The 144,179-nt window shown below is 38.9% G+C and overlaps 5 protein-coding genes across 5 annotated transcripts; 2 read left to right on the top strand and 3 right to left on the bottom strand.

The window, feature by feature from the left end:
• Positions 1-49,336: 49,336 nt before the first annotated feature.
• Positions 49,337-57,501, bottom strand: mrpl22 (mitochondrial ribosomal protein L22). Its single transcript, XM_041801376.1, has 7 exons — positions 57,328-57,501; positions 57,199-57,241; positions 55,516-55,651; positions 53,068-53,133; positions 51,638-51,715; positions 51,359-51,428; positions 49,337-49,631 (listed from the first exon to the last, which is right to left on the bottom strand). Exons 1-7 carry the CDS (start codon positions 57,350-57,352, stop codon positions 49,423-49,425), a joined length of 627 nt encoding a protein of 208 aa, XP_041657310.1. The 5' UTR covers positions 57,353-57,501; the 3' UTR covers positions 49,337-49,422.
• A 107-nt stretch (positions 57,502-57,608) lies between these two features.
• On the top strand, positions 57,609-98,898 carry gemin5 (gem (nuclear organelle) associated protein 5). Its single transcript, XM_041801375.1, has 27 exons — positions 57,609-57,870; positions 61,555-61,709; positions 62,642-62,823; positions 63,724-63,974; positions 64,244-64,376; positions 66,442-66,607; positions 69,537-69,749; positions 70,498-70,583; positions 71,316-71,398; positions 71,937-72,073; positions 74,096-74,169; positions 74,717-74,898; positions 76,800-76,939; positions 77,120-77,291; positions 77,894-78,118; positions 78,201-78,257; positions 78,329-78,463; positions 80,223-80,318; positions 80,478-80,615; positions 83,748-83,895; positions 86,204-86,323; positions 86,565-86,775; positions 86,893-87,162; positions 87,322-87,484; positions 96,734-97,217; positions 98,198-98,285; positions 98,660-98,898. The coding sequence occupies exons 1-27, from the start codon at positions 57,729-57,731 to the stop codon at positions 98,813-98,815; spliced, it is 4,407 nt and encodes a 1,468-aa protein (XP_041657309.1). The 5' UTR covers positions 57,609-57,728; the 3' UTR covers positions 98,816-98,898.
• Positions 98,899-100,591: 1,693 nt separating this feature from the next.
• cnot8 (CCR4-NOT transcription complex, subunit 8) lies at positions 100,592-108,195 on the bottom strand. The gene is made up of 7 exons (XM_041800552.1): positions 108,089-108,195; positions 105,428-105,637; positions 105,128-105,321; positions 104,879-105,040; positions 103,353-103,497; positions 103,155-103,265; positions 100,592-101,402 (listed from the first exon to the last, which is right to left on the bottom strand). Exons 2-7 carry the CDS (start codon positions 105,542-105,544, stop codon positions 101,274-101,276), a joined length of 858 nt encoding a protein of 285 aa, XP_041656486.1. The 5' UTR covers positions 105,545-105,637; positions 108,089-108,195; the 3' UTR covers positions 100,592-101,273.
• A 3,354-nt stretch (positions 108,196-111,549) lies between these two features.
• On the bottom strand, positions 111,550-125,656 carry fam114a2 (family with sequence similarity 114 member A2). Its single transcript, XM_041802183.1, has 14 exons — positions 125,439-125,656; positions 123,526-123,771; positions 122,958-123,057; positions 122,516-122,617; positions 120,845-120,963; positions 120,041-120,175; positions 119,537-119,701; positions 119,294-119,417; positions 119,110-119,195; positions 118,733-118,831; positions 117,649-117,773; positions 117,490-117,562; positions 114,538-114,591; positions 111,550-113,844 (listed from the first exon to the last, which is right to left on the bottom strand). Exons 2-14 carry the CDS (start codon positions 123,736-123,738, stop codon positions 113,743-113,745), a joined length of 1,497 nt encoding a protein of 498 aa, XP_041658117.1. The 5' UTR covers positions 123,739-123,771; positions 125,439-125,656; the 3' UTR covers positions 111,550-113,742.
• A 1,650-nt stretch (positions 125,657-127,306) lies between these two features.
• LOC121518917 (microfibril-associated glycoprotein 3-like) lies at positions 127,307-132,460 on the top strand. Its single transcript, XM_041801614.1, has 3 exons — positions 127,307-127,493; positions 128,384-128,658; positions 131,359-132,460. Exons 2-3 carry the CDS (start codon positions 128,427-128,429, stop codon positions 132,018-132,020), a joined length of 894 nt encoding a protein of 297 aa, XP_041657548.1. The 5' UTR covers positions 127,307-127,493; positions 128,384-128,426; the 3' UTR covers positions 132,021-132,460.
• The last annotated feature ends 11,719 nt before the right edge of the window (positions 132,461-144,179 follow it).

Here is a 144,179-nt window from a genome sequence, read left to right as displayed (position 1 = left end):
GAAAAAACATGGAGAAAAATGAGTGAAAAGTGACTAAAATGGGCAAAAATCAGAAGACAAGGTGGGAAAATGGAAAATTAGTAATACAAAATCAGTGGCTTTAATTGCAAAAGGCAGTCTAAATGGGCAAAAAGGCAAAAAAAAAAAAAAAGGGGGGCAATATAATGGCAAAAAAAAGCTGGATAAAAATGTCAAAAATGGGATAAAGGCAGTAAAAATACAATACAATACTATAACTTTATTTATCCCCGAAGGGAAATTCAATTGTCTGGAGTCTCATCTGTTTAATTACATGTCTTATTGCTGATGGTATAAAAATGGAAATGTAAAAATGGAATTAAATAAAACATTGCAAACCACAACTAATTAATGCTACTTGCAATGGATTATTTCTGAGGTGAATTTTCCTTTTTAAAGTTTTCTGGGGGAATAATTTTTCAAAAGAAGACATAAAAGAGCCACAAATCATCAAAAATGAGCCACACGTTGAGTATCACTGGTCTATAATGTAATGCAAAGACTGGTTCTTGTAGCTCAGGTGTTGCAACTGCTGGGGATGGCATTAAACACCATTTCCTTTCAGTGACATTGGCTCCAATCCAGTTTGGATTAGACCTCGACCTTGGTAAGCTTTAAAAATGTATTTTTTAAACAGCTGACTACTCATTGGTTGGCTCTAAAGTTCAAACTGGATCAGGGACTACATGCTGTGGATTGAGACAGTTCTGCAGTCTTGGAACATTACAATAATATATTTGGCACATCCACACTGATGACAGTGGCTGCTTTGAGTTAGCGGTTTAGCCACAAATACATGGACATGTGGCTGCAGGAGCTTATCTGATCTAGAAATAGCTGTCTCTATGACTGATGCACAGTATTAAGTTCCTAAAAATGCAGATTTGTAACCATGAAAAAGAACAAATTGGAACATGCATGTGTTTTTATACTCAAACCGAATAATAACAAATGTTATGTTTTAATGACTATTTATCCTGCTTTTTTCCCGATTTCAAAGCTGGATCTACTGCTATAAAGGCACCAGTCAGAAATGTTGGTGTGGCTGGAGTGCTGTGGCTGCTAAATCTGAACTGTATTTACAGTCAGCGAGGCAGACAGTTCACGATTAAGCCCTGGAACCACAACCTCAACGGATAACGAGAGACTCACAATGTCACACAGAAACACACAATAGTGTAAGTTAGTCCTGGATCCTCTCTCTCCTCATGTGTGACTCACAGGCAGGAGAGCAGAGGTCAGAGCCCGACACTGAATCAAATTCACGACTTTGCCTTCCCGCAGGAAAATGAAAAATGTCCGGTGGCTGCACGGCGAGCAGATGATGCCTATATAGCGGCTTAGCCCTGTCATCCGGATTAGCGTGTCATCAAACGGCATTTAGGTCGTTGATCATCGTGTGACAGTCGGGAAGGGCAAGCCAATTATGAGAGGGCGAAGACTGGAGCCGAGGGCTTCTTTCTGAGGATCCAGAGTCTGTGCTGGAGGATATACTGCACCTAGAACACTGAACCTCCACTGGCTCTGACTTTTCTTTAGCCCCACGGTTTCACCTTCATGACCTTTGTGTGTTAAAACATTCAGTCCATTTACAATTTTACAGTTCCATTCTTGTAATGCCAGTAATAAAAATTCACTTCATTTCTTAGAACACAAAATTCTGCACCTCAGCGAAAATGATAAACACGAGGTCTTAGAATAAAAAGAGTCTAATGATCAGTTGCACCTCTAATCCCAAGGTTAGAGGTCAAGATTTGGTCACATGATGAAAACATTGCAGTGTCAGTCATTTATAATCATATGATAATGAACTTTATTTTTATTGCAGCTTTCAAAACAGAGTTGATGAGATAATGAGTCTGCACAGAGTGCTGCAGCCCAAGAGTGTGTTTAAGCTCACCACACCTGGCTCCAATCAGGGTCAATCAGCCACACACACACCTGGCACAGGAGGTTGCATGACTTTATAATTTCTGTTGACTCTGACTAGTCATTGTTACTAGATTAATGAATCCACAGGAGAAGGGAAGAGTTTGCAGCAACATTTTATCTGCAAATTCTAACATATAAAGTGCAACCAAGAGGCAATTTTTAAACTGTTTTTGTTTGGGAGAAAGCGCAAACAAGAATTTCCAAACAGCTAATGCACCCCCACTAATTTTCTGCGGTAACACATGTGCCTCACCTGCCGTCTTCTCGGTCTCAATGTTGTAAATGCTTGATCCCGTGGAGACTGGTTGGTGGGTTTCAAACAAGCATAGCAGTAAAGTCGACTAGTTGACTAGTCTCTACCTGATTGATTTAGACTCACTGGCCCTCTTTAATCAGCGAAGATTTGGGTCCATCAGGTAAACCTCCCATAGACCGTGTTTGGGAAAGAGCAGAGCCTTTGAAAAAAACCCGGCGAGTGATTGGATGAATGTTCTGTCCATCACATCTTTACGGGCCAATCAGAGCAACAAAATATGTGCTTGGTAGCCGTTACCAAGGAGTAAACTCCATAGAGAACAGCATAACACGAACCATGGCGACCGAAGACATGTCAGTACGCGACTTTTGTTGTTTTTGAAAAGAAAACAACTCACTAATGTTCTTTGTTCTTCTTTCAATGAAGAAATGTTGTCAAGTTCTGATAAAACTGACATGCTAATCTCTTCCGCCATAATTGCACCAGCCCCTGCTCCCTGCTTGCTTACGCCACAATTCCGCCGTGCCTGAAAGTACTGCCTCTCAACACTCATTGATCCTGTCACTTTCTAACCAGGCCCAAACTGTTCAGATGGGAGCTTTTGCCAGTAAAAAACACGGAAACGGGCGAATCCATCTGCTTTGCAAGTTTAGTGAACTGCCATGCCGGGGAAAGAAGTTTAGTTTTTACAAAGACGTCTCTTCACTGATATGAAACTGTCCCATATCTGGGCCAGTTGCATTCACATCTCATCCAAAATGTGCCAGAGTCCATTTGAATTGCACCCAAGAACACCTCCCTAATTGGGCCCGGGCCCAGCATCCGGGTCCGCGTTTCATTTGCAGTCACACTGACCAAAACAAATGGACTGTGGTCTCAGGTGCCCTCAGATCCACAACTGGGCCACTTGTGTGAAATCCACCCAAGACTTTGGTAAATCTATTTCAAGCACCAAAACAATTTGGATTTCAGACTTTCAGAGCTAAATTTACTCTTTCAGTTTGGTATAAAACACTTGGATGTTGTGTTATTTGCAAGTACCTTAAAAAGATTTATTAAAAAATAATATAAAATCGAAGGAATACCCTTACATCTCAGAGGGTTAATAAATATGATGGCTGAAATTTCGAGAATAAAGTCAAAATTTCAAGAACAATGTTCAAACACAATTTCAAGATTAAAGTTGAAATCATGAGAAAAGAAGTCTAAACTTGCTATTACTAACAGCGGATCTTAGACGCTGTGTATGTATGTGCTAATGAGAGAGAATCTCTGTTGTTTTGTTGTTGTTCCTATAATGAGGTCTAGTTTCACATATTCATTGAAATGAGGCATAAGGCACGATTCACTGTAATTGTCTTAAATACTCATAAATCAACGGGGGGGGGGGGGGACATAACAGCCCTCGTGTCTCTTCCTCTCTGTCTGATCACCTGCAGGGATGCACAGGTGATAGACTGAACCACGTTACATAATGGGAGAGCGAAGGGAGATTGATCGCTTGTTTATTGATCAAAAAAAAATGCAAATAAAGGAACACTTTACACGTATTGTCAATTGGAAACTATAGTTAAAAGTATTGTGTATGATATATAAATAAAATGTCACCTGCAAAACGCCATTTCCACAATGTACATTACATTTGTTTGTTTTTATTGCTGCTTTCAGGCAGCGCCTCCATGCTTCTCCTCAGTTATGTCAGTAGATTTGTTTTTATTGATGTTGTCTATCCCACCACAGTAAACAGTGATCAATAAACAAGAGATCAATCTCCCTTCGCTCTCCCATTACGTATCGTGGTTCAGTCTATCAACTGTGCGTCTCTACAGGTGATCAGACAGAGAGGAAGAGACACGGGCGCTTTTATGTCCCCCCATGTGGATTTATGAGTATTAAAGACTAAAAGTGAATCGTGCCTTCATATCGATGAATATGTGAATCTAGACCTCATTATTGGATTAAACAACAAAGAGATTCTCTCTCATTAGCACATCAACACAGTGTCCAGGACCCGCTGTTAGTAATAGCAAGTTTCAACTTTATTCTCGAAATTTTGACTTTATTCTCATAATTTCAACTTTATTCTCGTCATTCTTGACCAAAATTATTTTCTCCTTCGAAAATGGCCCTAATCCTCTTCTGTAGTAAGTGGATTTTTAATCTAGTAAGAAAGCTGCTTGAGGTTTGGTTTAAATGTTTAAGCATGATAGCTGTCATTTGGACTTCCTGATCAGTCATCCAAAAGTGAAAAGGAGGCCTTACCTACCTCATATGTCCTCTTTCAAATAAAAACAAGGATTCGTTTTAAAGAGGAAATTCAGGTTGTAAACACAAGGCTCTTCAGAAAGTCTGAGTGAGAAAAACTCCTCGAGTTTAAAGAGACGAGGTGGAAAAGTCGGACGGGGTGAAAGAATACCAAGAGGACAAAACTCTGGAAGAGAAAGACAACCAAAATATTTCATGATTGCAAACTGACAAAAACAAACACAAAATAATATTTCATGGTTGAGATTTCATTTCCCATTCTGGGCTTACTGTAGCCCCGGGCGTCTGACTAGTGTGGAAGTGAGCGGCTGCCATGGGCCATAATAACATATTTACCTGACTGTAAATGAAGACAGTGGACAAAGTCAGGCTGACAGCATCCACCATGCCATCTCATGATGCCTTTAAAGAAGAGAGTCTGAAATGAAAACACAAGGATATTACTGTTCATTGAATCGCCAGACTTTCTAAGAGAGACACAACCATCATTTATCATTCATATCCCTTCGGTATCTCCCATAAATCCCTCTCTCACCTCCTACTAGTAAAAAATGCGACAGCTTGGCTTCTCACTTTAACAGACGACATCACATCACCCCCCTTTTACCTGTTTTTTCACTGACTTCCCGTTAGTTTTAGAATTGATTTTAAGATTTTATTAATCACTTTTAAAGCACTGAAGAGTCTGGCTCCAATGTATATATGAGAACTTTTAACCCCCTATGAGTCACCCTGCAGCCTCTGATCCTCGGGCAGGGGCTTCCTGGTCGTTCCAAAGTCGAGACTCAAATCTAAAGGTGACAAGGCTTTTCTCCATCAGGGCCCAGGGGTGTAGCACAGGGGCTAATAGGGTACTGATTACCTGGGCTCACAGTAGGGAGGGGTCCTTGGGAAGCCTGCAATGAAAAGTGTGTTTTTATTTATTTTTTTCTTCGTAATAAGTGTCCTTATTAAGATATTACTTTATTAGTCCCACAGGGGGAAATTCCAAAATGTAATTATTGAATTAAAAACAACCAAATGAATGGGTCAGCATACTGAAATTTGTATCAAACTGAGTGAAATTAAATACTGGGGGGGGCCCTGACCCTCCCTCAAAAATATCCAAATAGTATAGTCCAGCACTGCGAGATAATGCAAATAAATGTAATCTTACCGTTGTAAAAAAATATTGCTCATAAATCTGAAAATTATGGTTCAAAAATACATTTGAATAAACAGATATTTGTAAAAATGATGCAACATTTGTTGCTTGACTAGCCAGTTAAGGGGGGGCCCGTGTAATATTCATGGGGGCCCAAAATCTCTAGCTATGTCCCTGTCAGGGCCCATAAACTTTGGATCGACCTACCCGAGGAGATAAGGCTTGCAAAATCAGTGACATCTTTAAAATCACTTCTTAAAACTCATTCTTACTTCTTTGTATGTGATGTCATCTTCCCCTTGTCTTTGGTGTTGGTTTCGTTGCTTCGCTCTTCTGTTTGCTTCTTCACATGTCAAAGCACTTTGTAAACCCATGTTTTTAGAAGTGCTATACAAATGAAGTTTATGTTAACCTGTTCTGACATTTACTTGTGTCCTTCATATCTCCTTCTATTTTTCAAATTGATGTCACCCCATTAATATGATGCATCAACAGGGATTTAAATATTGTGAGTTTTTTTTTTTTAAACCAGTTATGCAGAAATAACTAATAAAAGTACTTTTTATCCATGCAATATTTTTGTGACAATTTCCAATCAATATCAAACATTTCAGTGATAATATTGGTTTATTATTTACCAATCAAAGCTTACCATGCTATCTAACATGTTAGAATCATAGGAGCTTGTTACTTTGAGATTACTGTAGCGGGACCAGATGTGCGTCTTTTGTTATCAGAATAAAACAACATGCTGGTGCCAAAAGTAAAAGTTTATGCTTGGTTCATCACACAACACAAAAGAGCATCTGCAGCTGCTACATTAGCACCACAGTGCCAACGCCTCAATATTCTGGACCTCAAATGCTTCAAACACTGAAGTCACTTTGCAGCTCTTTGCATTGGCTTTGTGTGCAATCATGCAGATTTTTTATTTTTTGTGGGGTCTTGTGCATTCCCTCCCATTGTTTGATCTTGGATTGAGTCATTTCTTCACTTCACTTAATGTTAATACCTGGATAGAGTCCATGGCCCTCATTTATCAATCTGGTGAAAAAAACAGCGCAGATTTGGGTGAAAAAATTACCTTACAACAAAGTCCACATTAACCTGACATGCCAAATAGATTTGTTTCACGCATCCATCTGGAAAACCTTCAATACTAAGTGTTTGATAAAGGGCAGTGGCTTGTGCAACTACTGAGTAATAACGTGAACCATGGCGTCTGTAGACAACTTTTGTCGTTTTTGAAAAGCAAACAACTCACTGCTGTTCTTTGTTCTTCTTTTCACTAAGAAATGTCTTCAAGTTCTGATAAAACTGGCGCTTTAGCAGCGTCCACGAGAATGTCTTCCGCAGTAACTGTACCGCCCTCTTGGACTCTGCCGCGCCTGAAAGTACTGCCCCTCATCGCTGATTGGTCCTGTCACTTTCTAACCAGGCCCAAACTGTTCAGATGGGAGCTCTGCAAGATGGATTCACCAGTGAAAAACAAGGAAATGGGCGTATCCATCTGCTTTGTAAGGTTAAGTCCACATATGATTTTATCAAACAGTAGTTACAACATCCAGTCTTCTGTCCAATATGAAGAAGTGCCAAATGATGAATTTTATTCAGATTTTCATTGATTTTCATAATTATTTCCACATTTTGTTAGCCTCATAGACAATTGCCTAAGTCATACTTTAACACATCTTGGCAAACACAGGATTTCTTTTATTTTTGTTACAACAGTAATTTTTACCAGATGTGTGAACAAGTCTCCTAAAAAAGAAAACCACAACAAGGACTACACAACAAATAAAAGTGACTTAATAGATAATAATTAATACATGACTTAGACATATAGTGGTTATGTAATGAGCACTCTGATTGGCTGAGGATAAAGGCAATAAGGCACAATGACTCCTCAGCATTTGGAGAGTAGAGTTAAGCAGATTAACAATTTGGCCAAAAAATGACTTCTGCAATTATGCTATGAGGCTAACAATATGCTAGCTCCTTAATAAATGATAAGGCTCTGCACACCTGGCATGTCCTGCATACAGCAGGAGCAGGCCTGCATTCTCCTCAGAGGATGCATTTGAATATTTCTGTAACCAACTCTTGGACTGCACTGCCATCACACTGCAAGTTTATCAAAAGTTCAACCAAAATCTGAAAGAAAGATGGAGTACGTCAGCATGTAAGGATGACTGTAACAGTACTAAAAGAAGCAAAATTATACAACAGAGGTTCAGCCAAAACCTCTTTGGTTTACATTACGCCTCCGCCTTTAAAGGTCAGCGACAGAGATCAGTCTGGTTTTTTCAGTGTTCAGTATGGAGCCGATGGGTATGAGTCAGTGTTCTCCAGAGTGTTGGGGGCTGTAATGCGTCACAGCTGTATATCTATGAGTCTATCTGAAATTCAGGTTTCGGTTCAGCAGATGGCCAGAGAAAAGGTCAGTGTCATCAAACCTTGGCAGGAGACATTTTATTCTTCAACCTTTAGGCCGGCCACACACTAGACGATTTTTTAATCTGAAACGATTTTAAAACTGTGGGAGACCACAGACTTCAGGACAATTACCAAATATTTTTCATCTTTAATCCTCTGAACGCACACACTAGACGACTCAGCCAGATTGTCAGATCACTGGAGACCACACACTGCCGACCTGCCTACGACCCCATGTGATCATGTGACTTCATTAAAAAAAAAAAATTGTCTTGCTGTCTCTCCACAACAGGTGGTCATGGCATGCGTTACAGATGAAGCAAAAATCATAAATCAAGGGAAAGACTCGGATGAAATCCTGGCTGGAATTAAGGTACAGTTGTGTCTATGGTTGTGAGCGGTGAAAGTACGTATGATTCGTCTGGTGACGCTACCTGGTGTGCTTGCTCTCATTGGTTGTGTTAGGTACTCCGTCAGCGGTACTACGACCTAGAATCGTAAATATCAAACATATTTGATATTAGTTTGATATTTACGATTCAGGGTCTGGAAGGCTACGACGTGATTTGAAGCAGTCAGTTAATTGTGTTGACACCACACATGTGCATACTACTAAGACAAATAATCGTTTGCGACGAGGCTTCAGTCGGTATACGCCCACATGATCATCGGGGGAGATAAATCTTGCCCCAAATCGGGCTTAAAATCCAGTAGTGTGTGGCCGGCCTTATTGTCTGTTTACTCCTGACATTAAAATCCATCCTGGATCATCTGATAACATGTAGATCAGTGTTTTACAACCTTTTTTTGCTCAAAGCACACCTAAGATGAAGCCCAAATTTTATAAAATTGCCTATTTGAAATATGTTACAGTAAAATGAGCATGTAGCGTTAGTTCAGGCAGGCCCTGGAGTCCAGAACTGCTATAAAATTGAGATCAGCTAATCTCACCCAATCCTTTATCAGCTGACAGCCAGCCGATTTGCTTTAAAGCATGCTATTGACTACTCATACTCATGCTGCCACATTTAAACTGCTCTAACCCGGTCATGCTTTGCTGCACCCTATGCAAACAATTTTTACAACTCTCCTCCACCCCAGCTCCTCCTTCCTAGAATGGCTGCATATGAAAAACAGCAATAAGAGCAAATTACAACTGCTAATTGAGAAAAATTATGACTGCAAATCATGTGTGTTTCATGGCTCAAGGCCTTGCCACACCATTCGAGAACCACTGATGTAGATGAATGGACATTTATTAATAGTGCATCTCCATTGACTACTTGAAGCCAGAATTCCCTTCTCTAACCTAGAGGTTGTTTAGAAAATGTGGTTTAAAGACCTGGTTGGATTTCCTTTTATCCATTTTTCTTTCGGATATAAAACAGCAAATTCATAATACGTCCTAGTGATGCATTGGGATGCATTCGCACCTGTCATTCAGGCTAACAACTTGACATTCAACCACCCAAAAAGGATGTTAATGCAACGTATAAATGTGGTTTTGTCAGCAAAATCAAGAGGTTAGAATTTGAGCTCCAGCCATACCATGCCTCTAAGCTCTGCTCTCTCCCTGAACTCAGGCATTTGCAATGCATGTAAAATTTAAAAGAAGAATAAAGAACAGCAGTGAGTTGTTTTCTTTTCAAAAACAACAAAAGTTGAGTACTTACATGTCTATAGTCGCCATGTTTCGCGTTATTCCTCAGTAGCTGCGCACGCTTAGCTCGATAGTGGCTACATCATGTGTTTTGTTGCTCTGACTGGCCCGTAGAGATGTGACAGTCAGAACGTTCATCCAATCATGTGTGAAACAAATCCATCTGGCATGTCAGGTTACCATCTGGTAGAATACAGTACAACTCAAACCCCCCCTAATGATTGCATGCTTGAGCAGGGCAGCAGACGAGTGAAAACATATTTTCCGTCATGAAAAGCTTTAAGTGTGAAATGAAATGTGGCCCAGTTACTTTTGTGGTACTGTAGCTACATCTGAGCTAACACTATGCTGGCAGCAGCCATTGCTGCTGACTCAGTACAATAAAAAAAACCTTGCTCATAGCAACTGCCTTATTCTCTCTGAATAATGCTGATTAGTCAGATCCGTTTTCGGTTCAGTGCAAATTATGTGGACTGCAGCTTTTCCATTCGGATTTGCCTGATGACAGAGATAGAGGCTGGCCAGGCCATGTGCTTTGCAACGTTATGCATTTGAAGCTGTGTGGCAGCGTTACCAATTCTGTGCTGCCTGAAAGAACCAAAAATGATGATACCAACCTCCAGTGAAAAAAAAAGGGGGGGGGGGGGTGTTAAAAATTGTTGTTTCTACTTGATGACCGGCATGTCAAAGCTTTAATTCTCACAAATTCACTGTACGTCATGATGTTACATAGGAAAGTTTCTTTCTAAGTTCCCCTGTTCTTGTTTATTTTGAGACCCAAGGTAACCTGATAGCCAGATGGATTTGTTTCACACATCCACCTAGGAAAAGCTTCCATAGACAGTGTTTGGGAAAGGGCAGAGCCTTTGAAAAATCATGGTGATTGGATGAACGTTCTATCTGTCACATCTCTATGGGCCAATCAGAGCAACAAAACACGTGACGTAGCTGCTATCAAGCTGAGCATGCACAGCTACTGACGAATAACGTGAAACATAGCGACTACAGACATGTAAGTACTCAACTTTTGTTGTTTTTGAAAAGAAAACAACTAACTGCTGTTCTTTGTTCTTCTTTTAACGAAGAAATGTCGTCAAGTTCAAATAAAACTGACTCTGTAGGAGCATCCACGCTAATGTCTTCCGCCATAATTGCACGGGCCTCTTGTCGCTGCTTGCACGATTCTGCTGCGCCCAAAAGTACTGCCCCTCATCACTGATTGGTCCTGTCACTTTCTAACTGGGCCCAAACTGTTCAGATGGGAGCTTTGCAAGATAAATTCACCAGTGAGGAACACAAAAACACGGGAATACATCTGCTTTGCAAGGTTAGACCCAAGAGGCACTATTGGAAAACCCCTGTGCTTGGATGTTTTGGACAAAGAAATCCCACCATTTATGATGCAATCAAAAATGCCAATGGAAAAGAAAGTATGTAACACTAGGAAGGGGTTCAGCAATTGAAATGCAACAAAACAGTTAATTCTTATCTATTGTCTGCACATTTCCTGAGTATCCACTATTTTAGAAATATGAGTATGGATAATCAGCCAGTATATTGCAGTGTTTTGTACAAGGCAATACTGAATAAATGTAAATAAACTAAGCTACAGCCTTGCTGCAGGTTGAAAATCCATTATTTACATGCACACATTACACATCTTGTACAGACAAGTAGAAGCAGCCTCTCTGTGATTCATATCAGCATGAGACGCCATATAAATTTGTTGTCATATTAATATTATGATGTGCCTGAAAAGGCTTTTTCATTGTTAAGACATGTTGGCTCCCACCATAAAGAAAAGAAAGCATAAAGCAGAGGGTAAATTTAATTTCCTCTCTCTGGAGATTCTGCCTAAATAGATGACTATAAAGATAATTATGAGTGAGAGCTGGAAGCAAACCGAGAGCATGAGAGCGCAAATGTCACTCAGACAATAGTGAATCCCACAGGGGAGCTCTGCCCTTTCATGGAGGATCATGGAAAGCTTTATTATGATTGCCCGTGTCCGTACTGAGAGGATACACTCTGCCTCTAAGGTCGAGTTCCTGCAGGTGAAAGAAAAAAAGCAGCAACGCCGGAGGGGGAAAACTTTAAACCGTGAAAGTTTGCTAAGGAAAATTACTACTGACTCGAGCGGTATTGTATGAAATTGAAGTCAACTTGTTAACGGGTGGCATTGAATTAAAATTGTTATTCAGAAAGAGCGATATAAAAGCCCTTGACAGTGTTTAATTGCAATCAGTTAAATTGCTTAATTCAAACAGAGAACCATGGGGAAGAATAATTAGCAGAGAAAGAGAGAGAAGGGAGAGCAAATAAGAGAAAGAATGAAGGAGAGAAGACAGAGATGAGGGAGATTTTATTTATTTTATCCTAACTAACTCTAACTATGTTTACATCAGGCTGTGCAATTAAATAAATCTGGGTATTATGCTGCTTTAATTGTTTGCTAATGTGGCCGTGAATGAGCCTGATGTGTCAGGGTGACTTCTAATAGGGAGGTTGAAATAACAACCTTATACCGTTAACATTCATCCGCTGTTTCAGCCTTGAAGAGTCTGAACATTCAGTTTCTGCTCTGACTTGTATTTGAGTTGTTATTTTAAACTGTGCTCAAAGTAAACTCTATTATTTCTTCATTTGCACTAATAACATGATGGATCGTTTGGATCTCGAGTCAGCCAATGCAAAGGAATTACTTTTAGCAAACAGGATCGATAATGACCTGAGACTCATAAGGACACTGAAAACCAGTCTGTTTGTATGAGGTACACTATAAAAACAAAAGCATTTGGCCACACCTGTTAATTAATGACTTCAGGTGTTTCAATCAGACCCATTGCCACAAGTGGATAAAATCTGTCACCTAGCCGTGCAGTCTCAAACATGTGTGATCCTAAATGGACCGTTCTGAAGAGTTCAGTGATTTCATGTGTGGTACTATGATGGATGCCACCTTTGCAATAAGACAGTTGGTTAAATTGTATTCCTGCTTGATATTCTACAGCACTGATCATCAACTGGCAGCCCGGGGGCCACATCAGGCCCCCCAAAGCTTCCTGTCCGGCCCCCGAAAGATCATTAAATTCAGAAAAGGAGGAAAAGATGATTTTAAGAGTATGCCTTTGCCTTAAATGTCTGCAGCTGTTAAATCCATCCCACAAACAATTAACATTGAAATAGATTAAGAATGACTAACCATTTGATCTGTTTTTACAAAAATTTACTGTCAAAAATAGTCGTTATTTAAAAAATGGTTAAGGTTGGCAGAAGCCTTGCAAAACTTGGCTGAAAAAAGTTGTGAAACGAGGTTAAAATGTGTCAAAATAATGGTAAAGGGGCAAAAGATATCAAAAATTGATTACAAATGACAAAAAATAGTTCAAGAAAGTAAAGAAAAGAGTTAAAATGAGGCAAAAATTGAAGAAAAGTGGCAAAAATTGATAGTAGAGTGGCATTAAGAGGATAAAACATGCGGAAAAAGTGGTTTGAAGGGGGTTAAAATCATGCAAAAATTGGGCTAATGGGGCAAAAGGGGGCAAAAAGTATCAACAATGGGTTAAAAGTGGGAAAAAATGGTTTTAAAGTTGCAAAAATTGTTGAAAATATAATAAAAGGAGTTAAAAAGTGGCAAAATGGATAAAGAGTGGCACACAGGGGATAAAACATGCAGGAAAAGTGGTTTAAAAGGGGTTAAAATCATGCAAAAATTGGGTTAAAGGGGCAAAAAGGGGTTAAAAGTGTCAAAATATTGGTGCTAAATGACAATTAGGGAGGGTCTGTTCTCTTGGATTTTCAGGGGTCCGGCCAATCCTGTTCTCATGCCTGTCTCCCTGTGGCCTGCTGCATTATTGATAATAGGGATAGATCTCACTGGTAATGACTGAATATGTCCTGTAGTTTAAAGGAAAATACAAATACTACTGCAATAGCAAAATGTTAATTTAATTTTTGTGTATTTGAAAGTCTGGCCCCCAGAGTTTCTGTTGAGACTAAATCTGGCTCTTGTGCAAATGTACTTGATGACCGCTGTTCTACAGTCAACCATTCGTGTCATTAGAAAGTGTACGTGTTTATGAACATCAGCAACTCATCCAGGAAGCAGAAGACCACATAAAATCCCCGACTGCTAAGATTCATGATGTTTAAAAGTCACCAGTGCTCTGCTGATTCCATAGCTGAAGCGTTCTGAGCTTCCTCTGGCATTAATGTAAGCACAAAAACTGAAGCAGGAGCTTCATGGATGGGTTTCCATGGCCGAGCAGCTGCATGCAAGCCTCACATCACCAAGTGGTGAACAGCGCACTGACAACTGATCTGGAGCCCTGTGTGGGACTCTTTCCTCACGCTCCTGCTGGATTTCTGACCATTACCGCCTGCTTCCACAATGCATGCCATCCACTCCCACCTGCTATGGCAACAAGCATGTCCTATCCCTCCCACATCCCACACCAAATCTGACAATCCAATGTTAATGGAAAGGACAATAGTAATGAGTTAACTTAATCACCAGCTTGACAAAATTTCCTCCCTGAATGAAGTAGAAAACAACACGCATGGTGAAAGAGCAGCCGAGAGCCTGGAAAAGGAGATTGAAGCCAGGCCTTCTCACCCAACATCAATGCCTGAACTCATAAATGCTTTGCAGAATGGGCACTGATTCTTTTAGGTATATGGCAAAATATTGTGGAAAGCATTCCTGCCTGCTCTGGCACTTACGAGAGGACAACAGATAGCCAGGGCAGAGACTGGTTGTGGATGCCACAGAGTTATAGTTTTTTAATAACCTGAAAGATTCAAGAATTTTGAGAATACATCTGTGGTTTAAGCCATGTAGGCCACCCCCTGGCTCCACCAGTTATCATCTCCATGCCCGGCAAATCAGTCAACCCATGGGAAAAATCACTTTTCTGTAAAGTGTAGGGATCAAACACAATATATCCACAAGTTGATGGACTTCTATGAAAAAACAGAAAAATTTCAAACACTTTCTTTTGCATGCAAGTTAAAACAAATGATCTCATGTACTTGAATACATTATATTTTTGTTCCACAAATGGAACAACGTCTTCAGGGAAAAGGCTTTAAGTGAGGGAAATCCTTTTCATCTGCCCAAGTGTGCAAATGCCTGGGGAAGAAATGCAGCTCTACATAAAAGTGGAATGATAATGGCAGTTTGAAGTGGTTCAGTTCTCTTAGTCTCACTATGTGCACCATAGTGGATACCCAGGCATTAAAATAGAGAGTGTTATAGCAGTTTGCAGGCCACAGAGACGCATTTAAACCATTTGTTGAGTAAGTGCAAGATAAGGGGAAGAAATCAGAAAGAGAAAAAACTCCTAGAAATGAAAGAGAGAGGTTTACTGCAGACCAAGAAAAGGAGTAGAGATAAAAGAAAAGTATGGGTGGAGAGGGAAGAAACAAGCAACTCTTTGTCGCAGCTTTACATTATTTCATGCAGCATTTAACAAGAGGAAAGTCCTCTGAAATAATACATTTGGAGTGTTGGTAATGCCACTTTAAGTACTGCTGGAGGAGTCAGGAGAATTAATCGCCTCTCTGACTCGATCTCGGCCAATCACATTATCCCCTGATTTATGAAACATTAGAGGAGAGCGCAGACGCAACCTTGAGGCTGAGAGGTGCTGACTAACACTGGATCTTTGTTGAGTTTTGGAAGGAAAGAAGTGTTAATGATGAAATTACTGTTGACTACAAGTGATCAAGCTGTCAGTGATGACATTTTATGTCTAAATGCTCTTAGTGCATCATATTTTCCTTGTATCCCCGTGTGGTGAATGTATCATAAAGTTTTATCTTTGGACAGAGGAGGAAATAATGCTGTAGTGCATGGGATTTAAATGTTGTCTCCATACAAATAGATGTGGCAGGAGGTCCTCCCCCTCCCTGCCGCTGCATGGCACTGTGCCGGTCTTATGGCACTTTAACCGTTGGGCGTGGTTACATACAGGTGTGCCACCCCTTCCTCCTGAGGTGGCTGCAGCCTGGTCTAGCAGAGCCTTTTGTTTGGCGTGACTTGTACTGTCACTGTTGCAGCCCCAGGAGCACACATCTCTGTATGTACAGCGCAGCTGACTGCTGCAGTGTGGCTGATTGTTGGCACCATGAGGGACGGATTGTCCTGCTAGAGGCTCGTTGGAGGGTGTGGTGTATGTGTGTCGTAACTCTGCCTTTCCTGCTTGTTTGGTTGGCTCTTGGCTGACTGTAGTGCGTCATTGTGCAGTGGCGTAGCAGAGCTGCAGTCCTGATACTCTATGCTCTGTGTGGCTGTGCTGGCATCTCTGGCACTGGCATGTGAATGAGTCTGAATTTACCTTATGTAGCTTTAATAAAACAATTTAATGCTAGTTTTATTCCATAGTATACTTTATATGCTTTTTTTCTTAAAGGTGCCTGGGTGATCTTGTCGGCCCACCATCTCCTGCAAACAGCCACTGCTGTTTTGGCCTCCTTGCTACTTTTGGCTTCTTCTTAGCTCTTCTTTCTTCTGTTTAGGCTTTTTGTTCTTCTTCTGGCTGCACACTTGACTTGCTGCAGCCTACAGGCGCCAATCTTCTGTAAGAGAAGAGCTGTTAGCTAATGAGCCATTAAGGCTGCCTCATTTTAGGGCGCACTCACACTAGGCCATCTGTACCGAGCCTGGGCCCGTTTCGGCCTAAAGTCCGGTGCATTTGGCCAGTGTGACTGCAACCATTCCGTGCTTCAGCATGGCACGCTTTGTGGCCTTAGCACGAAAGGATGAGGTGGGAAAAAGCACGGCATGGATGCAAATGAAGGAGCACAAGTGGGGGAATGTGATGTAACATGAAGAAACAACAAAAGAACCCGCTTCAGAGCACAGAGAGCACACTAGGCAGCAGCTGCACGCTAGAGACAGCAGGATTTTTTCTAGAAAGATAGAGAGAACTATATATTTTGTCTCATTCTGTTTCAACAAGTTAGAAAGATTTTATCATAGCTGAAGAATTTAACTTCGCACAGCTCCACTACGACCTTGTTCTGGATCTCAGTCCAGTCCACATTTCTGACCAGTTTCTAGCAAAGCCAGGCTTTAACCACTGTGAGAGGATCTTTGGTTTGTGAAAAAAGCTTCCTCCCTTGATTTAGCCACAAACAACAGCTCACAGGATAACAAACACCTTTCATCCTCTGTGCGTAAAAGAGTGTCTGCCAAATACGTTGACAAGTGTGTGGCTGGGTTAATCTCAGAGCTGATTTAAAATCTCTTATCATAAAGTTATAATGCCATACTATCATCCACTGAATTAATTTACCTTTAATTCTTTGTCATGTAACCAAAAAAAATAAAGAAAATGTGATCTTGATCACTGACATTTGAATGAAACATTGTTTATTAATCCTGCGGTGTTTTCACTTCAGGCTCTCATCAGATGGTTAAATTGCTCTTGTCACAGTAAAAAAAAAAATCTTTTAACTGAACATTTCATCCTGCTCTGGACACAGGCTGTCCTGTGACATGAGAGCTTGTTTGATGCAGCACTGAAAAGCATCCAAATTAGCACAGAGAGATGGCACAGTCCTAACCTTGCAAAGCAGATGGATATGCCCGTTTCCTTGTTTTTTCACTGGGGGATCCATCTTGCAAAGCTCCCATCTGAACCTTTTGGGCCCGGTTAGAAAGTGACAGGACCAATCAGTGACGAGAGGCAGTACTTTCAGGCGTGGCGGAGTCATGACGTAAACAAGCAGCAGCAAGAGCTGGTGCAGTTATGGAGGAAGAGATTAGCGTGGATGTTGCTAAAGCGCCAGTTTTATCAGAACTTGACAACATTTTTTCGTTAAAAGAAGAACAAAGAACAGCAGTGAGTTGTTTTCTTTTCAAAAACAATAAAAGTCGAGTACTTACATGTCTGTAGTCACCATGTTTCGCATTATTCGTCAGTAGCTGTGCATGCTCAGCTTGATAGCGGCTACGTCACGTGTTTTGTTGCTCTGATTGGCCCATAGAGATGTGACAGACACAACGTTCACCCAATCATACTCCGAGTTTTTTTTTCAAAGCCTCTGCCTTTTCTCAAACATTTCCTATTAAAGCTCATGGTGCATAAAGGAATGCCAGGGGGATTCAGATAGTACACGAACACGCAGGAGAACAACTGTAGGGGCTCATACGAGTTAAAAAGTCGGGGTTTCATTCAGCAGAAGTGCTTAGAACTCTGATCAGTCTCAAGATTTTATGCTGTGAGCGATAATTCTCCATTATTAACCGTTTTCTCTCTCTCTCCTCACTGGGCTCTGTATAGTGAACATAGCCTACAGATCCCATGTCAGGTAAAATTGTCAGGTGTCAGATCAGATTTAGTATAAATCTGTTGCTTTTTTACAGCCTTAAAACAATACTGATGTATACTGAGCCATTAACATGTGTGATGAGTCGATCCGTGACGTATCCATGCCCAGGCCTGGATGTGTTGAGCGGTGTGATTGCAGGCCAAAAGGGGCAACATAGGATGGGGTCAAATGGGCTTCAGCATGGTTAGAATACGGCAAGGTACGGATGGTCTAGTGTGAAATATTCACATTTGCTTTAATAAGACTTCACACTTTATGTTGATGTCTGTTTTTGGTATTTTGGAGGTATTATAAATTGTGTTTATTTGAATTTTGTTCCTTGGGTTTATTTCTGTTCTACTGTGTGCATAATTTTAATGTGTATCACTTTTTGGCTCTTTATTTACACTTGCCCATTGTGGCAGCCCAGTAACCTGACATGCCAGATGGATTTGTTTTCACACCATCTGAAAAACCTTCCATAGACAGTGTTTGGGAAAAGACAGAGGCTTTAAAAAAACATTCGGAGGGGGATTGGATGAACGTTCTGTCTGTCACATCTTTACGGGCCAACCAGAGCAACAACATGTGACGTCGTAGCCGCTACTAAGGAGTAAACTCCATAGAGAACTGCATAACATGAACCATGGGGACATTAGACATGTCAGTACATGACTTTTGTCGTTTTTGAAAAGAAAACAACTCACTGTTCTTCTTTTAACGAACAAATGTCATCAAGTTTTGATTAAACTGACTCTGGCAGCATCCATGTTAATGTCTTTCACCATAATTGCACTGTAACCCCTTTCCAGACTGATAGATGTCTTTGACTTTGTTTCTCATCTGTTCTTGAATTTCTTTCGATGGTGCCACGATGTGTGGGAGATCTTTTAGCCTACTTCACTTTGTCAGACTGGTTCTATTTAGGGGATTTCTTGAACAGGTCTGGCAGTAGCCAGGCCTGGTTGTGGCTACTGAGATTGAACTTAGCTTTCAAAAAATGCGGTTAATTACAGTTAATTCATGATTATCAGGGGGAGACAATTACTTTGTCAGAGTCAGGTAGGTTTGGATGTCCCTTAATAAATGACTTCAGAAGGAAAACAAGCATTTGAGTGAGAAAAGTAAGAGCTCATGTAGTTACACTTCATAATTCTCCTCATACCTAACTAAAATGAGAGTCTTACCCTTATTTTACAGTCATGCCAACTGTGCCGCTGCGTTTCCTGCAGCATGTGTAAAGATAACCACCAGTAGAGTAAGCAGTGCCACCAGATCCTTGTTTTGACAGGCATAGTGGGTGATTGGATTGTCTGTATCAGCATGTTGCAGGATGGAGACCCTGAAGCTGATTAAAGTCTGGCGGCGTCCTCCGCCTCCTAAACAGCTTGTGACAGGCTGGAGTCCGGCAGGCTCCTTGGAGGCTCCTGCTGCAGCGAGGCGGAGACCGTAGGTGCCATCGCTGCTTAGCGTGCGTGTGACAGGAGAGGCTTCTTAGAAGGACGGACAAAACCTGAAGAAATCAATGGACGCTCAGCAGCATCTCAGTTCTGGTTGGCTGCTGCCGCTGTGCTGGTTAGTTGTTGTCTGAAACCTAATTTTATTGTTTTTAGTTGGTGAGTTTGAGAAAGTAGAAAGGTAGGAATGAACAAAAACAGCTCAAAGGATGTCCTTCAGGCTTAAACGCCTCTGTAGTTTTGAATGGCAGACACAAACAGCCACATTAGAGGCTACATGCACCAGTAAACACAGCAGGAGCGAACATAATGACCACGGTTTGTTCAACCTTCAACTGAAAACAGGTAATGGCTGCTAAAGATATCTAAAAGGCAAAAATAGGACGCTTTTTTACTCAGAATCAGGGAGAGAACATAATTCAGCACAGTTAACAACCGGGCCTTTACTTTTGGACTTTTATTTCTGATGCTTTAGCTTCGAGGACTCTAATTGCTTCCATTGATGTTCAAGAGAAAGTGTGCAGCGTTTTCAGACATCAAAAGACAGAAAATTACTTTGCTCTGCTGCAAGATAAATGGAGCCTGGTCATATATTTTTCTCTTTGTTATATCGTCACTTATTATGCACCGGGCCACTGGGACTAGCCATGAATCTAACCCTCATTTATGCAGACAGAAGGTGGATGCAGCATGAAGCTTAACATGCATCTTTACACATTTATCAGATGAAAACACACACTCACTAGATAAACAGCTTGATAAACACTCTTAAATCAAGCTGCTCAGAGTTCGTAGATACAGTGTTTTCTGGTAGGTTTGATGTATTTAATGTAATTCATTCCTGAACCATAGCTTAGATTTGTATAAATGTGGCTGGAAATCGATGAATTCTGCCTCCCACCCTGCTTCTCTGACACCACATTCAGTTGCTGAGATATATTAGCATGCTACTCCAGTCATCTTTCTCTCTTTCTACTCTTTCAAGTATTTTCTAGAGCAGTGATCATCAACTGAACCCCCCCAATTAAATTCAGAAAAAAAATGAGAGGGATAAACATGGCATGCTTTTGTTTAACTTCTTTTTCTTGAAGTTTAGATAAAACCTTCAACCTAGTGCCTTATCAGACAAGAAGCAAACTAGTATTTCTGTAATTTGGCATGCTGTTATTGTTATCTTCTTTAAAGTTGTAGTTTTTTGGCATAGATTTTCCACATAAGCCTCTTTAAAGACCCTGTAAAGTGAAAATAAATCTCTATTTAGGTTTGTTGTATGACAGGTTACTGTGTTATGAACCCCTAAATCAAATTTAAATCAGATAAAACATCTCCAAAATTATAATATTAAGCTTCAAAATCATTAAAAAAGAGGCAATGAAATCTGCTCCATGGTGGCGCAGGCATGTCTGTTGAATGAGCTGAAGCCACACCCACTCAGGAGAAATACTATCCTCTCAGACTTAAAAAATGCTGAAATCTAAATAGAGGAAAGCACTCACACCATTAGCCTGCCCCTTGGGGGCCACCCAAGTATATTTGCTGACTAGTCTTTCTTTTACCATCACAGGAAGAACACCCTCTTTTTCATCCCTCCCATAAATGCACTGATGCTGTCATTTCACTTGTGAACTTATCATCCATCAGCTCTAGGCTGCACTGAGCTTCCCTACGCTGACAGATTTCTGCACAAGCAGATCCTGTGGGTTTGAGTTTAAGGCCTAGTGAAGCCAACCTGTTGTGGAAACTCATTTTGCAGCACCTTGTACCCATGTTTTTTTTTTTTGTTTTCTTTATTGCCTAAAGCCCACACTCACTATGTTTTCAAGTTAAAGGTACAAATCTACAGCCTACAGAATGGAACAGAAGTACAGAGAGCAAAAACCAACCCCGGTCATCCTTCTGGTGTCCTGGATGGAAACAAACTTGCAGAGGTGCTGCGGCAGTGAAGTTAAATCAGGTAAATATGGGCCGTAAACAATGACTGCATCTGTACAGTGTCTGTGTGTGAGAGAGAGCAAATTGCTTGCTCTGTCGTCTCCTGAGAGCGGCCCAGGTGACAGAGCAGGCCAGGCCAGACAAATGGCCATTTTCACACTCACAGACTTACACTCAGGGTCAAGTGCTGGAGAGCCACAGATCCATTACCAAGATCAGCCTGCAGAGGATCCAGGTGTCTAGACACAGAGCACATTACATGATTAAGGGGAGTTAAGATGCTGCAGGTGGAGTGTGTATGTGCATGCCTCTGTGTGTGGTGCAGATGAGGAGTACAGGTAGCCCAGAGCTCTCGGTGAGCTCTCAGATGAATCAATCCCCGGCCATCCAATTTACACTGTGGGGAAAGGGAGAATCGATCCAGACTCTGCGTTTTCACACATCCAAGTAGCTTTCCAAAAAATAAAAAAAATAGCATTGCTCTGAGCTGCAACATCCCCCTGCAGCATGTTTTACATCTTGTCATACATCCTTTAAATTATTCAAATTCTCCCGTATTGTTGTAGAACCTGATGAGTAAAGAGCCTGCAGCAGAAACATACCTACCGTCTCCTCGCTTTCTTGGGTTTTACTTATTTAACTTCATTCAGGCTCATGAATAGATGGATGTGGATAGAGCATCACAGCTGGATAGACAGCATCATTATTAAGACTCTAACAAGCTCATCTGCTCCCACAGGTCTAATTTGTTATTTGAACTACAAGTGTGCAAGAGCTTTCTGCTTCTTTACAGACTTTTTCATCCTCCATTCACCTTGGAAGTTGTTCCAGAAATAACTCTTCAGTTCTACAGTGTCCTAAGAATGGACACCTGGCTCTCCTAATGTTCTTTGTTGTGGAGAAATTGCCAAAATCTTTAGAAATGCTTAATAACAGAATCAGAAAAATCAGAAAATGTGTGCTGAAACAAGCTGATCTCAGATTTTCCTCTCACGATGTCATGTGGGGGAGTTAGCCCCGCCCCCAGGCTCGGTTGACCCTCTCCTCTTGGAAGAAAGTTACGCCCTCCTCTCCTGATCCTCCTCTCAGCTGCCAGCTGTAAGGAGGATCAGGAAAGCCACATCCATTAAGCCACATCCATTTCCTAGGAGGGGCGGAGTCAGACAGCTCATTAACGTTTAAAGCCACAGGCACAGAAACAGCTCATTCCTAGCAGGGCTGAAACAGAGGGACAAGGCTGAAGGTCAACAATGGATGCTCATGATCTTAGGGCTCTTTAAAACAGGCGTGGGCTCAGGAACACCTCCAGAAATCATTGTCTGTCAGCATATTGTTAAGAAGAAGCCATATGTGAACACAATCTAGAAACATCAACATCTTCCCTGGGCCAAAGCTTTTTCAAAATGAACTGAAGCAAAATGGAAAACTGTTCTGTGGTCAGATGAATCAAAATTCATACATTCATCTTCTTCCGCTTATCCGAGATCAGGCCGCGGGGGCAGCAGCCTAAGCAGGGAAGCCCAGACCACATACCACATCCATCACAACAGCATGGCTTCACAGGAAAAGAGCCTGGGTGCTAAACTGGCCTACTTGCAGTCCAGACCTTTTACCAATGGAAAACACTGGGAACATCATAGACGACCCAGGACTGTTGAGCAGGTAGAATGCTACATCAGACAAGAATGGGGCAACATTCCTTTCCAAAACTCCAGCAACTGGTCTACAAACTTCCCAGCTGCTATCAAATTCAAAACGAGCTCATATTTTTTTATAAAATGGTAATGTGTCTCAGTTTGAACAACGGATATTTTGTTTATGCTCTATTGTGAATAAAATAAGACTTATTTACATTTCACACAGTGCCCCAACTTTTTTGGAATTGAGATTATATATCTCATTCAAGACTTAATACCTTGATTAATGCCATTTGCTCCATCATGACTCATGAGTTAATTATGATTATGATCAGACAAACATCTTTTCTGTCATTATTGGTAATAATTAGAAATGTCACCTGCATTTCCAAACTTCTTCTGCATGATCTGCAGATTTGGTTCATGTTTTAATCCTCAGATATTCAGAAATAGAATAAAAAATAGTCACTTGTTTGCCTCTTGTTGAGATTGCAAGATGAGAGGAAACTGTAGCGTCTGATTGGACTGAGAGCAATACATGTGTGGGTACGGCAGGGGTCATCAAGTACATTTGCACAAGGGCCAGATTTAGTCTTGACAGAGTCTCTGGGGGCCGGATTCCAAATAACGAAAAATTAAATTAATATATTGTTCTGATTAACATATTATTTTATGAGTATTTGTATTTTCTTTCAAAATGCAGGAAATTTTTAGGCATTACCAGTGAGATCTATCCTTATCTGTAATGCCGTTTAAGGAGACAGGCATGCCCACAGAATTGGCTGGAAAAAATGGTCCCTTAACAATTATGATTTAGTACCAATTTGAACTTATGTTTCACACTTTTCACTACTTTACTGCTTCAATCTGCCATTTCTGCATTATTTTTTTGCCACTTTTAACCCATTTTTGATACTTTTTGCTATATTTATCACTCTTTAACCCACTTCCTTGCCTTTTCACTGCTTTGCCATTGGCTATTTTTGCACCATTTATCCACTTTTAACCCATTTTTGATACTTTTTGCCTCTTTGACCTCATATTTACCAATCTTTAACTCCTTTCAACCATTTTACTTGTGTGTCTTATCCTTCCTTCATCCATTTTTGATACTTTTTTGTCCATTTTTCTTTTATACTAATGGTTTGTCACATTTTAACCTCTTCTCACCACTTTTCCTGCAAGTTTTTGTCCCTTTGTACCACTCCACAACCCATTTGGATGCTTATCACCCATTTTTGCCACTCTCTAGCCCCTTTTCACCACTTTATCCAGTCATTTTTGCCTTTTTTTTTTTTTTTTTTTTTTTTTGCAGAAAGGGGCCACAGGCCGGATTCGAACCCCGGCCGTCCGCGTACATGGGTAGCACGTTAAACCACTCAACCCTCTGCGCTCCATTTTTGCCATTTTTAAGACATTTTTGATACTTCTTGCCCTTTTTTGTTGCTTCTTTAACACAATCATTGCCACTTTTTAACTCCTTTAAACCACTTGTCTTGTTGTATCCCATTTTTGCCACTTTTCATCTATTTTTGCCACTTTTTATTACTTTTCCCCGCCATTTTGGCCACTTTTAATCCATTTTTGATACTTTTTTGCCCATTTTTCTTTTATACTAATGGTTTGCCACATTTGGACCTCTTTTCACCACTTTTCCTGCAAGTTTTTGTCCCTTTGTGCCACTCCACAACCCATTTGGACACTTATCGCCTATTTTTGCTACTCTCTAGTCCATTTTCACCACTTTATCTGGTCATTTTTGCCGTTTTTAACAGACTTTGTCAACATTTACTGATAATGGCTGACAAGTGAATTTGTGTAAAAACAGATCAAATGTTAGTCATTCTAAAACTATTTCAATATTAATTACTGGGGTGGATTTAACAGCTGCAAACATTTAAAGCCAAAAGATACTCTTAAAACCACAACATCTTCTTTCCTGCTTTTCTGAATTTAATGACCTTCTGCGGGCCGGAAAGGAAGCTTTGGGGGGGCATGGTTTGGCCCCCGGGCCGCCAGTTGATGATCAGTAGTGTAGGGAATCACAGGGGCATGCTGAGGTACCTGCAGAGAGGTTTTCTTGAGCTAAACTCCCTCGTTGAGATGCTCCACATGCCTGCTGGAATAAGAGGAATATTGCCTGGCAGTCAAACCACACATAAACCTTTATCACCCTCAAGCTTTAGCATTAAAAAGCACCTCAGAGTAAACAGCCCCCATACAGCCTATATAAGCAGGGCTTTGTGTTTACAGCCCTGTCGATGCTGTATGTCTTACATGTTGATCACCATCACAATGTCAGAAAAATCAATCTTAATCCCTGCCTCCTGAAGTCAGCCGTCTTTACCCAGGCGTTGGTGCATTTTATGATCAAGTGGAACAACTCCAGATCTTTTTGGTGCAACATGGCTGGGTGACCAACATGTGATGATTTCTGCTTCATTAGACCAACAACACAAGATGATGAGGAGCTGCTGCAACATGTCAGATGTTATGCACTGAAAAAAGCCTGGCCTTGCTCTTCCAACAGGTTTTTTACTTATCATGTAAAGATCCCATTCTGAAAATAAAGTTCTATCTCTCACACCTCTTATGACAATATATTTTTGATTATGAAGTGAAATCCTTGTTATAAAATTCAGAAAAAAAGGAGTAAAGGCATAAAATAAAGGTAAGAACTTGGAAAATAAATTAATTTGGGTTTTCCTATTATTTTTTCATTTTTAAATCTCTCAATGATGGCTTGAACTCATGATTTGAAATTTTTATCTCATGTTTTGCCCTTTTAAGTTGATGATTTAGGTTTTTATGTCAAATTTTGACCTTAAACGGTAACAATTTTAGATTTGAAGTCATAGTGTGACCATTTTCTGTCATTATTTAAAATTTATCTCGTGTTTTACCCATTTTGGTTAATGATTTTGGCTTTTTATGTCAAATTTTGACCTTTAAGGTTCACAATTTTAGATTTAAAGTCATATTTTGACCACTTTCACTCATTATTTTAAATTTTATCTCATGTTTCACCCATTTTGGTTGATGATTTTGGCTTTTATGTCAAATTTTGACCTTTAAGGTTCACAATTTTAGATCTGAAGTCATATTTTGACCATTTTCACTCATTATTTTAAATTTTATCTCATTTTTTTGGCCTTTTTCTGTTGATTATCTTGACTTTTAATGTCAGATTTTGACCTTTAAGGTTCACAATTTTAGATCTGAAGTCATATTTTGACCATTTTCACTCATTATTTATCTGCCTGTTGAGCCTGTTGGTGGCAGAAACTAGCATCCTAATTTCATGTCACCTTATTTCATTCCTAAGATAATAAATCAGAGATCACAGAGGAAGGATGGTGATGAGTATGTTCCAAACTCTCCATCTTACCACCAACAGTCCCAGCTGCCTGTTGTCCTTGAGTTTCGATGCCTCCTGCATCTCCGCCACAATCTGCTAGAAAGATGAGGTTCATTTATCTTTTTAAGTGGGAGAAACACGCTGAGATGTTTTGCCTCTCGAAACAAACTGCCACCTTCCCCCAAAACAAACTTGCGTTGAACATTTCCAAACCAATTAAGGATATAATTAATGAAACCCAGCACCTGTAGTGCCGGAGCAATCACCAGAGAGGGGACAGTGAAAAATGTAGCAATCAAATTAATCAAGCAAAAGGCACAGGCCAATTACTCGCAAACCATCTAGAGTGTGGTGCGGCGCTCGGAGAACAGGTGATAGTTATCATTAAATTAGCGGGAGATCAGCAGCTCGGGCTGTTCCATCATGTGGGACCTTGATGAACTGCGGGGCGAGTGAGGCATTTGCGGTGGGCGCAGCAGCAGACACGAAGGCCCATATGCTCGGTTGTTTAAGAGGAAAGGCGGAGAAGAGGTGTTTGGATCATGATTAATGAAAATGCAGCGGCGACACAACAACAACATCTGGTCATGCATCAGACCTCCATGTACCTTCAGAGGATCCATGGTGGTCCTGAAGGTTAGCAGACAGGTATATGAGCCTGCGGAGCCAGAGGGACATGACAGAAATGGAGGCTTTGAAGGAACATCTGCACTGCTTTCTCTTATTTCCAAAGCAGAATGCAAGAAAAATAGAAACAGTACCCAACTAAAGAAAACAAACCTATTACTAAGACTATAGGGGTCATGGCAAAGGGCGACTTTGCCAAAATGTTGTAGTGTCCCTTTAAGGTGGCAACTCTACTACTATACTAATACTATCGCCAAGTACCTCATACAACCCAACTTCAAAAATACAGAAATATCCCTTTAAACAGTAAGTACAGTATATCTCTAGCCTAAACCTTGATCAGCAGCTTGAGGCAGGTTGAACTTCCTGTACTGATGCAGGAAGTACTTCCTCTGCTGGGCCTTTTTTCCAAATGCAGTCATTTTGTGAGGTCAACTTCAGGTCTTCGGCTTCTTTATATTTCTGTTTTAAAACGACTTCCAGCACTGCTACTGTCAGTCACACCAACATCTTTCAGTCCCTGTGTGTTTTCTGACTTCTGTTTACTTCTCATCTTCCTGTATGTTGAGTCTCACTGCACAGAAATGAACAGCTCTGTGTGGGCAAAATAAGGTAATCGCTTGTGTAGCACTGGTAAATAAATGGCGGAGAACTGCTGGGGCATGGTGTGAAAACAAAGGCCAGACAGAGAGCACTGGAGTGTGAACGGTGTTGTGCATTTCAATGGCGTGAAACGGTGATGGAGCACAGTGAAGTGTGAGAGGTGCTGTCCGTGGTGCTGATTAGTCTGGACGCATGTTACAGGTTGGCTGAATGGAAACGGCTCTGATGGAGTGTAATAAACTGTGATGACTTCCGTTAATATACACTGCTGCCATGATTCACTAAAGTCTGGGGTTTCTCATGCTACAGAGGAACCTACATTAGTCATTTATTCAATCATTCAAAGAGGTTCATTATGCTTTTATTGCAACGAAATCAGAAATAAAACAATTTTGCCTGTTGTTACACAGTTATTCTTACTTTATCAGGAAATGTGATTGTATTTTATGCAGTGCGAGCCTAGAAACCTGTATTGTTGACATTGTAATGTTTTTTTTTCCTTTTCTGCCAGTTTTGCTACTCTGCCATGTCCCCAGATGTTAATCAGTATATTAGTATGGTTAGAATATGTCATTTTCTCTCTCTGTGTGGGCAGGAAGACGATTCCCATGTAAATGTGCCTTTAAAGATCACATATTTTACCCCTTTAAAAAAAGTTTATATTGGTCTCAGAGATCCTTAAAACATGCCTGTGAAGTTCATTGCTGAAAAAAGTCCACTATTGGATTTATGCATGTCTGTTTCAGCCCTGATCAGAACAAGCTGTTTCTGTGTGTGGCTTTAATGTTACCGAGATGTTTGACTCCACCCCTCTGCGGAAATGGGTGTGTCTTAATGGATGTGGCTCTCCTGATCCTCAATCAGGGGATGAAGACGGAACTTTCTCCCAAATGGAGAGGGCCAACTGAAACTGGGGGCGGTGCCAACTCCCCACATAACATCATGAGGGGAAATCTGGGAACGGCTTGTTTTAGCACACATTTTCTGAAAGGTGGAGAACGAGAGGGGAGGAGGTAATGGATTTTTCTGATTCTTGGGAGGATTGAGGACAGGCCAGGGGCACATATTTTTGTTAGAATAGCCTGAAAAAGTGTATTTTTGCATATGTCACCTGTAAACAGTTCCTTAGAAAGCAAACAGAGTCCTGATTTTAACAGTGACCCACTTATGATCAAGGTAGTGCTTATGAATCATGCACAATGTGGTATTAAAGCTGCAGGCAACTTTTTAGATATAAATTAGGGTGGAACTCATAAGCCAGGCAGCCAAGCAAAAACTAGATGGGCAGACTTGTCACCCAGGTAACTTAGAAATTAGACAATAAAAATCACAACAGAGACACCAAAACCCATGTGCTGTATAGAAACAGATCTGTTGCTGCTGAGTGAACTTAAGAGGCAGATGGATTGGCTAAATTCCATGATTGTCATCAGCCAGTAATATTCACTTCCGGTGCATGTTACCTGCTTTTTGCACGCCAGAGAATCGCCAGATAACCTGATTTTTACTCTATTTGGGACTTTATTCCACAGTTTGCTTTTTGGTGATTTGTTGTCCTGCTCTGTGCCTTTTGACTGGTAGAAGGCTTTGAGAAATCAGTCGCCTGATTCCTCAGTAATAGAGTGAGTGGGCTGAGAAGGCGGCAGCGGTTGCCCCAGCCTGCTGAACGTTATTCTAAACTCGCTCACTGGAAACATTGCATCCTCTTGTGTTTCGTCATCCTGATCTCCGAAACTTCTTTCTTTTTACTAAATTCTGTCGTGGCGTGCAAATCGGCATTGTTTTTCACACGCTTACATAAAACTTGTTTTATCTATGGACTCAAAGGACAACAGCTGCTAGCTCCGGCTAGTTGTTTTTAGCATCAGACTTATGGTCCAAACATACTCAGGAGGAACGTACGCAGAACATACTCCGCGGAGGTCCGCGCAGACTCAAAGCGGACGTCCCCAAGGCCCGTGTGTGCAAAGTTAAAATTTTACAACTGTGCGGACTCCGCTTCACGTAATGGTGTCACGCAAAAGACTGCTTGGCATGTATTTTTCACATCGTCCCGCATTAAATGTGACACGACCTGCATTTTGTTCCTCTGTGCAGTGTTGACAGGTGAGCAGTGACTCCCAGAGTGAAGAAGGAGTGGGGCTAGGTGCCCAACTAGATCATCATAGTTTTCACGTGTCATTTGGAAATACTGAAAATTTTTTGCCACGTAAATACTTTGCATGTCCTTCACCAACATGGCTTACTCCCCTTCCTCGTCTCTTGTGGCATTTAATGGCCGTACATTCCACTGTCTCTTAATTATATTGCTTTGCAAAGCCAGCAGGCTTTGTGGGTGTAGGACGCCATGACAGGAAAATGTAAACATCACGCAAGGATTGTGGGAAATGTAGGATTTCACGGAAATTTCCCAGGAAACTACAACGCAGTGCGCTCGACTATGGAAGCTCTGATGACTGCGGACATTCCACTCGGAGTCCGCTCTGCTCATAGTATGCCCGAGTATGTTCAGGCCTTTAACCTGCTGAACAAACCGTAAACCAACAAGATGAAGTCTGTTTACTGCGAAGGCTGCCTTGTACTCTCACGGACTAAAAGAGAGGTTACCAACCTTAAAGAGGACATTCAGCAGCTTTCATGTTGAAGTTGTTCCTCTGTATCCCCTTGTATTCACAGTGAGCGGCACATGGGTAAGAAATAAAATGCTTCACTTTGTTTTTTGTTCGGTTTTTACCTAAAACTTGCTAAATTACACAGAGATGATGCATAGCCTAGCTTCCTTTATGGTACAACATCAAGTAATCTTAAAGGGCAGCCCTCACTAAAATTACTGGAGGCTGTTGCCACTGCTATTGCCAAGTAATACCAAAATATCCTTTTAAATCCTGACTTGAAAACAGTGCATGTAGGTGTCTAATGTTGACATTACCCTGTATATATCTGTATATCCACCCTTTCTGGCTCTGCCTCTGCCTGTGATAGCTGGATATCAGCCTGTGGAGGCCAGTCATTTTGTATATGTCTGAAAAAATGTTGAATTTAACACTTTCCACTCAGATGTGAAGATTTGGACCCTAAATGATCAAAAATACTACTAAATAGCTATGTAGATTTTAAGCTAAAAAAGTGGTCCAAGGGTTTAGTTACTCTTTAAGTCCTGCTTGCACTCTTAGCAACACTTGAGGCAGGTACATTTTACTGTTGTGGCTATAGACATTGTTGATTCTGTTAAAATGGGTGATTTCTTGTAGGAAGAAAGACTGCAGCAGTCTAATACAACAAAGGTGAATAGGAAAGAGTTTAATTCAGTATGGAGATGAGGTTTTAAGCTTTTTATTCCCTGCAGTGATGGTGACTTTTATCTCACCGTTTTAATCCTGAGGTTTACCAAAGTCTGCTGTCCAACACAGATACCAAAATAACCAAATTCAGGCACCCAGTGGTTTCCATTTTTGGATTAGTTTCTTATCAGTACTGTACAGATGTTTACTACAGCAGACACAGACAAAATTTGTCTTTTCTGATTCATGATGTTCTCAAAATTGGCCCGGCTCGGACGCCAGAGACACACAATCCCGTTAAAGCGAGTCACTGATTGTGAAGTACATTTGGAAATGTGACTAATTCTCATTGCTGTTTTCTAATTTCTCTTTTTCCCAGCTCAACTGGAAAGGGAGCAAATACATCATTAAATCAGCACTGCCCCACTGTCGCTGTCATTATAACAGTCAGTCTGATGCCAACATCTTTCATTAAAGAAACATGGAGCCTTTCGGGCCCCGGGAGCTCCCTCGGTACGGAAATACGCCGCTAATCACGAACGTGGGGCATGCCAAGCTCTGCTTTAGGAGCCCTCTCAAAGAATACAGAGGAAAAATAATAATTGATGAAGTTGGCTCTGAGCAAAGGCACTAAGCGCTTTAAAAGCTTTCCATCGTCTTACAATACAATTTCCAAATCAATATTTCATTAACTGGATAGAGGTGCAATGTTCCTTGTTAATAAAGAAGGTCTGGCTCGTTGCAGAGTTAGCGTTAGTGAATTTCAGGCAGAGAGCTGGACAATTATAGCCCACCTGGCCTTTTCCCACACATCCAGCCTATCCTCACACCCCCACACACGCCTGCTCCTCTCTTGATTGTTTCTGTGTTTATGGCCCGTTTTATGACCAGAGACTCTCTGATCTCCCTTGTCGCTGGGCATCAGGTGACTTTCCCCGCGGCTACAGTGGGTAACAAACGTGGGCTCGTCTGACTTTGGCCCTAATTCATGTGACAGAGAAGGCGCAGCCAGCACGCTAACAATGCTATAAATACAGAGAGGAATTCAGGGCAGAATTAGCCCAGCAGAGAAACCCCTAGATCACATTTAAAGAGCTGATTTACTGCTGACACCTGACTGATTGATGACCACGTAGAGTCTTGAGCTGTGATTGGCTGGAGGTAATATCTTATATTAGCATAACTGCAAGGGTGGGAAGTGTAAATCTGAAGATTTGACTCTTTTCTTTTACTGCTAAGGATGTGCACTTCATATAAAATGACTTAGAAAGTCACTTTGTATGCATTTAAGTCCAGCTAGGGTCTGCATGAGCAAACTTTGTAACATATATTTAATATTCATTTCTGGTGCTAAAAACATAATTTAAATACAAAAGCTTACCTGTCAGCATTACCTCCACTTCAAAACTATTATAGTATTTCAAAGTGTTGTGATTGTTTTTACAGTTTGTTTTAATTTGGTCTTCTTACTACAGTGTGCCTTCTGTGTTTGCAAACTGCCCTACAGTGTCATGCCCTTATATGGCCATAAAATGGGAGTTTTTCTATGCTAAGAAATGTGCACATGCTTCCAGCTTGCAAGCATCAACCTACACTATATTGCCAAAAGTATTCGCTCACCTGCCTTGACTCGCATTTGAACTTAAGTGACATCCCATTGTTAATCCATAGGGTTTAATATGATGTCAGTCCACCTGGCTCTCAGTCTCTGCTCTAAGTCACCATAAAGGTGTTCTGTCGGGTTGACGTCAAGACTCTGTGCAGGCCAGTCAAGTTCATCCACACCAAACTCTCTCATCCATGTCTTTATGGACCTTGCTTTGTGCACTGGTGCACAGTCATGTTGGAACAGGAAGGGGCCATCCCCAAACTGTTCCCACAAAGTTGGAAGCATGGACTTGTCCAAAATCTCTTGGTATGCTGAAGCATTCAGAGTTCCTTTCACTGGAACTAAGGGGCCAAGCCCATTTTTCCATAATACTTAAAAATATTGATATACGGCAGTTATTTACATTTAACTGCATGTTAAGAGTGTTTTAACAGTTGAAAATGAAGAAATACAGAAACAGAGGGACTTTATGCTAGATTTTTAGTGAGAAAAGGTGAAATTACGGTAATAACCACATGTTGGCTGTGAAGCACATTTCTCAGCCTTTAGAAACTGTTTGAATTTTTCCGATAACACAAACAGTCATGTAATTATGGTAATGCAAAGTGTGCTTCAATAGCACGTCGGCCATGCATTAGGTTTTAAAGGGTTAAAGGTCACACATTATGCAAAAATACACTTTTTTCAGGCTATTCTAGCAAATATATGTGCCCCTGGCCTGTCCACAATCCACCAAATAATCAGACCCCCCGTCACAGCCCCCAGCCCTTTCTCCAGCTTTCAGAAAATGTATGCTGAAACCAGTTATTCTCAGAATTTTTCCCTCATTATGTCATGTGGGGAGTTAGCCCCGCCCCCAGGTTTAGTTGGCCCTCTCCACTTGGCCTCTTCCCCTGATTGAAGATCGGGAGAGCCACATCCATTAAGCCACATTCATTTCCTCAGAGGGGCGGAGTCAGACAGCTTATTAACATTTAAAGCTACAGACACAGAAACAGCTCGTTCTGAGCAGGGCTGAAACAGAGGGGTTTTTAGACATGCAAAAATCCAATACTGAAGTGTTTTTTCAGCAACAAACTTGACAGGCATGTTTTTGGGACCTCTGAGACCGATATAACTTGTCTTAAAGGGGTAAAATATGTGACTTTTAAAAGATGGAGCAGATTAGATCACAGCAGACAGAGCACCAAGTTTTAGAAATGTTTACTGCATTGGTTTGGTATTAAAATCAGCTCTTGCAGTACAGGTTTCTAAATAGCTGAAGGCCCTAAAATGTGACTTTTTAGATTTGAAAGGAAATGCAGGAGGGAGGGAGGGAGGTTGAACAATGTCTCTTGTTTGTTTCACTGCAAAGTGCACATTATTTTGATTTAACTTGAGTTGGATTTGGGTTGTGAGGAATGGTTGTGGCACTCTGACATCAATATAAATGCAGTGGGGCTTGTCATTCAGGGCTGTATGCCTGGATGTTTGATTAACTTTTGCACTGCTGTAATGAAATATTGGAATGCAAAAGCACAATATCAGAATTACAGACAGTCAATTTTTTTCTGCAACAGTCGTTAATAGTACTTTATTTTCCTCAGCCTGCTGCACAAGGTCCCTGCCCTGCACTGCTCCGCTTTGACAGCAGCAGCACGCGTGACAAATTGAAATATTGAAAGTCATCTTGATGAATTGGAAGACATGCGCTGCACACACGCAGCCAGCAAAGACTGTGTCAGATTGGATTCTGTGTCTCTGGCTGCATGTGGGATGTGATCCGTTAGGGGAGTCTGCAGACATGTTCAGGAGAGTCGTGCTCTGCGTCCTGTGGGCTGTGACGCCCAGGCTTTGAGCTGGTGCTGCTGAGGTGCAGTGGGGCTGGAGACTTAGATGTGGGGCAACAGTGACATCTAGTGGAGCTCAAAGCAGCAACACAATGCAGTTTGATCATGGATACCTTTACTATAACCATTGATAGTATAAGCACTTAAAGAAATCACACAGAAGTTATGCATTAATCATTTAAATCTTTTTCAATCTTTGTATCAGACTTGGATCCAGATTGTGTTAATAAAAAAGAATGATTCAGTCACTCATCAGTCATCTAGTTTCTTCTCTCCCGTCTCTATTTAAGTTTGTGTACCTGGTGGTCATACTTTGGCATACTTTCTGCTTGCTTCATCCCTCATGGGACATCAGTTTGTGCTGCTCAGCACCCAAGGGAGCTGCAGAATTACACCTCTGTGTTCCTGGGCAGTATTTTACAACAAAGTAGAGCAGAAAACCTTAAGGATTAAAACCCTGAAAACAGGGTTTTTTCAGTTTAAACACAAGGAGGAAAAATGTTCAAAGTGGAAAAATTCAGTTTAGTATGGACATGGAAAATAGGGAAAAGGAGGTTGGGGACTTAGCTGATGATGCTGTCATCAGGAGACTCTAGATGTCCTTGTGAGGACCCTAACCTTGCTGATCCTGATACTGCCATTGTGTCTGTGAATGGTGAGAGCGTGGAAATTGTGGAGCAGGTCACTTACCTTGGCAGCATAATCCACTGATTTGGTAACTGTGACGCTGAGATTAACTGCAATTTTGGACTTACTCATGGGGCAATGGGTTCACTGGGCATGGCGGAGTGGTGCTCCTGGTATCTGAGCATGTGAACGAAAGTCAGTCTCTCTCAGTCCTCCCGGTCTGACAGTTCTCTTGTAAATCCAGGAGGCTGACTAACAGCCAGAGGCGTAAGCTGGACTCCTATTTGACGACTTCTCTTCAGCGCATCTTTCAGTATTGCTGGTAAGAACATGTGTCTGGATATGGAGGGAGCACCTGCACTTATTTCGTGAAACTGATCCCACACAGTATGGCCAGGATATATTAACTGGACCAGACCTTGGATAAGTATGAGTAAAAACATCAGCCTTGTTTTTGCACAGAAATAACTTCGACATTTTCATTTCCAAAATGAAAAATTCCCCAAAATTTAAAATAAAATACCTAAAGTTTTTGCAAAAGTCCTTAAGCATATTTCTAAAGTTTTCTATAGAAAGTACCTTAAAATGCATTTAAAAAGTCCTAAAATCCTTCAGGAAATCCTCATCATAAAGGCTAAATAGTCCAATAGAAATTTCCCCTGAAAATTCAAATATCAAAGCAAATTTCCCTTCAAATGTCTTTGTCAATTTCAAAACATTTCCAGATGAATTATCAAAAAGCCATGAAAATGAACGAAACATCCAAACAAATTCCTTTAAATTTCCATAAAAATTTCTGAAAATGTCAAAGGACAACCCCAACCCCAAAATTTCCCAATCCAATTACCCCAAAATTTACAAATACATTTCTTTCAAATAAATGTAAGCAATTTCCCTCAAAATCGGTCCCTAAATTTCCATGAAAATACTTGATATAGTCTAAGCAAATTCCCCAAAGTATCCAAACAGTAAACTCTCCCAATATTTCAAGCAAATCCATTAAAAACTTCAATGGAAATTATCTTTAAAACTTAGCAGAAATGCTTTGTTGAAGGAAAACCAAAATGTAACGCCTTCATATGTGCATGCAGGGTCTCAGGAGGTTAAATAACCACAAAACTTAGAGGAAACATGCTTTTGAACTCTGTGGCTGGCATGAAAGGGCAGTTTATCAGAACTGGCTGTTTTGTAAATGGCATGTAACTCCATTGTTTACCCCCCAAGTTGCATTTGGTTAAGAGTGTATCAGTGCCACATTAAAAGCATGTTTATGACAAAACGAGGGGGAAAAGCTGTTAAAGAGGCGCAGCTATCCTCTTGGCTCAGTGCAAGACTAATGGCTTCCTTTATTTAGCTAGAGGTCTGCAGGGGGAAGTTATTTGTCACACTGATTGCTTCCACACCAGGCAAATCAGCTTCAGCCGCTATACTTCTCAGAACCAGCGCCACTTTTTAACCGCTTTTCTTCCTCATTTGGTCATGACTGTGCATTTACAGTGTTTCCATTATCGCTGAGTGCTAGTTTCACTGGAAACACTCCTCAGTAAGGACAACAGGTGACAGGTGGAGAAAGATTTGTGGGCACCGCTCACAAACAGAAGGCAAGAGCGCAACTGTACTGTAGCTAGGAGATGTTTGTACTCCATACGGGGAAAACTGATGGTACTTAAAAGAGTGACACAGCTGCACAGAAACTGCATGTTGGGAACTTCACTGAACGAACAGAGATCATCACACAGGAGGATGGTTTGAACCTCTTTTGTCTTGGGAGGTTCAATACAGACTGCAGCTTATGAATCACAAGGCCTAATGCAGATGGTCAGTTTAAAGTTGCACAGTAAAGATGCACTTTCTACCTCTGCATCCTACAAAGTTTGCAGAAAATTGATTGGGCATCAAGATCAGAAGAGGAGAAGTGGTTTTTTTGCAGTCTTAATTGGAGGAGTTGACATGAAAATGTGAAGTATTCGCATGGTTAGTACAGTCATTTAGTAATTTGAATAGACATTTAACCTTTCATAGCCACTTTTCAGGTCTTTTGAGAAAGATTCCCTCTTCAAAAGAGCTGAAAAGGTCGATAAAGTTTATTTGAGGTATAACGTCTGAGCAAGGAAAGTTGAAAAAGCCAAACACATATCAACAGAAATATTGTACCACTCCAAAAACAGCTCTCGGATGGCTATTTTCTGCCACACTTTGTCTTTTTTCTTACAAAAATCCTCCCTGTCAGAGAGTGGAAGAGTGTGAGCTTTTTTCAGAGTAAAAAAAAACGAGGTGAATGTGGCTTTATTGGCGGCTCTCCAGAGAGCTAACAAAGTGTTTCGTGTCTGGATTTGTTTCTCAAGGGCACAGCATCCCTCGCCTGCCAGCGGGCAGTCTGCTCTGTGGTGTTTGTGCCGGAGATTACATTTGGGAGCTAACAACATTTTGCGGCTGTCGCTCTCCGCACTCCGCCGCCGCAGAGAGACAGGGAGGGGGAAAAATGGAAAAGTTAAAAGGAAATGAATAAGACCCTGAGGCACTCCTCACACAACTGGCTTCTGATTTCTTTTTGTTTCTCAATCTGCGGCTCCACTGGGCCGACCGGCACGATGACCGACAGCCAGCATTAAAAACAAATGAAAGGAAGCATCACGGCCTCCTGCTCTTTTATGCAGGTGTGTCTGTGTGCCATGGTTGTGTTGTGTTTGTGTACAGAGTGATTTCAATGCACAGTTTCACCCGTCATGAATAATGAGTCCAACTATTTGAATCTTTCCCCCTGTTAATTCCCAGCGCTGGTGGCATGTTGTCATGTTCTTGTTGCCCAATGAGCTCACGCTTGGAGTGAGACGATACATAATTCACTTCATGTAGCCAAAGCTCTGAAGCCCACCGTGACGTCCCCGAGGAGGGATCGGGGGGGCAGCAGAGCTGGGTGGAAGCTAAGTTTCTCAGTTTTGATCATTTATTCATGTGACTTCTCCTGAAAACCACAAAGGAGGAAAATAAATGTTTCACTACACCAGTGACTCAGCATCCAATGAGGAGACAGATGAGAAAGTGCACACTCACAATGGGTTTCTCTAAATAATCTCACAAAGAGTACCATGTAGACCTGCCTCTTCATACAACCTCGTTCCAAATTAAAATGCAAATTGGATTTTAGTGTCACAAACTTTCATTTTTTTGTTTTTCAATGAAACTCATGGATGGTATTGTGTAGAAATCAATCTCAGACACCTGTGATCATTAGTTTGCCAGGTGAGCTCAATTAAAGGAAAACTACTTAAGAAGGACGTTCTACATTGTTAAGCAGGTCACAGGTTTCAGCAATATGGGAAAGAAAAAAGGATCTCTGCTGCCGAAAATAGTGTAATGCCTTGAATAAGGTATGAAAACATTAGATATTTTAGGAAAACTTAAGCTTGATCTTCGTACTGTGAAGAAATTTGTGGCTGATTCAGAGCACAGATGCAGATAAAGGCATAATGAGGTTTCTGACAGACGAATTCATCAGATTAAGAGAGCAGCTGCTAAATGCCATTACAAAGCAGCAAACAGGTATTTGAAGCTGCTGGTGACTCTGGAGTCCCACCAACCTCAAGGTGTAGGATCCTCCAGAGGCTTGCAGTCGTGCATAAACCTACTATTCAGCCACCCCTAGCAATGCTCACAAGCAGAAACGGTTGCAGTGGGCCTCAGAAATACATGAAGACTCATTTTCAAACAGTCTTTTTTACTGATGAGTGCTGTGCAACCCTGGATGGTTGGTGGATGGCCACCATGTCCCAACAAGGCTGTGACATCAGCAAGGAGGGGGCGGAGTCATGTTTTAAATAATAATAATAATAATACATCACACTTATATAGCGCTTTTTTTGGACATTCAAAGACGCTCCACAAACAAAGCAAAACAAACGAACAAATGTTTTGGGCCGGAATCATGGGTAGAGAGCTGGTAGACCCTTTAGGGTCCCTGAAGGTGTGAAAATGACCTCAGCAAAGTATATAGAGGTTCTACCTGACCACTTTCTTCCATGGTACAAAAAGAAGAACCATGCCTTCCATAGCAAAATGATCTTCATGCATGACAATGCACCATCTCATGCTGCAAAGAATCCCTCAGTGTCATTGGCTGCTATGGGCATAAAAGGAGAGAAACTCATGGTGTTGCCCCCATCCTCCCCTGACCTCAACCCTACTAAGAACCTTTGGAGCATCCTCAAGCTAAAGATCTATGAGGGTGGGAGGCAGTTCACATCAAAACAGCAGCTCTGGGAGGGTATTCTGACATCTTGCAAAGAAATTCAAACAGAAACTCTCCAAAAACTCACAAGTTCAATGGATGCAAGAATTGTGAAGGAGATATCAAAGAAGGGCTCCTATGTTAACATGGAACTTTGCCTGTTAAGATGTTTTTGATAATAGCTTTGATTTCAGTAAATATGACCTCCTAATGCTGCAAATTCAACAAATGACCATTTTCAGTTCTTTACATGTAAAATATTTTGAAACTCTGTTGTGCATAATAATGTGGAACAGTGCATTTTGGGATTATGCTTTAACGGTTGATGACTTGAAAATTATACTGTCATTTGCATCGACTATTTAGGAAAGTCAGAGAAAAACATCATTTGCATAATAATTTGGAACGCGGTGTATACTAAAAAAATACAGAAGTATTGCGCTGACTCACCATTACGCCATCAGGGCCTGTTGCTTCAGCTTCCACTCTTCTTGGAAGGTTTTTCCACAAGATTTTGAGGGAATTTATTCAGTAGAGCGTTTAGGAGGTCAGACACTGATGTTGGACAAGAAGGCTTGGCACGCTATCCAGGGTTGCCAGGTCTGGGGGGACAAGTAACCCAATGGCTGGTGAACACTAGCCCAAAACCAAGCCCAACATTGAAATTTAACATAAAATCCTCTGCCATACCACATATGTTGCTTGTGTGAGTGCAGGTGTGCAGCTTCTGTGTATGTCTATGTGCCAGTGTGGCACAGTGGATCTTTGCTTGTGTGCCATGTTCAATGCTTTCCTGCTGGTTGATTTAGTTGTATCTGAGGTTAAATCAAGTAGTTTATTCTCCTTTGGATATAAAATACACATACACAAGACATAAAAGACAAAGACAGACAGACACGTCGCCAGTTATAATAGTAAGACATGGCAACAGGTCTGATTGAAAAACCTGAGTTCAATAATTAACAGATGTGACCTCACACTTATGTCAATATAGTCTATATTACACAGCTTTGAGTATATAAATCTCTATCCAGGACCCACAGCAGTCCATAAAATCTGCCTGCTCCAGCCAGAACTCATAGAAACCAAAAAGCACTCCCAATGCAGCCATCTAGCCCATGACACAGGTTTGGCTCGATAGTGAAAATAGGACAAATTTGCCTCTCTCCCATGGCTACTGGTGGTTTTTATCACCTGTCATAATCTGGTCACAAACAGAAGTGCAAGAACGACCCTTTAAGAGTTTCAACTATTGTAGTTTCATAAAAACTTATCACAGTGTACAGTGAAGAGCTGGAGTGGCACAGTCCTCTCACACATCTGCACTCAGCACTATTTTGACCTCAACTCCAGGACTCACAGAAACATGCTGTTATTTGACAGAGAGCCCAGAGAGAGTACAAACCTCTGAGAGTGTGTCTCTGTCTGTTAAGTAGCTGCAGGGCGGGGGCACTCGTCCGAACAACGGTGACTAATTAGTGCTGACATTACACAAGTTCTATAATTGCATGTGCATGTTACAGTCAGAGAAGGAAGGTGGGATGGAGATGAGTTATTTGTTTCTGTTCACTCTTCACATTAATGCATCGTCACTCAGCTCTCTGACTTCATGAGTACTCTTCATTATTCATATTAGTCCCAGGGTAATAAAAGAGGCAGCTGCTATCAAGGCTGTATTCGTCATGTGCACAACAGAAGTGTGGAACAATCTGACATGTGGCACTCAGATCAAATCAATATTATTTATGTAGCACCTTTGATCTTTATTTTTAAAGCAAGCCAAAGAGTCCACAAAGCCATTGAAATGAATTTTACAAGAGAAGACTAAGTATGAGGAATATAGTGATGGTACTTTTAGAAGAAACTGTTGGACTTTTTTCTGTCAGAGCAGCCAGGTGGTGTCTAGATCAGTGATACTAAACGTGTGGCTCTGGAGCCACATGTGGCTGTTTTATGTCTTAATTTAAATATTATTTCCCCAGAAAACCTTAGAAAATGGAAACATGTTTGCGTTTTTCACCAACTGTTTTTTTTCCAATTTTTCCCACTTTTATCCAATTTCACCCATTTAAGCTATGTTTTACTATTAAATATCACTTTTTCCCTACTTTTTTGCCCATTTTGACTTTTATTTGCAACTTTTACCCATTTTTGAAACTTTTATTTCATTTCAGCCCTTTTCCGACATTTTTCTCCCCATATTCACCCATTTAAGCTACCTTTTGCCATTAAATACTGCTTGTTTCCTCTTTTTTTGCCCGTTTTTGCCACTTCTTTTTGCCACTTTTATCCCATTTTTGCCCTTTTTCACCACTTTTCTCCCATTTAAGCTACCTGTTGCCACTGAATACCACTTGTGTCCTATTTTTTGCACATTTTTGCCACTCTTGACTGCTTTTTGCTCATTTAAGTCACTTTTTACTCATTTTGTTGCCATGTTTTTGCTACTTGGACCGTTTTTTGCCACCTGTAAATCATTTATTTGTCACTTCTCCCCCATTGTTGCTGCTTTCTGATCCTTTTCCACTTTTTCTCCCCATTTTCGCCCCTTTCACCCATTTTTGTTGCTTTTTGACCATTTTTGCCTCCTTTAACTTATTGTTTTTGCTAGTTCAAGCTGTTTTTGCCACTTTTCACCACTTAGATTATGGCTCTTGCAAAAGTATTTTTCAACAGTTTGGCTCTTTGGTTGAGCAGGGTTGAGTAACACTGGTCTAGATGTTGCACTGAATGTTTCTTGCATGTTGACTTGTGCTTAGAGAGAGATTGCACATAAAAAAACAGTCCAAGTGAAAGTCTAGGGGAGAGAAAAACATGATGAAGCCTTTTGCTCTTTCTGAAGTTGCGGCTGCTTTGTGCTGAGGGACCCAGCAGTCCTCCAACCTGAGATTGGGGCCACCTGTCTGCTGAAATTGGGGCCAGAGTATGGCATTTTATTCGGAAATACACTCAGAGCTGCTCGGGGCTGACGGGGGCTTTGGAGCGACGTGGTGACAGGCGGATGCATAAGCCAGATCACACATCCGCGACAGGAAAGTAAAGGCCAATTAGGAGCAGAGGAGACCAAACGCTCTTGAGACCCGGCAACACGCAGAAACTGTGACCTTTAGACAATACAAAATCCCAAAGAGGATGTGTTTTCATCTCTCCTCTGTTTGTTCCTCCACGCATGCTTTATTTCCATTTAAATCCAATTTATTAGCAGAATAACAGATAATAATGAGGAGTCTGAGGCTGAGAAGTTCAAACGAGAATCCAAATAATAAATACATGAGGACATGAAAGGCTGCATTTTGAGGGAACATAATTACTTTCTGTTGGTTTTTAGGTTTAAAAACACCTTGTGAAGAAACAAACGCAATAAAGAAGCAATTTACTTAGCCGTGTTATTAGATAAAGAATATATTATACGAGAGAAAATCTGATTTGTGCTTGAAAGTGCCAAAAAAAATCCCACATTTGCAGTGGAATTGTTGTGAATTTTTGATCTGATATTATCTGGTGCTGTTCTTTTCACTTTGTGTAAAGGCTTTATAATTGGTGTTTTTGAGTTGAAGCATTATAAAACATTGCTGTTTTCAAATAAATGCTTTATTTACTTGCTAAAAAGCATTTCTATAATACATTATTCATAATCCTCTTACTCATAAAGCCCTTTATGGTCCAGTTCCATCATATCTGAAGAGCTCGTTGTGACATTTTACCCCTCTTGAACATTACGCTCCAAGACTGCAGGCCTCATGGTACCTACAGTCTCTCAAAGAAACACCTACCTGTCAGAGTCCAGGTGGCAGACCCAGGACACTTAAAACTTCCCTGTTTGATAAAGCTTATAGTTAGTTGACCTTAGCTGTGCAGCTTTAGGCTCAAACTGTGTTTACTGTGCCCCCTAATAATGTTAAAAGTAAAGAATAAAAAGTATTCACCCTCTTGCATGTCAATACAATTTAGCTTTATCAGACACAAAGCTATTACAAAAAAAAACCTCTTCCATGTCAAAATGAAAGCAAAGTGTATCACAAATTAATGTAAATCATCTAAAAATATGTCATATAAAATAACTGACTGCATAAATATTCACCCCCTTCGAGCCAGTGTTTAGTAGAGTCACCTTTGGCTGCAGTCACAGCTCTGAGTCTGTGTGGATCAGTCTCAGTCAGACTTGTACATCTTGTCACTGAAATTTTACTCCATTCTTCTCTGTAAAACTGCTCAAGCTCTGTCTGCCCTTGTCAAGTCCAGCCACAAATTCTCTGTTGGATTGAGGTCTGGGCTTTGACTCGGCCACTCCAGAACATTCCCCTTGTTTTCGTTAAACCACAGGTGTCAAACTCAAGGCCCGGGGTCCAAATCCGACCTGTGGAACAGTTAAATCCGGCCCACAAGATGATCTCATATTTCTGTTCTAACTGGCCCGTCAGTCTGAGGTCTGCAGATTTCCTCAAGTATAAAAATGTGAACTTATCCTTGATGATTTAGGGTATCCTCGTTAAGTCACAAAATCTGAAAAAGTAAGGAGTAAAAATACTTAGATAAGAAGTCAGGAATATGGGAAAAGAAATTAATTTGTGTTTTAATTTCAGATTTTCAATTTAGCATCTCACAGTTAGGACTCAGACTTAGGATTTAGACTTTTAATTTCGTACTTTGAGCATTTCAACTCATAATTTTGACTTCTTATATAATATTTTCAGCTTTAAGATTCATAGTTCTAATTTTTAAGTGATATTTAAGATATATTTAAGAAATAAACAATTATTTTGTATTTTACCTCATATTTTCAACTCCAAACTTTGACTTCATAATCCCATAGTTTGACCTTTTAGACTCAATATTTAAATTTTGAACCATATTTTGACTTTTCATTTCATAACAAATTTTATTTCATATTTTGACCTTTTAAACTCATGATTTTGACTTTTTTTCTTATATATTTTCCATTAAAACAAACATTATTTTTCCATTTCAATTTAATGTTTTGAACTTTTTGAACTAATAAATTTACTTTTCTTAAACTGTGAGTCTTTAAACTTATCCTTTTTTACTTTTAAAATGTCAAAATCGTTTATCATCAGTGCTAAGTTTTTTTTTTTTTTTTCATATTTTATTACCAGTGAAACAAGGTCGACAGTTTATGGTTAAAAAAGTGACCTGTTAGGCCCTCAGGTTAGTCCTGAATCCAGAGTCGGGCCCCTGCTGTGATTGAGTTTGACACCCCTGCTTTAAACCATTTCTATGCAGCTTTTTTCTGTATGCTTCTGCTCATTGTCTTCCTGGAAAATAAATCTTCCCCAAAGCCGTAGTTCTCATGCAGACTGAATAAGATTTTCCTTCTGTGTTTTGCAGAATTAATTTTCCCCCCTTACAAGCCTACTAGGGTTGGCAGCTGAGAAGCATCCCCACTGCATGATGCTGCCACCACCGTGCTTCACAGTGGGGATGATGTGTTTTGAGTCTGCTGTCCAAAAGCTCCCTTTTGGTCTCATCAGACCAAAGAACTTTCTTCCACTTGACCATGGAGTCTCCCACATGCCTTCTTGTGAACTGTAGTCCAGACTGAATCTGAGTTTTCTTCAACAGTGTCTTTCTCTTTGCCACTCTCCCATAAAGCTTTGACTGGTGAAGAACTGGGCCAACACTTGTCTGCAGAATCTCTCCCATCCCAGCTTCTTCAGAGTAGTCACAGGTGTCTTAATGGCACTAATTTTTCATATTCTTTTCATATTCACTCACTCTCTTTACGTGATTAATAAACAGACAATAATTTCTGTTATCATCAAAAGAAGAGAATTTTCCTGCTTATAAGTTAAAGAACAGTCTTCTGATGATTAATTATGGATCTGTAGAGAGCAGAAAATGAACACAATCATTTTGTTTTTTGATTTGGCAGTGAGAACTGCATGTTTTACTAGCGCCAGTTAATAAATTAAAGGCTGACTGTCATGAGTTAAATGTTTCCAACACCTCCAGCATTCTATCTTTTTAAAAAGTGTAGAATTTATTTATCAATAAGAAGGGGAAAGGATCAAACTTTTGTTATTAGAAGGTGCAGAAAAAGTTGTAGTCCTGTGCTTGGTCCTTCCTGATCTCGTCCGTCAGTGTGAGAACTCCAACCATGTGCAACTATCAGATCGTAGGATGTGAACATCAATCTGGTGTTTTGGTCCTGTGTTATAAACGTTTCAGTCGTACAGTGATTGCTGATATTAGACCACCACTGTAACAGAGTTATAGTCATCTGGAGCAGAGGCAGGGATAAAACATATTTCTCCATAGTAGCAGAAAGGTTAAGTCCCCCTGGCAAATTGGACCCTGGAGACCGCTTTGACGTCGGCGTGGCCTGCTATGGCTCTGCTCATGAGCAGGGCCATTTGAGCTTGGCACGGCTTGGCTTGGCCAAACTGGTGATGGAAAAGCAAATCAGCATGGCTTGGTTTTGCTCAACGCTGCCAAGAGTTGTAGTGGAAAAGCCCCATTTATGAGGGCAGTCTGATCAAGGGAGATTTACACATGTGCCTTAGGGTGCATTCACACCAGAGCTGTTTGGTCCGCTTTAAACGAACTCTGGTCTGTTTTCCCGGGTAGTTCAGTTCATTTGGAGTGGTGTGAAAGCTTACACAAACTCTGATACGGACCAAACAAGCGGACTCTGATCTGCTTGAAACAGGGGGGTCTCGGTCCGCTCGCTGGTGCGATACGTTTGAGGTGTGAAGTGGTATAAAGCATAATGATATATGGATTTAAATGTGATTTAATACACTCAAATACATGTCGTACCTCACTTGGCGTCTGGGTAACCATAGCAACATGTAGTCGGTGCTGATTTATTTGTCTCATGTAAAGAACCATAGCTGGACAGCTCACCGTCTTGCGGGCTGCTTGTAATGCCCCAATGCAAAAGCAAAAACCCAAAGACAATGTAAATTTGCTGTTTTTTCATTGTTTATGTGGAATCAAAAACCGCTGGAAGGAAGTGGATTTCCTGGTTTTGTCTTCTTCTACGCCTTCTTTACTTCTTGGTCGCTGTTTATTTGTGACGACAGCGCACATGATGGGCAGAGGTTGTAGGTGTTCAGACGGTTTGGTCCGTCAGTGTGAATGTGAACCTGACCAAAGGAAAGTGCAACAAAGTTGCAATCTCCGTTCCAAAACGGACAGAGTCCCCCGACTATCAGGTGTGAAAATGACGTCCTTCAATTTCTTGATGATGGATTCAACTTAACTCCAGAGGATGTTCAGTACGTTGAAAATGTTCTTCCACCCATCCCCGGACTTAAACCTTTCAGTAACCTTTTCTTTGATTTGCTTTTAGTGTTCTTTTGTCTTCATGATGTAATGGTAGCCAGGTATACTGTTTGACCAGTGACTGGACCTTACAGACACAGATGTAAAGTCACCAACTCTGCTGATTCCATAGCTGAAGAGTTCTGAACTTCCACTGGCATTAATGTAAGCAAATAAACTGTTCAGTAGGAGCTCCATGGATGGGTTTTTGCAGCCGAGCAGCCACATGCAAGCCTCTCATCACCAAGTCAAATACCAAGCGTCTGATGAAGTGGTATAAAGCACACCAGCATTGGACTGTGGAGTAGTGGAGACATGTCTCCAAACTATGTATAAAAGCATATGCATGTGAATACAATGTCATTACAGTCCTGTTGGTGTAATGTCCAGGGGACAGGATTCTTTTGTCCATGTCTGCTTCTATTGTGTTTTATTACAACACATATGAGTCCATCAGTCCTGTTTGTAAAGCCTATATGCTTCTTTTTCAATAAAGCTAATACAAGATTATCTTAATTTCACATCCACAAAATGTTCAGAAAAAGTCTGCAGATCCCTGTGAAATCTCATTTCAAGCACACAAAGTTGTTTCTCTTTTCCGAAAGCCTGCCAGCAACGGCAGTCACTTCCAGCTTAGCGTTTCCTGTGTTTTTTCCAAAGTCGCTGAAGCAGCTCTGAGGATGACTGCGGGCCACTCTCGCTCAGAGCTGTGGTCGAAGTGAAGGGATGAAGAACAGTGAAGCTGACAGCTTTGTACTTAGGGGAGGAGTTGTGGTGACTGCTGTCACACCAACACAACTACCAGAGACATCACAGCAAGGCGCTGACAGAGTGACAGACACACACTTACGGCTCTATTTTCCTGTGGCTGTGTGGGACAAAAACACTGAGGTGTACTGGGATGTTTTTTTATCGCTCTGTCCAGGAGGTCATAAGGCGACTTGCTGGGTGTCAAAGTCACGATTGAAGTTTAGTAATATACAAGTTTACAGTAGTTTGAGCCTGGTGCTGTTAATCAAGCTGCTACAGAGAAACTTCTAAGAGGAATATAAAATCCCAGCTCTGTTGTTTAGGACCTCAGAAGATGTCTGAATTTGAGTATTCATTGTCTGTCTATGGGAGAGAATTGTCATGTTCTGGAAATATTGCGCATTATTTTACTGGAATAGATCAAAAACTTATCTGAGGCAAAAACAGATGGTACTACAGGAGCAACACAGCTGCACAGAAACTGCACATTGTGGACTTTTTTTAACGCATTAGAATTCACAACACATAGTAAGACAGTTTGAACTGTCTATTATTGATTATTGTTTTATTAGTATTTTTAATTCCTTTAAAATTTATGTAATTTAGATTAATTAACAGTGGGATCAGTCCCTACCACCTATACTGCAGCCGGCCTCAAGGGGGCGACTGAGGTATTTGGACTTAAAGTGGAGAGAGGGCACAGAAAACTGCAGATTTAATCAGGATTGGATCATCACAGTGACTAATTATGGCTGACAGGTGGACTTCTGTAAAAACAGTTCAAATATTAGGTAATTTCTGATAAAAAAAAAATAGAATTTTGATAGTTTCGGGGTTGATTTAATAGTTGCAAAGAAAACAGATACCCTTCAAACCACAACATCTTTTTTCCCCATCACTGATTCTGCATTTAAACATGTTCTTGGGCAGGGATGTCAAACTCAATCATATCATGGGCCGAATTCTGAATTTGGGTCCAACCTGAGGGCCGAACAAGGCCAACATTTAACCATTAACTGTCAACCTCATTTTCACCAGCAATGAATTATGGGGGAAAATAACCTTAGCACTGATGATAAATGGTTTTGAGATTTAAAACAGTAAAAATGGTAAGTTTAAAGGCTCAAAATCTGTGATAAAAATTCAAAGTTATTAGCTCAAAAGGCATTAAAAGTCAAAATCATGTTTTTAAAAGGCAAATACATAAGACAGACAGTTTAAATCATGAGTTTTAAGGGTCAAAACACTGTTCTACGGGGCCAGATGTGAGGTTTTGAGGGGCCTGATGTGGCCCCCGAGCCACCAGTTGATGATCACTGCCCTAAAGAAATATTGCAACTCCTGGGATATACTATTGTTCACTTAACCCAGCAACATTTCACTGATAGGATCTACAGAACTGAACCCATTTAGACCCAAGTCTGCCTTAAAAAAAAACACTCTCTGTAAGCTGAGGATTACTTGAAAACAACCCTCAAATCTGAGGGTAAGAGTGAATACTAACCTGATTCAGATGGCACTTAAATGTTAGTGGGCTTTCTAATCTCTGTATGCATTAATAGCCTTTAAAGGACACATATTTCACCCCTTAAAAACAAGTTTACATTGGTCTCAGAGGTCCCCAAAACATGCCTGTGAAGTTTGTTGCAGAAAAACACTCCAGTATTGAATTTTTTGATGTCTTAAAAAAACAGTTTCAACAAGCTGTTTCTGTGTCTGTAGCTTTAAATTTTAATGAGCTGTTTGGCTCCGCCCCTCTCAGGAAATGAATGTGGCTCTCCTGATCTGAGAGGAGGATGAGTAGAGGATGACAGAGCTTTCTTCTAAGTGGGGGGACCTGAACCTGGAGGCGGGGCTAAATCCCCTCATGACATCATGAGGGGGAAATCTGAGAGCAGATTTTTTCAGCACACATTTTCTGAAAGGTGGAGAAAGAGAGGTGGAAGGATTTTTCTGATTCTTGGGGGGATTGTGGACAGGCCAGGGGCACATATTTTTGTTGTGAAAGCCTGAACAAGTCTATTTTGCATAATATGTGACCTGTAACACTATTTTAAAATGAGAAAAAAAGCAGCAACACTAAAGAATATTTACCCATTCACTCATATGTTTATTTACAAATGTCAATGATACAAACACTCAGAGAAAGACCGTAAAAGATGTAAAATATTCTCTATAGACTGTGTCGTATGGTTCTTTTCTTGAGGTCCTCCACGTACTCTTTGGCCCGGTCGAAGCCTGTCCTCTCCTCTTTTTTTGGCGGCGATCCCTCCACCAGTTTAACAAAGTAGTGACAGTAAACTTTGTCCATGATGCCGAACATGCCACGGCCATGGTAACGGATCCGCTTCAGGTACTTCCCTTTGCCGGAGTGCGATTCAGCTGGAGGAGTGGAGGAAGAGAGGACGGAGTGATTAAAATGGGGGAGATAAACAGAATAAGAGAGATAAGAAAGCTTAACTCATTTAATTTGTTGAAGTGTCTTTTAATGGGAAACGGTGTTAAAAGCAGAGATGGTGAAGAGTTTAGGCTTATCTTTAATAATGTCTGCAACTGCAAATTAATTACTCACTCGGTGCACTCCTTCAACTTAAAACTAATCTAAAGCTTTAAGAAGGACAGTCATTACATTCTCTCTCACAAACTTTAGGCATCTTCCCAAGTGTGTTTATATGAAGTTAGAAAACTTTAATCTGTTTTATTGGTCTACCTAAAATCTGGCTTTGAAATGCACATGTACAGGTCAAACTTTTGAAAGTCAGTCAAATAATGTGGTTGATTTATTCTTGCGTGTACACCTCAATCAGACCCAAACTGGGCCAGGTATTCTGAGCATGCTCCACAGCTCCCAGGCTGTGCAATGACTTGGAAGTTGAACTGCAAACGTGCTAATTTATAGAAATATTGCTTTATATATTGCTCTGCTGGCTGAATCAGAGGAAAACTTGCAGAATGTGTTAAACATGTTAAAGAACCGGTGTTATAAATGGTGGCTATAAATAAAGTTTAGTAAAACTCAAACCATTCATTTTAGAAAAAAAGGGTATTCCAAGGAGCAGGAGCGTGAGATTTGGAAATATGAAGTTAGAATACACATCAGACTATAAATATTTAGGATTTCCTCTTGATGAGTTTATGACTTATGAAACAGGAATCAAACTTTTAGTTGGTTCAGCTAGCAGAGCCTTGGGGTCTGTTGTTAACACATTGAAGGTCTGTGAAGATTTGGGATGGTCCACTTCTACTCAACTTTATGATGCCTGTGTTAATCCTATTTGTAATTATGCTGCTGGTTTTTGGGGATTTAAACCAAGCACAGCTTCAGATTCTATACAAAACAGAGCTATTCGCTGTTTTCTGGGTATTCATTTGCTCCTATCCTGGCTGCTGAGGGTGACATTGGTTGGATTCCTGTTTCAATAAGGAGGAAATGTGGCATGATAGGACTATGGAATCGTTTTATTAATATACCTGATAATAGGATCAATAAGAACATTTTTCTTTGGAGTTAAGAATTCTTCATGGGCTGCAGAGCTTCATGCTGTTTTTGGTGAAGCTGAGTTACAGTATGTATATAGAAATAATTTACCATGCAGCGTTAAAACAATTAGAGAGAAGCTACTATCTAGATTTGAATATAAATGGTTAAATGATGTCTTGGAGGAACCTAAATTGAGGACATATATTCAAATCAAGCATGATTATAGTACTGAATTTTATGTTAAAGCTAATTTAACAAGAAGACAGAGATCTTTTGTTGCCCTGAAATGTGTGTAAAAAAAATCCTGAAATATTCTGGAGCAATGATGATGACAGGATGGAATGGTTGTTTACTTTGAATATTTATAAGTTGGCCTCTTTTGTTGCAAAAGCATGGAAGAAGCATCAGGGTGGTTTGTTTAACTAGTCTATTATATTTCTAATCATCTACTTTTGGTTTCTAGTCTTTCAGTAAAGATAATAGTGTCTTGTGAGCCTATTTGGGCTGGCATATTGTTTATGCACAACACAATAATAAAATTTAAACAATCGTATAGAACAAACTCTCCTTATCTGTTGATGTTACCATTGTCTTAACACTGAGATGCACTCGAGCTGCAGCCACTTACCGACATACAGGTTTGATTTGTACTCAACATGGTGATTTTTGACCGCCATCTCCTGAGCTTCAAGAAGAACCTGCAAACAGAAAAACAACCTGTGACATCAATGCTCAAGATTTTAAAGCAAAATATGATGGATGACAAAGACAGCATAGAAAGAATGGATACACAACAACTCAGTGATGAAAATAAATCATTTGATTTGTATTAATTTGGCACTGTAATATCTTATTTTCTTAAACAAGAAACCAACAGTTAGTAAAGAGAAAAAGTGCATCTTCAAACCTCTCTCATGATTTTGGCTCCTTTCTTGTCGTTGAACTCCAGCTGTGCGATGGCCTGGTCGATACTCATGCCTTTAATCTGTGAAGGAGAATAAAAAGACAGAACAACAACATTAAAATTATTCCTAGGCATTGTCTTTTCCTTTTAATTTATCAAAAAAAAAAACCCAAAAACACTCAATGGCCCAAATATAGATGGCCAGAAAAAAGCATAGTATCTAATATAAATAGATAAACATGCTCAGCATCCAAGTATGGTGTAAGTTACTGTAAGTGAGTTCATGAAGGATATTTGTACTTTGTGTATTTCTTTGTTCAGTTTAATCAAAATTCATCCAATTTTTTAAAAGCTCAATCCTATCTATTATTTTTTTGTTTTTTTTAATGTTATTATTAATTTTTCTTATCATTATTAATATTATTATCATGATTATTTTTCTCTGCATATAACCCCCCCATACTGATGACCATAACACTCTTATGTCAATTTTTTCTATTATTCTTTTTTATCTTATTTATATATATTTGTTTTACTATTATATTCTAACATTATGAATATATATTAATAGATATACATTTTTAATTTTTTTTCTTCAACCCCCCCTTATCTCTCACTGTCCCTCATGTGCCACTTAAATATCACTTGTCTGTCTTATTTCTCACCATTAAAAAAATTAATAAATATTAATTTAAAAATTTACTGCAAGTGAATAACACTGATTACAGCAGAGCAGGGAAATCAGTGAAAAAGTCTTGAAAAGCCTTCTTTTAAATCATTAGAATCCACTTCTCCTAAAACACAAAATAATTCCAAAAATCCTGCTGATAAAAACATCATTTTTTATTTTACAAAGAAAAGAACAGAAGCCTGAGGCAAAATACATCAGTGCGTATTATTTACTCTGTTTTCTGTGATTCTGACTAAACTCTGGTTGTTTTCTCAGGATCTCAATTTATCTGTCTTGTCATCTCAGGAAAATAAACTGGCTTTCTCCATTTAAGTAATTTTCTTCAGATCAGTATCATTGGAGAACCAGCATTGCTATCACAAGAGAAAGAGATTAATAAGTCTAAATCTAAAAAAAAAAACCAACTGGAATGTATTTATTACGAAGCTAAGTAGAATAAATGTATTGATGCATGTCCTTTAGGCCGAACTTTGCAATTGCTTAACTTTTTGCAGTGTGGTTTTTATTTGACATTTTTCAGACAAGGAATTGTGTATCATTGGACTACTTTTAATGCTCAGATATGATGCATTTAATGATGCAGAGCACAAAAACGATCAGTGGTATTCATCACACACCTCTGTCAACAAGTAAAAGCTTTGTGTATTTCATAACATCAGGAGCAAATAACTTATTCAGTGTATAAACTGGATTCACAGTTGGATGTTTTTGGAATAATAGATACAGTACTGATAAACCTCACCAGTTTAGCCAGGTACCACATCTTGTCCTTGCTGTATTTAATCTGCCTCCTGCTGTGGTAGACTTCCTGAAAAGGAGGAGAAATATTAAATTAGACATTTTCAGAGAAAAAAGTGAACTTCAGCTTACCCTAAAATAAATGAAATTCCAAAAACTCTCAGTTAATGTTGCAAAGAAACCAATGAATACGACTCTGGCTGACACCAGAGAAGGTTGTCCTGCAATGCTACACTTCTTATTACAGTAAAATGTGGATTAAAGATCACATGTCTATAAGGCACAGTTTGATATTGGGGGGGGGGGGGGTCATGGATCAGATCTCAAACCAATGGTTTGGGCTAGGGCTGGGCGATTAATTGCGATTAGATTAAATTGCGATATGGCTTGCTGCAATTTCCAATCTCAAAAGTTGCAATATTTCTTTAACTTGAAATGTGTCAAATTATCAGTTTGATAAATCAATTTTTTGCAGCGGTACAGATTTTATGCACATTATGCAAACATTCAAGTGTCATTTTTCAGAAAATCCTCCTTTTTGTTTTTCATGTATGTTTTTCTTAACCAATGACTTGAAATTGACTTAAAATGATAATGCCCTTAAACAAAGCAGATGACATCACATTTGCAATACAAGCAAAAATAGTGAGCTCAGTCAACCCCAGCTGTGATCAGCTGGTAGCCTGCCTCACCTCCTCCACCCCAGCCGCCTCCTTTATAGAGTGGTGCAGTCGTGACGTAATTTTGTAGGCAAACCCAGAAGTTAGCATCGCATGGGTTCCCTCAGCGTCGAGCCTATGGGATTTTTCAATGGGTTTTTGGATTATTGCTGAAAATAAGATCTGTGTCCAATAAAAGTTTATGAAACTTGCACATTTTGTTCATAAATATAATCTTCATAAATTGATAATATAAGCATTATATCTGGTTCATTAATCTAACTGACGAAAGTAAAAAGGTCAGGTCATGCTATATTGAACTACAACAAGGTCAAATGAATTTTACGTCACCACCCACAGATACAAATGACTGGCAGGCTCAGTTGCCATGCTCCGATTGATGACTTACAGTCTACCCGACAAACATTGTAGTCCTTGTTAGCTGTCTTTAAGCATCCGCCTTTATTAAGACGTGAAAAGATAAACAATTCAAATTTGGGGCACATTTCCGATGTATTTTATGTTGTATGATAAAATTTTAAACTCTCTTGAGCTGTGTTCACCACAGACCTTATTTCAAGCATTTAACCAAAAACTCATTCAAAAATCCCACAGACTTTCAGACCAGAGAACTGGAACTGCTAAAATGCTAACTTCCGCATTTTTTTGAAACTTGTTGCACCCCCATATTCAGATTCATGCTACTATGGATTAATTGTTTCTGAAATAATTAAATTGTTTTCAACACACATGGTCTTATTTATGGAATTATTTATTGCTTGAATTGCAATCACAATATTTGGGCGAAAAAAAACACAATTAGATTATTTTTGCAAATCGTTCAGTCCTAGTTCAGGTCCCCTTAGGGGATGTGTTCAAACCTCAGGGGCTCTGTCTGCACCGAGGTTAGATTTTAACAATAACTAAAACATCAATAGCACTGGTTCTCAATTGGTGGGTTGGGACCCAAGAGTGGGTCACGAGGCTGTTTTCAGTGGCTTGAACTGGTTTCAGGAAAAAAAAAAAAAACATCTCTGATATTGAAGCCATAGCTAGACATCTATCCACATACTTTCTTTTGCAGTAAAACTAGTAAATTCTGATTGTTTTCTAGAGATTTTCACTTATTTTATATGTTTTTCATATGATAATTTGTAAACGTCGTCACCTTTCAAAACAAACAACCAAAAGGTGGTAAAACATAGTGAAAAGAAATGTTGCATGCATGTCCTCCCAAAGTGTTAGCCAGTCTCTTTCTTTAGCCTTTGGTTGTGTTCCTTTCAAGGTCCAAATTTCCACATTTTTTTGTTGAATTAATTTCATAATAATCAGACATTTAAGCCCCTACTTCCCATTACAGTAGGTGATGGGCCCTATGGCTGGATCAGCTGAGAACCACTGCTCTATAGGATAGTTATTACAAAGGTGTCTTGGTAAGAAAAAGGCTTGTTTAGGCCAGCATTGATGGGTTATACCTTGGTGGGGGGGTCAAAGCTCGCTGATGTATAATTGGTTCCCACATCTCTGAAACAAATGAACTACAAAAAGAAAACTACAGAAGTCCAAAAGCAGGAAAACCAAGCTCCTGGTCTTACAGTTTTATGTACATTCTGTTAAGATACAGTGAATATATATATATAAATGTGAGAAGAATTGTTGAAAAATGCTGACACTCTGTTGATGCACATTTCGATTTCATCACAGCTTTTAGTCTTTTGGGAAGTAGTCCATTAGCATGGCATGATTCAACTGATACGGCTTTGCCTTCTTTTTTATTGTATTTCCAGACTCACCGCAGGTCTGCGAGGTTCTTCTGCCAACTGAGGAGGATAAACCTTCAGGTTGTTCCTCTCCCAGTGTTTTGCATCCAGTGAAGCGCTTGTGTGTAGACATGAAAGCAGCTGAGAACTACCACCAAGAACCTGCAACCTGTAGAGAAAAGCAAATTATTTAAATACACAGTAATAAACACAATCTGTTATCATGGGGAAGCACATGCTGTAGAATCAGCTTTAGGACTGCCTTTCACTCTTACATACTGCTGTGGTCAAATTTGACCCTTTTTGACATTTGACAGCAATCAAATCTCATAACCCTATATTCTATATAGAACAACATATCAGATGTTGAAACTAACATATACTATTTCATGAGAAATATTAGCTCATTTTGAATTTGATGGCAGCAACACTCAAAAAAGTAGGGAAAAGGCAGGAAGGCCAGTTCAGCACTTGGACTCGTCTACTGATAGGCTCTGCAGTTCATGGATGGATGTGGTATGCGGTTTAGCATCATCTTGCTGAAATAGTCAAGGCCTTCCCTGAAAGAGACGTTGTCCGGATGGGAGCATATATTGCTGTAAAACCTCTCTCTAGCACTGATATTTCCTTTCCAGATGTGTAAGCTGCCCATGCCATAGGCACTAATGCAACCCCATACCATCAGAGATGCAGGCTTTAGAAATGAGCCAGGATAAAAACTGGATGGTCCTTCTCCTATTGGTCTACAGGACACAGAGTCTGTAGTTTCCATAAAGAATTTTGATCCACCTGAACACAGACCACTTCCATTTTTCCTCAGTCCATTTTAAAGCAAGGTTTGGCCCAAAGGAAGACGGCAGCATTTCTGGATCCTGTTTACATATGGCTTCTTCTATGCAGCTTTTACTTGCATTTGTGGTTGGCACAGTTAACTATGCTGACAGACAATAATTTCTGGAAGTGTTTCTTAGCCCATGCTGTGATTTCCAGTGCAGAATCATGTCTGTTTTTCATAGAGGATCTGAGTGGCCAAAGATCAAGAACATCCAATACTGACCCTCAGCCTTGTCCCTTGCTAAACAGATTAGCTCAACCTTTTGATGATATTATGGACTGTAGACGGTGGGGTATTCAACGTTTTTGCAATTTTATGTTTAGGAACACTTTTCTAGAATTGTACCACAACTTTTAGATGCAGTTTTTCACAGATTGGTGAACCTCTGCCCATCTTTACTTCTTAGAGACTCTGTCTCTCTAAAGTGTTTCTTTTCTACCCAGTCATGTTACTGGCCTGTTGCAAATTAGTTGCAAAATCCTCCTCCAGCTGTTTTCCATTAGTACCACTTACTTTTCGAGCCTTTTGTTGCCAAATTCCATGCATGTATTAAACGTGAAACAGTCAAAATACTTACATACATTAAATACTTAAATACATTAAATACTATGTAACACGTGTTTTAAAGGATAAAGACCCTTCTATGAAAGTAGAGCTGAGCATGCAAGCATTATGAAAGGGTTAACTGATGTACATTGTCAACAAATCACAAAATGAACATGTATTATCAAACTAGCTGTACACAGAAACTTACATATAAAAGCTCAAAGCTACTTTGTCGTTTAACTGTTTTACACGGTGACATGAATGTTTGGCTAAACAGTCGTTTGTCCTTCTGTCGAGACAGTAGCGTTGCCCTGGAAACTAAAGGCGGTACTTACCGTTGGTGTAATACTCCAGATATACTCCTGATAAAAGCGACACCTGAAAGGCGAATAGAACAGCCAAATTATCCCCAACAAACACATTTGATTTCATATAATTACGAATTTGTTTCTTCATTTCCTTACCACGTCCTGTCATTGGAGTCGCCATGTTGCAGTATTGCGACGCCAACGTTCGATTTACGGCGGTTTTGTTTGCAGCTTTAAGGCGAGACGAATTTTATAACGTGTCAAACCTCAATTTACAAGCATATTTTTGGTTTCTGAAGAATTACTTTTTAAAAAGTTGTCTAGGTGGGTCTCTAATCTGTTGGTTAACCCCGTACATGTATTTTAGATAGCGAACTCGAAGTAGTGTGACCTAAACCGGATTCCGTAGTGCGCACCGGTATGATTTACGACACCATGCTGGTCGTACGGCCGTTCAGTGTAGTTGCTACGACAGAGCAGGTACCATGTGAGAAGTTTGTCTCAGATTTATCTGAATTTATTGAAGAATTAGAGAATTTTTAACTTTCAGAGGAATCATGCACGAGAGGTCGCTCCCAGCCTCTCCTAACTGGTACTGCTCGCGCTGCAGTGACGTCAGCAGCAGTGGTTTATTCGGCGTTGGAGCCAAAAACAACATCTATCTGATAGATGTTTCTGCATCCTCATGCAGGGTCACAGGTGAGTCTGCTGTCCCTTCTGGGCTTTATAGGGACAGTGGTCACTCTGGTATTTATTCTGTAGACTTCATGCGGCTGAAAGATGTTTTAAACTCTGGAAAAAGGGGATGATATGTCTACATCAAGATGACCAAATTTATCAGGTGTGGTGATTACACCTTTTGACATCACGCACTTACAGATGAGCATCTAGATCTTAACATCAATAGACTGTGAGAAATCACAGTAAATCTCTGCTTAAAGACTTACTTAAGTTGAAGTTTATTTCTGGCAGTAATATGATTTAAATACTATATGTTAAGCATTTCTAAGTTAATTATAGGTGTGTATATACAGGTTATATCAGTGCACTTTGCAGTGGTCGTATTTGTTTGAATTATGCTGGTTAATCAAGTCAAATGAATGCATTAAGTGGTTCTGAATTATTATTTAATGTTATGATGGTAGGTGAATGTATGAGAAAGAGTGTGTGCTTTCTCAAACATATTTGACGGAGTTTATTGCAAGTGATTTCCAATATTTATTTGCAAATTGTGAATGGCTGGCCACAAATCTCTGATATCTGAACCAGCTAAAGGTTTTATTCCAGCTTCACAACTGCAGCACTTGTGAAAGGCATTTATTTTCTTGTTGTTGAAAATTCCCAGTAGTGAGCTCCCTGTCTGATAGTATGCAACCTCACTGTGACTTTGACACTAGAGATGTAATGATATTGAAATTTCATGCATAAATCAGTATTATTATGTTGCTGTTCTAATTTGCTGAAATTGTTCAAAAAATTCTGATACTCCATTTGAAATAATTGCATCAAGTTTTATATAAACAGTACAAACCAGTTTAGCAACAGAGAGCAGTGTGCACTTTCTTTTTGTAAAAACACAAAATTTTAACCAGCTAAAATTAAATAATAATAATAATAATAATGATAATAACTTTATTTGTATAGCACTTTTAAAAACACGGGTTTACAAAGTCCTTTGACAAGTGCAGAAGCAAGCAGAAAAACAAAGCAACATAAAACATTAAAGATGAAAACTTTATCAAATGTGCATTGACAATGGTACCTTGTCATAAAGTTGTATTGAAAAATTTTTTAAAAAGTATTTGTTTTTAAAAGTATTACATGACATTACAGTGCATCAACAATATCTTATTGAACTTGGATTTAATGTTTGGCTTGTGACAATGATAATAATAATAATAATAATAATAATAACAATAATTATAACTTTTTTTTATATAGCACTTTTATGATGATGATTTAGGACAGTTGCTGTAATTCTTCCTTTTTGTTGGCATTTTTCTCACTGTAAATAAATTATGCAGAATTAACTGACATAACAATTCTTCTAGGCAGTGTGTGGTCTGTGATGTAATTGTGTTAATGACGTTAGTGAGGTATAACAACATCCAACACAGGATTACAGTGAAAAGTTATCAAACCTCAAAATTTCATTTTTTCCTATTGAAACACATAAGCTGGGCTTAAATGGTTCTACAGTGACTACTAGGGAAATAAAGATAATATGTTCTCACCAAAATGAAACAAATGTATAAAGAAATGCCTGTAGCCTAAATATGCTGTAAAACTCTCCAACACAGTTATCCTTCTTTTGCCAAACTTTCTGAATTATCAAGGAATTCTTGTTTAAAGTTAGCTTACACTAGCTGTTTTTTGGGTCACTGTACCATTTAAGCCCACCTTGGAAAAAGACATTTTTTGAAAATATTTCACCCACCCAAACCCTTTTTGTGTCTTAATTTGAAGATTTATGTAAAATGAATCAAAAAACCCTTAGTTTGTGTACTTATCATTTTTAATCCTTAAGCAGTGTATCTATCAGTAGGGCTACATGTATTGATTAATTATTCGCTCGCAACGCTAGCTAGCATAACATCTTTTCACATAAAACTAAGTAGTAAGAAACGACAAAAAACCACTTGTTTATACACAAAAAACTAATCAATAATCTCTCAAATTACATGATATGAATGTACTTAACAAGTCAGTGGCTGAAAATAGTTGAAAAAAGGTTCTTTCTGAGGGGTCCCAAAACACCAAAGTTTTGAGGCAACTTTATCTGAGCCTCCTTGAGACTGCACGAATGTAGGCGTATTCAGTATTGACTAATGTCACTGGTGCCAAACAAAAAACAAAAAGATTACAGGGGCAAAAAAAAAAAAAAAAAAACTGACATATAATTAAGAAATTGTGTGATTGGACAAAATAATGCATAGCATTATACAAGCCCCTCTTTTTTTTTTTTTTTTTTAAATTGACTTCAGAGTTGCAAGTGGGCTTAAATGGTGCCTGGGCTTAATGGGTATGCTTACCCATTAAGGGGTACGCTTACCCATTCCAGACTTGTCAGTGGCTTTTAAATACATACAAGGATTTATTTTTTACAAGAAGTTAGTTGAACAAATTTATTATTAAGATTTGAGATTTTTGAAAACTAAACTAAAACTAAAAAGCAAATTTTCTTCACCTGTTAAAACTTGTCATGTCTTTTTCAGTTGATGTTTATGGTCTCAGCTAGTCCTGGTCTTGACTTGGTCTTGACCCCCATAGTCTTGGTCTTGTCTTGTTCTCAGATAGTCTGGTCTTGAGTACAACACCAGGACCAACAGACCTCAATCCTTAAAAGTGTTTCTAAGGACTAAATTTTGTTTCTTTCATCATTTATAAAGCTTAAGGTGTGTTTAAAGTACTGAAGTTTTAGGTCTAAACTGTATTGAAATAGATATCTGCTAAAATGAATTTGTCAAAATCAGCATATTGGACAACAATCTGATATTGTGCATCACTAGATGTGCCGGTATCTGGTACTGGTGCCAATACCAAGCCTAAGTACTCATCCTGGTACTCATAAAGAACATTTTGGCAATGTTTAATAAGTATGGTGTTATACAGCATGATGCTAGCCTCTCATTATTGGAGCAGGTAGGCAAAGTTCAAGCCATGTCTGCAGCTTGATTTAAGATCTGTAAAGGCATTATTATGTCTTCATATTTGTACTCTCCAACTCTACTTGATACAAATAAAAGTGGTTTAACAATATTTGCAAGCATCCAGCTATGACAGCGGCTTTGCTTCATTTATTTTACTTCTGTCTGCTTTCTTTCTCTCTTTGAACTTGTGGTTAAACCACAACTCAACTTGAAAGATGAGAAAGTATGGCTTCCTCCATGCCATGCACAGGCATCCTGCAGAACAAAGGACAGAGATAAAGTGTGCACATGTGCTGGCTGTAAACCTTGGAGAGCTGTATAGGTCAGCCCTTAGAATTGGCACTTTGTCAGGATACCCAGTTAAGCTACTTGAAGCTGGATCAGGCCAGTATCCAGTATTAGGAGGGTCAAATCTGCACACCCCTAGCCCATAGTGATGTGTTCAGGTGGCTCTTTCATTGGCCATTGGCCAAACCTTAAATGTGATCAGTAAACTATCATGGATGATGAAGACAGCTTTGAATCTTCATAAAGGGTTACAACCAGAGAGTGTTTGATATTTGCTTTTAAATCCCTGGATCTGCTTCGCGAGTACAACTCAAGTGACAGCTGTTGAAATTATAACCATACATTTCTTGGGATTTGGTAACACAAAGGCATTTATAAGTATTTTCTGTGCTTTTCAGTCTTAGCTTTATGATCAGAAGCTGAAATCCAACCCTGTATTTTCCAGGTGAGCTCGTCGGCCATAAAGACTTAGTGACAGGCTTTTCTTTCTGCCAGCATGCCGGGCAGAGTCACATCTGTGTCAGCTCCTCCAGCGATGGGAGCATTCGCTTCTGGGACTCAGACAACAAGGTGCTCATTCGAGAGGATGGAGTTCACCAGGTGAGTGTTTTTGTTGTCTCATTCCTTAAAAAATAGTGGGGTTTTACGACATGCTAGAGACCCCTTCAGGCTGCAAACAGCCTCACCCTCAGCAGCAGAAATAATGAGGCAGAGCTTTAATTTCTGGAGCTGATGCTTATTTTTAAAATTGAGGATACAGGTAAATTATCTCATGAGCTGCACTGTCATAACTTTATTTTCCAATTAAGTCTAAAGTGTGCTTCTAACCTGTGGTGTAGACAGAGAATTTACCATATGAGCTGGACAGGATTTAGAGACAATCGTTTTCCTCTGCAGGAGGATGAGAGCACAGATTCCTACAGAGGAACAATTCATTGTTTCCCTTGAGGGCATTTTTTAAAACAGTTGTCAAGGTTAGAGAGGGCAGTGCTTATTTATTTTCTATTATTTGCTTCGAATAGTGCCTTCAGGGGATAATTTTTCTCGAGTTTGATCCAAAACTTAAAAGCTGCACACTGTCAGGATGGTAAGATGTCAGTCTTTGAGGACAGAGAGGCCTTGGAAAGATTTAAATCTTTGTTAAAAATAAGCCAGAAAAGAAAAGGAATAAACGATGCTTGGATAAACTTTGATGTCATTTTTTTTTTAGTGTTTTTCTACTTTGTCTTTGACTGTTTTTCTCCTTTATGATGGGATGTTCAATCAGTTTTGACTTAAGTTTGAGCTGGCATGTGGAGGAGAGATATCTGTGAGCAGAATTTGACCTTCATAACAGTCTTTTTCTCAATTGTTATTTTAGAAATATTCTTTATTAATATCACAGGAAACTAAACATTACATTCTAATGAATTTCCACACACAGGCGTAAGCTGAAATCACAAAGAGGACCTGCAGACATGCATTCATGAAGAGGTTTCAGATTTGGGTTCGACTGAATTTGTGCTTGATGTTTTTTTCTTGCCTATAAAAAGACTCCTGTTACCGCACTTCACTGGTCCCCTGTGGATAAAAACCTGGTGGTTTCAGGTGATGAGAAGGGCATCGTGGTTTGTCACTGGTACAACACAGGAGACACTGCCAGCTTCTTCCCAGAGCCCCGGACCATCTTCTGCCTCAGCTGCTCCCCGCACACCTGGAGCTCTGTGGCTGTGGGGTAAGATGGAGACACTGAGAGGGAAAAAGTCACTTTGCTGGAATTAAACTAGTCTGCTAACAATGTGGAGTACAGTTCACAGTGACATATCTGAAACAAAAATTTAAACATCTTTAATTTTAAAACAGCAAAGATTAGATATTGTTGAGATTTATATATACATTAAATTATTGAAAAAATAATTTAATTTCAGCAATCCATCTAACAAGCTGAAGTTCTGCTTGCCTCATTGCTGAACATGCCTACTTTTATATAGTGATGCTCTGACCCAGCTTTTTAAGTTCTGATACTGATCTGATTTGTCTGATTTTGGTTTCTACTGAAAATGATATTGAGAGAACTGCACATGTGCAAAGCAGCCTTTGTTGGCTGTGCCTTTTTTATGATCCTCATTTGCTTCATATCATTTAAGCTGTAAGTTTGTGCATATTTTACCTAACTGGCATAAGGAAATGCCCTTTTTTGCACCTATAAGGGCTATGTGTAAACACATAAACTGCTTGTAGTTTTTGCCATAAACAAGTGTGAAATGCATCCAAACTGGTTTGCCTTTGTCGTTAGCTTCCTTCATGCAATGATCAGGCTGGGCAGCACAGAACTGAGCTGTATAGTCAACATGTTCTAGTTATTTGAGTTTGGATGAGACTATTTTCCATATCCCAGATTGTGATTGAACCAATGCATCCTTGCTTTTACAGTAAGATATTAATCTTCATCCTTAGCTACACCTATTCCTCATAACACTGCATGCATACTTACTTTTCTTCAGTTAAAAAAAATCTCTGAAGTACAATGTATTTTAAAAAATCTTGAAAAGTTTCAGAACTCTAAAGCTGTATTTCAGAAGCTATGGATGGTAGCAAAGCAAGGCTAAAATAAGAAAATGTCTTTGTGTCTCAGGTACAAAGATGGGATGATCGTGCTGATCGACGTGAGCAGGAAAGGCGAAGTGATCCACCGCCTCCGTGGACACGATGATGCAATCCACTCGCTGGCATGGTCGTCGGTGGTTGGCGAGGAAGTCCTCTACAGCAGACCCGAGGACAGTGAAAGTATCATGGGTGTGTCTGCAGGAGATGAGAAGGGCTGCTATCTTGCGTCTGGCAGCAAAGACCAGACAGTGAGGGTCTGGAGCTCAGCGAAGGGAAAGGGTGAGAAAGTCTGGCAAGGCTTGACCCGCATCCATTTGTGAGGCAGATTTAAATTTTAGAGCACAACAAAGACATTAAAAATAATTCTAGCTTTATAAAGAATTAATGTAATTCTTAAGACAATCATTCCTCTCTCAGTCTGCTTCACATTTCCTGTCTCTCTTCACTTGTGGCATCATTTGAGGAGAAAAAAGTCTATCTTTCGAAGATGGAACTGGATGATCTTGTCTAATCCTCTCTCCTACCTCTCACTTCCTGGCTTCCTGCAGGTGTGATGACTCTTAAGCTGCCAGTGGTGAAGAAAAGAGGCTCTGCGGTTGACCCCGGGGTCAAAGAGAGACTGTGGCTCCACGTCCACTGGCCGAAGGGACGGCCGACACAGCTGGTGTCCAGCTGCTTCAGGTACATGCCAGTGTTGAAGCTACAGTATTCAGATATTTGATCTGAAGTGTCCTCGTTACCCTCAGGCAGTGGAAACGGCTACTGGAAAATGCAGCTCTGTTGTTGCAACTCATACGTGTTATCGGCTGCTCACTTGAGCTTACTATGAGTTCAGTCGTGCAGAATTCCATCCCTACCCCAGTAATATTCTGGACCCTTTTGGCGTTTCCATGCCAACTAGAGGCCTGGCCTGCTGTCCAGTGCACCGACCTCCCCTAGCTTACTTTGTTTTGATTGAGGACTCTGTTCATTAAAAATGGCACTTCATTAGGAGTATTTACTAGATGGTAATGCCGTTAAACCATAGAAGTTTTTGATTGCAATTAATATAAGAATTTCAATAGTTAATTGTGATTAATGTGGTTTTTGTCACATTTTAAGATCCCACTATTTTGCATTTGAAACTGGAGTTTTGTCTTAAATTAAGGATAATTGACTTCCTCTTTAGATACAGACCTGCTTGTCCTGAAAGGAACAATAAAGCTTAAAATAAAAGAAATGCAATGCACTAATTATAGACCTTCAATAATCGCATATTAACAAGTATTAAGGCTTTTCTTTTTTATTGATTAGTTTCACATAAAGGGGAATTAAGGGGAATTAAAGCTGTTAAAAGTGCCCTTCCTTGTTCACGCGGCAGATGATCCCAGAATGCTTTGCATTAGCTCACAGCATGAACTAGGAAGGGTACTTTTAACAGTTTTTCTCCCTCTTTATGTGTATTGATGTAAGTGTTTTACATTTATGTTTATTTATATTACAGTTTTGTTTGATAAAGTAGTTTAAAGAGTGGAAAAATATAACTGACTAAAACTGAACAGAAATGTTTTCATTGATTAAACCTGGACTAAATATCTAAAGGCAAAATGTGACTGACATTTTTACATATATTTATCCAGAGACTAGGATTAAATCTAAAATAGTTGCTGAAATTAACAATCTACTTTATCAATTAGTACGATGGAAGAGAATTGAGGACAAAGCAGAGGCCAGTCAGCTGTTTCAAACATTTTGTGGTTATTTTTTAAACTCTAACCTTTTGTTTTACTGCTTTAATAGCAGACTCTTGGTTTAGTTTTTTCCTCTCAGTATAGTGTGAAACTCATTTTTCAGTGAGATAATCCCAAATCCAATTTTCTGTACTTCACAGTGTTTTTTGTCTTTGTGAGTCATGATGTTTTCTCTGGTGCTTCTCTTGAACGGAGGTGCTTAATTTGTGGCTGTAATTTAGAAAAACAAAACCAGCCAGCTACATCAGGATGTTCTGTTTTTAGACATTTTTCCCCTGCAGGATGTCTTACTGTCTGCTGTTGTGGTTGTTTGCTGGCAACAAATAATAATAGATTTAAGAGTCCCTGTAATCTTCTGTCTCCAGTATTCAGGGTTTAAATCTGTAAGCAGACAAAAATTCACTCCATTAAGTGTTGATGCAATTCTTTTTATTGTCATAAATATTCACAAAACTGCTCTGTAAGTGTCATGGCACACAGTGCTATAAATGCATGATTCTTCTGATTCTTAATGTTTTAATATAATAAAGCAGCCACAATCTACACCTCTGTCAGACCACAGACAAACAAATATTTGGAGCGCCATTTAACAACATTTTAAGCTCTTTGGTGCTCTCCTGGTCATGATATTCCAACAAAAAACAGTCCTGGGGCTTTTGGGACGGACCTCCATGATCCAAGTCCAGCAAAAGATTTAATCCATATCCCAATATACTGATATCAATCCAATAACATCCATAAACTTCCATAGTTTACTTCAAATCTACTAATAATAGAAACTTTCTTGTTAGTATGTAATGTTGTGTATGAAGCAGCATTTCACAATTAAAGCACCCTGGGCAGAGATGGGCATTTTGGCATGAGGCTGGATGCTACTGTACAATCCCACTTTGTACAATTTCACAATCCCTGTACATTTTCATGAAGGAATCCCAGGAACGTCTTGAAATACAGGTTTATTATTTATCCTTGGGTGTTTAAAGTGTAAGGGTATGAGTATGTTTTTGTGTCTACAGTGGTGAGTTGGTGATGTGGGATTTGACCCGGGCGGGGAAGCAAAGGTGGACTCTGTTTGGGACTTCTTCAGAGGGTCAGAACCACAACAGGATCGTCTTCAACATGAGCTCAGTCTGCCTGCAGGACGACAGAGAGCTGCTCATCAGCACCTCCATGGACAGAGAGGTGGGCTGGTTCACTGTGCATCTTACAATTTTTATTCCTTTTATTATTTATTCTAATATGCACAAAGGTGTACAAGGGATACTTTAAAAGTTAAATAATAATTTGTTAATTTTTGAGAAGTAGGCACAATTTTTTTAGATGGTGGGCACGCAGATGGCCTAGCGATCTAAGGCACGACCCATGTACATGGGCTGCCCAGGTTCAAATCCGCCCTGTGGTCCTTTGCCGCATGTCTCTACCCACTCTCGTCCCATTTCTAACTTTATCCACTGTCCTCCTCTGTTGAATATAGGCACGAAAAGCCCAAAAATAAATCTTAAAAAAATAAAAAATAAAAAATTGTACATCGTACAGTTGTAAATTTATGAGAAACCAAAAACAGATTTTTTTTTTTTTTTTTTTTTTTTTTGCATGTTCATGATATTAAACTCCTTTTTCCGTGATCTTGGCAAAATAACTATTCAGAACCACACAAATAACAAAATAACCTAATGATTACTAATTATTAACAGGACCCACTTGTTACGAGTTGATGCGAGCATATATCAGCGGGCATGCAGCATCTATCCATGAGATGAACTGAAGAAAAATCAGGATTTTAAAGGACAGGAGACGGACCTTCTCTCTCTTCTGCTCTCTGTGTGTCTCTCACAGACACTAATGTTAATTTGTTCATTTTAACAGATAACAAAGGGACTTAATACACTGAATACTTGATTCTGATTGGCTCTGGAAGTTCCATTGATGTATGGACCTATGGAACTTCTCAAGTAGTTCCGGTCAAATTTTTTTTACACTGTTCCAAATTAATGTGCAGCAGCTGTTAGAAGATAGGAGTAACTATAGCAACCTGAGGCAGTCATATTTTCTGAGCAAGGACTACAGTGTCACCAGCCTAAGGTGCCTGCAGGCCGGCATCAACCATCACTTAACTGACATAAATAAGATGTCAGACTCCAGGTTTAAGACCAGTAATGCAAGATGGCCTTATCTCCTGTGTCCGGCGTATGACTTGTTTCCAGGCTAAGCTTAAAACTAAGAGATGAGTGTCGCAAAAAAACTAAATTCCCTCCTGTTTCATCTTCCATAAACTATTTTTTGGAAAAATTAAATGACATAAAACAAAAGAAAATAAGCCAGTATTTTTTTGTAGAGCCAAAGGAAACACTTCTGATTAACCAGCATGATAGTAACTAATAAATATTGGCGTGTCTCTAACGGAGAATCAGCACCTGCAGGGCATGGACAGCTCTGTTTTATCTGTGACCTTATAGTGCAGAAGGAGGTGTTATTCTGTTTATTCAAACAGCTGGTCTTTATGCCTTTTTATTTCCATCCAGAAAATGTGCTGAGCGGACTAGTTTCTTTGTTCTGTTGTGGCTTCGTATCTATGGCCCGTCCTATTAACTGGAGTACTAAACTACGGTTACATTCCCTAAGAATGTCACAGGATTGGAATGACTATTCAAGTTATTAGTCAAACCCTCAGGTATTGCTGGGGGAAAGGAATTTTTGCTTTAGTAAAACTTCCTATTTCTTGGTTTTATTCATTCTTTTCTTTGGAAAGTGACCATGGTATAAGCGGGTTAATGCCTTTTGAAGTGCCAAATGATCAGCTCCCTCTGCTGCTCATCGGACAGTTCAGGCCTCCATGTTGTGCATCAATCCCTAATAATTGGACACCTCGTCAGGCATTAACCCATACATATTTGCTGACCGGTAAATTGAACAGACAGCAGGTGTAGATGCTGTGACATAGGGAGGAGGAGTGACACTCAGCAGTGCCACTTCAATACTGACATCTTTGTGTTGAGTTGAAAATGCATTATTTCTAAGTTATATAGAGCCTAATATAATCTCTGTCACTGGTGTACTCCTATCCTCTCTCTACCTGGATTAGAAAGTGAATGCTCCTCTGTCTCCCTCTGCTGCATGCCTCTCATTTTTCCCTGCCTCTGCTGCATCTTCCTGCTATTGTCTAGCCAATGAGATTTTCATTCAATGAGAGCTCATCAACAAACTGACTGACTGAAGGTGTCAGCCCCAAAAATCAGTTTATCACCCAGGCCTTGTCTAGCTGTATCATTGCTTTGTTTGTAATTACCGTCAGTTTTTTGCGCTGTTCTTTTATTAGCAGAAGGACAAAGAGAGGATTAGTTTGGCTTAAATGGTCAATGACCCAAAGTTTATTAAAGATTACAAGTGTCACAAATATCACCCATCTGTGTGTCTTCACCCTCGCTCTGCGCAGAGGTAGGAAAAAGTGAGCTCCCAGAGAAGAAAGCTCCCGAGCACAGAGAAGTGTCTCTCTTTTAATCCTCAGGGGAGGACTCTCCTACACTTCCTGGTGAGGAGGAGTCCTGTGAATTACAACACTTCCCAGTCCAGCGTGGTCTCCTCAGTGTGTAACAAAGAGTGGTCTCACTAATGTTAACCTTAGCTGTTCTCCTCACTGTATACAAAAAGAGCCACTTGCTTATAACTCTAACCTTAGCAGAGGAAAATATCAACTATATATGGAAAATACGATGTATTGTCTTGTAAGCGTGCAACGTTTCTGTGTTAAATGCCTCTCTCAATTGTACAAGCTGACCTAAACCTTCACATCTTAGGCATAACACTATCTCTTACAGTGCATTCGTGTTTTAGCCTTAGAAATATTTTACACTACCATCTTTCCCTCTCTCTACTTTATCTCAGTGTTGATTGCCCAATGCTGCATGCTCACTTCATCTCACTGATAACAGCTTTGGTTAAATGTTTGTCACTCTGAACTTTAACACTTCCAGCATCATAAAACATAAACATAGAATTGCTGTAATATGATATTATCATTATTGTTGGTCATGCACCATGTTTTGTCATAACTTATCCTGGGATTCCCACCCCTATAGGTAACCAGCATCCTCTCTGATTTTTGTTGTTCCAGATTAAGTGCTGGGATCTGACCTCTCTGGACTGCCTCTGGACTTTACCCACCCTGGGAGGTTTCGTCTACGCTCTCACCTTCTCCCCTGTAGGCACAGGGTGTCTGGCGCTGGGTGTTGGAGACAACATGATCCGGGTTTGGAACACACTGACCACCCAGAACCAGTACGACACCCGCTCATTCTGGCAGGGCATCAAATCTAAAGTCACAGCGGTGAGAGGTTCAGGGTTCATATTTTTGTCAAAGCTTGGTGTTAATTTCTCCTTGTGAAATATTTTACTTTTTACATTTTCTGCTTTTACTGAACTAAACAAGCATTGCATTTGTGCTTTATTAAATAATACAGAAGTATAACTTTCAGTAACAGTATACTTTTTAATCTACGTGTAACCCAGAATACATGCAGGAAGGAAGAAAAAACTAAATAGGTTTTTCTATGCCATCTGTAATAAGTGGTGGAGCCTTAGAAAACTGAGAGTTACAGACAAAGTTTTGAATATATTTTTACATCCACTTTTTGACAAAATCCTACATTGACCTGCTGATAAACCACACTTTTACCAGCTTTAAATTCTAAAAGGGAACATTATTTATGCATACAGCCCATATTACAGCTGATACAGCAGTCGTGAATATCAGAAGATATTTTCATATATGCTGATACTAATGTCATGCCAATAATATTTTGCATCCTTAATTATAGTATTCTTTGTCAGAGGTAGTCCTCTTAGGCTCAACCACAGTAGTCTGCATTCAAGTCGAGGGGTTGGGCGTCCCGATTCTTGATGGAATGGAGGGGCTGTATAAAGTGCTAGGGCTACATGACTCTTTAAATGGAGATTTTCCAGAGGCACACTCCAAACCACCGAGTGTTATGGGAAATCTCCCAGAATGCCTTGTGAATTATTAGCAAGATTATTCAATTCAGTTCAACGTTTAGGAATGTTTTCCTTCACTGCAGCTGGCGTGGCACCCCAAAAAAGAAGGATCGCTGGCTTTTGGCACAGATGATGGAAAAGTTGGGATCTATGACGTCTTCTCAAACAAGTAAGAATTTTGTTTAGCTTATTTTCTACCTGTATAAATCACCTCAGAGTCTACAAAACCATATGACGGCCCACTCTCAATTCCTCCGTTTGAATAAGCTAAACATATAGACAAATATTAAAGGCACCCTGTTGAATATTCAGACCTGAAGTTATGCTTTGGAGCAGTATACTTTGCAATCATGTTTTTGGTTGTATTGTTCACGTGCACAAGAATATAAGCAATTCAGTGCTCTGCCATCATTGGGCACGTTGATGAGAAATCATTCACTGAAGTGTAGCATTTTGCCTTAAGAAGTGAAGAAGCACAAGTCTGCTGGCATGCATACAATAACAAAGCAATGAAAATTATTGTAGAGGTTGTTGTGAATTGATTCATGCATGATACTGACTGTGTTTTACGTTTTTCAGTCATCTTTTTAGCTGCATTTTGAGGTATACCTGCACCCCACGTTTAATTTTGGAAGGTCACTGCATGTACAACATTTTGAGTTTTTTTTAAACCAATAAAAACCTGACTTTAAGCATGCCTTCAAACTGCACAAGGAGATGACTGCTGTTATTTTAACTGAACTTGGAGATCCTCCTGAGAGTCAGGTATGTTGACCCTTGCTTGCATTTTCTGGGGGTCTTGTTGTGATCCCCTGAGGCTCCTGGGTCACAGTTTCCTGCAGTCATCTCTGCCTCATCTTTCCCTGACTAAGGCCTTTTGCTCTGCTTCATCTGCTCTCAGGCCTCCTCACATATCGAGCTCCTATCACCGGAAAACCGTGTACACGCTGGCCTGGGGACCCCCAGTCCCCCCGATGTCATTTGGTAAGTTCCTAATGAACTCTAAGCAACTTCTGCTGTTTGCTCTGAACGCTCTGACCCAGCAAAAACACCAGCAGCGAAACCAGTGAGTCAGCAAAAAAAGACACAGAAACATCTTTACACACCGTTTTATAATCGACTTTGTAATTAAATGAGCTGAGAAAACACTCCGCGCTAACCTCCCACACCTCAGCTGCTGGTGGGGGCAAACAGGAAGTTAATTTCAGCAGCTGTTGGCAGATGACGTTTTGATTAGTGTGTCAGATACTCTGCTTCAGAGCTGTAAACGTAATTGTTTTTATGCAACCAATCTGCTGATTGCTCCCAAATGAACAAAAGGAGCAGCTAATGTGTTTCTGGTGGAGATCTGGAATCTCGTTGGCTCAGATCATAATGACTCTTAAAAGAAGTGTAAAGGAGGTTACGTTACCCTCCTCTGTTTGCTGAGTCTGCCTAATTTCAAAGTAAACAATCAAACCAGACCACTTAAAAAATAGTTTGTGTGTTTATTTGGTGTTTGTTTTGTGTGTGTGGCGTCCAGGTACAGCAGGAGGAAAACCGTCCTACAGTCTGTACAGCTGCGCAGGTGAAGGCGTCATCCTGCAGCACGATCCAACAAAGCTGAGCGGAGAGGCGATGGACATCGACAGGCTGATCAGAGACACCAACAACATCAAGGTGAGAGGGACATTAGAGCAAAGGTTTCTGGGACATTAAGGCCCTGTTTACATGACAAGTCTTTCAGGTGAAAATGCAAAACTGTTGCCTGAAAACGGAACAATTTGAAAATGGGCTCAAGAGTGAAAGTTTTTTCAAAACACCCATGTCTCCATGTAAACATAGAAAACGACGCTTTCTGAAAACGCACATGCATGCTACGTCTGCAGTCAGCTGTCAAGCGCCAGTGTCGCAGCACTCTAAACTGAGCCGTTGCTTCTCGACCCGAGCTGTCAGGTGTAGTTACCTCTGATTCAGGTTGTCACAGACAGCTGGATTTAGAAAATGGGACACGTTATTCTCATTTGGAGGGCTTTCAGTGTGAGTCTCTTTAGATAAAGGCATGCTATTAATTTTGGAAATGATAACATCTACCTTTTTTATCTATCATCATAAAAAAAATATATTATTCTGCCTTTAGAATCAGCTCACAACATCTGTAAAACTAGAATGGCTGTCTGAGGCGGCAGACCCACGCCTAAGCAGCGCCACCAAGGAACTTACGCTCCCATTGATTACTAGGGTGTTCAAGATTTCAAAGTCCATCAAAAACCGAATGGGTGTGCAGATCATCACCAAAATCTAATCGATTCTTCCCTGTCACTATCCCAATATTCCCTGAAAGTTTGGTGAAGATCTGACTTTCCGTTCTCGAGTTATCTTGTACACATGCAAACAAACAAAGAAACGAACAAACAAAGATACGGAACCCTTTACATAACCCCCTGGCAATTTCATCAGCGTGGGTAAAAATTGTTATGATAACAAATATCAATATATACTTTATAGCAGTGGTTCTGAACTGGTCGAGCCTCGGGACCCATGACTTGCAAATGAAAAATTGCGACCCAAATTTCTGATCTTTTTTGACAAATCAGGTTTAATTAATGAAAAATATCCCAGTTTGAACCCTCAAAAATGCAAAACATGTCCCACATCATAGATGAGAGGCAAAAAAAGCTTGTTTTAACAGAGTTTTATTGAAATTTTGATGTAATTTTATCTCCAGGAACACATTTACGACCCACTGAAAAAGGCTCCGCAACCCACTTTTGGGTCCTGACCCACCAGTTGAGAACCACTGCTTTATAGTGATAGAATAGAGGCATTAAATGTGCCAGAGATCATCAAATTCTGGTTATTACCAACATTTATTTTGCCTCATACCAGTTGACATTTCATAAACATTACCAAGAAATCTGCATTTCAATTTTTAACATTTACCATGTAAAAAGGGGTCTTCATTTTTCTCAGTTCAGGTCTTAAAAAGGTCTGAAAATATCTTAACTCTGATTTTCAAAAGCCTGTGGGCTTGAGCTGAATGTCGTCACTCAGTGCCTCGGTTACATGTGAGGATAACCTAACAAAGGCTGGACAACTTTATCCCCATTTTCCAGATCAAAAGAGAGCTAAAATGTGATCTCGCTTTTAGTGGTTGTTTATATCAGATTAAGGGCACTGTGGCATCGGTGCTGCTACTGGAAACAGACATACTCTGAATGCACTTATTACAAACATGCACAAATTTCAAAGCTGATTTTTTTGTTGTGCTAGACTAGTCTTCCTTCCGTTTTCCATTCAATAACATTTGTCTTATAAGTCTTTTTAAAATAAGATCCCGGCTTTTCAAAGTAAACTTTATTTGCTTTTTATGCTAAGAAAAGAACTGGTGTCAGTATTGAATCCGGCCTTCCCTGAACCTTTTATCTCTCCTTGGTAACACCTTGCATCTACAAACCTCAGAAACCTGGAGTGTTTGTGTTTTTGTGTGTAAACTTCAGAAAGCTTTTTTAATGAACAGTGACTATCTGTCAGTCAAACTAAACAAGTCAACAAGTCTACCAGAACAAACATGCCAAGTTCAGACTGCAGGCTGTCGGGGTCGGCGCTTTGATGGAGCAGATACTCCGAGGGGTTTTGTGCCTGAATGTAAACAGAGATGATCTGAATAAATGATGAAGGTGAGCTCTTCTTCCCCATCAGCACAAGCTGTCTCCACACACCGACCTCAGCTGGAAGCCAGATGGGAAAGTTGTCGCCGTCGGCAACGAGGATGGGTGAGTGAACGGCCAGGGTTGACCTGTCTTTTGGGCCTGTGGAGTTGTGTGAGGGACCAACTGTTTTCTGACAGGGAGCAGTCTGCAGCTACAGAATAATGCATTTATTTCTGTGTAAACTGTTGAACTAAGCTGATTGGTGGCCTCCTAAAATCGCTATCAGCTGTCAGACTAACTCTTCAACACTTAAACACCCTAGACTAGACTCAGAGGAAACGTGATTTAGCAGAGACAATGCCAAAAGCCTCTAACACTTGGTTTAAACATCAGTGATTTGAATTTTAAGCTACAACCCCACCCCCTCCTTTAAGCACATTTAAAGAGCACAAAAATTCTCTGTATGTATGTTTTTTCCACCTCTTGATAATGGTTTTCTGTCTCCACAAAGATAAGTTCAATTAGTAGTTTAAATTCTCGTAATGGCAGATTTATTGTATGTAGGGTAAAACTCTTATTTTATCACTTTCCTTTATACTTAAATTGACATATAGTTTTAGCTATGTTGTGTTTCTTAATCATATATCTGACCACATGTTCTCTGCTGCAGGTGTATCGACGTTTATCAGGCTCCAAATCTGAAGCTGCTGTGCAGCATCCAGCAGCACCACAAGATCATCAACACGTTAAGATGGCATCACGATCACAGCTCTTCTCATGAGCTGCACTGCCTCCTGGCTTCAGGCTCCAGCAATAACACCGTCTATGTGCACGACCTACGCTCCATCATAGGTGGGTAGAGAGCAGTGTTAATTTTGGCAGCTATTTTTGATATGTATATATATATATATATATATATATAATGATAATAAAATTTATTTATAAAGCACTTCTCAAAACAGATGTTACAAAGTGCTTTATAGCAGATAAGCACAACAGAACAGATTACAAACAACAAAATTCGTGGGGACAATTATGTTTATGCACTAGGTAGGTGCATAAACCCAATTTAAAAAAAAAGACAAGCTTATAGTTTCCAAACTTGTTACATTCAATCCCTACAAAAGTCAGGATAAGCTCCTGGTAGAAATATGTTTTTAAAAGTGACTTAAAGGAAAGCACAGAGTTAGCCGACCTGATTTCCTCAGGCAGTTCATTCCAGAGCTTTGGTGCCCGGACTGAGAATGCTCTGTCCCCCTTGGTTTTCAGCCGAGCTTCTGGCACAAATAAAAGACCTTTGCCCAAGGATCTCAGGGTGCATGCAGGTGAATAAGGAGTTGGAGATGTAAAAGGTTAGAGATGTAACTGGGACAGAGACCGTTGAGTGCTTTAAAAGTGATTAATAAAATCTTAAAATCAATCCTAAAGTGTACTGGCAGCCAGTGTAAAGATGCTAAAACAGGCATAATGTGCTCATGCTTCTCGGTTGTGGTTAAAATCCTGGCAGCAGAGTTCTGCACCATCTGTAGCCTGTTAAGTGATTTTTGGTTAAGAGCAGTAAAAGGGCTGTTGCAATAATATGAAATAAAAGCATGTAAAGTTGTCTCTGTGTCATTAAACATTAAAAAGAGCGAATCTTTGATATATTTCTGAGGTGATAAAAGCATGACTGTACAGGTTTGGTGGTATGCTGTTCAAAATTCAAATTATTGTTGAACCTGATGCTGAGATTCCTTGCAGTAGGCATAATGTAGTCCATTAATGGCCTAGCAGTTGGCAGAATTTGTTTTGCCATTTGCTGGGATCCGAATACCAGGACTTCCGTTTTCGAGGCGTTCAATTGTAGGAAATTCTCTGACATCCACTTTTTAACAACAATAATACAGTCAATTAAAGCACTCAACTTTCCAGGGTCAGTGGCTTTGACAGGCAGGTACACCTGGGTGTTGTCAGCATAAAAATGAAATAAAACACCGTGTCTTTGTATTTTGCCCCAGGGGAAGCATGTACAGAGAAAATAAAATTGGTCCTAAAACTGACCCCTGGGGCACACCATAGCTAAGGGGTAAAGATGATGACATTTAATTGTTAGCTGCAACACAAAACCTTCTGTTAGTGAGGAAAGATAAAAACCACTCTAAAACTGTACCTGAAATCCCCACCCAGTGGCTTAGTCTCTTTAAAAGAATTTGATGATCGATTATATTAGTATAGCCTTTAGAAGAAATGTCTTTTAGTTTAAGTCACATTTTAGTCATTTCATTTCAGTTTTAGTCGATGAAAACTCGAAATATTTAAGCCTAGTTTTAGTCTATAAAACGTCCTCTCATTTTAGTCTTTACTTTTAGTCCAAGCATTTATATTTTCTTGCCTTAATCTGTCATGGTACTGTGTTCTATGCACTCTGCTAAACCTGGGTTCCCTGCTTTCTACAGCTACAGCTGCATTGTTTTTTTGACAGATTTACCCACAGTGGAGAAATATCACAGATTTTGATTGTCCAACAAAAACTACATAACGTTTTAGTCACCTTGATGAAAACTAAACTTACTTTCTGTCAGTTTTAGTCATCACAGATCTATTTTCATTAGTCTTAGTCTAGTGTTTATCATGGAAAAAAAAGTCTGTCAACCAACATTTTTAGTCGACGAAATTAACACTTAGAGAGCTTGGAGCACATATTTTTTTGCTAGAAAAGCCTGAAAAAATGTTTTTTGTATAAAATGTGACCTTTAAAGTCTTCTTTTACACAGAGAATCCTCCAGAGAGCCCCCTAGTGGTGACAGAACCATTTCGCAGGCTGTGTGGTCACACAGCTAAAATCACTGGCATGGCCTGGAGTCCGCACCACGATGCCCGACTGGTCACTGTCTCCTATGACGGCACAGCTCAGGTCAGTACTATGATAACATTCCAGTCAGATGCACTAGACTCTGCTAGACCCCCCCCCCATTTAGGCAGAATTAACATGTTCAAACTGTACATGCTTCTTTTTAGGTAAACCAGCTATATATATCTAATAACCAATATTTTAAAATAATTTGGAGTACTTTTGTTGGGTGTTTTCATTCAGGTGTGGGACGTGCTGCAGGAAGCACCTCTTTCTAACTACCGTGGTCACACTGGTTTTCTGCTGAGTGTGGACTGGTCTCCTGTTGATCCAGATGTGATCTGGACTGGAGGGAAGGACTTCACTGTACAGGAGTGGAGAGTCTCCAAACAAGAGTTTACAAAGCCACCCAAAGGTGAACAAACGTCTTTGCAGGACACTTTAAAACACCCAGAGATCTTCTAGAAAGGCTTGAAAATCAGTTTTCTTTCTGAAGCCAGGGGATTTTCACTGCTGGACATAAGGGTTCGATCAAAAACAAAAAGAGTGTTAAATAGCTGCAGGCAAAGCAACAGAGACGGTTGATATGATGACAGTTTTTGCCTTTGTGTCAATGCTACTTGCATTTCAACATTTGTAGGATTTTAATGAAACCTACAGTACAAGCTAGCAAAAAATAAAGAAGATGAAGCAGTTTTATTGCATTCATGTCATTTGCTATACAGGCCTAGGTCACACACTGGCCACAGTGCATAAACACCATCACTCCCTCCTACCTAGGTGCAGGGATTTCCTGCATATTACCTGCTGTGTTCTCACATTGACTCATCCTGACTTCACATTGAAAATTTACTAGAAATTCTGAATAAAATTGAATTGAAAAATGTGTCTGTTTGCATTCAGACATGCAGCTTACCCTGAAAATTTCAGTTTTGTGAACGTGTGAGTAAGGCTTCTGTCTTTCTTTTTTTACAACAGCATTGTAACTTTAATGTCAACATGCTCTTATCCTCAAAGGGAAGAAGAATTCAGAAACAAAGGAGAAGATGAAGGCAAATTCCAGACAGAAGAAGAAGAACAAGAAGATGTCGGAGAACGGAGGTTCTTCACCGCTGGACATGAACGGGGATTCACTTACAGGCGAACGGAAGGCAACAACTGGACCAGAGCTGTCTGGTGAGGATGAGGATGATGAAGTCAGGTCAACCAGCAGCACCATCACTGGTTCTGTTCCTTCACCAGGTAACAGAGTGAAAACGACAGGATGCAGCTTCTCAAAAAAGACAAAAATTTTAGACTGGTCTAATCTGAGATTTCATTTCAGCCTCTTTTGAGATGCAAAGAAAATCCTCCACTGCCATGAAGACCAAAGACAAACCAGGTTTGTTGTCAGAGTTTATAAAAAAACTCGAAGTGCATGTTTTTATTCGGTCTAATGGGTTTCTTTTATAGTTTTTGCAGACTCAAACTTGCTGAGGAAGAAGAAGCCTCGCTCAATGCTGCCTGTCAGTACCTCAATGGACCATCGGCCCAAAGACGATCTGCTGCAAGACTGTATCACTTTGGCGTCAGTCCAACACAGCAATGGTGAGACTTATGCCTAGTAGGACTGAGCGATTTGGGAAAATAATCTAATTGCGATTATTTTTTCTAATATTGCAATGACGATTAAATGTGCGATTATTTTTTAAGTTCCTCATCTTATGTATTTTCAATGAACACGAGCAGTAAATCATTCTATATTTTAACCACCGCAGCATTAAATAGATTAAACTACAGCTGAATGATTTTGAAAAAAAATTTAATGCAATTATTTTGACTCGTATTGCAAATTCAGTATGAATTGTTGTATTGAAAGGAATGATCATTTTCATGTCATTCTCATTTTCATTTAGAAAAACCTAGAAAAATAAGGAAAGTAGGATTTTTGCAAACTATTCTAAAAAAATTTTACACTAAGATGTTTGTGTGATGGGTGGAATGTATCTCTGTTGCATAGAAATTTTTGTAAAACTGGTATTTTAACATGGTTTTCAATTTAAAGAAATATTGAACCTTTTGCAACTTGAAAATTACAGTAGGACATGTTGCAATTTAATCTAAATTTTGATTAATTGCCCAGCTCTAATGCCTAGTGATGTGTCTTAGGACGATTTTAGATCATAAATAAATAGAGCATAGAGACTGTAGTATCCGCCTCTAAAGCAGTCATCAACTGGAGGCCTAGAGGCCACATCAGGCCCTCCACAGCTAGCCATCCAGCCCCCAGAGGATTGTTAAAGAAGAAAATTTAAGGGGGCAAAAATATAGCATGCTTTTGTTGAACTTTTTTTCTGAAGTTCAATCTTTAACCTAGTGATTTATCAGACAAGAAGCAAACTAGTATTTCTACTTATTATTATCTTGATAAAAGTTGCCGTTTTAGGCATTAATTTTCCACAAAAGCCTCTTTAAGAGTGCAATTTTCCCCTCTTAGAGTCTGCACAGAAGATCCCTTACCTGCAAATGTTTTTGGCCAATCACAGCACAGCATATTAGCATCAAACTCAGTGCTAGACATCAAGAGGGTCACTGTTAAAGGCTTAAGAGGTTCCATTAATTTTGGAAGGATATTTCACAACAATATGTTAATTAGACGAAATGTTATTTTTGTTGATTTTAATGTCCGGCCCCCACAGCATTGGTCAGGAAAAAGCTGGCTCTTGTGAAAATGGAGGCTATGACCCCTGTTCTAGAGTTTTGGTTCTCAACTGGTAAATTGGGACCCAAAAGTGGGTTGCAAATCCGTTTTTAGTGGGTCACAGTCACAGATGTGTGCCTTGGAAAAATGGTGGCAAAAAATCCATGGTGTGCTTTAATTTTAAAGGAAATACCTCCACCTCTTTAATCCATCTTTGGTTCCATCTCAAGTCACATTTTCAATTTAAAACATTTGGTTATGTTAAGAAAAATGTTACAAACTTTGAACTTGAAGAAACTGGGGTTGCGATTTATCATTAAGGAGGTTTAGCTGGTCTGACGTCAGGACCAACCACGCACTTCTTTATCGATAAATTGAATCAAAACACAGACCAGATGGAGATGTTTTCCTGCAGTAGAGAGCCTGATCAAATGGTACTCTTTACTGAGACTGAGCAATAAAAAAGAACTTGTGATTTTATCCTAATTTTGTAGCAATAAATATTAGCAGTTCATGTTTACAACACCTTTAGATGTGCTTTATCCCATCTTTCTGCATGTCTTCTTTAGTTTACTGATGCTCACCTTTTAGTCACAAGCAGAAGAAGTCCTCATTTGCAGATATGAGATAAGCTTGGTCACACCTATGTGTTTGTGTGGTTTCTAGTGCCCCCTGCTGGCTGTGTTCCAGGCCAGGGAGAGCACATCCATCTGGGTCTGTTCTCTGACAGGCAGGCTCTGCACCGCATGTTTGAAGCAGAGGGTAAGCCATTGTTTTTCTCTATCATTAATCATTACTGCTCACTGATTTACACAGATCTGTGAATACATAATTTTTTCTGTTGTTCTGGGTTATGTTTAGTTTTTAATAGCAGTTGGCATATCCCTTTAGAGATTAACCAGATTTTTTTTCTTCATCCAGAGGAGAGTCACGTGGATGCGGGTCACTATGACTCAGTCATGTACCTGCGGCTGTGGAGTGGAGACCTGGAGGGGGCGCTGCAGCTCGCCACAGAGAAAGGAGAGCTGAATGACCACTTGCTCTCTATCGCTCCGATGGGTAAAGACTAGTGCTGTTAATTGATTTAAAAAATTAATCATGATTAATCGCAGCATTTCTTTAGTTTTATTAATTTTTTAGATTTTTAAACATTATTATTGAGTGTTTCTTTTCATTATTTTAACTTTATGTACAGCCCTTTGAAAGTGTTTTTACTTAAAAAAAAAAGTTTATTATTATTATTATAACCTATAAATTAACATTTAAAGTAGTGATGCACGATAACTATTTTTCTGAACCGATACGGATAACCGATAATTTAATTTAATTTAATAACCGATATATTTTTTCCAGTTTTTGATTTAACAAAAGAAGTTTATTTGATGTGTTTATGCACATCTGGCGGTAAGAAGGGGTTAATATGTAGTGAGCAAAGATATTTATAACTCATGTTAACTAATATCACCCATGTTTTTCAAAAAACAAAGAACCATTCTGACTTTATAACTGTTACTATAGTTCACTTTTCTTAGTTAAACATTTGTGTACCAAGTACAACATACACAAACAATTGACAGATGGTTTTCCCCCATAAAACCAAATGATAACAGGCTGTTATGCTTGACAAATGGAGATATTTGGGGGTCTGTTTTTTTTGCTTTTAAGCCAGAATTAAAGCAAGCTGATGTTTGACATAAAGATTAAAAATATGCACTGACATAAGTCATATCAGAGATAGGTTAAGAATGTAAAGTACATCGTGGTCTGTGGCTAACTTCTATTCATAACGTCAATCAGACTGAATGAAACCACATCAAACAGAGCAGGCAGGTATTCGTCTATGAAAGTAGCGATTGGAGACTGTCAGACTGATTTTGTTATTATAACGTTGGCCCTTTTGGCTCTGGCAAGCTTTCTGCAGTTTTCAATGCCTGCTAATGCCTGCGGCTGAGGCTAGTGGCTGCTGCCGCTTCGTTTTAACGTCGTTAGGATGATGACTCGGGGACTTCTTTCTACTCTTTGCGACCTTTGCAGGGCAAATTCTACACACACGGTCGTGTTATCCTCCCCGTAAATACTGAATAACGCCACTGTGTTGTTAGCATTTTAGCACAGGGGCTGCTACTTTCTCTTCTTCTTTGGTGCTTTAATAGCAGGTCGTGTACTGCGGCGCCACCTGCTGTTTCGGAATGTGTAGTCCCCTGAGAAAGAAAACAAACGCTAGCATTGCCATGCTGACAAAAATATATATGTTATGGGGCTCGTCATAATGATATCGGACCGATAAGAATGACGTAATAATTTCCTGTTATCGGCTTGACAGTTATCGTGCACCCCTAATTTAAAGTACTACTATTTACTTGCATTTTTGTTTGAGATAAATTGGTGTAAGTATGATGCTTGAATGACGGAATATTAAACAAACCAGAGTTTTTAAACTTATTTGTGGTTTGTAAATCAGAGTGTCTTAATTCACTGAGCAATAATATTTATAAACTGCAAACGAGCCCAGCAGACAAACACATCAGGAAGAAAATAACTTGTGCTGTAAAGTGAATGATCAGGTGTGCTGTTACCCCGAGGTAGCTGAAGTTGCTGACTGATGTCCAGTGGTCTCTCGTCAGTGTAATAAGTGTACCTTGGGCCAGCTGCTCCACTTTAGTTGCCTTCTTAGCTGTCATACAGTTCACGGATTCTTCTGACAGTAGTTCTCGTAGGTGTTCTGTGGTACGGGTCTTCAGAAGTGACCCTGATGATGTCTTGAAGCCCCTTGTTGTCAGTGATGGTCTGCAGTCTCTGGCGACCCATTAGCAATCACATAAGTTAGCTTAGATGTTGTCGTTTTGGGGGACAAATCCAGGTCTGCTGAACTGCGCCAATGTAGCTTGACGTTATGGTGTGATCCCATGTTGTTGTTGGCGTCTTTGCTAGCATTAGCAACATTAGCTATCATGGCTTGATCCCGTGTTTTTGTTAGCGTCTTTGCTAGCATTAGCAACATTAGCTATCATGGCTTGATCCTGTGTTGTTGTTAGCGTCTTTGCGAGCATTAGCAACTTTAGCTATCAGGGCTTGATCCCGTATTGTTGTTAGCGTCTTTGCTCGCATTAGAAACATTAGCTATCATGGCTTGATCCCGTGTTGTTGTTAGCGTCTTTGCTAGCATTAGCAACTTTAGCTATCAGGGCTTGATCCCGTATTGTCGTTAGCGTCTTTGCTCGCATTAGAAACATTAGCTATCATGGCTTGATCCCATGTTGTTGTTAGCGTCTTTGCTAGCATTAGAAACATTAGCTATCATGGCTTGATCCCGTGTTGTTGTTAGCGTCTTTGCTAACATTAGAAACATTAGCTATCATGGCTTGATCTTGTGTTGTTGTTAGCGTCTTTGCTAACATTAGCAAAGATGCTTTTTTACCTGGAGGTGGTACTTCAGACTTGTTGTGCTTCAGTGTAAATGACAGTTCATCACTGCACTTTGCCGTGAAGCAGACCTCGGTCTGTCTCCTCACTCATTACTGCTGGCTGCGTTTGACCCGCCTTTAACCTTTTTCACCCCAGGGACGTAAACGTCCACGCAGGAAAACTACGGGAGCAAGTTGTGGTCAAATTTAGTCATATGATTAAATTGCGTTATTTTTTTTTTTTTAATGCGTTAAGCTCTCCAGATTAATCACGAGCGTTAACGTGTTTATATTAACAGGCCTAGTAAAGACGTGTACTGAACCTCTGTTCCTCTGATATGCCACACTCATTTGAAGAGCTCTTTCTGACTACAGTTTAGCTATCATAACTTCTTAAGATGTCTGAAAGACTTGTGCTTTCAGATTTTAGGTAGAGATGTATTTATTTTGACTTGAATAGACAAAGCTGACACACTGTTAAAATAGACATGTAACTGAAGACTGATGCAGTCGTATTGTCTTAAAAAGTTAAATCAGACCAAAGTTCTCATACCTCCTGAGCATAAGTCTGAGCATTTAAGTATTTTAAACTTTCAGCTGCCTTCTGAAATACTTCTGGGTCTAAAAACAAACACAAATGCTGCAAAAGTTTCTCGTATTTTTTTGTGTAGCAACATAAATGTGTAAATCCAAAAATTTTGCACCTATTAGTCATTTGGACCTTAAACAGTCACTGTGCATCAATCAGTGTTCTATGTTCATCAGGCTTGTGTATTTCCTGTTCCAGCTGGGTTTCAGGTGTGGAGTCGGACAGTGGAGGCGTTCGTCAAGCAGCTGTGTCTGCAGGAGCAGTACTTGAAAGCAGCGTCTCACCTGCTGTCAATCAACAAGCTGTACGAGGCCATCAACCTGCTGCGCTCACACAAACTCTACAGGTTCACTTTTGCTTCCTTTTTATCGATTACTTTTGGTTTAGTGCTTATGCAGTGCATGGCAGTTTTTGAATTGGGAATCCATTTATTCCATCAGTCAATCTTTATTTGAATAGCACCAATTCCTTAAAAAATGGCTCTTTAAAAGAGGGCAAATCTAGACCGTAATCTCTGTTATACCATTAATGAAGACCATCCACCATAAGCACAGAACTGGGCAACGTTTAGCAAAGCATCAGTGGCAAGGAAGAAGGATGTTAGTTAAGGCCGAACCAGTGTTAATTTCACTGACTAAAACTCAGATGAAAAATGTCCATGAACAACCCTTTTCCACGGGGAAGATGAGAAACGAGCAGAGATGAGATGAGCGAGCAGGTGGAGTGCATGTGTCTGTTTGTCTGGTGTAAAGAAATGACAGAGCCTGAGCTGCTAGGTAGGTTAAATCTGAAGCTCCTTTGTGCATGCCAAGGATAAAGCATTTTCATCAAATTAACTCAAAATGTAATGCCTTGTTCAAATGCTGCTTGTAGTAACATTGGGACTTGCTGCAGCTGCAGGACAGTCCTCCTCCTTATCCTCTCTCAAAGCAGCCGTGGTAAACACAAACTTTGTATCAAGACCCGTAAATTAAGGATAAAACTTAAACCACTAACTAAAGGTGGCTAAAGGTAAATAACTATCATCATCATGTGTTTAAATTTAACTTTAAGTAAAGAAAATTCAAGTTTTGGTAAGAAACTAATAAATTGATTTGCTTGAAGGGGAGATATGCTTGTTGTCCCAGAAATAAACAGATAAATGAGTTATTTTAAATACATCCTGTCGTCTCATCTTTCCACAAGACTTGTATTGTTAAAGAGTATCAGTAAGGGTATCAGTGTGAATAATGATTAATGACTCAATCCCTGCTGTGAAAGTACGCCACGGCGGATAAAAGTCCTTCATTCATTCAGAGTAGGTCAGTATGTCATCAGCGAATTTTAAATCCAAGTAGTTATAGTGTGTCAATAAGTGTTTGCCAGTCAGATTAATCTCACAGTTCAGATAAAGTATAAGAGGTGGGTGAACACTGTCATCACCAGTTTAAATGCCTGCATTGTGTTGTGATGCACAAGCAAGGTATACCCGCTCCCACAGTTGGCAGAACGAGTGATTTGTGACGGACAGCTCAGGCTGGATCCAGTCGTTAGCATGTTTAGGGCTAGTTGTTACTAAGCACGGTTAACAGGCAGAACACGTGTTCTTCCTCTCTCAGTTTGATGGCTGTACCACAACAAAGTCAGTGTGCCATCTCTTTCAGCCTGGCTGAGGCTTTAACACAAGCTAAGTGCTTTCTTTGCTGGTCTCAGTTTGTCGAGAGCCCTACATACCCTCCCCTCTCTCTTTCTCTACCTTTCAGAAAATGTGTGCTAAAACAAGCTGTTCTCAGATTTTCCCCTCATGATGTCATGTGGGGAATCAGCACCACCCCCAGGTTTGGTTTGCCCTCCCTGTTTAGAAGAAAGTTCAGCCCTCCTCTCCTGATCCTCCTCTCAGCTATGGGGTCAGAAGAGCCACATCCATTTCCTGAAATGGGCAGAGTCAGGCTCAGTATCATTTAAAGCCACAGACACAGAAACAGCTCGCTCTGAGCAGGGCTGAAACAGAGGGTTCTTTAGACATGCAAAAATCCAAAACTGGAGTGTGTTTCAGAAACAAACTTCACAGGCATGTTTTGGGGACCTCTGAGACCAATACAAGTCCACAGTGAGTCAAAGATCCAGGCTGCAACGTTAAATGAGGTCAGAAAAGCAGCTGTAAACTAGCTGCAAAAACTTGCCAAAGCTAAATCATTGCTAAACACACTACTTCTGTCAAGCTCTTTACAATAAAAGACTGCAGCTGTTTTTTTTCTGAAACACTTTTATTGTGATAAAGTCAGCATCAGCTTAACACACACCATCAGGGTAGAGATGAAATGTAGAACTTGGAGTGCAGTTAGACAGAAGTAAACCTAGAGAGACTTATAATTTTTCTTTACTCCTATGCTTAGACATAAATTGTGTATGCCATCAAGGCTTGTTTTAAGGGGAGAGGAGGGTTTATGACACTTGAATTAGGATTGAAAAGCATTACCTATTTTTAAATTTTGTAATACTGTAATATAATACTGTTATAGTCAAAGGCAAGAAAAATACTGTGATAGAATTTTTAGGCTGTATCACCAATAGTACAGACTTTTATTTTGACATTTTTAGTAAATTAGCACCTAATAATTACAGAGCCTTCATTGCCTTAAGGTTTTAAAGAACAGTTGTATGTTTCACACCAGGGAGGCTATCGCTCTGGTCAAAGCCCGGCTGCCAGCAGAAGAACCCGTCCTGAAGGAGTTGTACACCAGCTGGGCCGCCATTCTGGAGAAAGATGGACATTTCTCTGCAGCTGCTAAATGGTGAGGGCTTTTTCTTAAAGATTTCCTGGGTCGGGGCTTTTTGAGTCTTCATTAGTACAGTGGGAAGAGTAGGAAGTGCAGGAGAGGGGCAGTGGGGAATGACATGGGGCAGGTTGGAGGTATTGTGTTTTGCAACAACAAAGTACCCAAATGTGTTACTTTTCTCATTATTTCATGCAGTAATGTAGTAAGGTACCTCTCTAATCTTCGCAATATAACCTCATTTTACCTCGTCTTTTAGCTATCTTGCTGCTGGTGCCAGCTTTGACGCTGTTAAAGTCATCTCCAGGAAGAACGACGTCTCCTCTCTGAGGACAGCCGCCACGTTAGCGAGGATTTCAGGAGAACTGGCTCTGGCTCAATCTCTGGCACTGAGGTGTGCTAAAGACCTGGCCGCAGATCTGGACTGGGTTGGAGCCCAGGAGGTCCTCAGTGCACAGGAGACACTGCTGGTCAGTGGATAAATAACACCATGAGAGCAGATAGTGTTGGTTTTTACTGTTTTATTGATTTCATTGGTTGTTTTACTCTCTGGAAAGTCCTTAATGTTTGAAAATCATCTCCTGCAGGTCCACAGGCTTCATCTGTGTATCGCTGAGCTGCTCACTGTGAGGCTCGCAGACTCTCCAGCTCTGTTTACTACTCCCTGCACTTCCAGTCACCCGTGGGCGTCACCAGGGGAGCATCACATCAGCCTCCAGGACCAAGTGAGAGATGTGTGGGAGCAGCAGTTTGGTGTTTCAAAGGACTCAGTAGGAAATCGAAGCGTCACAGCTCTCCTGCAGGAGCTGAAATCTGTGGAGAGTCCAACACTGACAGTGAACATTCCTCTCAGACAGGTAAGGAGAACTTCTCCTTCAGTCTGGACTGCGTTACTGTTCTTTTTTAGCTGCATGCTGGTTAAACTGGTTAAACAGTCAGTTTGATATTCACAGAAAAGCAAAGTATCAGACCATTTAAAGGGATTAAAGTTGACTTAGCCTGTTATATCGCCCCAGATTCAGCTGTATTCGTCCCTCCATCTGACCCGAGCCATGCTGAGCTGGTTATTAGATGATGACGGACAGCTGATAAAGGAGCTGTGGCTGGCAGTGGCCTGGTTCAGAGACACCCTACCCTTCTGGGTTTCTGCAGAGCTCTGCAGGCTGCTGTTTCCTGGCGGTATGTATATCTGTCCAAGTAATAATTCTTGCATTTTAGCATTATTAACATTATTAATTATTATGGTTTAATGATTTAAGGGTAGTTTTTTGTTTAAGTGTTAAATAATTTTGTTTCTGTGTGCAAAGTAAAATAATGCAAGCAGTCCAATCAATACTAGGATGTTCTGAAAAGCTGTTGTAAAAATTCCTTGCTCTATTTAACAAAACTTGGGAAAAACTGAGATTTTTTATGGGGGGTGGAGGTTAATAATTTTGTCCTTATCTGTATATATAATAATAATAATAATAATAATATCTTGAATTTATATAGCGCCTTTCAAGAAACCCAAGGACGCTTTACATATTCTGCAGCAGCGGTGCTTTTTCCTAGGTGTAATGCACAGATGTGTAAATAAAGTATTTGTTTGGTGCAGAATTTGCAAGAAAATCATTCTCCTCAATCATTAAATACTCTTCTTGCAATCATGTTCTTGTTTTTTTTATTAAAAGGAGAATAAAACTAAATAAAATTCTATCAAAACCATAACCAAAAAGTCAAAATAATTAAATTCAAGTTGTTTTCAAAATCATTCAGCCCCAAAATGATGAGGGAAGTTTATTAACAAATAAACATTAGACCTTTTTTTTTTTTTTTTTTTAATAATTCTAATTTTTAATTTCTAAATTTATTTTATGTAAAATGCTGGGAGTCAAAATCTGTTTTTTTAAGAAACTCAGTCATTGAATAAATATGAAAAAAAGAAAATCAAACACAAGTAACTCAGCTCAACAGAGCTTTATTGATCATTTTTAAAGGGGTGATGGAATGAGGGAAGGTGAGATGTTCAGGAGAGGTCAAAGCTTAAAGGGAGGAAAGTTGAGGGAGGGAGAGGGGGTGTTTGGTCATTTTTTCTTCTTGCTCTTTCAGCTCCATGTGTTACGGCTGCTTTGCTCCTCCATCACCTAGCTGATAGCTGGACACTATAAAAAAACACGTTTGTTTTATTGAAAATGTCAGGGACTGTTTGCTCCTGCTGCTCTGCTTCCTGCAGGTCCAGCATCACAGAAGCAAAATGAAAAAAGTTTGTTTTATTAGAAATAAAAGGGCTTATTCAGCTGCTACTTAAAACACATAATATATTATTGAACACGTTTTATTCTCACACACCTCCATGATTTCGTTTTGTTTGCACAGATGCTCCTGCATAGTCACAGGTCCATCTCCGGTGCTCTTCTCTCAGCTCTAGCTCCTTATTTATCAGACTGAGCTGGTACAGTACCTCCTTATGGGCCTTGGCTCTGGCTTTTGCCTTTTTGACCTCTCTTTTATAGAGGTAATCCTTGACTTTTAGCTCTTCCTGGAGCCTGCTCACCTCTTTCTGCCTGGAGTCCTTGAGCTGGTCGAGATGATCTCTCACAGCTTTGTTCTGCTCTTCAAGGGACCTTTTTTCATTCAGGGATGACAGCACAGCATCTCTGAGGCTCTGGACGATCTCGGCATCAGTGAGCCGCTGCTGCTGCTGCTGCTGCTGCTGCTGCACTGATGGTGGTGCGTTCAGGCCGTGAACTGCATCACCAGTATGGGTGGATATATGAGCCTTAAAGACAGAAATATGACGTTAAGGGCGTGAAATGCAGAATGAGTTTACTTGTGATTCAACACAGCCTGTAGTCATTCATAGTGAGGAAACTACAGCTACGGTGGCTCTGAGGGTCAAAGGATGACAACACTTTAATACCACAGCAAATTGCAAATTGTTATCGATGTTTGCCTCTTGTCCATTTTTCACCGCTGTTTGGAACTTTTTCTCCCCCTTTTATTCAATTTTTGCCCTTTTTCACCTATTTAATGCTTTTTGTCCCTTTTTTGCCAGTCATTGCATTTTTCCCCCATTTCCCATTTTCTGCTACCTTTTGCCTGTTTCTACAACAAACTTTTGAAACTTTGCCTACTTTTGCCATTTTTCGCCACTTTTTCCCAGTTGTTGACGCTTCAATCCAACTCACTGTACTAATAAAGCCAGAGCCTGACTGGAGAGGGTTCACCCCTGTGTACAGTTAATCATTTTCTGGCATTTTTAAAAAATATTTCTTACTGGGTATATTCAATTAGATGACGAGAGTACTAGCCCGTCACGCAGAATAAGTTAAAATATTGTTGCTTAAAATCAGGTGGGCACTGTGTGCCAGTCATGAAACATTTCTGGAGTAAAGATAGTTGCGAGTACTAGAGTACTCAAATACTCGTGTCCATCCCCATTAGCTGATATTGAACCTGTTTTTTAAGCGTATGTTGGTCACTGTTTTGTAAACACACCAGCTGTACCGAATTGTTCCTCCACAAGAAGATGAGGGCATCTTATGTGAACTCTTGTCACCTCTGATGATGCAGATATTTATCAGCAGGAGGTGATGTAACAGCAATCAAGTGGCAGCTCATTTCTTAGGGGAATGTTTTCATCCCCACCCCAAACCACTCTGTCTCAAGGGGCTCGGGTAGAGATGGGATTGGCCCTAAAACTTACTTCAGTAGAAGTAAAAGTACAGATTTCCATATGTACTCAAAACAGTGCAGGTAAAGTATTGTGTTAAATTTCACCCCTCATCCTTATCAATATTAATGACTCTCATTCAAGGTACATTAGTTACTTTCATCAGTCTGTTGACTAAAAAAATGACTAAAATGACCAAAACTTTTAGGAATTTATCTCTCAAGACTAAACCCAAGACTTAATCTAAAATATCTGCCAAATAAACTCAGTTTAAGAAACATTGCAGAAAAAACAGTCAGAAATCCAAATCTTAAAGTGCTTGATTTGAAAGTCATAACTGAGTCAAAATCTTACCATGCTCCTCTCAGGAAATCTTCGGTCCATGTCGAGAGGATGAGGGTCAAGCAGTTGAAATTTCAGTGATACTTTGACCACAACCAGTTATCTGCACTGAAATTTGACAGTTCAACTTGTATTTGAAACCTTGAGTTTTAAAGTTGTCAGACTCTGTTTAGCCTTCACAAGTTGTTCTAGTCTTTCGAAGGTAAACTTGTCGTTGTTGATGAATGGTTTCCAAGATGCCAAATGCAGCTTTTCTGTTCTAACTGCTCACATTCTAACAGTATTCTTTAAACCATCGTCAGTTACAGTTACCATGAAATCCATACTTTATGCAGTGTAACTCAACCCGGCTCAACCAAAGAGCCAAATTGTTGGAATTTACTTTTGCAAGAGCCGCAATCTAAGTGATGGCAAAAAAAAGTGGCAAAAAAGGGTTAAAGTGGCAATAAAAATCAGTAAAGTTGGCAAAAATGACCAAAAAGTGACACAAATTGATGAAAAGGGGGGAAATAACATAAAATGGCTAAAACTTGGTATGAAGTGGCAAGACTATGTGAAAGGTGACAAAAGAAGCAAGGTACAGGTGGGAAAATGGTCAAAAACCAGCAAAAAGTTAGTGAAAAGTGACTAAAATGGGCAAAAAGCAGCAAAAACTTGAGAAAATCAGGAAAGAGGGGCATTTAATGGCAAAAGCCGGCTTCTAATTGGTGAAAAGTGGCAGAAAATGGCAAAAAAGGAAGAAATTGCTAATAAAAGTGGGCAAAAAGTGGCAAAAATGGGTGAAAACTGGCAGAAATTGATTGAAAGTGGCAAAAAGTTGCAAAGAGGGGCCAAAATTCCAAATAAGGGCAATCAAATTATACTGACAAAAAAATAAATGTTGAAAATTATGTTTTACAATTAAAGCCCACTGTATAAGTATTTGAAATAAACTGACTTGTGACTTGAAATTGACAATTTCTAAGGTCAAGGTGCCCTTTTTTAAGGTTTTCTGGGGAAATAATATTTCAAATTAAGACACAAAAGAGCCACAAATCATCACAGAAGAGCCACAAGTGGCTCAAGAGCCACGCGTTGAGTAACATTGCTTTAAGGTAAATAAATTATAGTTTTGATAGATTTATTTATAAGAGTTTAATCTACAGAAGCAGAGTGAAAAGATTCAGGCCATCTGGGGAAGACAACATTTTCAGCTCCTTCTGTAGTTTGGTTGTCAGGACAGTGTTATCACAGATTAGCAGTTCATTTTGATGCACTACGTAATGCTATGCATGAAAAAGATAAGTCTCCAGTGACAGCCTGATATCAGAATTCACTCGCTCGTCTCTCATGCACACATCTCTACACACTGAATGCAGTGAGGCTGCTGGCAGTAAGAACGAAGGAGGGTGAATTAGGCACAGGAGAAGAGGATGCCTCTTTAACAGCTTTTCTCCCCAAAATTGTTGTAAACAAGCTTTAAGAGGACCAGGTAATGGCATGTCAGCTGAGATAGGAGGGGGATACCTGGGCTGGGACGAATCCTTTAAGGTGTTGTACCAGCTGTGATAGTTTCAACGTAGGCTTAAGTTCTAACTTAAATCTTACACCTAACCCCTACTAGGTGTCCCTAGTCCTAAGTACAATATGGTTGTCATAGTGATAGCTCTAAAAGATGTGATAACCCAGAGGGTGTCGGGAGGTTGAGGATTTTACTGGAAATTTGGAGTCAGCACTGCATTCTCCATGATCAGTAGCACGGTCGTTTCCATGAGCGGAGATCATTTCCACCGCCCACTGTTATATTATTTCGTGTTATTAGCGATTACACCACTCCATGTCAGTGTTATTATTTTATACTGGCTCTAGGTTTAGGCTGTAGGCTTCACAATACTCAAATATGCAAAATGCCTTGTCATATTTTTCATTCACAGTGGATGCTGTTCAAGGATTCAAAGCAGTTAGCATCTGTAGCAAACACGGGGTTAAAAAATGCTTTTCAGTGATTGGTTAAAGTAAGAGAAAACATCATATCTGCGACGATGTTTTGGTTAATTTGGACATAAATCTCTACTAGTTAAGATCAACTTTCTCATCTCTGTGGTGCAACTGAACAATGACACAACTTAAGTTAGAACTGAACTAGTTTCAACGTAGGGTTTAATGTGGACTTAACACCATAACTTAGGACAGAAATGAAGCATAGCTGTTGTAACTGGCTTCAGATCTATAAATAAAGTATTTGTTTGTTGCAGAATTTGCAAGAAAATCATTCTACTCAACCATTAGATACTCTTTTGCAATGTTGTTCACATTTTTTTAATTAAAAGGAGTAAAACTACATAAGATTATATTGAAACCCAAAGTCAAAATAATTAAATACAAGTATTTTTCAGAAAAAATCAGCCCTTAAATCTTGAAGGAAGTTTATTAACAAAGAAATATTATACATTTTTTTGAAATATTTCTCCCGTATTTGATTTAAAATGCTTGGACACAAAACCTGGTCTCTCTTGAGTTATTAAAGATGAAAAAAGAAAATCAAACACAAGTGACTCAGCTCAACAGAGCTTTATTGATCATTTTTAAAGGGGTGATGGAGGGTGAGGTGTTCAGGAGAGGTCAAAGGTTATAGGGAGGAGGGTAGGGGGAGGGAAAGGGGGTGTTTGGTCATCTTTTTTTCTTCTTGCTCTTTCTGGCCCAGATGTCATGGCTGCTCTGCTCCTCTTCACAGAGCTGATAGCTGGACACTGTAAAAAAACACAAGTTTGTTTTAATAAAAATGTCATGGACTGTTTGCTCCTGCTGCTCTGCTTCCTGCAGGTCCAGCATCACAGAAGCAAAATGAAAAAAGTTTGTTTTATTAGAAATAAAAGGGCTGATTTAGCTGCAACATGAAACATTTAATTTATCATTGAACATGTTTCATTTTCACATACCTCCATGATTTCGTTCTGTTTGCACAGACGCTCCTGCATCATCACAGGTGCGTCTCTGGTGCTCTTCTCTCAGCTCTAGCTCCTTATTTATCAGGCTAAGCTGGTTCAGTACCTCCGTATAGACCTTGACTTTGGCTTTTGCATGTTTGACCCCTCTTTTATAGAGGTTATCCTTGACTTTTAGCTCTTCCTGGAGCCTGCTCACCTCTTCCTGCCTGGAGTCGATGAGCTGGTTAAGATAATCTCTCACAGCTTTGTTCTGCTCTTCAAGGGATCCTATTATATCCACGGATAACTGCAGAGCATCTCTGAGGCTCTGGACAATCTCGGCATCAGTGAGCCGCTGTTGCTGCTGCTGCACTGATGGAGGTGCATTTGGGCCGTGAACGGCATCACCAGTATGGGTGGATATATGAGCCTTAAAGACAGAAATGTTTGATGTTAAGGGCATGAAATGCAGAATGAGTTTACTTGTGATTCAACACAGCCTGTAGTCCTTCATAGTGAGGAGACCTTAGCTACGGTGGCTCTGAGGATCAAAGCATGACAATACTTTAATACCACAGCGAATATGTCACTCATTCATGGCAGTATATGTTTTGTTGTTTTTGTAGACAACACTCTCAGAGAGCAACAGCTGCAATGTTAGACTACTAAACCTTAAAGTTAACACATTTGAGTGTAGTTACCTTTAACCCTAACGATCACTGACACTCTGCGTCATAATTTTTCTTTAAGGAGTTTGTTTTGTTTCATTTAAATGCAATTTATGACAATGCTTTCAATGGAGAAACTGAGACCAAATATTGCCATTTAAAAAAAAAAACTATTACTTTTGTTAAAGGTGCAGTGTGTAAAATTGGGACTATCAACATCTAACAGCCAATTCTGGAGTGTGGTGCTCATTTCTCTGGTGATAACTGTGGGAACCAGTGAAGTTTAAAAATCAATACATACTTAACTGTTATTTGGTTCCTTCTATGGTGCCAAAGAAACAGGCAAAATGCAAAAATCCAAGATGGCAGCGTCCTTGGAGGGGACCCTCCCTGTGTATGAATAAAAGGCTTATTCTGAGTTAATTTAAAACATAAATTTAAAAAATGTGTTATCAGATGTCAACACTAATTTAGATCAATCTACTTATAAATGTTATGTTTCATTTTAACCAAGCTTGTTTTGCTAAATGCTAATAGGCTAAATATTACACACTGCACCTTTGTTGTTTTGGATCAGTAGAATTGGTGCTAGCATCCTGGCTAACATTTACTTCTTGATGCTGGAATGATTCATTTGCATCCATTATTGCCACAGCTTTTTGCTACCTCTAATCCATTATTCTGCTTTTTGCAACTTTTTGCCTACATAAGCTGCCTTGTGCTATTTCTTTGCCCATTCTTTTGTCAATTTTTGCTGCTTTTCAACCATTTAAGCCACCTTTTGCCCATTTTTCACCACTTTTTGCAACTTTTTTTTTTTCAAACTTTTAATCAGTTTTTCCCTTTTTAACTTTCTTCCATTTTTTTGTATGCCTTTTGCCCCCCCTTTTTTGCCAATAATTGCATTTTCTGCTACCTTTTGCCCATTTATGCAAAAACATTTGAAACGTTTGCCATGTTTTGCCACTTTTTGCTAATTTTTGCCAATTTTTGGCTACTTTTTTGCCACATTTGCCCAGTTGTTGATGCTTTAATCCAACTCACTGTGATAATAACGGCAGAGCCTGACCTCTGAGAGGTTTCACCATTAATTACTTTCTAGCTTTTTTTCCTCTACTATTTCTGAGTATATTCAGTCAGACAACCCAGGAGAGTTCTAGCAATCAGTTGAAGTATGGCTGTTTGTAATAGCGTATGCACTGTGTGCCAGTCATGAAACATTACTGGAGTAATGATGCTTACAAGTACTAGAGTACGCAAATACTCAAATACTCGTGCCCATCCCTATTAGCTGATATTGAACCTGTTTTTTTGGGCATAACTTTGTCGCACTGCTTTGTAAACATACCAGCTGTACTGATATTGTTCCTCCACAAAAAGATGAGGGCATCTTGTTCATGTGAACTCTCATGTTTTTCTCGATGAAGCAGCTATTCATCAGCAAGTGGTGATGTAACAGCAATCAAGTGGTGGCTCATTTCTTTGAGGAATGTTTTCATCCCTACTCCAAACCACTCTGTCTCGAGGGGAAAGACGGTAGAGATGGGATTGGCCCTAAAACTTACTTCAGTAGAAGTAAAAGTACAGATTTTGAAATGTACTCAAAACAGTGCAGGCACCCAAAAAACTCATTTACAGAGATTTTAGTAAATGTAATAAGTTAAATTTTGCCCATGATCCTTACCAATATTAATGACTCTCATTCAAGGTATATTAGTACTTTCATCAGTCGGTTGACTAAAACAAAATGGCTAAAATGACTAAAACTTACAGGAATTTATCTCTCAAGACTGAAACTACGGAATCTAAAATATCTGCCAAATAAACACAGTTTAAGAAACATTGCAGAAAAAACAGTCAGAAATCCAAATCTTAAAAGTGCTTGATTTGAAAATCAAAACTGAGTCAAAATCTTACCATGCTCCTCTCAGGAAATCTTCGGTCCATGTCAAGACGATGAGGATCAAGCAGTTGAAATTTCAGTGATACTTCGACCACAACCAGAGTTATCTGCACTGAAATTTGACAGTTCAACTTGTATTTGAAACCTTGAGTTTCAAAGTTGTCAGACTCTGTTTAGCCGTCACAAGTTGTTCTAGTCTTTCGAAGGTAAACTTGTTGTAGTCAGTCGCTTTTTGATGAATGGTTTCCAAGATGCCAAATGCAGCTTCTCTGTTCTAACTGCTCACATTCTGACAGCATGTTTTGAACCATTGTCAGTTAGTTACCATGAAATCCATACTTTAAGGTAAATAAATTACAGTTATGATAGACTTATTTGTAAGAGTGTAATCTGCAGAAGTGAACAGATGCAGGCCATCTAGGGAAGACAACATTTTCAGCTCCTCCTAGTTTGGTTGTTATGACAGTTAAGAACAAAGGAGGGTGAATTAACCACAAGGGAAGAGACTGCTCTTTAACAGCTTTTCTCCCCTATATTGTTGTAAACAAGCTTTTAGAGGACCAGGTAATGGCGTGTCAGCTGTGATAGGAGGGGATATGTGGACCAGGGACATTATTCTCCTGGTGTGTCCCCATGGCTGCGACTCCTTCCCCCTCAGATAGTGACTTTAGCTTCAAATGTTAACGAGTTCTTTTACTTTCAAATCATATTTGACCCCTGAAATTTGTTCCAACAGCCCTACTGGGCACCAAGAATGGTGGACTACATCAGCCTTGTATCAAAAATGAGTTCTGCCAGTGCTAAAAGCATCAGCTGTAGGTCATGTATGAATCAATTAAGAAATTAATAAATGTGATTCTGGTCTGTATCATTTTGTCCCCCACCTCTATCAGTCAATCTGAACTTGAAAACAAGTTCTCACATTAACACCAATGATGTGTTCTCTTCCCTCATCAGGAGATGTCAGCATTTTCTCAAGGAAACACTCCAAAACTCTTCATCTGACAGAAGAAGAAGAAAAAGCTGCAGCTAACAGTCTGCAGGCGTTTGTCAGTTACCACCGCCTTTATGAACACTGGTGGAAAAACTCCACCCACATCCAGCAGAACGGCGTTCCACTGTCAGCAGATGTCTGTCCCGGAGATGAGGCGGAGGACAGAGTGATGAACGGAGGAGTCCCAGACTCAGCGGAGGGAGAGGGTGTCTTTGATAAACTGGACTTTGACGTGTCTGTGCTTCTGTCAGAGCCTCACGCTGTCTGTCAGGCCGCTCAGAGGTCAGTGAGAGAGATCCAGGGGAGGCTGTCGGCCATGGTGCTGCAGCACAGCAGAGCTCAGGGTGGACAGATCCTGTGTGAGGAGGAGGAGGCTGAAGCACCTTCACAGATCAACACCACAGAGGACACGACAGACAGACAGGGGTCTGCTGATACTGGTCAACGGTGAGGACTCTTTGTACCATGTCTGGGTTTGAATCTTAAATCAGTGATAGTCAACGCGTGGCTCTTCTGTGATGATTTGTGGCTCTTTTATGTCTTAATTTGAAATATTATTCCCCCAGTAAACCTTTATAAAGGAGAACTATGACCTCAGAAATTATACGTTACAAGTCACATTAACCAGTTTGAAACCCCACATGAATATGGCTTTAATTTTCAACCTTTATTTTTTGTCTGTATATTTCCATTGCCCTTATTTGCAATTTTTGACAATTTTTTTTCTTTTTTTTACAACTTTTAATCCATTTTTACCACTTTAAGTCCTCTTTTCCCATTTCTTTTTGCCCATTTTTACTACTTCTATCCCATTTTTGCCACCATTTTTTTCCCTTTTTTATCCTGCTTTTTGCGATTTGCAATTTTTCCCTTTTTTGACACTTTTTGCCCATTTAAGCCGTGTTTTGCCATTAAATGCCACTGTTTTCAGCATTCTTGCCGCTCTTTACTGCTTTTTGACCATGTAAGTCACTTTTACACTCATTTTTTGCCAATTTTTGCTGTTTTTTGGCCATTTTTTGCCACCTGTAACTCTTTATGGTAACTTCCCATCTATTTTTGTCACTTTCTGCCTATTTTACCACGTTTTCTTGCTGTTTTTCCACTTTTCAACCAGTTTTTGCCATTTTATGCCTACTTTGCTCCTTTTTGCCACTTTTTTGCTGCAGTCTAAATCCAGAATTCAGTCACATGATCTTGGTGTTTTTACATGTGTACAGAAACCATATTCCAACATATCTTGAGTGTTAAGACACAAACTTTGGATTTCACTTTACAGGGTCTTTAAGTATCCATGGTTCTCTCCAGCAATACTAGTCTTGTTTCTGATGGCACCAGATGTAGAATCAATTCCGTGCTGGTGTTTGCTTTGATTGTGTCTTATGCTGATGCACCATTGTTTATAAAATTGTATTTTTCTCCCTAAGGTCTGATGATCAGGACGATCTGCTTTCTTTATCAACAAAGATGTCACAACACCAGAAACAGCTGACTGAGCTGCCTGACACAATCAAGGTATGACTCCTGAGTCAACACATGAAGTTTAATGTAGGAGAGGTACTTCAGTCAGCTTCTTTAGAACCCTCTTTATCATCAGTGTCTAATACTTGGGGATTTACATAGATCATCCTCATTCAGGCATAACCTGTATCCACCTTTACCTAATGTGCTTAGTTTGATAATAACAATAATGGTTGCTTGGACGTATATGTAGCACCTTTTACAAGACCTAAGGACACTGTACATGCCATTCGGTTAAAACAGAGACGAATTCGGTGTGTAAGGAGTTTAAACATGTCTAAAGATGGAGTATTGCAGATAGGCTCTGTCTCCATAGCTACATGTTAACTTATTAAGAATCAATAATAACAGCCTGTGTTTCCTCTCAGATGTATCCTCGCCCAGACGTGATCGAATGTTGCCTTGTCCTCATTCACCTCGGCCAGTCCTCGCCGTCCGTCTCTGAGTCCCTCCAACAAGAGGCCAGAGATCTTATCCACAAACACGGGACAGACCTAAAAGCCTCTCGGCGCTTCCTTACCTGAATATTTATCCTTTATAGTGAAAAAGCAGCACTTACACTGTACAGATTTTTGTTAAATGAATAAAACTTTTGTTTTTGAAAGTATATGAATGCGTCCTGAGTCTGCTTGATTCAGTGTACTTACCTCCTTTTTTAACTTCAAATACAAAGCATTACTTTTTAGATTTTAACATTAACAGGAAAGCCTTTGCAGAGTCTGAAAGTACAGTTAACAAACCCCAATGTTTATTATGTTTAGAGCAGGCATCTGCAAAGTCACCTTCCTTTTTTAATATTCACTTCTTTAAATGTGCAAGTGCTTCTCAAAAAGTTAGAATATCATGAACTTTTTCATGAAATTATGCAAACCAGACTTCCAAAGCACTAAATAGTTTCTAAAGGATTAAATTAAAGACATCTTTACAGATAAAGTTCCATATTATCAGAGGAGCGCTTCTTTGATATCACTTTAACGTCACTCTCATCCATTGAACTTGGAAGTCCATGTATAGTTTCTACCTATACTTACTTTGAGGATGCCAGAGCTGCTGATTGGAGGTAACCTGGTGTCTACCCTCATAGAACTTCCTTTTAAGGATGCTCCACAGCTTCTCAACAGGGTTGAGGTCAGGGGATGATGGTGGCCACACCAGGATGTTTTCTCCCTATACCCCCATGGCAGCCAAGGCTTCAGTGGCAGGCCCGCTCACAGATGTGGCTGAGCCCCAGACAAACCCAGAGAATGGACCCTGTCCAGTTGAGATTAATAGTACCAATGCATGTGTGTTTTATCAGTAGCATTGGTGCTGACATCCCAGCTAACAGTTACCTCATTTAAGAGCTGAAAAAATGTGTCACACTACTATTGGGTTCTAATGTTCAATGTAATTATTTGGGCCTCTTTTTAACCACTTTCCCCATCCAGTTTTGCTGCTATTATTTGCCACTTTTTTATCAATTTTGCAACAATCTGCACCCATGTTTGCCGCTTTACACCAACTTTAAATCATTTTGACTCTCTTTATGCCTTTTAAACCCATTTCTGTCACATTTAGACTATTTCCACCACTTTTTCTGCCCATTTTCGTTACTGTTTTACATCCACTGTTGCCCATTTAACAGCATTTCACTATTCCTTCTGCCCATTTTTGACAGTTTAACCCTTTTCTGGCACTTACCGTCCATTTCTTTTTTGCTTCTGTTAACCATTTTTGCCATTTTGAACCAATTTTTGCCACATTGTAATCCCATTTCAACACCTTTTCTGCCAACTACTGCTACTTTTAAGTCATTATTGCCATTGTTAACCCCTTTTCCCATTTTTATGCACATTTTTGCCACTTTAACCCTTTCTGCTACTTTTAAAATCCAGCTTCATCACCTTTTCCACCAATATTTGCCAATCTAACCCATTTTAATCCTGTTTTTAGAGAAGGGATTCACATTTTTAAAATGGCTATTGACTACAGTGCCAATAATTTTAAAAATCTTTTTCTTGCTTATATAATGAGCAGTTATTTTTCAGGTAAAAATAAAATATGGTTACAGTGGACCATGATTTTGTTGACCTCTGTGGGCACACAGTTTGTCTGTGCCCCAGAAAGCTCTCTCCTTATCCCCCTTATGTGGTCTTTTCTGCACAACTTTTCTTGAATGTTTCATGGCTGTCAAGATAAAACTTTAATTTTAGGGTTTATGTTTCCTCTAACTCTTTAAGAATCTCTAATATCTTTAAGGAATGTTGAAGCTAAATGTTGGTGTACGGCTCATAAAAAAGATCAAATCCTTAACATTTACATTCAAAATACAAAACAATTTAATATACAACTGTAAAACAATGCTGAATGTAAAAACAAGAGAAACCACAACATCTTGTAAAGCTGACGGTGGACAGTTTGGTTTGGTGGGTGAATGTACAGAACCACAGTAGTATTTGCTGATTGAAACATGCATAACCAAGCACAGTTATACACCTCTGACGCTCGCTGTTAAAAGTTTCTGAAAGTGGAAAAGAGCTAAAACATTTTTATTTTCATCAAAATTATACATTTTAATTTACAGGCCCTTCCAACAGTAACTTAAAATACGAAATCCCTGCAACAAGTGTCAAGTCCGGCTGAAGAAGGAGAGTCTGAGCTGCTGAATGTGACTGATTTTTTTGGTCAAAGTTTGGTCTGAATGATACAGGAGCTGGTCCCAGAAAGGTGTCACGAGAATGCTGTCAGACAAAACTCTGACAGGTTGAAAGAAGCAGTGGGAATACGTGGCCATTTACTCGGTAAAAGCGACTAAAAAGAAAGAAGTGAAGAATCCATGATGACTGAGCCGGTTTTGTAGTCACTTAGGAGGAAAAACTTTAAGAAATGTGTTTTTGTTTTCGTCTTCCTTCAGGGATCGAGTGTTGAGGGAGATCAGAGGAGGAATCTGCTGGTCGGGTTTTAAAACAAGTGCGTGTTCCACTTGAAGATTTGAGCGTTCAGTCAGTGCTTGTTGTTCGTCTCCTCCTGGTTCGAGCTGGAGATGCCATTCTGAGGTTGACTGGAGCCTGAGCCCAGGCCGTACAATCTCCCACAATACTTTGCGTCATCAATGTTGTCTTCAAAGAAAAGCTGAAGAAATGAGAAAAAAAGACTTCACTTAGATACCTGCTATTAAACACTGCACTTCTACATTTGTAGGGATCGCATATGTTATCGAAAAATAATCTGAACACGGACGTTATTGTGAAAGGAAATGAACAACGAATCAGTTTTCAGTGGATCATTTTTGTTTCACTGCAACTTAAGCTGCACTGGTATAAATGGTGCGGTCTGTTTGGAGGGGTCTTTCAGAGAGACAGATATTTTCATGCATGACAGTTTAACAGTCATAGAGTGAAAACCTTCATTTTACATGCACCTTTGCACTGTTAAAATATAAACTAGCTTATCTACCTCTGTAAATCTGCCAGCCCATGACATCTGTATCTTATCTTCCAAAGGATTTTAGGAGACTATAGTGAGCCTCGAAATTTGGATATTTTGAGGTCAAATGCATCAAACTTGTCCACTTTGAGAACAAAATTAAGAGGCTAAATTTATAAGAACGTTCTCTTTAAACAACTTTTAGCTCTTGTAGAGGTACACTGGTTATAAAATGATTGGCCAATTCCCATTTCCATTTTCTTCCCGGTCTGGTCCGACGGTAAAGATTTTGGATGATATATATTTTCTCTCCTTAGAAATACTGCTATCAACACAAAAAGATAGACTGTCTATCAATGTTTTTCATACAAAAATATTAAAATTCAAATCTTCAGCGGGCCACATAACCATCTCTGATTTTAACAACAGCTCATCTCCACAAGAAAATTTTGTCACACCTCTTTCTTCCTGTATTCTCGTTAAATTCTGTTTATTCATTCACATTTTCTCAGCACCCGCTGCACTCCTTGCAACTGTACCATTAATGTCATAAGCTTGTATACAGCGGTGTAGCTAGGAATTTTAGTCCCCAGAAAGAAATTATACAGGGCCCCCCTCAGCCAGCCTGCCAAGCAAAAAATGTTGCATTGTTTTACAAACATTTTTACATTTGGATGTATTTCTGAACTATCCTTTTATTAATGAGCAATATTTTTACTGTGATTAAACTGCATGTACTTGCATCATTTCCTTCACATTTATTTATGTGTTTCTTAACCTATTCCCAAAGTATGGGACGGTATATAACCTTTTAGCTTAAAGGTGCTACAGATGCAAAGTAGAGGCTCTCTACATCCCTGTTCTCCTCTCCTCCAGGCATCGCTCTCCTGTGCGGCACTAGGAGTGGACTATACCATTTGGACATTTTTGAGGAGAGGAGCAGTATGTTGCCTGACTTTAAGTGATGCTAATTTCAGTTTGTTGACCAACTAATTGAGTTGATTTGGAGTAAAGAATGACACGAATCACTAAAAAAATTAACACACAGTACCCTTTTCTCTCCTGTGCTACACCCATGATTGTATATATTTTTCAAAGTTAGGGCTTGTAAATATCTAAATTTAAATTACAATTTTATTTATTTCTCTAAATGTTATGTGTAATTTCTGTACACTGAGCAACACTATCCAGTATTTTAATTCCTTTTTAGGGTATGCATACATAGCCAATCAAACTAAAGTTTGTAATCATACTAGCTAACAGAACAGTGGTGGAACTCTAACCCTTACCCAGAAATGTGAGATTGAAACAGTGATGTGCGTGGACCCTACTCTTAAAAGACTGCTTTAATTTAACTTTGCCTCCAGATGTCACTGTTTTTCCTGGTAATAAAGCCCAAAGCTTCAATCTTTTTCAGCACAAAGAGAAAGAACGATCTGGATGTGATTGTGTCCGTACCTCTTTCATCCTAAAGAAAGCCATGCCGGTGAGCAGTGAATCTGATCCGGCCTGGTGCTGCCGTCCGATCCTCTTCAGCTCCAGCTGGTCCGCTACTTCCTGCAATCCTCCCTACGCACACAATAAAATAATCAGACTTTTTTCCCCCTCTCCATTTCATGTTTACCCTATTGTATAAAGGCATCTATTCAAACAGACCTTAAGGTTTTTGCAGCTCTTCATCAAGTACTTGACGTCGTAGATTGCTGGGAAGAACAAGTTAAGGATCTGGAAGAAGTCGTGTTCCTCCTCAGGAAGCCGTGCGTCTGTCAGGAGCTTCACCAAGTAACCAAAGTCGTAACCACTAAAAAATACACCCCAGAATAAAAAGAGTCAGAGCAGGATCAAATGGATTAAACTGACTTTGCTGGTTTCAACACAACCAGCAGTCCAAGTCAAGAACTTTTCATGGCATTTTTCTAATTCCATTTGAAACGCAAAAGGATTATAGTGAGCTATGTCTGGGGCATGCTCGTTTTACTGGCTGGTGCCCAAATGTCACAGTATTACTCTCTATATATTTTCCTCAGCTCAAATGACTGGCTGACAAGTCCAAAACCGAACAAGAAGTGGATTTAAAAGTTCTACTAGTTGGTAAGTTATTTCTTTTGCAATACTGGTTTTAATGGGAACTCTGAGGTAGGTATATTTGGCCCAACTTCACCAACTTCCAAGGTGCATGGAAGATGAAGAAAACAAATCTCCAGCGACACTTGCAGTTTAGAGAACTTTTTTAGACAGACACGTTTTGGCTTGTGGCCTTGGATGACCCTGATGAAGGCTACAAGCCGAAGTGCGTCAGTTTAATAAAGTTGTTCTCTAAACTATAAATGTTGGAGATTTCTGTTACCTTTCATAAAAACGCTTCAAAAAGACTGCTGGCATTCACTGATTCAAAACAAAGATTCATAATGCAAAAAGGCTTTAAACCTCTAAAGGGACATTTGCTGCTGTCTAAACTGAGACACTGCAGCTCCAATCATGTGGGCTGATTGTGTTTCCTGCAGTTCAACATCACCTGTAGCTGATTTTAGACACTGCAAGCAGAGAAATTTGAAATGGGAATGTAAATCTCATTTGAAAGGCTACAAATGTAGACAAGTATTTGTTCAAAGAAGGCTATTTTGTTAGATACAACCATGCTATGATTTTGGAAATAATTACATCTGTCACAAAAAAGAAACTTCCCATACAGAAACATGGGCCTGTAAACACACCTATCTCCTTCATTAGCAGTGCATGTTAGCATGAAGTGTGTTGATATATGAGTAAATACCTGAGAAATGCATCTCTATGATGCTAAAAATAATGAAAAACAATAAAAGTGCATCCATTAGAGTATCCAAAATTGAAGAAGTTTTTAAAATTTTAATCAATTTCAGAGGAAAGGCGCTCAGGACAGAAATCAAAATTTGCAAATAAAACCCCTACACATGATCTGAATTGCAAAAGAAACCCATTGCCAAGATATTTGTGCAGTTTAGACAATTTTAAAGAGCTTGTGTGCATTTTTGGATATTTGGAAATAATAAAGTTGGCCTGTGTTGTGTGCTAAGAAATTATATTATGTCGCTGTGATATCAAAACAGACATTCATATATTCTAATTTTTACTAGTATAAAAGTCAAAGTTTAAAAGAACCACATTTCAAACAAATCAAAAAGTGAGTAAAAATCAACTCATACCTGTGAAAGGAGAGCCATTTGACGTTTTCACACAGCACCAGACCTGACGTCATGAGGAGCTCAGCAAAGTAAAGTGTGTCAATACCCTCTTCTTCATGTTTTTTAAATTGGAGGCCGGAGTTCTGGAGCAGGTCTATGGAGTCCTGTGAGTACATGTCTTCTCTAGAGGGAGCAAGAAAACATAGTTTAGAACTTTAGATACTTAAGAAAGTAGAAGAAAGATGAAAGAGACTAAAGCAGTGGACCTACGTGAGGTTAAACTTGAAGTTGAACTGCCACGTCGTCGTGCCGTGAGGATAGTCACCGTCCTCATTCATGAACGTGAGGCCAAGCTGGATGATCTTGAGAAGGTCGACGTTACACCGCAGGAGCTGGTACTGATAGTCTACAGTGCTGCGAAACTCACCGATTGGTCGTACAACGACTCCTGGGAATTCTGTGTCCTAATGAAAAATAAACCATTCCTCAGTAACTATGCAGACACAGTAGACAGTCACCAATTACACTGATCCACCACCAAACTCCACCTTCAAATAGCCTCATACTTACCATGGCAATGTAATTGTAGCTTTGAATAATCTGTCTGATTTTCCTCATTTCCTCCTCCACATTGCTCGCCCAGACCTCACAGATTATCTGACTGGAATCTGTAAGTGCGGCTGGCATGTTGGCAGGTCAGGGAGAGTGCTGAAACCCCAACAAACCTGCAGTGCTCGGGAAGAGGGCGATGGAGAGGCAGTGTGATGAAGAGAGACGACTCTAGGAAAACATAAAAATGTTAGTGGATGTGTTTGTTTTCATCAAACCTGAAACAATACTGATAGCCTGATACAAAGACAAAGTGTGTTTAAAGTCAGTGTGTTAATAGAAGCTATTTTGATACTATAAATAATTCAGGAAAATATCTTTAAAAGGTGAAAATGGACCATGTAAGTAGGCAAGCAAGGCTCAAACAAAATTCCTATATTGGTGCTGCATTAGAGACAAACAATAGAGTAAATGTGTCAGTTAGAGCAGGAGTTCTCAACCTTTTCAGCCCGCGACCCCCAAAATAAAGGTGCCAGTGACCGGGGACCCCCACATTAAAGAATAGTCATGTGCAGACAAGGCTGCTTTTGGGGGCCCAGCCAAACTGGGGGTGGCAAAATCATGGTCTATTGTAAAGTTAAGCTGTGGTATTTTATATTTTACCTGAATAAAAACTACTCTTACCAAAGATGCAAATTTTTATTCATTGTGTAGTAAGTAGCCAAAAATGTCAAATGCCCAAAAATTAGATAAAGTGGCAAAACATAACCAAAAAAAAAAAAAAAAAAAATGCAAAAATGGGCATATTGACTGGTAAAAGGGGATTCAAAAGTGGCTGAAATGGCGTTAAAGTGGCAAAAATAGGTGTAAATTTGGTGAAATGGGGTGAAAAATGGTATAAACTTGCAAAAAAGAAGCAGAAATAAACAGAAACTGGCAAAAATAGGCATATCAAATTGTGAAATGTGGCTTAAGAAGTGGTAAGAGGGGTTAATAGTGGCAATAATGTCTCAACATACCCAACAATAGGCAAAGAGCTGCAAGATTTAGTTTAGAAGTGGCAAAAACAGGCAGGAAAAAAGTAGGGATGCACAATATTATCGGTCTGGTATCGTTATCGGCAGATATTCACATTTCTGCCGATATTTACATATGACATTTTGCCTGTGTATTTCAGCGTATACTGAGTGTAAATTTTGTCCATATATACTAATAAATTAGTGGAGTTTTAGTCTTAACAAACAGACCTATGTCAGGTGAGGTCTTTTCCTTTATTTATCCTGATTCTTTAAACTTTAATGTGTTTTTTTTTTAAGGACCAAAGTTTGTTTCTTTGGTCATACTTAAACCTTACAGTATCCAAAAGGAATTAAATTATTTGTCAGAAAAGCATATTTAAATATTGTATCGATATCCGTTAAAATTAATCTGTAAATACAGGCATACCGAATATCAAAAATCCAATATCGTGCATCCCTAAAAAGTGATGGAAAGGGTTTAAAATGGACAGGAAATGGTTTTAAATTGCAAACGTGTCAAAATTGGTGGGATAAAGTGACGAAAAAGGGTTGAAATGTGGCTAAATTGGTGTAAAGTGGAAACAGCGTAACTGAAAAATGTTCACAATTTTTTTTAAAGCACCTGGAGACCCCCTCTTAGTGTCTCGCGACCCCAATACTGAGAACCCCTGAGTTAGAGTGACTGTGTCCTTAGTAGAAAAGTGTAAGAAGACATGTTCAAATATCACTATCAATATTGGTATCAGCTAAAATAAATCTGAAAACACTGGCATAGCCAACAATAAAGACGAGCTGAGGACTAGGATCAACACAACAGTGCCATAGGCTGATCGCCTCCACTCCACATCAGACTGATGCAGTAATTCATGCAAAAAGAGCCCAGACTAGGTATAGAATGCATGAACGAAAATACTTTTCAGGAGGCTGAAATTTATTTCACTTTAAATACTTTTAAAACAGCCTGATAATATCTGGAGGTACTAGAGATGGATTTTCATGATCAGTAAGCTCGGATCGTCGCTTTTAAAACACAGCAGCGATAGGCATAGTTCACTTTAAGAATAACGACTCTATGATGTATTCAAAAATTAACTTTTAAAAATAAATTGGAGGGGGGAAAATACTTTTAACGTGATAAACTGATGTGTTGCGATACATCATGAGCTCCTGATTTCCTTGATTTCACCCAAGCAAACATATTTATAACGCATGTGTTCATTTTAATTCGCCGTCTTTAGATGAACATTACACCTGGATGGATAAACACTGAACAGCCAGCTAACAGTTCATAATATCAGACCACATAGCCCAGATGTTACTCGGCACTGCAGAGCTAAATGAAACCAGACATCCTTCAAATTAAACTCTTCTCCCGTCGCAACCACAATTAAACGACTCTCTGGGCTTTAATACCCGCGTAGTGTCAAATATCAGTAAAACTGCCAAACGACGTTGCAGGGATTGATTAACGAGTTCGCTCAATGCTAACGTAAACGGCTAAGCTAATCCTCGCGTTACCCAAAAAGCTAACATCACCGGAGCGAACAGTGAATTAAACGGCTCTGTTTTTTCACCTCTCAGTGTGCCGATATAAATACCCAAACCACGGTCGCGACGCTGTATAAATATGAAAAGTATAAAAGTGTAAAAAAACTGCGTTTACCTCAAAATTTCCTCGACGATACCTGCCAAGCTAGTTGTTAGCGCCGCTAGTATTCTTCTTCTCTGTTTGGTCCCTCTCCGGCTTCTTCTTCTTCGTGTACATTGGTGAATCGTAATAAATGGTAAATGACCACGGCGACACCTGCTGCACTGTAGTGGTAATGAACAATGAAGGCGCAAGGCGGAACTTCAGGAGTTTATTTTGACATTATTATATCGAGAATTTGATTTAAATGACTTTTAATTTTTTTTTTTTTTTTCATTTTCAACCTTTGTAGACAAAAAACAGAAATTAGTCAAGAAAAAGTCATTATATTTGAGTTGCCATCAAATTTAAAACACTTATATTAAAACATTTACAACACTTGAATTCGTTCTTTTTAAAAAGTGCTAACGATTACAGCCACACCCCATACTCACACTGGAGAAAGCCACTCAGAAGTAAAGATGGGCAGAGGTTCACCAGTCTGCAAAAACAATGCAAAGATGCCATATATGAACAGGATCCAGAGACACCACTGTCTTCTCTGTGCCAAAGCTCATTTAAAACAGACTGAGGAAAAACAGAAAACTGTTCTGTGGTCAGATAAAATTCTGTTTGGAAACATGGACGCTGTGTCCTAAGACTAAAGAGGAGAAGGATCATCTAGCACAGGGGTGTCAAACTTACAGCTCGGGGGCCAAATCAGGCCTGTGGTACAGTTACACCCGGCCCGCAAGGTCATATCATATTCTTATTATAACTGGCCCTGAAATATGAGGTCTGCAGATTTCCTGCAGTATAAAAATGTAAACTTAATCTTGATGATATGAAATATCCGTAAGTCATAACAATGTGAAAAATTAAGACTAAATATAACTAGATTTATTATTTTCACTTTTGTCTCATATTTTGACATTTTCAACTTATGATTTGACTGTTTATCTCATATTTTGAACTGTCAATTGATTATTTTTACTTTCCATCTAATATTTTGACCTTTTCAATTTATTATTTTGACTTTGATATATTTCACCTTTTAGGTGCACCATTTTCAAAATTAAGCCATATTTTTTGCCTTAAAAACATGATTGTGACTTTCCTTTTTTATATGTTTGCCTATTAAAAGCATTATTTTAACATCTGATTTCATGTTTTGACCTTCTAAACAAATTTGACTTTTTATATCAGATTTTGAGTCTTTTAACTGATCATTTTGACTTTTTAAATCTAAAAATCATTTATCATCATTGCTAACTTTTTCACCATACTTTATTAATGGCAAAAATGATGATGACAGTTAAATGTGGACCCTGATAGGCCCTCAGGTCAGACCTTAATTTAGAATCCGACCCCTTCTGTGATTGAGTTTGACACCCCTGATCTAGCGTGTTATCAGTGCACGGTTCTAAAGCCTGCATCTCTGATGGTACAGGGCTGCATTAGTGCCTATGGCGTGGGCAGCTTACACATCTGTAAAGGAACTATCAATCCTGAAACAGAGAGGTTTAAGAGCAACATATGCTCCCATCCAGACAACCTTTCTGTCGGGGGGGCCTTGCATGTTTCAGTAACTAAACCACATACCACGTACATCACAACAACATGGCTTCACAGTAGAAGAGTCCGGGTGCTGAACTGGCCTGATAAAGACCAGAGACCTCTGTCAGAAAAAAACGAGAGAAGTGAACCGCAACATATGACTCTCTGTATCTTTCCCTACAACTACCAGTTGAAATGAAACTAACTTTAGAAAAAAAAAAGTGTGAAAACAGGTCTTCCAATGGTCTCCAGCTCAAAATAAAACATATCAAAGGCAGAAACACAAAGCTGCGAGTCACATGGCGTCCAGAGTGTGTGCACCAAAACCTCCTGTAAACATCCCTCCTCCAGGCAATGGGACCAGGGAGACCAGGCCACGCAGGTTTAATCCATTAAAAGCACTTTTATTTGAGAACCATCTGAAACACCAGACAAACAGCACAGTATTGCATGAAAATATGACTTCATATGCCAACAGACACATGGCTGTCAGGAGTTAAACACCAAAAACTCCAACAAGCACTGTCTTCGTGACAGATAAAATATTTCTCTGTTGATAATAAACATCTAAATTCTCCCAAAGATTTAAGAATAATAATTTCAAACACAATTAAAATGGAGATGCATTCAAAATAATTGTATACATATTTTCTTTGACTGGACATTAAAGCGTTAAAAGAGCCTTTTGTACAACATTTACCACTTACATCTATAAGGGACTGGAAATGACAGAGAACTTAATTCTCTTAACTTTGATCTCTGCAGGTGTCCTACTGATTTTACTAAAGGGACCGGAGTTTATGAAGAAGCAGGGGAAAAAAATGAAATTTTGGGGAAAATCTAAGCATCTCAACTGTTCAATTTTTGAGTGCATGATGTTTGAATGTTTTCTGCATCCAGGTCTCAAAACTCCAATAATAAAGAAGCTTTACGACACGATTAACTCAAGACTTGAGCCTAAAAAGTGAGATTTAGGATATCCTTGGCCTTTAACTCTGCATTTTTATGACTTTAAACGACAGATATGTACAAAATGTTTTAGTATTGCTTTAGACTGTTTTCAGGTTTCAACACAGAACAGCATGTATGCTTAAGGAGACATTAGACCAGTCCTGGTCAGTCTGATACGATTCAAAGAAGGGCTCTCAAATTATTTATTCCTCTATTATAATCAACTTTTATAGTCTCTGTTTATCATATGCTTAAGGATTTTGCATTTCAAGACAAACTTTTTTAATCAGTATTGACAATGTGAAACAATTCTTAGCACCTTCTTGATTTTTGAATCAAATGAAGTCAAAGAGGTGTATTTTATGATGCTGACTTTCAGACTGGTTGTATAAAAGAGTACTGCACTGCTACACCAGTGCGCTCTGAAACTATGACTTAAAGCAGGGATGTCAGACTCAATCACAGCAGGGGCAGAATCCTGAATTTGGGTCAACCTCATCTTCACCGCTAACAAATTATAGAGGGAAAAAAGTAAGACCGATGCTAAATGATTTTGAGATAAAAAAAACAAAAAAGTCAGAAGTTAAAATCATGATTTTTAGCAGTGAAAGTACTAAATAAAATTCAAATTCATGAGTAACAAAGGTCAAAATATGAGATAAAATTCACAATTATGAGTTTTCAATGTCAAAATATGGTATAAAATTCAAAATCATGACTTTAAAAGATCAAAATATGAGATAAAATTAGAAAATCCTGAGTTTTAAAGGTCAATATTTAAGATGAATAGTAATAGATAATAGTTTAAAATGTAAAAAAAAATGAATAAATTAAAAAAATCACAAGTTTAAAATGTCAAAATATGAGACAAAACACAGAATTATGAGTTTAAAAGGTCGAATAAGGAGATAAAAAAATTAACAATTTGAAGTGAAACGGTCAATATTTGGGATTAAAAGTTATAATTAGGAGTTGAAAAGGTCAAGACATGAGAAAAAAAAATCTAAATCAAAAGTTTAAAAGGTGAAAATATGAGATAAAATTCAAAGTAGTTATAAAGGTCCAAAGGTGGCCGGATTTGGCCCCCAGGCCTTGAGTTTGACACCTGTGACTTAAAGTATTGGTTCCCAATCTGGGGTCCAACCCTCTTGAAGGGACACCAAAGATCACAGTGGGGGGCGTGAGGCTCTGTTAGCTCTGAGGTTTAGAACAGTGGTTCTCAAGAGGTGGTTCGGGACCTAAAAGTGGGTTGCAAAGTGGGCAGTAAAAAAAAAAATGGCAAAAAGGCTATTGAAAGCCCTCAATGGACATACAGTATTTTTCTCAAGGCTTTAACATATTAATATTCTTTCTCCTGTATTATAAAACCAGTTTTCCAAGTTATTGAGGAAATTCATTGTGATTCATTAGGTGGCGGTTGGTCCTAATGCCCAAACATTTGAGAACCACTGTTCTAGAAGATGATATGCACCAAAATCATGATATCACACTTGGAGGATAGTCTTTCAAAGGCCAAGTGTGTGGATGCCTGTTCTGTTGGTGAAAACAGTTAAAATCTATTTTATTTTTTTATGGCAAAGTCTAATTTTTTTGTTTCGCATGAATTCTGGGGCTCCCAACTTTTCTTAGATACAGATCGGTAGCACTGCCTATAAGGCAAAGACAGCTTCAAAGTGCTTATTCTGTCAGATACACAGTTTAACACTGGTAGATATTAAGGGAAATGCAGGAGTGCATGAACAGAATGACTCATTTAAGTCTAATGATCTCTAGTAAGGGCTGAACAGCCACGCAGGGGTTAGCGCTGTTGCCTCAGCAAGAAGGTCCCTGGTTTGCTTCATGGTCAGGGCCTTTCTGTGCGGAGTTTGCATGTTCTCCCCGTGCATGCGTGGGCTTCCTCCCACCTCTAAAAACATGCTCATTAGGTTAACTGATCACTCTAAATCGGCTGTTGGTAGTGTGCCTGGTTGTCTGTCTCTATATGTCAGCCCCGCCTCTCATCCAATGATAGCTGGGACAGGCTCCTACCCCCGCGACCCCTAACGAGATCAGTGGGATAGAAAATGGATGGATAGATCTCCAGTAATTTGAGAGTATTTACTCTTTTCAGGAGTTAGTTGCTTTCTCTGAGTCAGTATCCCAGCTAATGTTAAGAATAAAGCTTAGAGATTTCTCAACACACTGTTCTTTAGTTATGCTTTTACTTTGAAATTTTTACTGTGTTTAGCTAAGAGTACTTTAATTCCTGGTCGTTTTAAAAACATGGAACTTCCTTTGGATCGTTATTGTGAGAGCAGGAAGATGTCAACTGCAGCTCCTATATGGAAGTTTAACTGAGGTGTGCCTATAATGACAAAATAGCAAATGATAAAAGCATTTTCAATAATTTAGCGTGCTAATTATAAACCTTAATTGCATTGTTATGGCCCTAAATTAAAGACACACCTTGCAGAATGACTCAACAACAATAATGTGTGCTTTGGAGTTTTTGAGAAGTGAAATAATATTTATCCTGCTAGAGCCCCTTTAGCCAGCTGAAAATGGCCTTTTGACTGCACAAACCACATGTTTAAGTCCCATACTGTTTATCTGTTAGTAGTGGTTAAATCCCGTCAGCAAAGATACAAAAGTTAGAGCTGCTCCACAACCACACATAAGCTGCACAACACTGATTTGGAAAGATATGCATAGAAAACAAGTTCCCCAGTATTTTCTGTGCTATAAAGTGAAATACATAGAATCTTATTATCTATTATATGACATGTATTCCCACTGGTGTTTCCATCTGTATGTCTTTTTTAAGTGTTCTTAAGTGTTTTACATTGCTTGCTGTCATAGAAATGTAGTGTCCATACAACAATAACAGGAAGAACTAAAAGCTTCTCACTCTTCATTATAAACACGTCTAGTTGGTAGATCCACACCTTCATGATAGATTAAATATCACTGACTCCTTCTTCTGAGGTTTACAGTTATACCAGCGATGCATAGAAAGTTAACACTGTTTGACAAGAACACACGTCTCCCCCCCAGGCACAACATTTTGTCCTGAGTAGAAAACCACGGAGTAAGAGCTGACTCGGGCAATTTTTTACAAAAAATACTGGATCTGTGTCCGTCCTGTGCTGTGGCAGAGTCCCAGCATCGTGACAGTGATGGAAGGACGAGTTGGCGTCGGGCGGTCACTGCTCCGTGGACTCAGATTTCCTCTGGATGTGGGAGATCTCCAGGATGGGCATCAGCAGCTGGAACGCATCCTGGATATATGATGCACTGTTTGAAGCCTGAAAGAAAAGAGGAATGGCAATGAGTCAACATGAGGTCAGCTGATAGGTGAGCAACAGCTCCATCCAGCATCCCAGTCAGACAGTTACAACAGATAGTTAACTCTATCTTACATGCTGTCCCACACTTTGCACTGTGTTTTTCAGCTTCATCATCTAGATGAAAGCTCTGAGTCCCAACTTACTTCATTTGTGATGTTTTTTAAGATCTTATTGGCTGGTACTTCACCCTGGTTTTTATGCCCTGATTGATGGAAACGTGCACTTTTTAAAAATATGTTTTTGTGCCTTTACTACAGAGAGGAGGACAGTGGATAGAGTGAGAAACAGAGATGAGGGAGTGCAAACCAGTCTCCAGGTACAAATAAAGTAACCTGGTTACCGGGGATGGAAATCCCAAAGAGTTGGGTCATAACAGACGGTTTCTATAGAAATGAAGGTCATGTTTTGCTATTTTCTCATCCTGAAATCCAACAGCACTTTAAGACATTTTCTTGTTTTCTTCTGTGTTTCTCTTCACTTGTTTCCAGTTTGTCTGGCACAACCATTATCCATTACACTTATGTAAGGCTTTACAGACCTCTTTACAGATTTGAAGGTGAAGATGATTCATCAGTAAGTGCTAAAAAAGCATCATGACACTTTATAAAGTATGTTTTTGTGATGATAGTGCAAAATCAGAGTAACACAAACCTCTAAGAAGACTCCTGTTATCAGCGGGTTGAGGACGTCTCCCTTCTCGTTTGACTGTAAGACAGAACATTTAGATTAAAACACCATCAGGCAAACAAATAGCTGCAATGAAAATGCCAAGTGTAAAAGTTTTGAGATAAATCTAGACACGTGAGCAGGAAAAGAAAGGATGAATCAAGAAAAGGGAGTTTGACATTTATCAGATCAGAAAGCATGTGTGGAAACAAACAGAGGGAGGAAGTGAGTTAAAGACCCTGCAAAGTGAAATCCAAAATTTGTGTCTTAACACACTAGATATGTTAGAACAGTGTTACTCAACCCTGCTCAACCAAAGAGCAAAATTATTGAAAAATATCTTTGCAAGAGCCACAATCTAAGTGGTGAAAATGGGTGACAGTGGCAATACAAATAAATTAAAGCTGGCAAAATAGGTGAGAAGGCTACAAAAAAGTGGCCAAAAATGGGTGAACAGTGGTAAAATAGGCAGAAAATGGCAAAAAATAAGTGAAAAGTGCAAAAAACGTGGAGAAAAAGTAGCAGAAATGGGTGATATGTAAAAAATGACCAAAAAAAGTGAAAAATAAGTGAAAAGTGACTAAAATTGGCAAAGAGCAGCAAAAAGGTGGGGTAAAATCAGTGAAAAAAAAAATTGGCAAAAAGCAGAAAAAAAGTTGGGGGGAAATGAGTAAAAAAAAACAAAAATTGGCAAAAAGCAGCAAAAAGGTGTGGGAAAATGAGTGAAAAATAACTTAATTTTGGCAAAAACAGCAAAAAGGTGGGGAAAAATGAGTGAAAAATAACTTAATTTTGGCAAAAAGCAGAAAAATGGTGGGGGGAAATGAGTAAAAAATAAATAAAATTGGCAAAAAGTAGCAAAAAGGTGGGGGACATGTGAAAAAGTGACATATTGGCAAGAGGCACCTTAAAATAACTAAAATGGGCAAAAAAGGGAAAATATAAATTTGCAAAAAGCAGGCTAAAAGAGGCAAAAAGGGCAAAAAATTGCAAATAAGGGCAATGGAAATATACAGCCAAAAAAAAAGCTTGACAGTTAAGATTGAGAATTAAAGCCTGGTGTATAAGTGTGGGAAACAAACTGCAATGGATAATTCTAAGCTCAAAGTTTCCTTTTTTAATGTTTTTCATGGGGGAATAATATTTCAAATTTAGACATAAAAGAGACACACGCTAATTATCTCTGTGTTAGAATATGGTTGCTGTAAACTTGTGAAAACACTGAGATCTACATGTGACTGAATTTTGGATTTAGACCATTACAAAGTTTTTCACCTCTTTCCTGGCTGGGTTCAATTTGGGCGGGGCTTATATGTGGTGTCGTGACATCACAAGCCCACAGTAGGGAATGCCCCCGCCCCTCTAACACTACAGTATAAAAACACAGAGCAGTTCATCTCAGTCCAGTCTGTTGTTAGCTGATGTCACTGCCTTTACTGGAAGTTAACAGTCAGTTAAATGCTGTTTTTTTGTTCATTGTGAGGTAAATCTATGAGCCACAGTGGTCTATGGATCATTTAAAGCATCAGAACAGAGATTTGAGCCAAAATGCAGACTTTGTCTCTTCTCTGGCACAGTGCCAGGCAGCTGCACGCTGATCATAAGGTCAACGTAAGGTCAAGGGGCGGGCTAATAGTGAGTGCTTTTCTACATTCAGATTATAGCATTCTTTAAAATTTGAGAGGATTGTATTTCTCCTGAGTGGGCGTGGCTTCAGCTCATTCAACAGACACGCCCACACCATCCTGGTCCGCCTCATTTTTCATGATTTTGAAGCTTAATTTTATAAACTTCGAGATGTTTAATTTGACTGAAATTTGACCTGGTGGTTCGTAACACAATGGACTGTCATGCAACAAACCAGAATACAGGTTTATTATCACTACAGGGTCTTTAAAAATAAATAAGCAAATCAGAGACTTATTCAGATGATATAACAGGATATCAGTATTTACCATTTTGCCCTCTCTCTCTCATTTGAGACATTTCAGTGTAATTTGGTGTAAAAATGAAGGAGCCGTTCTGAATAACAGAAATTTATAAACCAGAAAAAAGTGCTTTGCTACCCTCAGGTAGTATCAGATACATAGTCTGATTAAACTGTAGCTTAAAGTGGAGAAGTAAGACAGTGATCAACTTTTAGGTTTTATTTTTAGCCGTTTTAACAGTGAATCACATTATAAACCTTATATGGAAATCTGCGAAAAATTAAAATGTTTTGGATCACTGTCACGCTGAAAGGTGAAATCCATACTCTTCTTCAGCTTTCTAGAAGATATCTGACATTTTTACCCACCGACTGGTATTTGGAAGTGTTCTACCTGAGCTAAAACCCCAGTTTCATCAGGACGAAAACAGCCCCGAAGCATGATGCCTCAACTTTGGTCTCATCAGACTTAAATGCCTCTCTCCATACAAGCTATTGGGAGACTTGGTGTATGTTTTTGCAAAATTTAGCAGGGCTTGGGTGTTTTTCTTCATAGGAACAGGCTTCCATCTTTACACCATAGCACCACACCCATGGTGAAGCATGGTCAGGGTAGAATCATGCTTTGGGGCTGTTTCTGGGGTTTTAGTTCTAGTGGAGAGAATTATGAGCAGTCCCAAATTCCAGTCAGCATTTTTCAGTTGAATTGTACATGTTATAGGTTAAACTGAAGGCGGGAAAAAGTTCTGACATTGTATATCTTTCCCTATATTCCCTTATTTTTTACAACATTAAATATGGCATTCTATCAAGGTCTATAGACTTCTTAAAGCAACTGTAAACCTTAATAAATCATACACAAGTTGATCATAATTATACTCTATGACCCTGTACTTTCAGTCTTTGATAAATCGTGACCTTCAATGAAATCACTTTCATATCAAGCTTAAATTAAAACTCTGACTGTAAAATCAAACTCTGATTTGTTAAGTTTTAATGGTCACACTTACCCCTGTGGTTGTTAAACAGGAGGTGAACTTCTTAGAAAGCAGTGAGAGCTCTTTACATAAGATGACAGTTAACCTGAAAAGAGACAGACAAAAGAACAGTTGAAGGGTTGGTTTTCCACAGCAGTGTTTCCACACATGATCAGATTATTGCAGTCTTACTGTGACAGAACGCCGGCCTCTGTGCTGCCGTTGGAGAAGAGGATCATCTCAGCAAGTTTGTGGAAAAGCTCAATGGACCGAGCCGTCAGCTCTGCTAGACTTCTGATGGCTGCAGCATGGACCTCCTGATACAATTAAATGCACGATTTTTTCAGTTTGTTGAATGTTTGTTGAATGTTTGCTGACGTTTTTGATGTGCACGGACACCCAGAACGTTCATTGTCTTGGGCATCCCCTCAGCCTTCACTGAATATTTCTTTTCACTCAAACAAACATGCACACGACATGCAGCGCTCCCCATATACCTCAGTTAAACTTGTGGCTCAACTTTTACACTAACCATTTTCTGATCCAACCTTTAATATATAACACTCTGTGGGACTGTGAACCATGTGTTTTTCCCTCATAAGAGCAGTCTCATTATTTAATAGTAGGGCTGGGCAATTAATCGCAAATTAGATGAATTCGCAATATGGCCTGCTGCAATTTTTAAATCACAGAAGGTGCAGTATTTCTTTAACCTGAAATTTGTGTCAAAATACCAGTTTAATTTTTTTTTTTTGCAGCAGAGATATCATGCATTATATATCATGCAATCATTCAAGTGCTATATGTTTAGTAATAATCTACAAAAAAATCCTACTTTCTTCATTTTTGTAGGTTTTTCTTATTATATACTGTATGAGAATGACATACAAAATTATCACTCCCTTTAATACAACAAGTCTTATCCAATTTGCTATATGAGTCAAAATCATCACAATTCTATATTTTTTCAAATTGTTAAGCCCGTTTAAGTGAATATTGTGTTGGTTATAGTATGGAATGACTTATTGCTTGTGTTAGATGGGAAATACATGAGACGAGGAACTTAAGAAATAATCGCATATTAAATCGCAATTACATTATTAGGAAAAAAAAATCGCAATTAGATTATTTTCCCAAATCGTTCAGCCCTATTTAATAGCCATACTTCGTAGCTTACACTCAGACTTCTTTTAAGAAGCTATGAGATGCTTTACAATTACATCAGATAATTTTATTTTATGAATATCTATGCAGACATTAGTTAATATGGGCATACCTCTACAGAAAGTGCTTTCTTTCCGTCTTCTTCGCTTTCCTCCTCTTTCATCTCTGGTTTGGACATGTCAGTTATCTGGTTACAAGCGCTCTTACAGGCCTGTCGGGGGTAGAGACAAAAACAGAAAGCACTTAAAGAAATGAAATCCAAACTGAAAAGATGAATCCTCAATCTTCTAACATCCACAGACAGTTTAAAGAGGTTTTGATAGAGCTCTATAGACATTTCCAAGGCCATAATCTGTGATAAGACTTTTATGTGACAAGATTATTGTCCTGCAACAATGCTGCAACTTAGATTACAAGTGTCTTCATCAGTAAATGCAGAATAAAAAAAACCTATAGAAAACAGACTGAGTGGCATTCTTTTGTTAGTACCTTGCTGAGTTTTTCAGCTGTGACAGTGACACTGAGACCCTCCAAGGCCTCTGTTAACTCCTTTTCAAACTCTACTCCATCTTCATCTGAAATTACAGACATAAAAACAATCATTGTAGCTATCATATCTATTCTGTGGTCCTGTTTTCCTCATGCAGTGCTTGTATTTCTTTAAATATCCTACCTTTCTTCTCATCTACCTCCTCATCATCAAACTCCACCAGTGAGAAAGAGTCCTTAATGAGATCCAGCTCTTCTCTCAGCTGAACCAGCTCATCTCCTGACAGAGTGGTCAGCACCGATTTCACCTACGATGCACACAAATATAAAACAGTCACATTTACCAGATCCCATTAATCTATGGAATATAAAAACATCACCTCAGAGTGTATATTCAGCTGCAGCTGGTGTTAAACTCCCATGTTACCTTAGACTCGCTCTCTCGAGACAGAATCTCCAGGGCTTCGAGGTGTGACAGACCCTGAAACTCATCAAACAGCATCCCGTAGTGAGCCACTATCTTCTTCTCTGAGTCTGTGCCCTTCACCTCCGCTGTCTGCAGCTCCTCCCGTTCCTTTGCCTCCCTCAACACCTGAGAGACGGAGCGCGATGAAAGGAAGAGAATAAACAATGTCAGAAATCTGTCAGACTCTCAGAAGCTAAACTAGTTTATGGCTTTCTGAAAGTCTTTTTTATTCATTATTTACATCATTTTTTGTTTAATTCAATCCAGATCTTACTGCTTTAGAAATACTTACAAAAAGGGTTACAAAACAGCTTAAAAATGAAGCTTAGTTTCAGTCTATCTAATCTGCGTTTTTTGTGAAAGTCAAACATAGACGGTAATAATTACAATCTCTTAGCAAAAATAAAAAACGCTCATTTGAAAAATTTATAATTTTTAGACCCCTTTTTACATTTTAGAGCCTACCTGAGACAGAGTGGCGTTCCTGTTCATCAGTCCTTTGGTCTTCTTGAAGCCAGGATCACCTTCTGCAATCACATCCATCGTTTTCTTTCCAATGAACTCCAGAGCATCAAGACCTCCAGTTATCACAGTTTTCCCCTATGAGAGACATCAGACATGAAGGGTTGAATTTCATTGTGAAATCTACCACAACAAAACCTGCTCTCAAACACAAAACCGAACAGATTAAACAGGTAAATGTATAATTTACTGAGACTGTGCTAGTTACAAAGCACTCAGGGATCGCCCATGGCATAAACCAAGGGAAAGGATTTTTCTGATTCTTGGAGGGATTGTGGGCAGGCCAGGGGCACATATTTTTGTTGGAAAAGCCTGAAAAAGTGATTTGTGCATACTATGTCCCCTTTAAGGTGCACCCTATGTACACAGGTGGCTCAGGTTTGAGTCCAGCCCATTGCACCATACCCCGCATGTCTCTCCCCCATTCTCTTTCATTCCTATTTCCAATTCTATGCACTGTCATCTTCTATCAATAAAGTCATAAAAGCACAAAAATATATCTAAAAATGTAGTATCCCCTTAGAGCCATATTCAGAAATATGGCTTCATTTTTTTGCCATAGGTTATGTCCCTGCTTTTTTCTGAAACAGCAACTGAACAGCAGAGGTTTTTATGCTTAAATCAGCTGCTTTAGATCTTTTTTAGAATATAAGTTAAGGCAAATTTGATTGAAACCATTATTTTCTTCTCTATTGTGAGTAACTTACATATGAATATCTTTCCAAGGAACACAAAATTTCTGCTTACTGTGCTTTGGACAACGCTTGTAAGCGATGACAACATTCCCATTGCACTTCCCATTGCTGCTGATCCCTCTCCAGCTGATCCCTCTCCAGCTCCTTTGTCCGTCTCAGTGCCGGCTTCACCTACAGACAGAAATGTGACAATAGCTGAAGTGTTGAGGTTTGCGTACCAAGTCCATTTTTATTGGATCCCTAATCTGATAGAACGACAACAGAAAAAAATTGAGTCATTGAGCAATGGAGATGATTTTGTGTACTTTTCACTCCTTGAAAATGAAAAAAAAAACACTGGATCCATTAAATCCAGACAAAGCGCTCAATACATTTGGTTTATTTGCAGAAGCTTGTGTTTCACATACTTGAAGCGCTTTAGAGAAATAGAACACATCTTTCATTTCATCCTGCCTTCCTTTTGTGGTTGTGAAAGCAGATTTTGGAGTTAATCTACAGTATCCTATTCCATGGCTAAAATCAACAGAATAGGCACAACACGGTGTTTGAAGTGATAATTGGTTGGAGGGAGAGAGGAAGAAAGAAAGAAAGGGAGCTACTGTCATTGTCCTGAATAGTCATACAACCATCTAAGCAATGTAGTCTGATGCAAAAAAAGCACAGAAAAAAATGAAAGTTTTAGAGACAGTGTACAAACATGACTGGCTCAAGATAAGGTTTTCCCTTTATTAAACATGAAGCAATTTCAGACCCCCCCCCCCCCAAAAAAGACAGTTTTTGCCATGATGCTTTCTCCAGTGACTGCTCAAACCCTTACTCAAGTTTTTATTCTTGTGTGTAAATTGGAAGATAACCGTAGTTTTAACTTAATTTTACAGGTCTTGAGGATTACAAAGCCAAAACACATCATTCCACAACAGTGGTTAGTGCTCTGGCTCAACAGAAAGGTCAGTTCTCAAGGGGGGTAAAAATTTATACACTGGTAAATAATTTTGTGTCTGTGTGCAAAGTAAAATAATGAAATCATCCAAAATATAACTGGGATGTTCAGAAAAGCTGTTAAAAATTCCTTGCTCTGTTTAACAGCACTTGAGAAATAGTTCTTTAAAAAATTACATTTTCATGGGGGGGAGGATAATTTCGTCTTCATATCTATATTAGGGTTGGGCAATAAATCGCAAATTAGATTAAATTGTATTATGGCCTGCTGCAATTTGCAAATAGCAAAAATTTCAAATTTTCCTTTAACTTAAAATGTGTCAGAATACCAGTTTCAAATGTTTTTTGCAGCAGAGATTTTATGAACATAATGCAAATATTTAATTTCTTTTTGGGAGAAAAATTCCTGCTAAACTAATGAATGTTTTTCTCATTTAAAACAAGATTGAAAAAAATGATCATGCTCTTTAACATAGGAACTGATATCAAATTTGCAATATGAGCCAAAATGATCACAATTAGATATTTGTTTTAAATTGTTTAGCCCCAGTATATTATTATCTAATATGGTTTACATTATTATATAGAATAATTTTTCTCTTGTCTATATTGAAAATTATGTAGGATGAGGAACCTAAAAATAATCCCATTTTAAATCGCAACTGCAATGTTGGGGGAAAAAAATTGCTATCAGATTATTTTCGCAAATCGTTCAGCCCTAATCTGCATACCCAAAATGTACAGAGCAGAATTACACAAAACCCTTTATAAAGTACTGTCTCACCCTGCTGTTTCTGCTCTTCCTCGACTTGTGATGAGAGTTCAGTTGGACTTGGGATACCTAGGGATGTTTCTGCTTTCTCTATTACCTGAGTGAGTCCTTGACCTGGGCAGACATGAGAAGCAAGTTTCAGAAACAAACACAAAGACAGAGAGTTATGACACGTAAGTAAATAGAGACCCAAAAAACATATATCTAACGTAATTTACATTCTTTTTTCAGTATTATCAGGCATCTCACATCTTTTCATCTGACCTCTGATTAACAATGACCCCATAAAGAAAATATGATTCTTTTTAAAGTGTAAAATAAACTTTTATAGTGTTGTTTGATACAACTCACAGGGGCAGCACAAGACCTGTAGTTCTCAAATCAGATAAATAGAAAGATTAAGAAAAGCATAGTAAATAAAACTGTAAGGTCAAATTTGTGATGGGATACTCACCCACAGTGGCCACTGTCGCTGTTGCTGTAGAGAGGATAGATTTGCCCCAGCTGCCCCAATAACCCCAGCCACCCTGGGACACCGTGGACTCTGTGGGTGTCTGAAATGGAGAGGATACAAGTGGGAGGTGAAAGAGAGGGCGAGAAACAGAGGTAGTGACAGAAGAAGAGGAATGGAAAACAAAATCAATACAAGATACAAGAGGGTCAACAGCTCAGTGGTTTTGCAACACTGCGTACAATTGTGTCGGGCCAGGAGGTCAGAAAACAAGCAGAGAGATGAAAGCTGTCAATGGTGGCTGTAGCCAATCATTCTGCGGGCTATATCTATGAGATTTTATTCTGTAAGAGTGATTAAAGCCAAGAGGCTCATATGAGGAAAATGTTATACAGTTTTGTCTTATTCAATCAATAATTTACAGAAAGACTGTGCTGAAATTACTGTACACCCTGTCAAAAATCCCCTATCCTTCAAGGTGAAATAGTCATACGACCTAGCTTTACATGCACCAGAGTTCACCCTGAAGTTTTTAAAATCTTTCTTTGCTCATTGATTCATATCTCAGTACCTTTGCCGGCTGCTCCTCTTCTTTTGGCGGCTCCTGTACCTCCGGTGCAGGCTTGGGCTCTGGTCTCCTCCTGGCTCTCCTCGTTGGGGCCACATCAGTCAGAGTGTCTGGCGGTGTCGGTGAGGAGCTGCCAGGTGTTCCTGCAGGGGAGGCATTCTGACTTCCTGGTGCCACCTCTGGACCCTCTGCTGCTGTAGCTTCACTGTCTGACATCTTAATGTCCTAGTTCATGCCTTCAAAGGGAAACTAAAACAAAAGATACAAGTATAAACCAAGTTAACTCCTGCATACAGTTAGGTGCTATAATACTGACAACATCCAACGCTTATAGATAAAACTATGGACAAAAAAGTTATGTTAATGATGTTATATGTAGCTTGTACAGGGTAACTCTGATGTTAATGCACAACCAAGACATGACACAAGATGACATGACACAACTATACTTTTGCATCAGTTAGTAATTAACGATGTTTTCATTTTATATAACTAAATTTCCACCACAGATGTTTGCTTAAATAATCCTCAGACTGCAGGGAATTAAATGTTAAATCAGTGATACTCAATGTGTGGCTCTTTAATGCCCTAATTTTAAAAATGATTCCCCAGAAAACCTTAAAAAAGGCAACTTTTTTGCACTTTTCTTGCCATTTTTTGCCACCTTTCACCCATTCAAGCTACCTTATGCCATTAAATACCACTTTTTACCCATTTCATCTACGTTTTGCCACTAAATACCACTTGTTTCCTCTTTCTTTGCCTGTTTTTGCCACTTTTATCCCATTTTTGCCCATTTTCACCACTTTCACCCATTTCAGCTACGAATTGTCACTTAATACCACTTATTTCCTATTTTTTGCCCGTTTTTGCCACTCTTGACTGCTTTTTGCCCATTTTAGTCACTTGTCACTCTTTTTTTTGCCACATTTGGACAATTTTATGTCACCTATGACTCATTTTTTGTTACTTCTCACCCATTTTTGCTACTTTCTGACCCCTTTTCCACTTTTACTCTCTATTTATTTGTTGCTTTTGGACCATTTTTGCCACCTTTAACCTTTTGTTATTTCTACTTCAAGCTGTTTTTGCTTCACCGCTTAGATTGTGGCTCTTTGGTTGAGCAGGGTTACACTTTGTGAGATGCTCAAAATATCCTGTGGGAAGACCCCAACAAGTCCTCTTATTAGTTAGACTTCTGAACGTTTGATTAACCTAGGAGAGCATGCTTTCACAACCCCCAAACTGGCCTCTCCACATCTTTGGAAAGCCCTGTCATACCTGCAATAGTCAAGTTTTCCTCTCTGATACATTTAGCATCCCAAAAATTAATTGAAAATGTGTAACATAAAGATAGAGAAACTGTTACGGAGAAATCTTATAAAATCCTTAATCTTTAGTGCTGTTACTTCATGTAATCAATTCTGGAGATGGTCAGAAAACAGCTGTCAGCCTTTCAGCTGTAGGTTATCTACTGTATGTTACTGCAGTCTCAAGTCCAGTCTGGGTTTTCTAAAAGCTGAACAACATGACACAAAATGGGTCAACCTCCTACATGTATATTTACAGTATATATAACTGTGTCAACATGGAGTACATGGTGTACAGTCGACTTAAAGGACACATTCGTGAAGTTAATCACACATACACAACAGGAGCAGGAATAACTATTATAAGAAACGGAGAAAAGGACAAAACTTTCGCACAGGTAAGCGGTATTTCCAAAGAAGCGTAGTATTGTGTTGTTCGTGTTTCTTATGGGTTGTCAGTCATCCAATAAGCTAACGAAGGATTCGTATATTTGATTATTTTTCTGTACCAGTTACAGACATTTTATAAATGTTACCATGTTAAAATAAAACATTTAACGCAAAAAGAACAGGTTCAACAGTGGCAAACGCTTTCTATTTACTCACCTTTCTTCAGTCAAAGTATTGATGCTAACCGAGCACTTAACGTTCCCCCAGACTGGTGACAGTTTCCTCCACCGACAGCCGTTAAAGTTCGTTTAAAGGGTTTAGACGTTGGTTTCTACACGTTATACTATTTTCATTTTCCAGTAAATAGTTAAAGGATTGGAGTTTTCTCTCTCTTTTTGTTCACCAGGATTAGCCACGTCACGGTTTGTTTTCACTGAGCAGTACCGAAGCAACACTGACGAAGGCGCACAAGTTCCGGTTAGCTTTTCCAAAATAAAAGCAATTTGAAAGAACCGAAATTTAAGTCAACCGTCAACGTTCCTGTGTTTTTTGAGAGCCATGTTTTGTATTCAGTAAAAAAGGACAGAATCTGAATCACACAACAAGTCGGGGCAAGCTTGGACTTTTACAGCCAGCCAAAAATGACTGCTCTGTGATTGGACATCACAAACCAGCATCACCTTTGTCTTTATTTTGTAGGGAAGTGACAAAACATACTTCCGGTTTGTTTCTATCAAACTTTCGCTAACTTGATAGTGAAAAGAAGACATCCGGGTCCGACAAAATAAAATTATCTTAACTTCCGCTAAATTATAACTTTGGCTTCCACGAACAAAATGTATTTTCTGCATAAAGGTGGGCCAACGTTATTGATGTCCACGTGTTCGACGTTAATATCTTGATTCTTTGTAAAAGACATAATTTAGTCGGTAGATTTATTAAATATTAAACTTCTGTTAAATCCTCACTTCCGCCCCCAACAAATTAAAGGAACACATCTTTCATTTTACTAGAAATCAAGGTTGTTGAAATTAATCTCATATTGAAACAGAACAAATACATAATTAACTTATAAGTGACAAATTCTAATAATCATATTAAAAACAATAATAATAATAATAGTAATAACAATAATAATTAAAAAAATATTATAAGATGATACATCTCATTCTTAAAATTATCTGGTATTTGTCCACCAGAGCCTGGATTAAATGAATGGATGAATTAATTAAATAATACATACATAAATAAGGGATGTCAAGATTAGTCGCATTAACTACAATTAACAAAGTTTGACAGTTAAATTGTGATTAATCACATTCTTTATCATGCCTTTAAACACACAATGGTTAAGCCACTGAGGCGTCTCCCTGCAGCTACAGAGATGTAAAATAAGCCAACACTGCTGCTGGACTTATTTTACAGACAAAAGTCATCTGAACCTTTTGTTATTAATCATTTAGCTTTTATACTGCCCCCTTATTTCTTTCAATCCATAGCGAGATCCTCTTCTATGGTTTAGTTCATGTTAAAATCTTCAGTCGACCTTTAAAGCAGGTCTGTATCCAAACAGGAAGTCAATTAACCTTAGTTTAAGACCGTAGAAAAATCTAAAATGACAAAAAACAAATTTAAATGCAAAATAGGGACATTTTTAAAAGAATGCAATTAATCACAATTAATTACAGAAAATTATGAGATTAATCCTGATGAGAACTTTTTATCTTTTGACATCCTTTAATAATAAATAAGGCCAACCCAAACTTAATTAATGTTGCGAATCTTTAAATACAGCATGCGCACTAACCTAAATTACATCATCTTGCATTTATATGACATGACAGGTCTCTGTACTTGATGTTTAACACCAGCCCAAAATTGTATTTAAAAAAAAAGGAGTATTCAATATGCATATAGCGTTAACATTGTTTTTTTTATTGATTACTGTATAAAACTGTCATTAATTCAATTTTAATCGATCTTTATTAACTCTTAAATGACAGACTTTAGCCTATGAATGATGTCTGTCTGCACAGGAAATCCACGAGTAGGCCACGCCCACTCACTTACACCTGAAGCAGGAAGTGAAAGGAGCCGATGAACCGTGTTTGGATTGATTTTCAAGCTTAATTACAGACCAAACTTGGAGTGATCTGAGCAGCTATTGGATAGATCCACTGACGGAAATAGTTTATTGTGTCTGTTGGTCGAAGCTTGATTGTTTTGGTCTCAGTCACACACAGAGCAGCAGGTGGGGACAACAAGATGTCTGTAAGTTTGCTTCTTCCTCCGTTAAAATGAGCATTAAACACCAGTGTTTGTTTTTTCTAAAGGAGCATAAGGTTGACTAAAGATATAAAGGATAAAATCCTCTATATTTATTAACTTCTTATTTAATTGCGTGCCTAAGAAGAAATAGTGCGATGTTTTTCCACAGTTTAGTGCTACTTACCGAAAAAAATGCTGTTTACCCGTTTTCATGCACTGTGCTCTCTGCACACGATGTACTCATGAACAATTGTTGTACTAACATTTTATCTGAGATTTTTAAAAATATATACATTCTAAAAGGACGTAAAGGACTTACAGCTCTTTTAAGATGTTAAAACCTTTAAAATTTAAAGTAACACAAGAAAAAGAAAGAGATCTTTGGAAATGAGAGTAAAGGCTTCAGAAGCCTGTAAATGCAATGAAATAGCATCACTGCTGTTAAAGATAATTCATAGTTTCAAAAATATCAAAGACAAGTAAGGCAAGTAATGAGTTTTACTATATTTTTCTTTAAACTAGCATGGCTTTGATCATTAATGACACAGTTTGAGCATATTTCAATAATAAATGTGTCATAATAATTAATGTGTAATAATAATAATAATAATAAAAGTAATAATAATGTGTAATATTTATTTAATCATGTCTATTGATCTGATTTTTCAGTATATTTTAAAGTTAACTGTTTTTTGCTCAGACATATGGGGATCTTTAAATAAAGCTTTGCTTTCCCTAAAACAAAATGTAACTTCTGCATGTAATAAAAAAGGATCCCCAAACATAAGAACGTCCTAAACACTAGGACTATACATTTGTTTTTAACACCCATGAGTAATTTTTGTTTTGTGTTCCGGCATAATCCATAACCGTTGACTCTACCTGTTTTGCAGGTTTGTCTCGTCTAAATGTGAACTGAAGCTTTGACTTTTCAACATGACACACCACCTGTCACTCCTCCTTCTCACGGTCCTGCTGCTGCTGCTTGGCCGCTGCACAGCTCACAACAAGTCAGAGACGGGAACGACGGGGCTGACCAGTGTCTCCCCTGACAGGAACATTGTGGCGAAGGAGGGATCGAGCACGCTGATCGAGTGCAATGTGACCGGAGGCTACGGTGACATCAAGTGGTTCAACCCTAAAGGAGCTCAGCTAGGCGAGGACACAGGTAGAAGGAGAAATGGCTGGATTAGAAATGAGTTAATGAAAAAACTTTGAGTTCTTTTCACTCTCACAGAGTAGAATACAGTAGAAATTTTATTGTCCGCCAATGGTGGAAATTTGCCTTAGGCTCTTAAGTGTTGATAATGAATAAGAAAAAACAAAAAGTATAATAAAGATATATTGCCTTAGTGTACTCATAATCCTTATTATCAGGACAGTGTTTCATCATAATCTGATACCAATCAATCAATCAATGAATCAAAGTTTATTCATTGTACTCTTTAGACAGTGTTTTACAAAGCGTAGAGAATTGCCTGAATAAAACCTGACTTGAAAACTAATGCACATCAACATTAACTCAGTGCAATGCTTTTAAAATAAAAGATGGATTATAAGAGACAATAAAAGACAAAGCAATAAACTCTGAATCAATATACACAAAATGTTGAAAAGTTTATGTTTAGGTAATATTACAAAGATGATCGAAATTACTAGTTATGAAATGAAAGAGAATTCATAAAATGAGCTTATAACTTAATAGTATTGTGTAAAAAATTATGATAAATATGTATAAAGATATATATATATTTTAATCTTTATTAAGTCAAGTGTTCCCATTGAGATAAATCTCTTTCAAAGGTACAGTGTCTAAAATTAGCCTGTTAGCATTTAGCGAGGTAAAACTGGTGAAAATGGAACATAATATTAGTAAGTAATACTGTCTAGATAAGTCTTTTATCGCCTGGATTTATAAAATTCTTTCTTTTCATGTGTGGGGAGGGTCTCCTCCAAGGCCTCGCCATCTTGGATTTTTGCATCTTGCATATTTCTACTGTTACACAGAAGGGACCAAATAATAATACAACAATTCTATAAATTCAGTGATTAAACACAATTTTAGACAGGCTTACTTATAAATATTATGTTCAAAAAATTTGTTTCACTAAATACTACCATACTAAATATAACAGATGGTACTTTTAAAAGGGCTTAGAGGCACAAGAACACATATTACAAACAACAGAAACAAAAAAAATACATATTGACAAATAAGCAGCATTCTTGTGAGTGTGTCATAAAATGAGCTCAACATAGTCTGGCTTTTTTGGGGAAAAAGCTACAGTCCATGCATGATGCCTAAAAAAATCTGTTGTCAGAAGTATATGTGAATACAAACAGGAAGAAACAAGGATGCTCTGTGACGTGATGCTTGCGGTGACTTTACAAACATAGTGTTAAAATTCCAGAAGTTTCTATAAACATATTGTTTGAACTGAAGATCTGCAGAAAAAAACCCAAGGAAATTAAAAAAACAGAAACTTGAGGATGATTTTATCTGATTAGAGCTGCATGATTAGTTGCAATGCATTTGTGCTTGCAGGCTTTGCAGTTACATAAGCACATAAAGGCTGCAGTTATTTTTCTATAAAGTAGTATTTGAAAGGTTTACAAAAATGCCTGCAGAAAGGCCTTGAAGTTGATAAAAGTGCCACTGCATTTGCACTTTGTACCTTTATTTTCAAAAAGGAACACTTTTTGTTGAAATTAAGATATTATGAAAGCATTTCTGTGTAAAAGCTTCAGGTTTTGTATTTTTTATGCTACTGAATAAATTTTTTGAGTAGAGAAATACTCACTACAAAGCTTTTAATATTCTCTGCATTTTTTTTTTTTTGGTAACCAAGCAAGTAGACTCATGATACCATTTGTGCATTATATCCCAATTGCAATTGCAAATAGCAATATTGTCCAGTTAATCGCATTGCACCTTATTACCAAACTGAGCAGCACCAACTCTGATCATAAAGGGGCCCTGACCAAACTTTGAGTCTGGACTCAGTTACCATAGCAATAGCCTGTTGAGAAAGGAGCAGCAGCTTCAAGACTCAGGAATATCAGGCTCAGAAACATGGCTTAGTAGGTGGTGCATTCCCCCTACAGTAAAACATGCATATGCCGGTAAAATGACCCAAAAATCTGGTTTTAAAATAACATTTATCTGGTATAACCATAAGGAGGCAGTTCGTGAGATGTATAACACCGTAAGTCAACACAATAATGCTGTTATTTGTTGTTGAATCAAATCTGATATAGAGGTGGATCTCAAAAAATTAGAATATCATGAAAAGTTCAATATTTTTTGTCACTCTTTTTTGAAAGTGAAACCCATATATTGTATAGGCTTGTTACACATAGAGTGAAATATTTCAAGCCTTTATTTTTTGAAATGTTGATGATTATGGCTTACAGATAAGAAAACCCAAAATTCAGTGTCTCAAAAAATTAGAATATTACATAAGATCAATTAAAAAAAGGATATTTTCAACAGAAATGTCAGGCTTCTGAAAAGTATGTTCATTTCTATGCCTTCAATACTTGGTTGGGCCTCCTTTTGCATGAATTACTGCATCAGTGCGGCGTGGCATTCTGTGCCTCTCCACTCTTCTAGGTCCCAGAGTCTGGAGGAATTTTTCAGAAAAGAGTGACAAAAAAATTGAACTTTTTCATGATATTGTAACTTTTTGAGATGCACCTGTATAAAACACCTCAGTTTATTGACATTTAAGAAATTGCTGAACTAATGAAAATTCCATTTAGAAAATAAAAATCTGGTACGATTAAGAATTCTATCAAAATTAATGACTAACCTCTGCTACTTTTTTCCATAATTAAAAATGAGTTTTTTATGTTACTTTGACTTTAGGTGGGAAGTGGCAGATTCAGGAAGATGGCGCCCTGAACATCACCGTAGTCGCCTTCCAGGACCGAGGCCGCTACACCTGTGTCGCCTCCAGCGCTGGAGGAGGTGCTCAAAACTACACGGTCACTCTGCGTGTCGCCCACACCGACAGCGGCCTGGGCCTTTACTACGTCTGCGTCTGCCTGGTGGCCTTCTCCATCACCATGGTCCTGAACGTGGCTCGGCTCTGCCTGGTCAGCAGCCACCTGAAGAAGACGGAGAGAGCCATCAATGAGTTCTTCCGCACAGAGGGAGCAGAGAAGCTACAGAAAGCGTTTGAAGTCGCCAAGCGCATTCCCATCATCACGTCAGCCAAGACGCTTGAGCTTGCTAAGGTCACGCAGTTTAAGACCATGGAGTTCGCCCGGCACATGGAGGAGTTTGCACGGAGCGTCCCTCTGCCGCCACTCATATTGAACTGCCGCACGTTCACAGAGGAAGGCGCCGAGACGGAGCGGGTCGAGACCAGACAAGCTATAGGCCCGCCTTCTTCTGACAGAGCAGGAGGAGAGGGTGAGGATGAGGAGGTGTGTCAGGCTCTGCTGGCAAATGAAGGAAAAGAGAACCATACAGGAGGCGTAGATGTGAAAGTGTCGGTCCATACAGTGCCTGAAAAGGATGACTGAGAATAAGGATCCATGAAAAATACAATCTGACTCAGTCTAAATCTAATCAGAAGAAACTATGACCCTGTTTACACTTGATATTAACATTCATGCTGGGTAATCAGGTAATCCTTAATGGATCACATACTTAAAACCTATTGATACATATTAATACATAAAAACAATAATAATTGTATCGGGTAAGGTTTATAAAGCTGTGAAATATTTGTTGTGCTTGATAACTCAGATCAAAAGTTGTTATTTAAGTAAAAAAAATGCAATGCTTTGTTGTACCTGAATATTCATCAGGTGTTTACATTATTGTGTGGGATTTTTTAGCATTAGAGGTGTTTGAATATTTAAATATGATCTTAAAGAGGTATTTCTCAGGGAGGAGAAGGAAATGTTTGTGTTGGGCTGCTGACAGGGAAATAAAACGCAAATAAATATAATTAAAAACATGAGAGTTTGTCTGTTGTTTGTGTCTGGTATTTCTGTCCCTTCAGGTAATGCTGCTGTTGGGCCTCTGGGTGGAGCTGTTGCTTAAATAACTGTCTTCATCAGCTGTTGCAGTCCTCTCAACAAACATCCCTGAAGGGTCGTTTTACAGTCTTTAAGCTGCATATGAAGACTTGAAATTATTGTGAAAGGAACAGGAAGTAGACTCACAGAAGGAGTATGGATGTCAACACATCTCAGGAGAGAATTTTCAGTCGATGATACCTGTACATAAACATCTTAGATGTTAAAAGTCTAACCGTACATACCCAAAGGTCATCCCTTGCTAGCCTTGTCATGAGTGTGTTTTTAAAATGCATGTATTTCTTGTTTTTATTTTGACATTTTCCCATCTTGTATTTGTTCCTCCTGTTCTCTATATTCCTTCGTTTAGAGCAGGGGTGTCAAACTCAGTCAGAGCAGGGGCCGGATTCTGGATTCAGGTCTAACCTGAGGGCCTAACAAGGTCAACTATAAACTGTCAACCTCATTACACCAGTAATAAAACATAGAAAAACTCAGCACTGTTGATAAATGATTTTGACATTTAAAAAGTAAAAAAAAAAATAGGTTTAAAGGCTCACAATCTGAGAAAAGTAAATTTATAAGTTCAAAAAGGTCAAAACGTGAAATTGAAATAGAAAAAATATGTTCTTTTAATGGCAAATATATTAGAAAGAAGTCAAAATCATGAGTTTAAAAGGTCAAAATATGAAATAAAATTTGTAATCATGAAATAAGAAGTCCAAATATTCAAAATTTTAAATTGTGACTCTAAAAAGTCAAACTATGGGATTATGAAGTCAAAGTTTGGAGTTGAAATATGAGGTAAAATACAAAATAATTGGTTATAAAGGTGAAAATATCACTTAAAAATTGGAATAATGAATCTTAAAGCTCAAAATATTATATAAGAAGTCAAAATTATGAGTTGAAATGCTCAAAGTATAAAATTAAAAGTCAGAATGCTAAGTTTGAGTCCTAATTGTGAGATACAAAATTGAAAATGTGAAATTAAAACACAAATGAATTTCTCTTCCCACATTCCTGACTTCTTATCTAAATATTTTTACTCACTTTTTCAGATTTAGTGACTTAACAAGGATATCTTAAATCATCAAGGATAAGTTCACATCTTTATACTTGAGTAAATCTGCAGACCTCAGACTGATGGGCCAGTTATAACAGAAATATGAGATCATCTTGCAGGCTGGATTTTACTCTTCAACGGGCCTGATTTGGCCCCCGGGCCTTTAGTTTGACACCCCTGATTTGGAGTCATTTTCTCCTTCCTCTGTTCTTTGTGGTGTACCCCTATAAAAAAAAAATATTAAGTGGCCACGCAATATTTAATGCGTCTGACCCTATCTCACTTCCGAGCATTAAATATCTTGTGGCCACTCAATATTATTTTTTAAATATGTTTTTAATTTCTATTTCCTGAAATTATCATAATGAGCCTAATGGTGTATATGATAAACACTGTAACTTTGTTCAAAAATAAAAGCGCTATTTTAACGTATCTTTTTTATTATTATTAATTTATACGTTTGGATTTTATTTTGGTAGGGAGTCCATCTACCTCATGGTTACGTGCTTCTGTTTCTTCATTTCCAGACCTAAAACAGCAAAACGAAAAAGGACAAATCCAAAAGCCAATATCGGGCCGTTATTTGATTTTGTTTTTTTCGTTGTTTGCTCAGAAAGAAAAAAAAAATTTTTTTCATTTTTGGTTGGAAATGAAAAATAGGAAAAAGGGCGCCATTTTTCATTTATTGGTTTTGACAGAAAAACGGATTATACTTTGGTCTCCTGACCACATACCCACTGCATCAGCATATATTCAGGGTTTATTTCTCTTTTAGGAAGAGACCTTCAGGAACTCAGTATAATTGTTCTGGTCATTTAAATTCTCCTTGAGTCATCAGTCAAAATCAAACCTTCTGTCTTTGTAGCACACTTTGTGCTTTTCATCAAATTTAACCTCGGACAGACCTACCTGGGAAATATCAGGTTGGAGAGCAGCCCAAATAACAACAACCTTGGGCCTCTGTGTTGAATAACTCACAAAAATCCATCCTTCTTCCTTTACCTGTCCTCTCCGGAGGCGAGCTTATCTAAATAGAATTGATTGGTCCGAGTGATCATTCATCATGCCGAGCCAAAGCAGACGCTTAAGGAGAAAGAGGGAGGGAAGATTTCATGGGTAGGATATTTTCAGTGTCACTGAAGTAAACTTACAGAAATGATCAGGTCAGAAAGGAAGGAAACTGCATGTGTGTGCTTGTTAGAAGAATATATGAGATTTATTAGCCTTTCAAGATATTTAGACGACACACAAGACAGACTGCATTGTGATTTCATTCTCCTGTTCATGAATGAAGCTTGTGTGTAGTAAATTTTGGCCTCTTGTATTTAAATTGCTCATAAAATCAGGTCAGGAGAAATTTGTCTCTAATTGCATTTCATTTCCAATCAGTCTGAAGGAAGCAGACAGGAGGAAAAATCAAGGACAGATGTTCATTCAGATGATACAACTAGAGGAGAGCTCATGTTTGCTCATTAGACGAGACTTGGTGCAGATACAGCGGCCGTGATTGGCTCGGCCCTTCTTTGGCTGTAGAGCTCAGACCCCCGATCTTTTTTTATGTTGCAGCCTGATGCTACAGTCATCTCAATTCTCTTCTCTCATTAATCTGCACCCAGTACCCCAACATGACAAAGTGAAAACAGAATTTTAGAAAAAATCAAAAGTGTTCTCTTTGTTGAAGCCCCCTTTGGCAGAAACTACAGTCCTGAGTCTTTTGGAAGATAACAAGCATCGCACACCTGGATTGAAGGTTTTTCTGCCATTCTTCTTTAAAAATCCTGTCAAGCTGTTGGATAGGGGCTGTCAGTAGACAACTGTTTTCAGATCTCTCCAGAGATCTTTGAAAAGGTTCAAGTCTGGGGTCTGGCTTGGCCAGTCTATGATGTTCACAGTCGTCACTTAAGGCCTCAGACTAAATGAATTCAGCCAGATTTAACCCTTGTAGTGTGTTAGAAAGCTGCACACATCTACAGTGTTAGCGGGTCAAATTTGACCTGTGATTTAACTCAGCTTGAAAATACTTGAAAAACAATAGTTATAATCCAATATTGTTTTTCACCTCATAACTAACCTAGTATGTATTCATATCCATGTAAAAACTGTTTTAAATGTTATTTTTTTGGCTAAATAGACCTTTTCTCTTACAATGTACCATTCGTTTTCAATTTAAAAAAAACTGTTTATATTCACTTATTTTATTTCCTACAGTGAAGATAATGGGTAAGTATATTATCCAAGTCTAATAGACTAATATTAGAGCATATCTACCAAAAAAATCGCTTGTCTTATTTTTTTAATTTAACATTATTAACAATAGTGACATCTGTGATGTCGCGGGTCAAAACTGACCCGTATAGTTCTGGTTAGGAAAAATGGCAAAAAGTCATTTCCTTTTTATAAAACCAACTTTGTTTTACTCAGAATAGCAAGTGCAAATTGAAAATTCTACCATAAATTGAACATAAAACAACAATATGGTATCAAGGCAGGTGTGTGTGCATGTGTGTGTGTGTGTGTGTGTTGAGGCAAATTGAGCCATATTTGATCCACAGAGCAACCCAGATGTTTGACCCGTAACACCACAAATGTCACTTTTTTTTTTTTTTTTTTTTTTTTTTTAGACCTTTAGAATTTACTAAAATGGTGAAAATTTCTTTTGCTGTGTTAAAATAGTTATGTCTGAAGATTAGATGAAGCCTCGTTCCAGTACAAAAAAGCAAATGATACTTTTTACAAACCTAAACTTGAAAATGGGTCAAATTTGACCTGAGATGCAATGATCAGCGGTGAGGATTTCATAGAGAAGTGTGTGCATTTCCAAATCCTGTCTAATAAACTTAATTTGATGCAGGTGGACTCCAGGTGAGGTGTAGAAACACCTCAGCAAATATCCGGAAAAATGAGAGGAACCTGAGATGTATATGGGAGATTGATTAGCCTTTAGGGCAGGGATGTCAGACTCAATCACAGCAGGGGTCGAATTCTGAATTTGGGTCTAACCTGAGGGTCTAACTGGGTCCAACTTTCCCATAGACTGTCAACCTCATCTTCACTGGAAAAAAATTACAGGGAAAAAAAACACAACTTTGATGATAAATAACTCTGACTAAAAGAAAAAAAGTCAAAAGTTAAAATCATGATTTTTAACAGTTACTAAATTAAATTCAAAATCATGAATTTAAAAGCTAAAAAGATGAGATAATAAAATCTAAAATACTGAATAAAAAAGGCCATCATTTGGGATCAAAAGTTATATTAAGGAGTTGAAAATATCAGGATATGTGAAAAAATCTAAATCAGGCTATTAGAAAGGTGAAAATATGAGATAAAATTAACCCCTTAAGCCTGCTGTGGCATATTTGATAAATACTTTTATAATACCTCTATCTAACCAATATGATCAATAAATTACTCAAAAAAACTTCTGAATACAATCTAAAAAAACTGATAAAATGCTCTCAAGTGGATTATCAGTCACCAAAAACACCTAATGTATAAAATGAGACACAAAAATAAATATGTTAAATTTTATGGAAGTTTGGAATTTTTTGGATTTCAGTAGAAAGTGAAATAAACATTTAATTTCCAAAAAATTAGAATTTTCTGGCTATAATTTGTGTTTTCAGGCTTTAAGGGGTTAAAAATGAAGAGTTTTAAAGGTAAAAATACATAATAAAATACTAAATCAAGAGTTTTTAATGTAAAAGTGAGAAAAATTAGACAAAATTAAAGATACTCAATTATAAATATCCAAAGATGAGATAAAAATTAAAGATTTTAAATCAAAAAGGTTAATATTTGAGATTAAAATTCAAAGTCAAGAGCTGAAAATGTCAAAAGATAAGGTTGAATTCAAATTCATGAATTTAAAACATCAAAGTATGACTAGAAAATTAAAAGCGTGAATTTAATGGTCAAAATATGAGATTAGAGTCAAAATGATGGTTTGAAAAGCTCAGAATATGATGTAAAAAGTCAAAACCATAACTTTATGTCCTAACTGTGAGATGCAAATTAGAAAATACAACATCAAAACACATATTTCTTTTACTACATTCCTGACTTTTTTTCCAATTATTTTCACTCTTTACTTGTTCTAATTCTGATGACTTCACCAGGATCTTGTCAGTCATCAAGGTTAAGTTTACATTATTATACTGTAGGAAATGTGCAGACCTCATACTGGTGGGCCAGTTATAATAAAAATAGGGTATAACTGTTCCACGGGCCAGATTTGGCCCCCGGGCCTTCAGTTTGACACCCCTGCTTTAGGGTGTTTATATGAAAAACAGGCCGACTGTGTTTACATTTCCATTCTCCTGTTCATGAATGAAGCTTGTGTGCAGTAAATTCTGGCCTTTTTATTTTAAATTGCTCATAAAATCAGGTCAAGAGAAATTTGTCTCTAATTGCAATTCCTTTCCAATCAGCCTGAAGGAAGCAGACAGGAGGAAACACCAAGGACAGATGATCATTCAGACAACACAACAAGAGAAGAGCAATATTTGTTCATTAGACGAGACTCGGTGCAGATACAGTGGCCGTGATCAGCTCGGCTCTTCTGTGGATGTTTATTGTGGTGAACTGCTGGCACATTTCCAAACAGTACTGTCCTCTTAGCTCAAAGAAGGATTGTTTTGTACCCTGAAGGACAAACAAAACTCTCAAAACCTTGTTTTGTCTGTTACGACCAAAGATTCATCGGTATAACTTTATTACTGTGGGTTAGAGGAGGTTTGTCCTTCTGGTACGGTCAAAGAGGTTGGGTGATAAGGTCTGGCTGGTGCTCTGCTTTCAAGAGCAGTCCAAGGTGGGATGGAGGCCTTCGGCTCTGAGGCTGCCAAATTTAGATTTGCAAATATTAAAACATGATAAACTAAGTACTTTTTTAAATATGTGCAATATTTTTTATGTGATTTCAAAAGAGTCCAAAGACTGCAGCACTAGTTTTAGCTATCTTGTTCCTTTTTTATTTTAACCTCTAACAAAATCTCGGACCCAGTGACGGTCCAAGCGGGGTCGTACAGCACGAGTGCTAACAAAGGGACGTGGGCGCCAAGGCTGACCTCATTCTCTGCAGGGTCTCGCTGCTACAAACGGCCCTGCTGTCAGGCACTAATGGGAAATAATGTCTGCAGAGGATCACAGCGGTGGGCTGGACTCGCTGGGGACCGAGGTGAAGGTATTGGGGTCACATCTTCCAACAGCTCCTCATAACCTTGGACAGAAACATGCCGCTTAGAGAGAAAACATCTGGAGAGAAAGTGTGAACAGAGAGCGATGACGTGGGATAAATGAGGTTGAACTGAAAGCTCGTGACCAGGAGAGAAGCAGAGGGGCTGATTGACGGTCTCTAGGGCGTCTCTGAACCGTCATCGCTGAGCTCTGAAAGCTTCTGAGTGGCTTTTTCCCACCGTTTTCCTTTTGATGACGTAAATGCGGAGTTATTTGAAATAACTCTCCATTTGCTAATTTTCATCCCCATAACAAGCCTGACTGCTTTTATTCATTTTAAACATTTAACATTTAAGCCATGAAAATCATTGATTTTTTAATGGAATGACAGAGAAACTCACTACTAAAACTCTTCTCTCATAAAGGACAGCTTTCAGAGCAAACACATGGTGATGGAGTGGCTTTTGATCAATGTGACCTAAAAAAAACAAAAATCAAATTTGGTGCACAACACCTATACTGATGAATTTTCGAAGTTCAGGATTATCTCACAGTTCTGGGTGATATATTAGGCTCTTGTAGTCAACTCTGTTATTGAACAGACTAGATCAGTTCTCAAACCTTTTACCCCCAAAATAAAGGTGCCAGAGACCAAGGACCCCCACTGTACCTGAAGGTGGATAAACACAGCCATGCACATTTAAGAATAGTCATGTGCAGACACGACCGTCCATAAGGGGGATGAGGCCTCTGGGGCCCATTCAAACTGGGGGCCCATAGATTAGCAAAATCACAGTCCATTGTAAAGTTAAGCTGTGATATCCACATTTTATTACCTAAATATTAACCACTCTTATCAAAGCAGCAAGTATCTTCTTTTATTCATTTGTGCCATTGTGCAAAGCCATTTTAAGAATTTAAATACCCCTTGAAAACAAAATTGCATGGGACAGAAAATGGCAAAAAAAAATACATAAATAAAATTGCAAAACTGGCAGAAAAGCATGGTAAAATTGGATTTTGAAAGAAGTGGGAATGGAATAAAAGCGGGAAAAAATTGATAGAAATAAGCAACATGGCCAAAATGGGTTAAAGAGGCAAAGTTGGGCATTAAAATCAGTAAAAGGGGGTCAACAGTGGCAAAACTGGCTTAATGTTCAAGAATTTAGCGGGAAATGTGGTGAGATTGGATGAAAAAGTGGCAGAAATGGGTTCAAATTGGCAAAAATAGACATAATGAATAGTTCAATATGGTTAGCGTGGGTGTAAAAAGTAGTGAAGCTGTTAATAGTGGCAATAATGAGTCAACAGAAGAAAAGATGGGCAGAAAGTGGCTAGAATTGGTTTAGAAGCTGCAGAAAAGATACAGGAAAGGGTTTAAAGACCCTGTAAAGTGACAATAAATCTGTATTTAGGTTTGTTGTATGACAGGTCACTATGTTATGAACCCCCAGGTCGAATTTCAATCAAATAAAACATCTCTAATTTTATAAAATTAAGCTTCAAAATCATGAAAAATGAGGCAGTAAAAGTTTTCCAGGGTGGTGTGGGCGTTTCTGTTGAGGGAGCTGAAGCCACGCCCACTAAGGAAGAATATGATCCTCTCAAATAAAGAAAGTTACAGTCTGAATGGAGAAAAGCACTCATGCCATTAGTCTGTTTTCTGGCTCAACTCTCTGTTATGATGCTTTAAAGAGGCTATGTGTAACTTAAAAAAAAAAAAAAAAATCAGTATTGCAACACCGCCGTCCATTAGGCAAACTACTACAGTATTGTGTTGCTTGTCCATGATGCCGCACTCCTTGCGCATGAATGAGCCTCCGGTTTATCAGCTGATACCAAGCAGCAACCTCTGGTCCTGAAAATGAAGCCAATGTGGAAGTGCAAAAAATTGCTATACCGCGAGTGTCCACTTGAGGCTGGCTGCAGGAACACCGGAAGTCTCGTCTGCAAACATGTTAAACAGCCGGTTTTGACACTAGAAATAAACTGGTTTACAGCCTGGTTCAAAACACCAAACGTGTCCCGTTAGCTAGTGCCTTATTGTGCTCCCACTGTATGGGGGATGAATTTTTTTGTACCACGACCGTTTGGATTATATTTAGGATGACATTTGATTGACAGATAGCTCGGCAGGCAGAGGCTCCGTTTCTGTCAACCAGAATGCTAGCTAGCAGGCTGACAGGAAGGTGCACTTAATGGGCGGGCTGTTCCAAAGTTCAGTTGAGACCGTGATTTCAATATGGCAGCCTCCACGGATTGGCATCAAGAGCCGTTTGAGTCCGCCTATTGTAAGCAGACGACTGATGTCACACGGGGTTTGTCTAATTCGTTCTACAGTCTATGGCTGATACACAAGCAGACCACGGTGATTTACTGGTGCCATGTATACAGAGAAAGTAAGTGAAGTAACAAAATAAACACTAAATGAGCAATGTGATGTTAGTGTTGTTTGGATAGCATCTTCATAAGCAAGCTAACGTAATTTAGAATACGTTTTATAGAACATAAAACATGTCCATGAAAATTGTTAGAAAAAGTTAGTCATGCCCTAACTTTTCTATAGACCTCACAGAAAGCAAGTTCCTGTCATGTCTGTGGTACAGAGAAACTCAGATCAATTTTCAGTCAGTGTGGTTAATTTTCTTTTTTCAGAATACTACATGACCCCTTCATTTCCTGTGCAGACCCTGTGCAGACATCACTGACCCTTTGTTGAACTTTGTAAAGTGTGCTTTAAGAAATATCAAAAGTGGAGCAGGAAATTGCCTCATCTCAGGAGTTCAGCTTTGTTCTTTTCACAGAGAGCAATTTTGCTCTCAGAGCAGCAAACAGTGGACTGCAGGTTGTAATTTGTTGCTTTATGTGGAGCTATTGTTAAGTGTCTTTTATTGTTGCTCTGGGTTGTACAGAAATAACCAGAGACGTCCGTTCGTTTCCATCATCATTCAGACTTGAAGAGCGGTGATGACTGATGCCTGATAATAAATTCTGTCCTCCGTTCCAGCTGTCACTCTGCTCCTGGTAATCACTCAGGTACCTCGGGTCTGCTGAACACGTGAACTTTTATTTTGTTCTTTTTATCTATACTCAGACACATCTAATTATCAAGACATTTCTTTTTTTTTTAACCTTAAAATCTAAAGCAGGGGTGTCAAACTCAGTTACAGCATGGGCTGGATTCTGGATTTAGGTCTAACCTGAGGGCCTAACAGGGTCAACATTTAATCATAAACTGTCAAATCATTTTCACCAGTATTAAAATATGCAATTTAAAAAAACAGCACTGATGATGATAAGTTAAAAGGCTCAAATCTGAGATAAAAATGCCAATTTATCAGATAAAAAGATCAGAACACGATATGAAAAATAGAAAAATAAAGTTTTTAAAGAGCAAATATATAAGGAGAAAATTGAAATCATAATTTTGAAAGGTGAAAATATGAGATCAAATTTGAAATCATGAGTTTAAAAGTCAAAATAAGTTAAAATTTTAAATTGTGAGTCTGAGAGGTCAAAATATTGGATTAAAAGCCAAAAATTAGGAGTTGAAAACATCCAAATATGAGCTACAATTAATAATGATAACTTAAAAAGTTAAAAATATGACTTAAATTCATAATTGGTAATGCAAAAGGTCAAATATTAAAAAAAGTGAAAATTATTAATTTAAAATGTCAAAATATGAGAAAAAAACTGAAATCATGTTTTTAAAAGTCAAATTATGGGATTAAAAAGCCTTAGTAAGGCGTTGAAAAGATCAAAATATGACTTAAGATTTAAAACTGGGAATCTAAAAGATAAAAATGTGACATATAAAGTCCAAATTATGAGTTGAAAAGGTCAAAATATGACTTAAAATTTAAAATTGAGAATCTAAAAGATAAAAATGTGACAAAGTCCAAATTCTGTGTTGAAAGGTCAAAATATGACTTAAAATTTAAAATTGGGAATCTAAAAGATAAAATTGTGTCAAATTAAGTATAAATTAGGAGCTGAAAAGGTCAAAATATGACTTAAAATTTAAAACTGGAAATCTAAAAGAAAAAAAATGTGACATTAAGTCCAAATTCTGTGTTGAAAAGGTCAAAGTATGAAATGAAAATTCAAAATGATAAGTTTGAGTTGTAATCTTGTGATGCAAAATTGAAAACATGAAATAAAACACACATTTTTCAGATTTTTATGGCTTAACAAGGATATTTTAAATAATCAAGTTGAAGTTTACATTTTTATACTGGAGGAAATCTACAGACCTCATACTGGTGGGCCAGTTATAATACAAATATGATATGATCTTGCTGGCCAGATATAATCGTTCCATGGGCAAGATTTGACCCCTGGGCCTTGAGTTTGACCTCCGTGATCTAAAGCCTGCTGGGCACCCGAGGCTCAGCTGTAGAGTTGGTCCTCTCTGTAGTTAATAGGGGTACGCTCCCAAGCTCCTGCAGTCACATGCTGAAGTGTCCTTTGGCAACTAGTACAACTAAAATGTATTAGATTGAATTAAAACATCTCATTAATGCAGCTGGAGATGAATTAAGTCTTGTTTACACTTCAATCAAACTGGACCCAATATTCTGAAAATGCTCCACACTTCCCCTGCCAGGTGTCGACCTAGTAGTCAAGAAGCAGAAATGCATGGAATAGCAGAAGCCCTGTTGTCATCTGCCTTTCAATGGGACAAAACAAAACAAAAGATTGCACAGAGATAAAACAAAAACAAAACAAAACAAATACATTCAACAACCCAACTTACTTATATTTTTTCAAGTTTATTTTGTTCTCTTCATTTTTTATGCCCTGATTTTCTCAAAGACAAACTTCCTACCGTAGTGGATCAGCTAACACCTCCCTGCCCTTGTTGTCATTTTGCCGTCTGTATCGGCTCGGCGCTCAGCTGGCCGCACTTGGCAGGACGGTTAGATGAAATGACTGCCTCGGCAAGCTGCACCACTCGACTTTGTGGCTTTTGGGTTAAAGATTGTTTCACGGCTCGGACTCAGACAGATTTACTGAGTGGCAGACACACTATAAATATGCAATAATGAAACTCATGAAATATTTATTGAGCAGCAGCTTCTTCCATATTTCACCAGTCAGGTGGGATGTGCCGCTCTGTGAAATAAGACTGAGTTACTCTAATGACCGAGTGTCACTTTCCGAGAAACTATTCTACTGGAAGGTTTTAGTTGAGGTATATTTACATAAATTACCCTAAGACATGCTGTCAAATAAAATCCTGGGCAAAGGAGCATTGTATCAAGGCCTGCCAACATCCAACATGGACTATATAAGCTGCCCTGCATACATTCTGCTATATGTAGGTCATGGAAACTGGCAACTGAATTATACAGCTTGTACCTGATCTTCAAACACACAACAACTGCGGACAAGTTTACTTTGTGTGAATGTAA

Source organism: Cheilinus undulatus, linkage group 12, assembly GCF_018320785.1.
Source record: "Cheilinus undulatus linkage group 12, ASM1832078v1, whole genome shotgun sequence".
In the NCBI taxonomy this organism is placed as follows: Eukaryota; Metazoa; Chordata; class Actinopteri; order Labriformes; family Labridae; genus Cheilinus; species Cheilinus undulatus.
The sequence above is the reverse complement of the archived record's forward strand: the minus strand, read 5'-3'. Positions and strand labels throughout refer to the sequence as shown.

Excerpts from the sequence above, each read along its gene's own strand:
- cnot8 (XM_041800552.1), bottom strand. The coding sequence starts at position 105,544 with ATGCCAGCCGCACTTACAGATTCCAGTCAGATAATCTGTGAGGTCTGG. Across the intron at positions 105,322-105,427 it reads GCTACAATTACATTGCCATG|GACACAGAATTCCCAGGAGT; the intron begins GTAAGTATGAGG and ends ATTTTTCATTAG. Across the intron at positions 105,041-105,127 it reads AACTTCAAGTTTAACCTCAC|AGAAGACATGTACTCACAGG; the intron begins GTAGGTCCACTG and ends TGCTCCCTCTAG.
- mrpl22 (XM_041801376.1), bottom strand. The coding sequence starts at position 57,352 with ATGGCGACTCCAATGACAGGACGTG. Across the intron at positions 53,134-55,515 it reads AAGAACCTCGCAGACCTGCG|GAAGTCTACCACAGCAGGAG; the intron begins GTGAGTCTGGAA and ends CCTCCTTTTCAG. Across the intron at positions 51,716-53,067 it reads TGTGGTACCTGGCTAAACTG|ATTAAAGGCATGAGTATCGA; the intron begins GTGAGGTTTATC and ends TCTCCTTCACAG.
- LOC121518917 (XM_041801614.1), top strand. The coding sequence starts at position 128,427 with ATGACACACCACCTGTCACTCCTCCTTCTCACGGTCCTGCTGCTGCTG. Across the intron at positions 128,659-131,358 it reads TCAGCTAGGCGAGGACACAG|GTGGGAAGTGGCAGATTCAG; the intron begins GTAGAAGGAGAA and ends CTTTGACTTTAG.
- fam114a2 (XM_041802183.1), bottom strand. The coding sequence starts at position 123,738 with ATGTCAGACAGTGAAGCTACAGCAGCAGAGGGTCCAGAGGTGGCACCA. Across the intron at positions 120,964-122,515 it reads GGAAGAGCAGAAACAGCAGG|GTGAAGCCGGCACTGAGACG; the intron begins GTGAGACAGTAC and ends TTCTGTCTGTAG. Across the intron at positions 119,702-120,040 it reads GGAACGCCACTCTGTCTCAG|GTGTTGAGGGAGGCAAAGGA; the intron begins GTAGGCTCTAAA and ends TCCGTCTCTCAG.
- gemin5 (XM_041801375.1), top strand. The coding sequence starts at position 57,729 with ATGCACGAGAGGTCGCTCCCAGCCTCTCCTAACTGGTACTGCTCGCGC. Across the intron at positions 63,975-64,243 it reads GAGCTCAGCGAAGGGAAAGG|GTGTGATGACTCTTAAGCTG; the intron begins GTGAGAAAGTCT and ends GGCTTCCTGCAG. Across the intron at positions 86,776-86,892 it reads GTGCACAGGAGACACTGCTG|GTCCACAGGCTTCATCTGTG; the intron begins GTCAGTGGATAA and ends CATCTCCTGCAG.